The sequence below is a fragment of the Antechinus flavipes genome, chromosome 4 (assembly GCF_016432865.1).
Source record: "Antechinus flavipes isolate AdamAnt ecotype Samford, QLD, Australia chromosome 4, AdamAnt_v2, whole genome shotgun sequence".
Classification (NCBI taxonomy): Eukaryota; Metazoa; Chordata; class Mammalia; order Dasyuromorphia; family Dasyuridae; genus Antechinus; species Antechinus flavipes.
The window spans coordinates 178,006,205-178,149,665 of record NC_067401.1 but is presented as its reverse complement, the minus strand read 5'-3'; the positions used below and the strand labels follow the sequence as shown (position 1 = coordinate 178,149,665).

At 35.5% G+C, this 143,461-nt stretch overlaps 3 protein-coding genes across 5 annotated transcripts in view; 2 read left to right on the top strand and 1 right to left on the bottom strand.

The window, feature by feature from the left end:
* The first annotated feature begins 37,222 nt into the window (after positions 1-37,222).
* LOC127560761 (zinc finger protein 396-like) lies at positions 37,223-81,521 on the top strand. 3 transcript variants are annotated; one of them, XM_051995610.1, is made up of 5 exons: positions 37,239-38,229; positions 38,304-38,605; positions 65,443-65,950; positions 66,222-66,357; positions 78,706-81,521. In XM_051995610.1, exons 3-5 carry the CDS (start codon positions 65,528-65,530, stop codon positions 79,155-79,157), a joined length of 1,011 nt encoding a protein of 336 aa, XP_051851570.1. In that variant the 5' UTR covers positions 37,239-38,229; positions 38,304-38,605; positions 65,443-65,527; the 3' UTR covers positions 79,158-81,521. The 3 variants fall into 3 exon arrangements, with proteins under 3 accessions (XP_051851572.1, XP_051851570.1, XP_051851571.1); XM_051995612.1 differs by lacking the exon at positions 78,706-81,521 and adding an exon at positions 66,832-68,165 and having other exon boundaries at positions 37,223-38,605; XM_051995611.1 differs by lacking the exon at positions 38,304-38,605.
* A 9,670-nt stretch (positions 81,522-91,191) lies between these two features.
* LOC127560759 (zinc finger protein 24-like) lies at positions 91,192-101,383 on the top strand. Its single transcript, XM_051995605.1, is given in 5 exon segments — positions 91,192-91,560; positions 94,858-95,365; positions 96,919-97,066; positions 98,323-98,840; positions 98,842-101,383. Coding segments are annotated over 4 exon segments (1,122 nt in total). The 5' UTR covers positions 91,192-91,560; positions 94,858-94,948; the 3' UTR covers positions 98,881-101,383.
* Positions 101,384-136,505: 35,122 nt separating this feature from the next.
* The window catches only part of LOC127561399 (zinc finger protein 271-like), a 12,428-nt gene continuing 5,472 nt past the window's right edge, over positions 136,506-143,461 (bottom strand). The window contains exon 2 of the mRNA XM_051996654.1: positions 136,506-143,461. This exon is cut by the window's right edge and continues 1,609 nt beyond it. The gene's annotated coding sequence lies outside the window, so the exon portion shown is untranslated.

Below are 143,461 nucleotides of genomic sequence, written 5' to 3'. Positions count from 1 at the left end.
GGTCCTCAATCAATTTCCAAGGAAACATCCTATATATACAACATAATACAATTAGAATTCTGCAAGTTATAGAAAAAAGAAAAAATTTAAGAACAGCCAGATGAGGAAATGTGAGGAAAAAGAGGAGACCAAAGAACAGATTAATAGCGATAGTACTGGAGGGCATGAGGAGTTAAGTGAAGATGAAGGGTGTGGTGATTCTCACTTTCACAAGGCAGCTTCAACTCCACCTAAACCAGAACTGGTTCTTGACATGCCCCCATCAATTTCACCTTCTGGTTCGGAGGGAGGAGTAGTGTGTGTGTGTATTGGGAGGGGGGGGAGAAGTGATACCACCAGCACACCCCCCCCCCCCCCCCAGGAATCACCCTCTCCTATGACTAGATTGTAAAAGGCAGTATTTAAAGCCACAGAAGAAGGGCAGAATTTAGCTGATTTGAAAGTAGGAATGTATCCTGTGATTCAACAGTTTAACTCTTCAGGTCAAGAAAGTAGAAGATACACTCGTTTTGATATAGAAATCCTCAAAGACCTGAAAAAGGCTTCCACTCTTTATGAGGCTACATCAGCTTGTGTTAAAATGTTATTACAGAATTTGGCTTATGAAGTCTTAACCCCTAGGGATTGGAAATCTATATAGCAAGAACATGCTGAGAACGTAGACAAAACTTATTGTGGCTGTCTGAATAAAGTGAGCTCTGTAGGATACAAGCCCAACAAAATAGTCATAGTGAAGTTAATCCTCCAATCACCTATGACTAACTAACAGGTGTAGGTTCTTATGCAGAAATTTCAGTAGAGATTAATTACCCCATAGCAGCATACAAGCAAATTGCTGTTGCTGCTATCAAAACATGGGCTTTTCTCCCCAGTAAAAACGACAAGGGTGAGGCCTTCACAAAAATTGCATAAGGTCCAAATGAACCCTTTGCTGATTTTGTGGGATGTTTGCAGACAGCTGTCATACGAACTAATGGTGAAAATGCAGTAATAGACATTATGATAAGGCAACTTGCTAATGAGGTTTGTAGAAGAATTATACTAGGATTATGCAAGGCTGCTCCTTTAGAGGAGATCATAAGATGCTGTGCCACAGTGGGCACAAATACCTTTATAGCTAGGCTGGGATGCAGACTTCCCAACATCCAAACATGGGAAGACAGGGTCCCTTTTGGCAAGGGACTTCCAGAGAGACTCCTCAATGCTTTCAATGTGGTAAAGTAGGGTATCTGACAGCTCAATGTTGGCATAGAGAGAGAGTGAGAAAACAGGGTGGGAGAACAAGACCCAATAGCCCATGTTCAAAATGCAACAGAGGTGGAAAATGAAAGGATGCCCATCAATTGGAGAATGGTTGAGTAAATTGTGGTATATGAATGTTATGGAATATTATAGTTCTGTAAGGAATGACCAGCAGGATGAATACAGAGAGGACTGGCGAGACTTATATGAACTGATGCTAAGTGAAACAAGCAGAACCAGGAGATCATTATATACCTCAACAACAATACTGTTTGAGGATGTATTCTGACGGAAGTGGATCTCTTCAATAAAGAGAGCTTTAATTGATCAAAGATGGACAGAAGCAACTACACCCAAAGAAAGAGCACTGGGAAATGAATATAAACTGCTTGCATTTTTGTTTTTCTTCCTGGGTTATTTATACCTTCTGAATTCAATTCTCCCTGTGCAACAAGAAAATTGTTCGGTTCTGCACACATATATTGTATCTGGAATATACTGTAACCTATTCAACATGTAAAGAACTGCTTGCCATCTAGGGAAGGGGGTGGAGGGAGGGAGGAGAAAAATCGGAACAGAAGTGAATGCAAGGGATAATGCTGTAAAAAATTACCCTGGCATGGGTTCTATCAATAAAAAGTTATTTTTTAAAAAAATGCAACAGAGGCTTCCACTGGGCATCAGAATGTAGACTGATTCAGGGAAACAGGATGAGGGGCCCAAGACAAAAAATACTGGGGGCATAATAGCAGCTGATGCTACACCCAGAGATCGCCTAGAAGTTCAGAGCCCAGACATGACCAGGAAGCAATTTGATGGGAGAAAGGGATTACACAATCAACCAGCCAGGAAGCAACCTGATGGGAGAAAGGGATTACAATTGGGGCGAATAGAGTTGTATGTAGCTGGGACAACTGAGATACTCCCTGGAGAGGTGAAATCTGTTCTTCTCTGACCTATGGATCCATTTCCTTCAGGCACAGTAGGCTTGACCATTTCATCTCCTGAGTGTACTAACAAAACAGTGTCCATCCATACACTGATGTGGGAAACTGGGGAATGTGTAGATATATCCCAGTCACTAATACAGGTAGACAATGTATGACTTATCAACCAGGAGAAACAGTAGCAGCAGGTTTACTGATTAAGACTCCTAATAAGCAATCTGGATAGTCACCCAGATTCTGACTCCAAGCAACAAAATCCAGGAATATACTGGACTGCAGCTGTGACAGCTGACTGACCTATGCTCACTATCTATATAAATGGCCTACCATTAGAAGGATTGGTAGACACAGGTGCAGATCGTACAGTCATTAGAGGTGCCAACTGGCCCAGTCATTGGCCAAAGATTAAGGCAGACACCTACATGTCTGGCATAGGGGGATCAATAGCAGCTGAAATTAATACTACCCCTTTAGATGGATATTTGAAGGTGAAACAGGAGTTTTTACTCCTTTTATAGTTGAAAAAATCCCCATCAATCTGTGGGGAAGAGATATTTTACCATAATTAGGATTAAAAATTAGTACCTCGGTTTTTTAGGCAGGGCTGCTGTTGAAGGCCTGCCAACACTTTCACCTATTCCTATCCAATGGAAAACTGTTACACCAGTGTGGATAGAACAGTGGCCCTTAGGAAACAATAAAATTCAGGCCTTATTAGATATAGTACAGGAGCAACTTGACCAAGGACACTTAGAACCTTCTCTAAGTCCTTGGAATTCCCTAGTATTTGTAGTAAGAAAGAAATCTGGAAAATGGAGGATGTTGACTGATTTAAGAAAGGTAAATGAACAGATGGAAACTATGGGAACACTTCAGCCTGGGTTTCCATCTCCTACTCAATTGCCTAGAGAATGGCCTCTTTGAGTTATAGACATTAAGGATTGTTTCTATTCTATCCCTCTAGATAAGGAGGATATGAAAAGATTTGTCTTTTCAGTGCCCAGCATTAACTTGGCTGAGCCTTATAAAAAATATGAATGGACAGTTTTGGCATTGTTATTGGAGTAAAATATCATCCTAAAATTTTCAAAAGGATTTTTATTTTTGGTTGCCCTGGGTTGCTTATTTTCAAAGAGAGGTAACCTAGAGCTTCTATAAAGCTTTAAACTATTGAATAAGCAATATTGTTTGTTCAAGAAGAAAAATAATCTGTTCTGGCACTTTAGCCAAATTTGTCAGAGACACTTTTTTTATTTAATGTATAATATTCTGATCAGCATAGTTCTCTCCATTAAATCAGAAAAGCCTTTCTGTTCCAGTAATTTCTAATATGAATATGAAAAATCATATTTTATATCATGATCATGAAAAAAGATATTTCACAGGGAGGACAAAAGAAAAGTATAAAGTTTCAGTAAGCGTTTTTAGAATTGCTAAACAAAAATATCAGAGTTAATATCTACAGGTTCATGAATGTAACTTGTAACTTCCTCTTTTGGTCTTTGTTGTTGTTCAGTTGTCTGACTCCTTGTCTTGAGATAAAGATACTAGAGTCATTTACCATTTTCCAGCTCATTTTATAAACTAGGAAACTGAAGCAAATAGAATTAAGTGACTTATCCAGAGTCACAGTCACTCAACTAGTGTCTAATTAGTAGATTTGAACTCAAGTCTTCCTGACTTCATGCTCAACCTCTTATTCATGTCATTATCTAACTGTCCCTCTTTTGGTCTAGCCACTCACTAATAAATAAAAAAGAACACTTCATTTAGTTAACAAAAATACATTCACACATATGTACTCAAGAATAAAGAAGCTGTTTCTATTCAGTTTGATTCAATGCACTACAACTATTAGTCTGATGCTTTTAATCTAGCTAACTTTTTTTTTCTTCTTTGGGGCATTAATGTCCCTCTTTTCAAACAGATTAAATCTTCTATTCAAAAGAGACTAATTACATTTTTGATTGAGGGAATCCAAGGAGTTTAAAAATACCAGGCTAAGGACACATAATATTCTTAATTTTAATAATGAAATTGATATCTTAGTGATACATGTTGGATGCATGCTTTTAGAATTGCACACAGTCTTCAGAGGACAAAAATCTAGTGGATATAGTATGAACATTATAAATTAATATTTCATAAGGTACTTGGTAGAAAGTTCCATAAGACAATATGAAAGTTCAATATGTCTTTGAAATAGATAAGGCCACAGGTAGTTTGGAATGACATGATATTGTTACAAATATCTTGCCAACATGGAACTGACAAAATTGAAGTTTCATGAAAACACGATGTATTAGTGTTCCCCTAAAATTGCCACTTGGCATGTATATTCCTAGAAGACAAATAATTTATCAGATTACCAGTCAGAAATGTTTCCTAGTGCCAAAGAAAAAAAGACATAGATAAGATCAAAGAATGATTGAGTCATTATGAAAGATGTTAAACTGCAAGATGCAGGAAGTTGGAGATGAGGTGAGGCCATTTACAAGTGGCAACAATTTTATGAAAGAATAAAAAGATATCCTGAGTTTATATATAAATATACTTTAAAATAATAATACTGTGGTAGCTCAGCACTCATCTGCTGTAGAATTTGGTATTTGAGGCATTTTGACCAAAAAAAAAAAAAAATGCTTCAGCACTTGGCACTGCTCCAAACTCGTTGCACTGGTTTTTGTCTTAGTTGAACTGTAAGGATGTGAGATTGGTCAGCATACTGTCCAGCACTTCTATTACCCTTGGCTACAGGACTGTCAGTTTAGAGCTCACAGGTAGTTCCTACAGGACAATGCGGCTATAGTGTATAGTTTTCCAATTCTTAATATAGTAATACTGTAAAGGTCACAGAGTATCTGGCATGCTCAGAAAGAGAAGTAGCATCAGCCAGAGCAGCAGTGGTTGTGCAAGAAGCAGCAGGAGGAGCCCAGGCAAAGGCAGCAGTAGCAGCAGCAGCAGCAATAGCAGCAGAGAACCTAGGATTTCTGGAAGCTCTAAGGCCAGAGTGAGAGCCTGTGTGATGAAGAGCCAGGGATCATATACATTCTGCCTCTATATCTACTCTCTCCCCTCTAAGAAGCTTGGACAGCATGGGGTGGAGGAGAGTATAAAGATTTGGTTCGTCTCAGAAAATGAGTTGGGTCAAAAAGAGAGGAGCACTGAGCTGGGTTGGCTTGTTTTTCAGCAGTTCCAAGGCTCACTTGCTTCTTAAAGGAATTGGGTGAGAAGGGATGATTAAGCTGTGGACTGGCAACATACTTCTTATGGGAAAAATTCTTTTGGTACTTGTTTCTGATACTCATGCCTTCCGGAACTAATTAATGATGAGTACAAGATATCACTATAACCAGCATTTGTATTTGGCAAACTGCCTTACAGATTTCATCTTAATAACAATCCTGGAAGTTGATTCCATTAATATCCCTGTCTTATAGATGTGGAAACAAGTATAGAGATTGTTACTTTTATAATAAACATTCATTTGATCAAAAAGGTGTTGAAAAATGATTAATATGCATGCAATCCAATTTAATATCCTGTTGATGGGATGTGAATAACTGCATGCATTTCATCTGCTGAAATTATTTTGGGAAAACTAAAATGGAATATTACTTGAGTGTTACAAGTTTCAAATGCCTTTCACTTTTCCTTGAATGAGCAACAGTACCTATCTGTGGGGCTGACTCCAGGTGTTCCTGAAATCCTGAAAAGGATTTTTATCTCCAAATATTTTGCATATCATTTCCTCCTACTTGATAGAACCTTGAACCCCTTTTTTGTATATGCAATATATTAGATGAAAAATATTGTAATACTTTTGGGGGTTGGAATGGGTGGAATGAGAAAGAAAGTGCCCCAAACTGAAAACTTAGAGCTTTTCTCCTTACTCTGCACCTGCTATCATCAGCCCCCCTTTATATTTCCATGTATTCTGCTATCCATTGACATTGGCATCCTTGCTATTCCTTTCATAAGATACTTTATTTTCTAACTCCTGTACATTTTCATTAACTGTATCCTGATTGAAATTCTCTCTTTCCATCTTAGTTTCCTTGGCTTCCTTCAAGCCCTGGCTAAAATTCTATCTTTTACATGAAGACTTTCCAATTTTCCTTAATGCCAATGTCTTCTCTTTGGAAAAATAAATAAATCTCCAATTTATACTGCTTTTATCTTTTAGAGTCCCAAATTTGGTCATGTGAAGAATTTACAATACTCATTCTCTTTGTCAAAAGGTAGGTTTCATTAGGAGAAGAGGTTAAGACAAAATGAAAAAATACAATAAGACACCAGGAATAGTAAATAGAGTTAGGAGAGCACATAGCAAAGAAAGAGGTCTTAAAATTAATAATGGAAAAGACAAGTTCCTTAGTAAAATCCACAATTTCCCAGGAGAAAGGGAACACCCTATGAGATTGGGGTATAACCCTTAGCTGGTGGGCTAAAAACTAAAAGGGATTTAGAACTCTAAAAGAGTTAGCTATAAGAAGGCGAAAACACCATAAGGCATAGTGGGATTGAGAGGAGAGACACCATGTAGCATGGGGAAAGGGTGAAGAGAAAGACATCAGGAGGCAGCATGCCATGAGCAAAGATGTCATGTGCCATGGAGAGATTTATTGGGGAAATTTAATCTCAGAGACATGATTGGGATTTTTGAAAGGACATAGCAATGTGAGGTTGCCCACAACCCTCATAGAGAGTCTCAGAGGTCTCAGAGGTTTGACATAATTTGGATTTCTTGACTAGACACAGCAAGGTTGAGCTAGAAGGTTAAACTGATTCCTATCAGTGTCCTTCCCTGTTTGACTCAGGAAAGTCTTTCTCTGCCAGCCACATCCAGCCATCCAGGATCTCATCATTTGTATAATTTCTTGCATGACATCTATTAGACTGTGAGTAGGAATAGTCTTTTGCTTTCTTTATGTCCCCAGTGCTTAGCACAGTACCTGGTACATAGCAGGTACTTAAGGAAAGCTTGATAACTTGGTGGATTGGTGGCTTATTATTATTATCATTATTATTATTTGCCCTAGCCAATGTGTAAATATTTTCCTACCTTCCTAGCAGGTCTCAGCACAAAGTAGACATTCAAAATTTCTTGAAGACTCATACCACTCTTTTCATACCATTCCTCTAGCCTTTTGGGCTTTCTAGATAAGGGAAAAAACTCTATTTGCTCTTTAGTGAAAAACTAAAGCTCTCTGGATTAAAAACCTTCATTTGACTTTATGCTCTCATCAAATTATAATCTTCACTTTCACTGTCAAATTCCTGGGGGAAAATATGACTATTACTTTTATCCACTTAATCACTACTACTTTTTTTCCCTCTGCAAATGGGTTTCTCATTCCACTACTGTACTCTCTCCAAGATTTCCTCTTGTGAAATGTCTTCCTGTTTCATGTCTCTGCAACGTTTTTCTATATAATTTCTTTTCTGTCTGACCTTTCCTTTTCTGCTTCCTAGATCATTGTCTTACTTCTACTGTTACTACTTGTTACCTTGATTATTTAAATCTAAAGCACATTTTCATGAATCGTTAAAAGCCTAATATCTTTCCTGAAATCCTGTTTCATTAGTTGTCAAAGGATGGGCCTCATCAAGACTTATCTGGTGCTTCAGGTTCAGAATTTGAATGACTTGAGACATTCATAAACTTTTTAGCAATTGACAAAGCCATAGTATGGAAAATATGTTCAACAATGATAAAACATTGATTCATTTGAATGAAACTTCTCTGCTTCTATGTTGGCCATTCTGGTGAAGCCTTAGGGAAAGCAACTTCTGTATCCTTATCAATTGACTTTTATATTTAGGCCACCAAGAAGCTATGCCAGTAGTCCCAGTCTTATTGACATGAGCCAATTATGTATCAAAAACAGTCTTAATACCATTTAAGGAAAATGTAAATTAACTTATATATTGCAGATATTAAACCCTACCCTTGTGTGGCAAGATCCTGAAGGTCTTTTAGCATAGAAGTATCATACACACAGCCTGCTGACAGTATTATGGCCACATTTCCTAATGTGGAACCAGTTTAAAATGTAATTAGGAAATATTTAACAAAATAAGTAAAAATACAAGGCAATGTATATAATATCAATATGTGGCTTTCTAAGTCAACATGCAGCATGCAGTTTCTTTTTTTTTAATTAAAGCTTTTTATTTTCAAAACATCTGCATGTTTGGGAATCCATCTATCAAGGGAAAGTCAGGAACTATATAAACATAACTACAAAACACTTTCCATACAAATAAAGTCAGATCTAATCATTTGGGAAAATATCAAGTGCTCATGGGTACGCTAAGTGAATATAATAAAAATGACAATACTATCTAAATTAATCTACTTAATTAGTGCCATATCAATCAAACTCCCAAGAAATTATTTTACAGATTTAGAAAAAATAATAACAAAGTTCATGTGGAAGAACAAAAGGTCAAGAATTTCAAGGGAATTAATGAAAAAAAATGCTAATGAAGGTGGCCTAACTGTGCCAGACCTAAAACTATATTATAAAGCAGTGATCATCAAAACCATTTGATACTGGCTAAAAAATAGAGTAGTCAGTTAGGAATTGGTTAGGATCACAGTACAAAATAGTCAATAACTATAGCAATCTAGTGTTTGACAAACCCCAAAAAAACCCACTTTGGGGATAAGAACTCGCTATTTGACAAAAACTACTGGGAAAATTGGAAACTATTATGGAAGAAGTTAGGGCTTGACCCACACCTAATATCACATATCAAGATAAAATCTAAATGGGTTCATGATTTAGACATAAAGAGTGATATTATAAGCAGATTAGAAAAACATAGCATAGTTTACCTCAGATCTGTGGAGAAGAAACAAATTTGTGGCCAAAGAAGAACTGGAACTTATAATTAAACACCAGATAGATAATTTTGATTATATTGAGTTTAAAACAAAAATAATTCACTCAAGGAAGCAATCAACTGGGAAAACATTTTTACATCTGATAAAGGCTTCATTTCTAAAATAGATAGAGAATTGATTCAAATTTACAAGAATACAAACCATTCTCCAATTGATAAATGGTCAAAGGATATGAGCAAACAATTTTCAGATGAAGAAATTAAAACCATTTCTAGTCATATGAAAAGTTGCTCTAACTCACTATTGATCGGAGAAATGCAAATTAAAACAACTCTCAGGTACCACTATACACCTCTCAGATTGACTAAGATGACAGGAAAAGACAATGACAACTGCTGGAGGGAATGTGTCCACTAATACATTGTTGGTGGACCTATGAACAGATCCAGCCATTCTGGAGAGCAATTTAGAACTATGCCCAAAGAACTATCAAACTGTGCATACCCTTTGACCTAGCAGTATTTCTATTAGGCTTATATCCCAGAGAGATGTTAAAGGAGGGAAATGTGCAAAAATGTGCACATGTACAACATGTGCAAAAATATTTGTGGCAGTCCTTTTTGTAGTGGCAAGAAATAAGAAACTAAGTGGCTGCTCATCAGTTGCAGAATGTCTGAATAAGTTATGGTATATGAATGTTATGGAATATTACTGTTCTAGATGAAATGATCAGCAAGATGATTTCAGAGAGGCCTGGAGAGACTTACATGAACTGATGCTAATGAAATGAGCAGAACCAGGAGATCACTATACATGGCAACAGCAAGATTATACCGTCTCAACAATGAGATGATTCAGACTAATTCCAATGATCTTGTGATGAAGAGAACCAATTACATCCAAAGAGAGGACTATGGAAACTAAGTATGGATCACAACATAACATTATCACTTTTTTTGTTATTGTTTCTTTACATTTACTTAGCTAATTTTTTTCCCTTTTTGATTTGATTTTTCTTGTGGAGCAAAATAATTGAATAAATATGTATGTTTGGATTTAACATATATTTTTACCATATTTAACATATATTGGATTACTTGCTATCTAGGGGAGGAAGTAGGAAGAAGGGGGAGAAATTGGAACACAAGGTTTTGCAGGGCTAATGTTGAAAAATGACCTATGCATATCTTGAAAAATAAAAAGATTTAATAAAAAATTTCAAAAGGAAGTTTTTTTCTGTCCTTTTTACTTTTTATGCTTCTCTTGAGTTCTGTATTTGAAGATCAAATTTTCTGTTCAGCTTTGGTCTTTTCATCAGAAATAAATGCAATTCATCTATTTCATTGAGTATCCATCTTTTTCCATGACCGGTAATGCTTAATTTTGCTGGATAGTTGATTCTTGGCTGCAATCCAAGTTCCTTTGCCTTTCAGATTATTAGATTCCAGGCCTTTTGATCCTTTAAGATTGTTGCTAAATCCTGGGTAATCCTGATTGTGGCTTCCCAATATTTGAATTGTTTTTTTCTGGCTACTTGCAATGTTTTCTTCTTGATCTGATAATTCTAAAATTTAGCTACAATGTTCTTTGAACTTTTCATTTTGGGGTCTCTTCTGGAAGGTGATCAGGGAATTCTTTCAATGGCTATTTTACTCTGTGGTTCTGGGATATTAGTGCAGTTTTACTTGATGATTTCCTGAAAGATGATGTCTAGGGTCTTTTTTTTTTCATGGTTTTCAGGTCATCCAGTAATTCTTAAATTTTCTCTCCTGGATCTGTTTTCCAAATCAGTTGTTTTTCCAATGGGGCATTTTACATATTCTTGTAATTTTTTTTTTCATTTTTGGGTTTTTTGACTGATTTTTGAAATCTTATTGAGTCATTCACTTCCATTTGTTCAATTCTAATTTTTAGTGAATTATTTTCTTCAATTACCTTTTTTATCTTCCGTTCCATTTGGCCAATTGAATCTTTAAATGAGGTGTTTTGTTCATTGGATTTTTTTTCCTATTTCACAAATTCTGTTTTTTCAGTGAATTGGTTTCTTTTTCAAATCTATTTTGAAAGGAGTTATATGATTTTTCTATTTTACTAAATCTAATTGTTAAGGAGTTTCCTTCAGATAATTTGAGTTTCCTTTTTCAAACTCTCCTACAACATTCTAATTTCCTTTCCCCATTTTTCTTCTGGCTCTCTTTTAAGATCTTTTTTTAATTCTTCCAAGAGAGCTTTGTGAGATAAGAGTCAATTGATATCACCTTTTGGGGCTTCATCTGTAGACATTTGCTTTAATATCCTCAAAGTTTGAATACTTCTCTTTCTCCATTAAAGCTGTCTATGGTCAGAGTTTTTGCTTTTTTGCTTATTTTTTAAAGGTTGAGGTCTGCTCTTAAGGCAAAGAGGATATTGTCCTAAGCTTCCTCTATAGGCTACAGTGGCTTTTGGCTGCCCTGGTCCAGCTCTGCTGACTTACTTCCTGTGCTGGGTAGGCATGGCCAAGTCCCACATTATTCTAGGGTTCAGAGGCTTACTATTTAGATTTTGTATTTGTGTTGGATGTCTCACAGCTAATCTGTCAATACCTTCTTCTGAACCAGTACAGCAATGCTGCTGTATTTTGGCTAAGAGCCTCCCAGTAGATTCTCTGGTGTTCAAAAGCTACACCACCCTGAGTCCCTGTGTTGCACCTGCACTTGGCTATGCACCACCCGCCTTGAAACTGATCTTTTCTGAAGTTCTTCCAAAGTATCTTCTGCTGAAAAGTTGTTGTACTCCAAATATTTGTCGGTTCATCACTCCAAAACTAGTTCAGAGGCTTGATCTGATGTTGATCTGAGGAATGCTAGGAAGAGTTCAGATGAAAACCTGTCTATTCTCTGCCATCTTGGCTTGTCCCACTTTCCCCATAGGCTTTCTTACATATAGTTTCATGGCACCTGTTTCTACTTGAATTTGATGCCACTATTCTGAAGGAGCTTTTTAATAAATTGTTTTATTTTTCTAGTTTTAAATGAAAATTAACTTTTAGAATTCACATTTCTGGTTTTACATGAAAATTAACTTTTAGAATACACATCATGTTGGGAGAGAAAAATCAAAACAAAAAGGAAAAACTATGAGAGGAAAAAAAAACAGAAAAAAGAAGTGAATATAACATATGTTGATTTACATTCGAACTCCATAATTCTCTTTATGGATGCAGATGGCATTTTCTACCCTAAGTTTATTGAGATTTCCTTGAATCTTTGAACTACTGAGAACCAAGTCTTTCAAAGCTGATCATCGCACAATCTTGCTATTATTGTGTACAATGTATTCCTGATTCTACTTGTTTCACTCAGCATCAGTTCACATAAATCTTTCCGGACCTTTCTAAAATCAGCTTATTCATCTTTTTTTTTTTAATAGAACAATAATATTCTATTACATCTGAATAATCTTCTATCACTTAGGACCATTACTGGACAACTTTTGGGGGTTATGGTACTGAAATCTGTACTATGTCAATCCAAGTGACCTCATTGTTTCCAATATTGCTTGTCATCAGGTTCATTCCAAGTTACTCCTGCTGCTGCTGTTTGTTCTTCATTCTCAAAAAGGACAGTGACATCAGGGATATGATGTCCTGACATACAAGTGAATTAGATTTAAGTGAGGGAGGGCTGTGCAAGATCACCTGCCTCACTTTCTTCTCCAGAACCATCTTGACAGATATAGATCAAGACAGCTGGAGATGGTCTGGATCAATGGGAAATCTTGGCCTTTTTGAACTGAGGCCACACTCATTCAATGATTAAGGTAGATAGCAACTGAGGCAAAGAATCTCTTTCATCTATCTCCCTTATTTCTCTCCTTTTACCTCTTCTCCACCTCCCACCCACCAAAAACTTGTAGGGAAAGGAGGCATGTGCTTTGATCCTCTCCCCTTGTCCTTTGAAGTATCTTCCCTTCCCAATGCCATTTCATCCCTTCTCCTTATGATGAGGTACAAATGATGAAGTTAGTGGTAGTTATGATGAGGTGTGAGAATTAGGATAGGAAATCCCCTCTGGTCAGTGCAGGTTTTATGGGAAAGAATTTGCAAACCCGAAACTGGTATGGCAAAAAGGGATTTATTGGTACTGAGAAGCCAGCTTGCAGGAAGACAGACTTCTTTAGTGGGCAAAAGGTCCTGTTAGGAAGATAGGAAAGGTTAACACTGAGAAGAGAATATGTTCACCAGGGGCATGGTCTTTTAAGACATCTGCAAAAGATACCTGGGCATGTAGCCCTAGATATATTGGGGCTTGCTTTGATCTTTGGTCCAGAGACAGGGGCCAATTCCTGAGAGACCGATTTTCAATTCAATTTAAAATTGAATGAGATTACTTAACTTGGAATCTGAGCCACTGAGAGCTGTTTTTGGCAATGCAATGGAGGGTGATTGACCAAGGTAGCCAATTAAATGAAACCACTTAACTGGGAGTTTGCAGGCTTTTCCCAGGGTCTGGGAACTCCCCGAAGGGGATCCAGCCCCCCAAAAGATCTCAGTTTATATCACTTACCTCTAATTTCTGTATGACTGACAATGAGGGAGAAGCTGAAAGATACTTTTAGAAATTTGCACCAGTCAGAATCATCCTTCTCTTATTAAAAAATTTGTGTATAAAAACATGTGTTTTGAATTTGGTGTTCAGCAATTCGCAATACCACGATGATTAATAAACTCCTTTTAATTTTTTCTACCTGAGTTTGCTTCATTATTGAGGGGAAGGCTACAGCAAAGATTTTCTTTTAATAATTTGATAAGTTCATCCTGGAGGTACACGCTGGAGAATTCTATTCCTATTCCTGCAGTCTGGGAACTGAGCATTTGTCTCATTGTAGACAGTGTTCATCAACTATGCCACTGCATAGGAAAATTTTAACTCCCTAAACTAAAGTAGGATAAGGAGAATTAAATCCCAAATCCAAAGTGAAGCCCATATACAAAAGGCAGGATGAATAAGGTGCTTCCCAGCATGTGTTTGTCCCCTCATTTGCAAGGAAATAGTGGTATTCAAATTCATATATAGATCTGGAAAGGTTACCTTCCTCTTAATTCCTACGTAGACAAGTTGCTACTTGTTAAGGAAAGTTATGGGGACAAAAAAGAAAAGAAAATTTGTCCAGATGAAGGATAGAATGTTGGACATTATAGTCAGTCAGATGTGCACAAACAAGACTTAAAAGATATAGGCAAAATAATTGAAGGGGATTTAAAAAACTGGAACTCCCAATAATGGGATGCAGCTTCTAGAAGAAATCAGTAATCCTGAAGAAAAGTGCTATTGTTCTAACAAGCTGTCAATGATCTTTAAGCTTCCTGGCCTTAAGAATACTATAGTATGATCATACAAACATTGGTGACCTAACTTGTTAGTCAGTGATAATAGGATTTCTGAGACAAATGGTGAGGTGCTTATCAGATTACTCCTCAATCCTATCTCTAAATTATAAAATTCAATATTTTTTAAAGGAGTATTTTTTTTTATAGCTTTTTATTTACAAGTTATATGTATGGGTAATTTTACAGTATTGACAATTGCCAAACCTTTTCTTCCAATTTTTTCCTTCCTTCCTCCATCCTCTCCCCCACAATGGCAGGTTCACCAATACTTGTTAAATATGTTAAAATATAAATTAAATACAATGTAAGTATACATGTCCAAACAATTATTTTGCTGTATAAAAAGAATCGGACTTTGAAATAGTGTACTATTAGCCTGTGAAGAGGGATTGGGAATTCTGTGTGGTGGTTCATAGTCATCTCCCAGAGTTCTTTCGCTGGGTGTAGCTGGTTCAATTCATTACTGCTCTATTGGAATTGATTTGGTTCATTTCATTGCTGGAGACGTCCATGTCCATCAGAATTGATCATCATATAGCATTGTTGTTGAAGTATATAATGATCTCCTGGTCCTGCTCATTTCACTCAGCATCAGTTCATGTAAGTCTCTCCAGGCCTTTCTGAAATCATCCTGCTGGTCATTTCTTACCGAACAATAATATTCCATAATATTCATATACCAGAATTTATTCAGCCATTCTCCAATTGATGGGCATCCACTCAGTTTCCAGTTTCTGGCCACTACAAAGAGGGCTGCCACAAACATTCGTGCACATTCAGGTCTTTTTCCCTTTTTAAAAATCTCTTTGGGATATAAGCCCAGTAGTAACACTGCTGGATCAAAGGGTATGCACAGTTTGATAACGTTTTGAGCATAGTTCCAAATTGCTCTCCAGAATGGCTGGATGTATTGACAATTCCACCAACAATGTATTAGTATCCCTGTTTTCCCACATCTCCTTCAACATTCCGTATTAACTTTTAATTAATTTAAAAATTAATTTTTTCCTGTCATTCTAGCCAGTCTGACAGGTGTGTAGTGGAATCTCAGAGTTGTCTTAATTTGCATTTCTCTGATTAATAATGACTTGGAGCATCTTTTCATATGGCTAAATATAGTTTCAATTTCTTCATTTAAGAATTGTCTGTTCACATCCTTTGACCATTTACCAATTGGAGAATGGCTTATTTTTTCATAACTTAGAGTCAATTCTCTATATATTTTGGATATGAAGCCTTTATCAGAACCTTTGACTGTAAAAATGTTTTCCCAGTTTATTGCTTCCCTTCTAATCTTGTCTGCATTAGTTTTGTTTGTACAAAACTTTTCAATTTGATATAATCAAAATTTTCTATTTTGTGATCAATAATGATCTCTAGTTCTTCTTTGGTCATAAATTCCTTCCTCTTCCACAGGTCTGAGAGGCAAACTATCCTATGCTCTTCCAATTCATTTATAATTTCATTCTTTATGCCTAGGTCATGAACCTATTTTGACCTTATCTTGGTGTATGGTGTTAAGTGTGGGTCAATGCCTAGTTTCTGCCATACTAATTTCCAATTTTCCCAGCAATTTTTGTCAAATAATGAGTTCTTATCCCAAAAATTGGGGCCTTTGGGTTTGTCAAAGACTAGATTATTAAAGTTATTGGCTCTTTTGTCCTTTGAACCTAACCTGTTCCATTTGTGTGGTTCAGAAATGGTGAGGGATCACCATTTTAATAAAAAAAAGCTGGAGAGATCTCTAGAAGCAAAGCAAAGTTTATTATACATTCTTGGGAGAAGGGTGTCCCACCCATCAAGCAGACAATTGAAGGGAGGAAGCCCCATCGGTGGCAGGGTCAATACTTTTAATCCCTAAAGCAAATACTTCCTCCCACCACTGACCCTCATCCTTATTGGCTGAGGATCTTACATTCTAAATGCGGGAATCACCCAAGAAATTGAACTTGACCAATAAGTACATAGTTGCCCATACTGAAATAGGGAGATGCTGATGTCATGGGAGGATAGCAGGAAGGGGACTTATATGCCCTTGACTCAATGTTTAAAGTCCTTTAGGCCTACTCAAACTCTGAAGTAGATGAAGCCTTACTCGATTTTCACAACTGTCTTGAAAGATCTCACCTCCTCTCGTTCACATTGATCAACTAATCTATTTCTTAGCCAATACCAAATGGGTTTGGTAACCACTACTTTATAATATAATTTTAGATCTGGCACAGCTAGGCCACTTTCATTTGATTTTTTTTTTCATTAATACCCTTGAAATTCTTGACCTTTTGTTTTTCCATATGAACTTTGTTATTTTTTCTAAGTCATTAAAATAGTTTTTTGGGAATCTGATTGGTATAGTGCTAAATAAATAGATTAGTTTAGGTAATATTGTCATCTTTATTATATTTGCTCGCCCTATCCAAGAGCATTTAATATTTTTCCAGTTGCTTAGATCAGACTTAATTTGTGTGGAAAGTGTTTTGTAGTTTTGCTCATAAAGTTTCTGATTTGCCCTTGGCAGATAGATTCCTAAATAATTTAAACGATCAGTAGTTACTTTAAATGGAATTTCTCTTTGTAACTCTAACTGTTGGATTTTGTTAGTGATATATAAGAATGCTGATGACTTATGTGGGTTTATTTTGTATCCTGCTATAAAATTCAGTATTGAAGTGCATACCAGATCACTCCTCAGTTCTATCTCTAAGTCATAAAATTAGCATATCAGTGACATGAAGAACTGGATCTCTCTGTCTTTTCCTCTAAATTTATCTTCTTGCTCCTGGTTCTTTACTAAATCTTTTTGGAACTTAGTCTGCTTCAATTGGTGTTACAATGACAATAAATGTTGTTCCTTGATTTGGAAATGGATTTGAAATGGACAAAAGATTGGCCCCCTCATCCCTGGGTCAAGGGGGCCTCAGGCTTATAGGAAAATGTTGCTTAAACTAAATTAAGGGAAGTGTTATGTTCAGACAGAATGCTCGCCTAACAATGACAGACGTCCTGTAAACTCTCCAGCATCCCCCTTCTGGGAGAAGTTGAGTCACTGTCGTAACCACAAGGCAGTACAAGAATTGCTTATAAGCCTGTCTCTACTTGGCTTCGGAGAGGATCTCTACTGAGAGCCCGTCCAGGACAGCCAGTAAATAAACAATAAATGATTTCTAAATTACAAACACCTTGACTCTCCTGAATTTTATTGCCTGGGCTATTTCAGATTCAAGCCTGAAAATTCTTTTGAGACACTTTGCAATACTAGTCTACAATCCCAATCTTTTGGGGTCTCCTTTTAAACCTCAACATCTTTGTTATCATACATCTAGGATTAAGAGGTAAAAGCCAGTTTTTCCAATAATGGGAGAGACCCTTGAAGAGATTTTACAGAAAAAAACAGCAGGATGAGGCCTCTGGGAGGAGGTGAATAGGTGAAGAATAGGTGAAGCAGCAGCCACCCCATGTAAAACCCCCTTCCCACAAGTGGATGCAAACATTAAGCTGTTGGTAATATTAAATAGGGATTTATTCTGAGTGATTGTTTGGTCAGACTTTCAGTGGGAGACAAGGAAACTTGCGAAGTCCTTTCTTTCTGATTTTACAATTCTGGCCAAGTTGAAGACTACAGAGATAAAGAGAAAAAAGAAAAGACTTTTTTTTCCCATTCTCTTTTTCTCTGGATTTGTAGAAACCAGTTTGAATTGACTCAGCGGAATCTAATCATTTAGGTAAATTAGTGGGCTTTACCAAATCCACTAGGGGAATAGTAAAAGGGAAGCTAAAGAAAGTTGATTCAATTTCATACTGACTACATGGATGGAGGTTTGAGTGTAAAAGGGTTTGCAGTTTGTAAAGAAGTTAGAAAAGTTCTTAATTCCATTGGGATAAGAATAATTTTAGAAAACCTTTAAAGAAATCCTTGTTAGGGGACAGCTAGGTAGCACAATAGATAGGGCACCAGTCCTGAAGTCAGGAGGGATCCAAGTTCAAATTTGGCCTCAGACACTTAACACTTCCAGATGAGGTGCGAGAATTGAGAGTGAGAGATCCCTAACAGCAATGGGATCCCCTTGGCTGGTTGCGAAGGAATTTGCAAACCCCAATAAATACAGGTTTGTGGCAAAGAAGGTGTTTATTTACACTAAGACAATATGCTAAAAAGACAGCTTCCTTAGCCACAAGGTCCTGTAGGGCTATTACAAAGATGGGTTTACACTGAAAAGAAAATATCTTCATCAGTGGGCTAAGTCCAGAAGAGCAAATAGCAAAGATTGGGGTTTCAGAGTCATCTTTTATTAGCATTCTGAGGTCTGGGGCTTCTTCGATCTTTGACCCCAAGCCAGGGCCAATCTCTGGAGAGACTGATTTCCAATTCAATTCAATTCAATTCAAAATAGAATGAGATTACTTATCTTGAATGGTTGTGGTCCCTCCCAGAGGCCGGGAGAGTTTGAGACCCCAATCACTCTTCCCCCACAGATTAAAGGGGACACAGCTCACATCAGGACCTTTCCAATTCTTCTCCCCTCTCCCCCCTCCAAAGATCTCAGTTTATATCATTCCTAGCTGGGTGACCCTGAGCAAGTCACATAACCCCAACTGCCTCAGAAAAAAAAAAAAAAAAGAAAAAGAAATACCTTTTAGCAATTTTAGATAGTATCCTACCAAGTTATGTTTACTAAATGAAAACAATGTGCTCTAAAATTTAAGGTGCAGGCAGCAAAGACTATAGTCTTTGGAGAAAAAATTGAAGGTTTAGATATTACCATTTGAGTCGTAAATCCAAATTTTATTTTGATGAAATCCTGATTGGTAGAGAAAGAATGAAGCACTGAGCACCAGCTCTGAAGTCAGGATGACCTGAGTTCAAATCTGATCGCAAACATTTAGCATTTCCTAGCTGTGATCCTCGGCAAGTCACTTAAACCCAATTGCCTCAGAAAAAAAAAAAAAAAAAAAAGGAAGAAGCATTGATGGAATGGCTCTCTCAGGAAGGGCACTGATAGGAATCAGTTTAGCATCATGGTCTTACCCTCTGTGAAGGAAGTAACTTCCCTTTTTAATCGGGATGCTGTAGGATTGTGAATTGAACATTTGAAGATGTGATCACAATGTTTGAAAATTATTATTTAATGGAATATAATTGTTTATTTGCTTTTTTAAAACTGGATAAAGTTTAAGACTTTTAGTTGGCCAGAGTCATAAGGCCTTGCTGTCAAGGCTTTCTAAAGATCTGTAGTTTGAGAAACAAATCATTACTAGCCATTCCCTCACCCTCTTCCCACCTCCCAAACTGTGGGTGGCTCCCACCTTGTTGTATCCAGCCAAGAAATTCAAGTTATGTCAAACCCCTTAGGCCTACTTTCTATGGAGGTCATGGGCAGCCTCATCTTGCTATATCCTGTCAGAAATTCCAGTTATGTCCCTGAAGTTAAATCTTCCTTATAAATCTCTCCATGGCTCATGCCATCTTTGCTCAATTCCTCTTAGATACAGCCTAACAAAGCCTGATGATGGCTTTCCCTTTACTCCTCTCCCATGCCACATGGTGTCTCTCCTCTCATCCCACCAATGCCTTATGGTATCTTTTTCCTTATAGTTAACTAACTCTTTTAGGGTGCTAAATCCCTCTTAGGATTTACCTGCCACCTAAAGACTACCCCAATCTTATGGGGTATTTCTTTTCTCATGGTAAATTTTAAGTTCCACCAAGTTCCATCTGTCTTTTCCATCATTAATTGTTAAAATCCCATTCCTTTCTAACTATACGCTTTCCCAACTCTATTTAATGTTTGCCATTCCTGGTGTCTATTGTATCTCTTCATTTTGTCTGTAACCTTTTCTCCTAAATTAATCTATCTTTTGCCAAAGAGAATGGCCAATATGAATTTTTCATATGAATGAACCCTATCAGTTAGTGCCTACATCCATCTCAGCAATCTCAGTGCTACTCTAAATTGCATCATTTGGTGTCTGCAACCACAGCATTTGGTGACTTCAACCACATCAGTTAGATTATGGTCTCATTTACAGTGAGATATGTTCTCTTACTAGGATAATTGTCATAAATTAGAACTTAATGTCAAATACATTTGATATTTGGCAGCAAAGAGACACACACAAACACTACACAGATCAGAAAACCTTTGTTAAAATCTGCTCAGAAATTAGTTGTGCTGATCTTCAGCAAGTCATGTTACCTATTTGCCTCATGTGTATAATTGCATAATGATGGCACCTAACTCCTGGGATTGTTGTGAGGATTAAATGTATAATAATTGTAGAAATGCTTAACACATTGCCTCGCACAGGGTAAGCACTATATAAATGTTAAATATTATTTTTTACTTGAATGCAATTGCTCTATACTGTAGTACTTCATACTGGGTTTTAGATATGATTACTATAAAATCCAAAATTGGTAAATAGTAAAATTATGTTAAAGGGTTTGGAAGTGAATTCATATGGATTGATATTTGACTAGAAAGGGTTTGAGTTATGATTAAAAATCCACAATATTGTTTCATTTACTGCTAGGCTTCTAATTTCTTATGTTGTAAATTTTGCAAAATCACTATATAAGAAATGTTACCTTGATTGATATCTACAAGAGTTTCGTTTGTATTTTTGGGAAAGTAACTTTTCTTTTTAATCTGGATGCTGTTAGATTGTGAATTGAACATTTGGAGATGTGATCACAATGTTTGAAAATTGTTAATTATTTAATGGAATATAATTGTTTATTTGCTTTTTTTAAACTGGATAAAGTAAGCCTTTTAATTGACCAGAGACATAAGACCTTATTAGTCTTGTTGTCGGGGCTTTCTAAAGTTATGTAATTTGAGAAACTGCAACCATGCCTGAGCAAATTGGGGGGGGGGGGAGGGGGACCTACAAGTCTGCTTATAGTAAAGAATAAATTTTATCTGAAATTTAGCTATCTCTTTTTAAAAATCATGAAACTTTCTTATTAATAGGCAGTATATATCAAAGATAGACCTTAGATTCAAAGACTTCATTTTGTCTTAGCGATTAATAAGCAGTACAAAATTAGAAGCATGTTGTTGTCAACAGTTTTCTGGGATTTAGAATTAATTATTGTGTATTAATAATAGTATGTGTTTAAGTCCAGAATATAATTATACTTATATTTTATAGGGTAAATAAGCTATCCTTGAGAAAAATGATATCTTAGTCCTAAGCTATGATTAGTGTAAATTTGCTACTTGAGGCAATCTCAAAATCAGATATGATTATGTTTATTTTACATATATCACCCTTTTCTTCTTTGTTTTCTTTAGGATATAGATCTAGTAGAGATATTTCTGGGTCAAAGTTTAAAAGTATTTTGGACATAGTTTCAGATTGCTTTCCAGAATGGTGGGTCCAAGTCTCATTAAAGTAATTTTCTTACATCCATTCTGGCATTTGCCATTTTCTTTTTTTTATCATTTTACCCAATCTGAAGGGTATGAGATTGTTTTAATGAGGATTTTTTATATAGCTATTAATAACTTTGATTTCTATGAAAATTCCCTATTCATTGTCCTGTAACCATTTATCAATTTGATGTGATTTCCTATACATCTTAGATATAAGACTTTTATCAGAAAAACTTGTAAAATCCACTCACCCAACCTCTTCCCAGTTCCCTACTTTTCTTCTAATTTTGGCTACATTGATTTTGTTCAAAAAATTTTTTAATTTTACATAATAAAAATTACCATTTTACCTCCTGTAAATCTCTGTTTCTTATTTGGTCATGAATTCTTCCCTTATTTTACAAATCTAACAGGTAATTTCTTCCTTACTCTACTAATTTGTTTATATTCTCCTTTATATCTAATCATATACCCATTTGGAGCTTGTCTTGGTATATTCCCTAGTTTCTTCCAGACTACCTTCCAGTTTTTCTAGAAGTTTTAGTTAAATGAGGGATTCTTACCCAATAGCTGAGATCTTTGGGTTTATCAAACATTAGGTTACTATGTAAGTTTGCTTCTATATATTGTATATCTATTCTATATAACTAATTAAATTCTTTCTTACCCAATACTAATTTTTTGATGAATAGAGTTTTGTAATATAGTTTGAGATCTGGTCCCGCTAAGTCACCTTCCTTTCCATTTTTTCAATGATTCTCTTGATCTTCCAGATGAATTTTATTATTTTTTATATCTTTATAATTATTTGATAATTTGTTATGTCATTAAATAAATTAATTTAGCTTATACTATCATGTTATTGGCTTAGCCTATTAATGAACAAGTAACACACTTCCAATTCTTTAAATCTGTATTTCTATGAAGAATTTTGTAATTGTATTCTAAAGTTCATATGCCTTTCTTTGCAGGCAAAACTTCAAGTATTTTATACCATCTGTAATTATGTTAAATGCAAATTCTTTCTTATTGACAAGTTTGGTTGATAATACACATAGAATTGCTGGTGATTTGTTTTTTCAGTAAGTTGGATACAAAAGAAAAATGACTGAACAACAACTGATTTAGATGCCTCTATCATCCAATGTCCATCTTTTTTTCATTTATGGTTAGGCTTAGATTTGCATTCACTCTGGGACTGCATCCTGAGCTTTACTTCTCTTCAAAAATCCCTGTGTTTCCTTCTGCATTTTCTGATGGATACAAAAAAGGCTAATGTTATTTGAATTTTCTTTCCTTTGTATTTGAAAGTCTTTCTCTTGATTACTTTTGGAACTTGTTTTTCATGAATTAAATTTTTAGTTAAATTTAACACTATGTCTTGGAATTTGCAGCCCTATATTTTTTTTTTCCTAGAACTAATCTACAAATTCTTCCAATTGGTATCTCATTGACTATATTCAGAAATTCTGGCCAATTTCCTTCTATTATAGTGTTCGGGTTTTTTATCTTGTTCTTTTTTTTTCTGAGAGATTATTTCTTCTCTAATTGCTGTATAATCTTCTATTGGATCCTCTATGATTGTTGTCTATAAAACTCCTCTCTTTGAGATCATAATGTTTTAAATATATCTTCTTTCTTTTTTTTTTATTGTAACTTTTTATTGACAGATCATATGCCTGGGTAATTTTTTACATCATTATCCCTCACACGCATTTCTGTTCTGACTTTTCCCTTCCCTTCCTCCATCCCTTCCCCTACATGTCAGGCAGTCTTATATGTGTTAAATATGTTATAGTATATCCTAGATACAATATATGTGTGTAGAACCATACAGTTCTCTTGTTGCACAGGGAGACTTGGATTCAGACGGTAGAAATAACCTGGGAAGAAAAATAAAAATGGAAACAGTTTGCATTCATTTCCCAGTGTTCTTTCTTTGGGTGTAACTGCTTGTGTCCATCATTGATCAGTTGGAACTGAGTTAGATGTCTTTGTCAAAGAAATCCACTTCCATCAGAATACATCCTCATACAGTATCGTTGTTGAAGTATATAATGATCTTCTAGTTCTGCTCATTTCACTTAGCATCAGTTTATCTAAGTCTCTCCAAGCCTCTTTGTATTCATCCTGCTGGTCATTTCTTACAAATCAATAATATTCCATAACGTTCATATACCACAATTTACCCAACCATTCTCCAATTGATGGGCATCCATTCATTTTCCAGTTTCTAGCCACTGCAAAAAAGGCTGCCACAAACATTTTGGCACATACAGGTCCCTTTCCCTTCTTTAGTATCTCTTTGGGATATAAGCCCCAGTAGTAACACTGCTGGATCAAAGAGTATGCAAAGTTTGATAACTTTTTGAGCATAATTCCAAATTGCTCTCCAGAATGGTTGTATCCATTCATAACTCTACCAACAATGCATCAGTGTCCCAGTTTTTCCGCCTCCCCTCCAACATTCATCATTATTCTTTCCTGTCATCTTAGCCAATCTGACAGGTACATAGTGGTATCACAGAGTTGTCTTAATTTGCATTTCTCTGATCAATAGTAATTTGGCACATCCTTTCATATGAGTAGAAATAGTTTCAATTTCATCATCTGAAAATTGTCTGTTCATATCCTTTGACCATTTATCAACTAGAGAATGGCTTGATTTTTTTATTCTCTATATATTTTGGAAATTAGGCCTTTATCAGAACCTTTAACTGTAAAAATGTTTTCCCAGTTTATTTCTTCCCTTCTAATCTTGTTTGCATTAGTTTTGTTTATACAAAGGCTTTTTAATTTGATATAATCAAAATTTTCTATTTTTGTGATCAATAATGATCTCTAGTTCTTCTTTGATCACAAATTCCTTCCTCCTCCACAAGTCTAAGAGGTAAACTATCCTATGTTCCTCTAATTTATTTATAATCTCATTCTTTATGCCTAAATCATGGACCCATTTTGAGCTTATGTTGGTCTATGGTGTTAAGTGTGGGTCCATGCCTAATTTCTAATTTCCAGTTTTCCCAGTAGTTTTTGTCCCAAAGATGTTCTTTGGGTTTGTCAAATACTAGACTGCTATAGTTATTATCTTGTCCTGTGAACTTAATCTATTCCACTGATCAAGTAATCTATTTCTTAGCCAATACTAAATGGTTTTGATGACCACTGCTTTGTAATATAGTTTTAGATCAGGTACAGCTAGGCCACCTTCATTTGATTTTTTTTTGTTCACTAATTCCCTTGAAATTCTTGAACTTTTGTTCTTCCATATGAATTTTGTTATTTTTTTCTAGGTCACTAAAGTAGTTTCTTGGGAGTATAATTGGTATAGCATTAAATAAATAGATTAGTTTAGGGAGTATTGTCATCTTTATTATATTCACTTGGCCTATCCAAGAGCACTTAATATTTTTCCAATTATTTAAATCTGACTTTATTTGTGTGGAAAGTGTTTTGTAATTTTGTTTATATAATTCCTGGCTTTCCTTTGGTAGATAGATTCCCAAATATTTTATGCTATCAACAGTTTTTTTGAATGAAATTTCTCTTTGTATCTCTTGCTGTTGGATTTTGTTGGTGATGTATAAAAATGCTGAGGATTTATGTGGATTTATTTTGTATCCTGCAACAAGTTGTGGAATCCATTTCTAATAGCTTTTTAGTAGAATCTCTAGGGTTCTCTAAGTATATCATCATATCATCAGCAAAGAGTGATACTTTGGCTTCCTCATTACCTGCTCTAATTCCTTTAATCTCTTTCTCAACTCTTATGGTGGAGGGTAGCATTTCTAATACAATATTGAATAATAATGGTGATAGTGGGTAACCTTGTTTTACTCCTGATCCTACTGGGAATGGTTCCAGTTTATCCCTAGTACATATGATGCTTACTGATGGTTTTAAATATATGCTGACTATTTTAAGGAAAAGTCCATTTATTCCTATAGTCTCAAGTGTTTTTAATAGGAATGGATGTTGGATTTTATCAAATGCTTTTTCTGCATCTATTGAGATGATCATATGGTTTTTGTTAATTTGGTTATTGATATGGTCAGTTATAGTGATAGTTTTCCTAATATTGAACCAGCCCTGCATTCCTGGTATAAATCCTACTTGGTCACAGTGTATTATCCTGGGGATGGTTTTCTGTAATCTTTTTCTAACATTTTATTTAAGATTTTAGCATCAATATTCATTAGGGAGATTGGTCTATAATTTTCTTTCTCTGTTTTCAACCTGCCTGGTTTAGGTATTAGTACCATGTCTGTGTCATAAAGGAATTTGGTAGGACTCCTTCAATCCCTATTTTTTCAAATAGTTTGTGTAACTTTGGAGGTAACTTCTATAAATGTTTGGGAAAATTCACGTTTAAATCCATCTGGTCCTGGGGATTTTTTCTTAGGGAGTTGATTAATACCTTGTTCTATTTCTTTTTTCTAAAATGGGACTGTTTAACCAATTTACTTCTTCCTCTGTTAATCTGGGCAACCTATATTTTTGAAGGTACTCTTCCATTTCATTTAAATTATTGAATTTATTGGCATAAAGTTGGGCAAAGTAACTCCTAATTATTGCTCTAACTTCTTCTTCATTAGTGGCAAGTTCTCACTTTTCATTTTTAAGACTAACAATTTGATTTTCCTCTTTTTTCAAAATCAGACTTACTAAGGGTTTATCTATTTTTTTATTTTTTTCATAGAACCAACTCTTAGTTTTATTAATTAAGTCAATAGTTGCTTTTTTTACTTTTAATTTTATTAATCTCTCCTTTTATTTTTAGAATTTCAAGTTTAGTGTTTGACTGGGAGTTTTTAATTTGTTCCTTTTCTAGCATTTTTAGTTGCAAGCCCAATTCATTGACCTTCTCAGTCTCTATTTTATACAAATAGCCTCTAGAGATATGAAATTTCCCCTTATTACCGCTTTGTCTGCATCCCATACATTTTGGTATGATGTCTCATTATTGTCATTTTCCTGGGTGAAGTTATTATGTCTATGATTTGCTGTTTCATCCAATCATTCTTTAGTATGAGATTATTTCGTTTCTAATTATTTTTTGGTCTATTTTCCCCTGGCTTTTTATTGAATGTAATTTTCACTTCATTATGATCTGAAAAGGATGCATTTACTATTTCTGCCTTTCTGTACTTGAATTTGAGGTTTTTATGTCCTAATATATGGTCAATTTTGAAAGTCCCCCCTTTAGTTTTCTCCAAAGATCTATCATATCTAATTTTTCTAGGATTCTATTTATCTCTTTGACTTCTTTCTTATTTATTTTGTGGTTTGATTTATCTAATTCTGAGAGTGCAAGGTTGAGATCTCCCACTATTATAGCTTTACTGTCTATTTCTTCTTGCAGCTCTCTTAATTTCTCTTTTAAGAATTTAGATGCTACATCACTTGGTGCATAAATGTTTAATACTGACATTGCTTCATTATCTATGCTACCCTATAGCAAGATATAGTGCCCTTCCTTATCTTTTTAAATTAGATCAATTTTTGCTTTTGCTTGATCTGAGATCAGGTTGGCTACCCCTGCTTTTTTTTTTTTTTTTTTACTTCACCTAAGCATAGTAGATTATGCTCCAACCTTTGACCTTTATTCTGTATGTATCACCCTGCTTCAAGTTTGTTTCCTGTAAACAACATATTGTAGGATTCTGGCTTTTAAACCATTCTGCTAACTGCTTCCTCTTTATGGGGGAGTTTACCCCATTCACATTTATGATTAAAATGACCAATTCTGTATTACTTATTAACCCCTGCTTATGCTCTTCTCCTTTCTTTCCCCTTTACCTCCCTCCCCAGTATTAAACTTGTGAGCACCATTTGCTTCTCACACCCTTCCCTTTTTAGTATTCCTCCCCCATCTTAGATTTCCTCTCCCTATCTTACCCCTTTTCCTCACAATTTCTGTATTCCCTTCCATTTAGCTTACTCCTTCCCTTTTCACTTTTCCCCTCCTACTTTTCTGTAATGATCGTGTATTTAAAATCAGCCTGAGTCAGGAATTCAGGTTAAGGGAAAAATCTTCAATCTTTATTGAAGTGAAGAGCTGAAAAAAGATTGCAATAGCAATATAGGCAAGAAGGATTGAGATAGCAATATGGGCAGCTGTGACAGGAAGCCAGCTAGCAGAGCTGAAAAGCCGTCGCAATGGCAATGCGAGCAGTCTCTCCTTCCCCTTCCTTTTCCACTCCCCTGCCTCCACCCACCAAAATCGTCATTTCCTATACAACACATTAGGACTTGCACAAAGAGTGGACAAGGGCCATTCTTTCTCCGAGCATATATATTAATAGAGTATGGTCCAATTACTATTTAGCCTCATGTGCTTGGGACCTCAGTGCATCAACTCAAGCCTCAGCCCATTACACTTTTCAATGAGGTAGAAGAAGTTTCACCATAAATTGAAAATGTCTAATATTTTTCTCTTTAAGCCAATTCTGATGAGAGTAAGATATATACTATGTTTATTCCCCTCCATTCTTTCTCTCAGATATAATAGGTTTCCTTTGCCTCTTCATGAGATGTAGTATCCCTACTTTACCCTTTTTCTGGTACAATTTCCTTTCCACCTCAAGTTTCTAAAACAAATTATACATGTGTTCTTTATATGTCTTTATAAGAGAAATATAATTCCCAAGACTTCTCTTTACCTTTTTAGGTTTCTCTTGAGTCCTATATTTGGAGATCAAACTCTTTGTTTAGTTCCATTTTTTTCATCAGAAATAGATGAAATTCACCTATTTTATTGAATGTCCGTCTTCTTCCCTGGGGAAAAAAAAATGCTCATTTTAGCTGGTTAAGTTATTCTTGGCTGCATACCAAGTTCTTTAGTCTTTCGGAATATCAGATTCTAGGTCCTTTGATCCTTTAATGTGGACGCTACTAGATCCTGAATAATCCTTATTGTGGCTCCTCTATATTTGAAATGATTTTTTTCTAGCAACTTGTAGTATTTTTTCCTTGGTCTGATAGTTCTGGAATTTAGCCACAATATTTCTTGGAGTTTTGATTTTAGGGTCCCTTTCAATAGGTGATCAATGAATTCTTTCAATGTCTATTTTACCTCTGTTTCTATAACATCTGGGCAGTTCTCTTTGATAATTTCCTGGACAATAGTGTCCAGGTTCTTTTTTTCATCATATTTTTCAGGAAGTCCAATGATTCTCAGATTCTCCCTCCTAGATCTATTTCCTAGGTCTGTTGTTTTCCCATTTTTTCCCATTGTTTCATTTTTTTGGTTTTGCTTGACTGATTCGTGGTGTCTCCTCAAGTCATTCAATTCCATTTGTTCAATTCTGATTTTTAATTAATTATTTTCTTCACTCTTTTTTTTTTTTGTATATCTTTTTCTCACTGTCCAATTGAGTTTTTAAATGTGTTGTTTTGTTTTATGGAATTTTTTTTTCCATTTCACTAATTTTATTTTTTAGAGAACTATTTTCTTTTTCCAATTCACTAATTCTGTTTTCTTTGGAATTGTTTACTCATCCAGATCCTCTTGCCAAGCTTCCCTTCTCTTTGGCCATTTTTCTTCTAGCTCTCTTGTGAGAACCTTTTCTGTTTCTTCTATGAGAATCTTGTGTGTTGAGGACCAGATCATATCCCCCTTTGGGGATTCATCTGGAGATAGTCCGTTTTAAGTCTTTTCAGGGTTTAAAGTCTGCTCTCTGTCCATATAGAAGCTATCAATAGTTAGAGCCTGTTTAAATTTTTTGCTCATTTTGTCAAAGAAGAATCAAGGAAAACAAACTAATAAAAAAAAATGCAGTCTGCTTTTTTTTGGGGGGTGGGGGGGTGCCTGGATGGTATTACCAAGCTTCCTCTACAGACTGCAGGGGGCAGCAGTGAGGCACTAGCAGGACAGCAATGGCTGCACCGTGTCTGTGCTCTGAGACTCTGAGAACATGCTGAGTCACTCCAGGTGGGTGTGGCCAGGTTCCAAGAGACCCTAGATTTTCAGGGTTATGGTCTTTACCCCCTGTGTTTATAGCTTTTCTGCTGATCTACTGGCTTGCTGCCAGGGCAAAGTAGCCACCTTAGTAAAGTTCTTCCCACAGAAACGGCTGAGATCACACCCATTCCCCTCAAGTCTGCTCAGTCTGAGCTGTATTCTGTACTCTCACTGCCTGCTTTCAGTCTGTTCCTGATCTAACCATCCCCCCCCCCCCCCCCTAAGCAAAAACAGATCTTTTCTGGCGAATTTTGAGGATATCTTCTGTTGGTAATTATTTATGGGTTTTTTTCAGTCAAGCACTAATTCCAAGGCCTTGTCATGAAAAAAAATATTCTGAGAGCAAGATGGAGCTTAAATAGATGTGTGTGTCCTCTCCGCCATCTTGGCTGGAAGTCCCATGTATTTTCTTTTAATGTTGTTTTGTTTCTTTTTGCTGGGTTTTCTTCACTTCTATGTGTGTTCCCAATAAATTTTTCTCTTTTTTCTTTAGTGGAGCTTGATATCACCGAATTAAAATTTTCTCTTCTGCTCCATTATCTTTGCCGTGCAGGCCATGTATTTTACTCTCATAATTTTCATTTCTTCTAATGTTCTGACTAGTTCTCTGGAGGTCCTTCGAATTGTTTCAGCAGAATAATCATCATAAGAATAGTAAGGAATAAAGTCCAAAGTCTTTATTATCTCTTTCAACGTCTGTCTCCTTCACCTGGGACTGGGCTAGATTTCTGGGGGACCTTTAAATGAGCCTTGGACTTAGTGGAGAAGTGAAGGAGACAGCACAGCCACCATGAGGGTTTTTATTTTTAAGTCTGTTTTCTGGCCTCCGGCCTCCAGCCTCCAGCCTCCAGTCATCTGTCTTCCCTCTATTATAAGTACATTATCATGGGTGTCAATCTTGTAGAATAGGTGTCAACTTGTGAAATTATACTAAGTATTAAGTACAGGTAAACTCGACAATCATTATCTCAATTCCACTGAGTTAACACCTTGTTGTAAGATTACTTGTTTCAAGTATACTTGGCCCTCTACAATTTCTCTTTTAAATATTTCAGGAATAATGTGTGGTTCCATATTTTCCTTATATTGTCATATTTCACAGGGCCCTCTGTCTCAACAAATGATAGATCATTTTTCTTGGTTTTGCAGTGCTTATAGATGCCTGAAGTTTTTTTTTGCAAGTGACTAAGGAAAATTATTTTATTACTGCATTTTATTTTTTAATTAAAATTTTTTATTTTCAAAATATATACATGGATAATTTTCAACATTCACCCCTACAAAACCCTGTTCTAGTTTTTTACCCTCCCTTTCCTCCATCCCCTCACCCAGTCACCAAGTGATCCAATATATATTAAATATGCAATTCCTTTATACATATTGCACAATATATCATGCTGCACAAGAAAAATCAGATCAAGAAAAAAAAAGAGAAAAGAAAACGAAATACAAGCAAACAACAACAAAAAGAGTGAAAATACTATGATCTGTTCCACATTCAATTCCCACTGTCCATTCTCTGAGTGAAGATGGATGCCTGAACTTTTTTATGAGAAGCCAGGTTTCTTCTGTTAATGTTTTCTTCTGTTTTCTTCTGTTGACTTATTATCATGATCTTTGAATTTTCTGTCTTCTGAGATCTTTGTTAATTTCAGCTTTTCTTCCCTTATTTTTCTTTAATATTCAATTTTTGATTCTCTTTCTCCCTCTTTGATGATTTCTCTAAGAGTTAGATTTCAAAGAATCCCAGGTTACTTCCATTCTGGACAGCTTCATATTTACCAGACTAGGTCTCTGCCCCAAGTGGCTTTCTGGAGAATAGAACTGGTTCATTCTGAGGAGCAATTTGGAACTATTCTCAAAAAGTTATCAAACTGTGCATACCCTTTGATCCAGCTTTGATCCAGTAGTGTTACTGCTGGGCTTATATCCCAAAGAGATCTTAAAGAAGGGAAAGGGACCTATATATGCAAGAATGTTTGTGGCAGCCCTCTTTGTAGAGGCCAAAAACTGGAAACTGAGTGGATGCCCATCGATTGGAGAATGGCTGAATAAATTGTGGTTTATGAATATTATGGAATATTATTATTCTGTAAGAAATGACCAGCAGGATGATTTCAGAAAGACCTAGAGAGGCCTGGAGAGACTTACATGAACTGATGCTGAGTGAAATGAGCAGGACCAGGAGATCATTATATACTTCAACAACAATACTATATGATGATCAATTCTGATGGACGTGGTCCTCTTCAACAATGAAGATGAATCAAATCAGTTCCAATAGAACAGTAATGAATTGAACCAGCTACACCCAGGGAAAGAACTCTGGGAGATAACTATGAACCACTACATACAATTCCCAATCCCTCTATTTTTGTCTACCTGCATTTTTTATTTCCTTCATGGGTTAATTGTACAATATTTCAAAATTCAAATCTTTTTATACAGCAAAGTAACTGTTTGGACATGTATACATATATTGTATTTAACTTATATTTTAACTAGTTAACATGGTCAACCTGCTATCTGGGGGAAGGAGTGGGAAGAAGGAGGGAAAAAGTTGGAACAAAAGGCTTTGCAACTGTCAATGCTGAAAAATTACCTATGCATATATCTTGTAAATAAAAAGCTATAATAAAAAAAAAAGAATAACCCTCCCCCCAAAAAAAAGAAAAAAAAAAAAAGAACAATTAGCCCCAATGCTATATAAACTATTTGAAACAATAGAGAATGAAGGAGTCCTACCAAATTCCTTCTATGACACAGACATGGTACTGATACCTAAACTAGCTAGGTTGAAAACAGAGAAAGAAAATTATAGACCAATCTCCTTAATGAATAATGATGCTAAAATCTTAAATAAGATATTAGCAAAAAGACTACAGAAAATCATCCCCAGGATAATACGCCATGATCAAGTAGTATTTATACCAGGAATGCAGGGTTGGTTCAATATTAAGAAAACTATTAGTATAACTGACTATATCAATAACCAAATTAACAAAAACCATATGATCATCTCAATAGATGTAGAAAAAGCATTTGATAAAATCCAACATCCATTCCTATTAAAAACACTTGAGAGTATAGAAATAAATGGACTTTTCCTTAAAATAATCAGTAGTATCTATTCAAAACCATCATATGTAATGGGGATAAATTGGAACTATTCCCAATAAGATCAGGAGTGAAACAAGGTTACCCACTATCACCATCACTATTTAATATTGTATTAGAAATGTTAGCTTTGGCAATAAAAGTTGAGAAAGAGATTAAAGTAATTAGAGCAGGTAATGAGGAAACCAAATTATCACTCTTTGCTGATGATATGATGTTATACTTAGAGAACCCTAGAGATTCTACTGAAAAGCTATTAGAAATAATCCACACCTTTAGCAAGTCGCAGGATACAAAATAAACCCACATAAGTCATCAGCATTCTTATATATCATTAACAAAATACAACAGTTAGGGTTACAAAGAGAAATTCCATTTAAAGTAAATACCAATAGTATAAAATATTTAGGAATCTATCTGCCAAGGGAAAATCAGAAACTATATGAGCAAAACTACAAAACACTTTCCACACAAATAAAGTCAAATCTAATCAATTGGAAAAAATATTAAATGCTCTTGGATAGGGCGAGCAAATATAATAAAGATGACAATACTACCTAAACTAATCTACTTATTTAGCACTATGCCAATCAGACTCCCAAAAAACTATTTTAATGACCTAGAGAGGCCTGGAAAGACTTACACGAACTGATGCTGAGTGAAATAAGCAGGACCAGGAAATCATTATATACTTCAACAACAATACTATATAATGATCAATTCTGATGGACGTGGCTCTCTTCAATAATGAGATGAACCAAATCAGTTCCAGTAGAGCAGTAATGAATTGAACCAGCTACACCCAGCAAAAGAACTTTGAGAGATGACTATGAACCACTACATACAATTCCTAATCCCTCTATTTTTGTCTACCTGCATTTTGATTTCCTTAACAGGTTAATTGTACACTATTTCAAAATCCAATTCCTTTTGAACAGCAAAATAACTATTTGGACATGTATACATATATTGTATTTAACTTATACTTTAACATATTTAACATGTATTGGTCAACCTGCCATCTGGGGGAAGGGGTAGGGGGAAAGAGGATAAAAGTTAGAAGAAAAGGTTTGCAATTGTCAATGCTGAAAAATCACCCATGCATATATCTTGTAAATAAAAAGCTATAATAAAAAATAATAATAATAATAATATTGAGTTCAGTATCAAGTTCATGTCCAAAGTCAGTACTGCTGCTGGATTTCCGTTTTCTCTGGCATGGTTCCAGACAGTTGCTCCTTGAAGCACTAATGATGATTTAGTTCCAATACTTAACCTAGGTTTCTACCCCCAAATTCCTATGATTTCCACTCCCAATCCAAGTTTAAAAACTTGACAATTCTTGATTGGCAGAGCCAAGATGGCAGAATAGAGGGAGAATTTCAGGCAAATTTCCCCAATATTACCCTCCAAACAACTTTAAAATAACATATTGAATAAAATTCTGGATTAGTGTAGCCCACAAAAGGTCAGGGTGAGAGATTTTTTCAGCTTACGACTATTTAGGAAGATGTAAGGGAGAGCTGTGACAGTGGCCAGGAATTCAGCATAGGCAACACAACTTGTGGACCTTGGAGGTAGCAGAAACAGCAGCAGAAACAATCTGAGGGGCTTTCATCAAACTGGGATGGGAAGGGGATTGAACAAGTGGTCAAAAGGAGATTATAGGGAACCAGAGCAGATGAGTTTCCTTGCATTTACAAGGGTTAAGGGCTCTGTTATATTTCCAAGGTGGAGAGGAGTGCTTATGGTTGCAAGGGGTCAGGGTCCCTACTTAGGGACAAGAGCAAAATCAGGAGAGTAGTGACCATACCTCTCCTTGGATCACATCACCTTGGAAGCAGCAAAAACTTACAGAACCCCGCAGAGCTAGTTGTGAAATTAGCAGGGTGGGAAAAGCCTGAAACTTGGGATGGTGACGCTAACCTCCCTAAGGTGAATAGAACCTAATTCTAACATTTAAAATAACAGTTCAAAAAAATTAGCTGAAAAAATAAGCAAACAACAGAAAAATATCATGACCATAAAAAATTACACTAGTGACAGAGAAGCTCAAGACACAAAACTCAGAAAATAGCAATGTAATGTTCAGGTTGATTTTCTGGAGATCTCTGAACCAGCCTTTGTTTCAACAGAGTAATCACCATGAGAATAGCCAGAGATAAAGTCCTAATTCTTTATTATCTCCTTCTTAGTCGGTCTCCAACTGGAACCTGGCTAGTTTTCTGGAGGGCCTTCAGATAGTCTCAATATAGGAAATGCAGGAAGACAGGCCAGCCACCACGATGGTGTGAGATGGAATGAATGTCTCTGGCCGAGTTTGTCCCAGATTATATATCCTATTATAATTATATCATCGTAGATGTGAATCTTGTAGAATAGGTGTCAATCTTATATAACTATATTAAGTACTAAGTACATGTACTGAACTAGAGAACTATTAATTAGCATGCTAAACTAGATAACCATTGTATTATCAATTCCACTGAATTAACACCTTGTAAGAATCCTTGTTTCAAGTACAGAGTTCTGGCCCATTATAAGCAACAAGAAAACATCAACAAGCAAAACCTCCAAAAAATGCAGATGGGACACAAACTTAAGGTTAGTAATTCTATTTCCTTCACCCAGATGCCATGAGGGAAAGAATCACAGAGATCCCCTAGAAGTAACTCAGACAAAGGGATAGATGAAAATGAAAGACCTTTCTGAATGCTTCTGCAGATAATCATATAGTTAACCAACTGGAACTAATCATACATATGGTCCATGTCTCTTTAAAGCCTTTTCTTTAGACATCATAATTCTTCTAGAAGCAGGTTTCCCAGGTTCTCATATGGAAAGATGCTACTGTCCCAAATGGTCTGGACATGTAAGGCTAACTATGTGTGCTTCATCAACTCTATGTAACATGACTTCTGCCCCCAAACTCTACTGAAACTCTAAAGTCCTCTTGAATTCTGATAGCACTCCTACACATATGACATCAGATATGTATACAACCTTCCAATCCCTTCTATGAGCTCCTTTCCAAGTGTCAATTAGACTCTACTTAGATATCTCACTAGCTTATTAAATTCAACACGCCCTAAACTGTCGAGCCAAATCAGTAAGTACTTCCTATGGGCCAGGCACTCCACTAAGCAAGCACCAGTGATAGGTAAAAATAAAACAAAATCAGTACCTTCTCTCAGGAAGCTCAAAGTCTAATGGGAGATACAATTTTTAATAACAATATAGAAAAAAGCTATACTGTATATATAAATTGTAGATAATCACATAAGAAAGGCATTAAAGGTGGTTGGGAAAAAAATTCGTGAGGAAGGTGAAATTTTAACTAGAACTTTAAAAAGCACAGGGAACCTGAAAGACAAGAATTGAGGAAGAAGGGAATTCATATGTAGAAGAATCAGTAAAAATGAATAGTCAGAAGATCGGATGTCCTGTTGTACACTAAGGAGGCCAGTGTTAGAGGAATAAAAGAAGGGGAAAGGGGGAGGAAAAGTTTAATGAATAACCAAATAAGATTTTATATTTGATCCTGGAGGTAATAGTAAACCATGCAGTTAATACTGAATATGGGGATACTATAGCCAGCCTTCACTTTTAGAAGGAACAATTTGACAATTGACTGGAGGATGGCTTAGAATGGGAAGAGACTTGAGGCAGGGAGATCAAGCAGAAATCTATTGCAAGCATGAAGCTGCATCAGAGTAGTGACAGTGTCAGAGAAGGGGTCATATAAGAAAGATGTTACAAATGTATACATGATAACAGATTAGATATGGGGAATGAAGGAGAAACATTGAGTATGATAACTATATTTCCAATTTAGATGACTAAGAGGATTGTGGTGGCCTTGAAAGTGAAAGAAAAATTAGGAATAGGGGAGAGTTTGAAGGCAAAGCAGTTCTGAAAGTTATATTTGATGAGACATCCAGTTAAAGATAAACAAGCAGATGGGAAAAGGAAACAACGTCAGAAAGGAAGTTGGGGCTGGATAAATTGATTATAGAGAATTATAGGCACAGAGATCTGCAAGAGAGATATCTAGGTAGTCTAATTGACACTTGGAAAGGAGCTCATGGAAGGGATTGGAGGGTTGTATACATATTTGATGTCATATGTGTAGGAATGCTATCAGAATTCAAGAGGACTTTAGAGTTTCAGTAAAGTTTGGGGGCAGAAGTCATGTTACATAGAGTTGATGAAGCACAAATAGTTAGCCTTACATTTCCAGACCATTTGGGACAGTAGCATCTTTCCACATGAGAATCTGGGAAACCATGAGAACTGATGAGATCATCAAGTGAAAAAGTATAGAAGGAAAAGAGAAGAGGGCCCAAGACAGACCCTTGGGGAGTACAAGTTCAGTGAGTATGATGTGGGTAAAGCCCAGCAAGGAGACTGAAAAAAACAAAAAATTAGACAGGCAGGAGAACTAGAAGAGAGCAGTGTCACAAAAACTTAAGTGAGAAGAGGAAGACTGACAACATTAAAAGGTTGCACAATATAATCTCTAAAGGCCCTCCATTTTCAAAAATGAACCTCTGTAAAGGGTAGTTTCAATTGAATTATGTATTGTAGAGATGCACTGCAGAGTTGAGTAAGAGGAACTGGGTACCCCCACAAATGAGCTTCTCTTCTAAACTTCCCAAATTTTCTTCTCTATTTCCCCCTCTTCCCCAAGTTTTCATGTTTATCTCCACAGATAACTTTGTCATTTTACTCCATCAGCCCTTATTTATTTTTGCCAGTTCCCATCAATATTACTTTCACAAACTCCCACATCCATTAAAAAAAAAAAAATCAATTCGTACTACCTCTACCGTAATTGATCCTCCCGGTCTCCTCACTTTCACTCTCTTCCCCTCTCCCACTATCAACCCTCAGTATCCACTCTTCTGTCCAGACAAGTTATTGGCCCAAACTTATTCAGAACTCGAAGAGCATTTTCACAGGTCTCCCTAAGCTTTTTCTTGGAAGTTTTCCCAGAGCCCGCCCCCAACATAAAATACTCTCTCCCTTTGCAGCTTTTCCTACAACATTTTTGGTTCGGCCTTTTTACACTCTCTGTTTCATTGCACTTATTCGCACACATATCAATTCCCATTTGAATTGTAATCTCCTTAAGTGCAGTTTGTGTTCATCTTTTTTTTTTTTTTTTTCTTTTTTGTCACAGAGGAAGAACTAAGATATTTAAATTGAATTCCCCGCCCTCATCTCTACGACAACCATCGGAACCCACCCTAGTTCAAGTTGACCTGGAAACGGAAGTAAATAGTCATTGCTACTTCTGGGGAAACGTTTTCTAGAGGTCTTTCTACGTAGAAAAGCCGAGCTGCCTTCTTCATAGGCCAAAGGTGAGAGTGAAGAGTGGTTGTGCATGGTCTGTGGTGGGGCCGAGCTAAGGAAACATTGTTCTTATTTTCTTTAGGTAGAAGGAAAGATTCCTCTTAGCGTGATGTCAAAGAATCTCATGGAAGGCTGAAGAAGGAAGCGAGAAAAGACTAAATCTCTACCTCTCTATGGCAGTCCAGACACACCTCCCCTCTCTTTTTTTCCTTAGAAACTATCGGTCTCTTTGAGAACCTGGGCTTGTCGCTGAGGATTCTGGGTGTTGTTCGGGGTAGGGTGTCAGGATATAAGTGGGGATCTGCGCGGGGATTTCTGGGACTTGCAGTCCCGGTAGGGCGAGTGCATACTAGGGCTGCCGCTTGAGTCTTCTTGGAATCAGAGGTGAGTACTGGCCTAGGGACCCCCAAATCATTGGGATTCCCTCACATATTATATCCCAGTAGCACTGAAGAGATTAATCCATCTTTTATTGCATCATTAAAGTTAGAAATTTCTTAGTGTCCTCTTAGTATAAGAAACGTTATTTTGACATCCCAGCTCCTGCCTCCTTTTCACCTTTATTTGGCTCTGTATTATATACATATTTACAGGGGAGACAAGATTAGGAAGAATCCTAGAATCCAAATTTTAGGGCTCAAATGGATTAAAAGATCATCTAACCCTGGATACTCATTAACATCTCAGAGGAAAGAAAAACAAGGAAAAGGAGAAGCATTTCCTGAGAAGAAAAAGGAAAAAAACCCAAAAACTTTAGAGCAGGAGCACTCCCTCTCTAAAAGCCTTGAAATCTGATAGATTTAGATCTCATAATTAGGAATGGGGGATATGGTTTCTAGACCTTCTGCTGGCAAGGGTTCATTCTAGGCTCTTAGGAGTTTGTTCCCATTCCTTATTGAAGCTTGAGGAAGTTTTAGAAATTCATAATAACGATGGATCATGTTAGTCAATCAACAAGAATTCATTAATCTATTAATATGCATTTTGCTAAGCTCTGTGGATAAAGACACAAAAAAAGAAACAGTTCCTGCTCTCAAGAATCTTACATCCAATGGAGATAGTATCATACAAAATAGTTACAGAATACATACAAATTAATACAAGATAATTTTGTGAGGGAGTGAACTAGCAATTGGGCTTCACGTAAAAAGCTGAATTGAATCTTGAAAGAGGTCAGGGATTCCAGGAGACCAAGAATGCTTTGCAGCCATGGGAGATAGCCAATTTAAAAGAACTGGCGTCTGGAAATGGAATGAAGTGTGATCATCAATAAATTATCTAATGGCCTATGTGAAAAGGAGTAAAATCTAAGAAACTTGGGAAGTTAGGAAAAGTTCTGGTTGCGAAGTACCTTAACTGCCAAAAAAAAAATTTTATAGAGGCAATTTACATTGGAGTAAATTGAGAGAATTGTCAGGTACCATCTGATTTGCACAGTAATTTTGGCAACTGTATGGAGGGTGACTTAGAATAGGAAAATACTTGAGTCAAGAGACTAAGTAAATGGTAGGCTATTCAAAAACCATAATGAGAAATGAGGACCTGAATTAGGGAGATAACTGTGTGAGTAGAGTGTATTGATGAAAAAGAAAATACAGCATCTGATGACCACTTTCATATGGGGGTGAGGAAGAGAAAGAATTCAAGTATAATACCAAAGTGTGAAACATGGTCGTTTGGAAGGATAGTAATGCTCTTGACACTAATAGGGAAATTAGAAGAGTGGGAGGGACAGGAGATAGTGGGTTCTATATTAAACAAGTTGAGTTTTAGATGATTTATGAGACATCCAGGTGGAAATGTCCAATAGGCAGCTAGTGATATGTAATTGGAGCTTAAGTTTGGATATGTAAATATGAGAATCATCTGCATAGAAATAGTCATTAAACCCATGGACACTAATGAGATCATTTCCTATCCAGTTATTTTCCTGGACTCCCATCATCTCTCCAGAAACATCATTCTGTAATATAAAGTCAATTCAGAAGCTCATACCTCCTCAGATAATTTCCTACACCAGTTGCATGACTTAGAATCTTAGATTCTAATATAGTATTACATAAAATATGTACAGAAAGAATACAAAATTATTACAAGATAATTTTGTGAGGGAGTATACTTGTAATTGGGCTTTATGGAAAAGGTTGAGAGGAATCTTGAAGAAGAGCAGAGATACCAAGAGGCAGAAGTATAGGGTATATTATCTTCATGGAAGACAGTCGATTTAATGGCTGTATAGAAATAGAATGAAGTTCTTTTATTTTTCCTTTTTTTTTTTTTTTTTAAACTAACTGTTGTGTGTCCAAGAAAGTATAAAGAAAAGAAAGCCTAGCCCTTGGAGTATACCCATAGTCAATGGGCATAACAGAGATGATAAATTAGCAAAAGAGGCTGAAGAGAGATCAGAAAAGTAAAAGAAGAATTAAGAAATGCCATGAGAGTAGAGAGTATTTATGAGATATTAGTCGGTGGTATCAAATATTACAGGGATCAAGGAGGGTGAAAATTACGAAAAGATTTGACATTTAGATTTGACAATTAGAAGACTGTTCGTTGGTAACTTTGGAGAATTTGAAAGCCTGATTATAAAGGATTAAGAATAAAGGAAGAAATGGAGGTACTAGATGAATAGACCAAAATATACTTTAAATCCTTTCCATGGGATTTCTCAGATTTTATAGTTTAAAATCCAAAGTAGAAAAGACAACTCTACAGCATACAGAAAATAACATTTAAGTACTGCAGTAATTAAAACACTGGTCATTGATTGTCTTTTGAATTCAAACATTACTGCCTGTTGCACTATGAAATTATTTTGTAATGATAACAATATTAATACACATATTAATATCATATGTAATATAATGATCAATATTATCCTCCGTGCCTTATAACCAAACCTCAGCCCACACTTACCCTTCTACTTAGGTTTTTGAACCCATCTCTTCCCATCTCCTCCATGAATTTATTCCTTCAATCTTCAATCAAGAGGGAAAACTCTCTAATTTTCAACCTCTTCTTGTTATCCATCCTTTGACTTTGGGATTCAGAATCTTGTTCATTCATTGTTTGTTAAAGAAGACTGATGATATCATGGATGAGATCTTGGCTTGCACATGAATTGGATTTAAATGAGGCAGAGTTGCACAAAGATGTCACCCTCACTTTCTCTTCCTGAATCACTGAAGTCCAGTGTCAGGATAGAAGTCAATATGACTGGAAATGGCCCAAGATGCAGTTGATAGCTGTGGTGTCTTTGATGTCTGACTGAACTCTAAATGCTAAAAGGCTCCAATATGCCTGTTTCTCCATTCTTCAGGACCATTGGAACCAATTGTTCTCATCCTCCCATTCTGCTGGGGGGAGTTTTCATATGCTTGAGGTAGAGAGTCCTCCTAAGACAGGTTTGAGGCCTATTGGTTACCCTCAGTCTTGGTTAGCCTGTCTGCTAAGACAGTTTTCTGGCTGCTGCACAAGTTATAACTTCTTGAAGCCACAGCTAAGGGTTCAGTGCACCAAAAGAGGATGAACAGTCCTGAAAGTTTGATGAGAACCCTCTCCTTACCCATTGCTATGGCCTACAAATATGCACTGGTTTCCTAGTTTTTCTTCATTTCAAAGTTAAACTCCTAGAAAAGCTCTAGGTTTTCATATCCTACTTGTTTTGAGAGAAGTATCAGGTGACATCTGATCTGCACAGTAATTTTGGCAACTGTATGGAGGGTGACTTTCTAGAATAGGAAATTTAATTTTTGTTCCTACAACTCCACTTAATCTTTTCTACAAGGTCATTAATGATTTTTTTATTGATTAATTCAATGACCTTTTCTACAAGTTAGCAAACACTTAAATATACCACGTATCCTCTGTGCCAGGTATTTCTCATTCTTCTTGGCCTCTGCAACTTTTGACACTGTTGACCCTCCTCCCTACTCTTTTTTTTTTTTTAAATTTATTTTATTATAGCTTTTTATTTACAAAACATATGCATGGGTAGTTTTTCAACATTTATCCTTTGCAAAACCTTCTATTCTAAATTTTCCCCTCTTTCCCTCAACCCCCTCCCCTAGATCTCCCCACTCTTTTTATGGCTTTTTTCTTTCTGGGTTTTTGTGATACTACTCTCTTGTGTTTCTTCCTTTTTGACCAAACTTTCTCAGTCTGAAGGAGCATCCTCCATGTCCTGACCCTTATGTGAGTCTTGATTTATCTGAGATTCTCTTTCTATTGCTTGATATTCTTATGAATTCATTCTGCCACCTAATTTTTCCATTTCTGGGAAAGCACCATTGGTTTTCTAGCTACCCAGATTTACTATCTTTGAGTCATCTTCATTTTTTATTTCTCATTCACTATCTCTCCTCTGTATTAAATTAGTTGTCAGGTCTTATCTGTCTACTTCAATATCTTTCCCATTTATACTTTTCTCTACATCCCAATTACCCTACTTCAGACATTTATCACCTCTTCTTTAAATTATAGCAATAGTCTCCTAATTTGTTTTCATCCAACCTTTCCCCCTTTCCATACATTTTTCCACAGAGTCAATAAATTGATATTCTTAAAGCACAGATCCAATGATGTTACTCATCTAAAAGAAGCTTCAGTAAACCCCTATTTGCCTGATAAAGCACAATTTCTAGTGACATTTCAATCTATTCATAGGCAGGCTAGAGCTTAATTCCACCTAATGCTTTCTGTGCTACAGTCAGTCTGATCTACTTAATGCCAATCATACATGAGATTCCATTTTTCACCTCCATGCTTATGCAAAGGCTGTCCTGCATGCTGCACCACCTACCTGCCCCCGAATTCCTTTTGTTTTTTGTTTGTTTTTATTTTGAGTTTCAAATCAGCCTCCCTTCCTCCCCTTCTCTTCTTTGAGAGGACAAGCAATTTGATTTAGATTATACATGTGCAATCACAAAACGTTTCATTATTAGCCATGTTACAGAAGAAAAGCAGTCCCCAAATCCTTGGTAATAATAAAGTTTAAAAAGTAGACTTTAATATGCATTCAGATTCTAGATTTTTTAATAGCATTTTTCATCCTAAGTGCTTTGCAATTGTCTTGGATCATTATATTACTGAAACTAGCTAAGCCATACACAGTTGATTATCACTGTGTCTTCTCCTGGTTCTGCTAATTTCACTTTGCTCACGTATTTGGATTCAAAATCTAGAGAGAGAACCATAAGCTGAATATGGATCGAAACATAGTATTTTCACCTTTCATTGTTTGCTTGTTTGTTTTTTTCCTTGGGTTTTTTTCCCTTTTGGTCTGATTTTTCTTGCACAGTATGACAAATATGGAAATATGTTTGTACGTGTTTAACCTATATCAGATTGCTTGCTGTCATGGGAAAGGGGAAGGTAAGGAAGGGAGGGAGAATTTCGAACACAAAGTCTTAAAAAAATGAATAAATACATATATAATTTGAAAAAATAAAATGTACTTGAGATTTTAAAAAGGAACTTAAGCTATATAATTCCTTTAGGAATAATCCTCTTTAGGCTACATTTCTCTCCATCTCTTTTAGGGTTCCCCCCCCCCCAAGTTATGATTTCCTCCCCTTTTCTGCTGTTATCACAGAATTATGTTCTTTCAGTTACTTTAATATAGTTTTTCAGGTGGTCTTATTCCCACAGGCTCTCTTCTTTTTACCCTTGATGTTTCTTTTTATGTATTTCCTTTTAGGGTTTTGTTCTCTCCTGCTTTTATCTGTTATATATTTCCATCTCTTCTTTTTTCCTCTTAGTTAGATTTTCCTTCTCTTCCCCTTTAGCTAGTTCTGTTCATTAGGGTTTGTTTGCTTTTTTAGTTTCATTTTTTTGTGTCCCTTTTGAAAAAGAATTTTTCACTCTTCATTATCCATGTTCTCTTTCTATTTGGGAATTTTTTTTCTGCCAAGGGTCATTTGGGTATTTATTACATCATTCATAGGCCATACAAAATTATCAATTCATACGACTCAAGCAGTGGGAGGTTGTTGTACCTATACTTAGCTTTCAGCTCATTGTCTGCAGTTGCCTTAGTAAATGACTTTGTGGGCCTGATTTGACCATTCCCTATCCCAGCTCAAGACTCTAATTCTTTTATTTATGACCCCTCTTATCATATGGTCTTTCACTTTTTTCTGTAATCTTCAATTTTCTAAGGGTTTCCTTCTATGCTCTGCCCTCCTGGCACTTTCTTCCATTCTTTTGTGGGGTTTACGCTTTTTCCATTGTGCTTCTCTCAGAAAAATGGTAATTAATGCTGATTATCAGAGAACATTCTGCCCCATGGGAAGGTGCCTTCCTATCCACCCTGATCTATACTTTATTTTTGTTTTTTTCTATATTTATGTGGAAATCTCATTCTTGGGTCCACTTGGGCCACTCCTATAAGTGCCAGTTGTTCTCTGAAGTTCCAACTCCCTACTTTCTTCACAAATAAACTTTTCAGGCACTAAAACCTTTAGACCTTATCCAGTGTAAAATCTTCATTTCCCTTCATCCATATGAGTCAGAAAATTCATTGTTCTCCAGTGCCACTTTGAGACTCAGCCTCTCCTATCTCTTGCAAATATGTATCACTTTTGTGTTTGCAACATCTTTCCTATAGGCCTTTTCTCTTTGTGATGATATTGCCATCATCCTAGTGCAAGCCCTCTTAAACTCATGAATAATAATAATAATAATACTCATAATATATTAATGGAATTGTGAATTTGTCCAGTCTTATTAGAAAATAGTTTGTAACCAAAGGCAATAAACTATGCAAATCTTTTTATTCAATAATATCCCAAAGAGATCAGAAAAAAGAGAAGAGGAACCCAAATGTACCAAAAAATATTCATAGCAGCTTTTTTTTTTTTTTTGTACTGGTAAAGAATTCAAAACTGAGAAGATGCTTTTTTACTCAGGTAATGGCCAAACAAGTTCTGAAAAATAAATGTGTTTGAAGTAATAAAATAGGCACCAGCAGTGGTAAATAGAAATAGATTTGGGAGAATGATAGATTGTAAAAGAATTTTAGATAAAATAGTATAATAGAGTTTTGGTTCACGACATGGAGTAACCATGACAAGTCATCTATCACAGGTTATAAAGATTTGCTATTTAGTTAACATGAATAGCTTCATGGTCTCAAGCAGATACAAAATAGAAAACAGTCACACTCAATGAGCAATTCTTTTAAAGATACTAACTCAAAGTTCTCAGAAGTTGGAAAACCAAATGGGCTGATTTTTAAGAGTTGCCTGTGGTGTTCTTTTTCTTCTTTAAAATAATATAAAGGTTCTCTCTGTGGGAGAGAGCAGGTTTCTCGGGGGAGAGAGCAGGTTTCTCGGGGGAGGTTTCTGGAGGCAGCCTTAGTATCAGTTCAGATCAATAATTAGCCCAAATGCAGCCAGATGATAAAAGTTCAGATCTTTTATTGTCTCCAATATAGCCTGGTTAACTTAGAGGCCTATCTCTCTGCTTGGTTCCAAGAGCTCCCTCCGAAAGTCTCCAAATCCAAAGGTTTGTCCTTCAGTCCTCCAGCCAGCCAAGTAGAAAATGGAATGGATCTCTCTTGCCTCGGAGAGAGGGCTTCTGGTTCTCAATCTCCAATATAGCCCGGTTAGCTTTTTTTTTTAGAGGCCTCTCTCTCTCCTTGGTTCTAAGAGCTCTTACAGCTTTATCCTTTGCTTCTGCCTCTGCTTTCTTCAGCCTTCAGAGCCAGCACCAATTGAATCTGTCTTGCCTCTGAGGAGCTCTTGCAGCTTTGTCCTTTGCTTCTGCCTCTGCTTTCTTCAGCCTCCAATCCCGCTGAACTCTCTTGACTGAGCTTATATATGACTCTTCTGAGAGAATGGGATTGTGGGTTTTTTCCCAGAGTGCTCTCTGGCCCTAAGAGCTTCAAGGGAGGTGTGAATGTGGATATCATACTAAACCCTGAAATTTCCCAAACGTGTGAACTTCATTGAGTAAAGGTGTGAACACAAGCATTGTATCAATTACATCGAATTAACACTAGGATTCCAACATTCACCTCATGTCACTGAGAAAATAGAGGCTGAGTGAGGAGAGTTTTGACCTCATTATTTTAAACAGGGCAATCTGGGAGCATTGACCTGATTATGATTCTTGTTTTAACAATTCCTGGGAATAAGCTTGCTGAGGATTCATGGCATGATATAATATTATTATGCTATGATTAAAGAGATGATTTCAAAAAAACTTGGGAAGATATATATGAACTGATACAAAGTGAAGTGAGTAGGTCTAACAATAATCTATACAATAAAAATAATTTATGCAGTAACCATGCTCTAAAGACAACTTTGAAAGACTTTGAACCGTGATCACAATTTCAGAACTCTCATAATATAGCATGATATTTGTTTTAACATAGTGGGAATCAGAGTCTGATTAGAAGGGATAGGAGTGGACATGTCAATGCAAGTTTGTAGATCACTTTTTTCTTGTTTTCTCATTGAGAGGGTCTGAAAGTGAGGGGTGGGGATAAGATAGGAGGAAGACAACTTGCATCTGAAAATAAAATAACTTTAATTTTTATAAAAGGAATGTAAACATCTTTAAAGCAGAAATCATGTTATTTTTCACTTAGTACAATGCCTGGAACATAGTAAGTACTTATAAAATTTGTTGATTTATCTCAAAAATTTGATGCAAAGATTTTCTTCCATTTAACCATTTTTCTTATCCTACGTGAATTAATTCTGTTCAGTTTCACATAGTCACATATTTTATGTGTTGTAATAGCTCTTACTTGGTTAAGAATGTTTTCTACCAGTAGCTTTCTTTCTAATTTTAATTCTTTAATTTAAGTCTTTAATAGTGAACGTATCCATTCTGAATTTGTTAATAGAAAGTAGTGTAAAACAGGGTTTTGAGGAGGCCTTGGGTAGCCAAGTGGTTGTTAGCAGGGAAATCCTGAATCTGGAACAATCTGGAAACCTAACTACACCCTGAGGCAAGTTAGGGAGGGGAAACACTGGGAGGATCATTTAGTTCTTATGTGGGCCTTTTGTTCTTAAATAAAACTTTTGTTCTACTGGACTTTTGATTACAGTCCCAACCCAAGTGAAAGTCTCTGATAAACCTATCTTTACTACATCAAATCAAAAAAAAAAAAAAACCAGTTTATTTTTTCCCTATAAAAGATCTACTTATATTGTAGGTCCTTGTTAACTCCTTTTTGAGATTAGTCCACTTGCTAAGTGTCACAGTAGCTAACTTCACTATGTATTTAGTTCATCAGTCAATGGTTATAGCGAACTAACTCCTTTAGAGAGTTTGCCAGCTAACTTCTTTTGGAATTTAGCTCGAACTTAGCAGTATAATAAAATCTTTGCCCCTTGATTTGGGAGTTTATGCCCACAAATTCTTTTGAGATACCTCACAACATTGACCCATAACCCCAACATACTTTGGGAGTTCAATACTCCCAGATCTCAACAGTGTCAAACACTAGAACTAGATTAAAATTTATTTGGCAAGTATTTGATAAAATAAAAATATAATTCAAGATAGATGTTAATTTGTAGTTTCTAATATGTCACCCTCAGCAAGGATCCTATTTGAGTTTGATCTTCTTGGTATAAAATATTGGTCTAACTCTTATTTCTGTCAGACTGTTTTCCTAACTGCTCATCAATAGTTTTTTCCTATGTAATTTACATATTTTTAGCTTATTTCACACTGGATTACTGAGTTATATTAAAATTTTTTTAAGGATTGCAGATGCTATTTTTGTAGGTAAAAGGAGGAAGAGAGGAAAGAGTGTAAGACTGTAAGTTAAAGCATGAGAGACAGAGATTAAAACTGGAGAATATGGGAGGGAATGAGGTCATGGTAGAGGGCTTGGCCTTGGAGGAAGGTTACCTCTTCCTCAGTAACTACAGTGAAGGACAGTGTTTGATAGGAAGAGGAAAAGGAACTTGATACCTGACTTCAATTTTTTGATGAAAGACAAGTCAAAAATCCTCAGCTAAGAGGATAATCAGGAGGAAGGATTTTATAGACAAAGAAGAGGTGGTTTAGAATTGCTGAGTTGAGTGTTTTAAAAAATTGAGGAGGAAAGGGTAGAATTGTGGATTTCTATACAAAAGTGAAGAGCCAATTGAAATTAAATAACAGATTTGTAATATACCCAGTCAATATTGTTTCATGACGTCTTTTAGTTCCATTAGGTAGCATTTGAATAGATGAAGAAGAATACAGAATTGAGTTTTGGCAAAGCATAAAGCTGCCATTGAACAAGGGGAAAATGGATTCAAAAGTAGAAGATAGAACTTGTTTACCAAGAGATCAAAATTGGGAAAGGAAAAGAGGGTAACCAGAGTGTGGTTAACCCCTTTCCTGAGAAAGAAGTGATGAAGGATGGAGAGATTAGAGGTCATGGTAAGGAAAAACAATAGAGTTAGAGATAATAAGGTAAAGGAAAAACAAAATTACCCTGGCATGGATTCTGTCAATATAACGTTATTATTAAATAAAATAAAATAAAATATTTTTAAAAAATAGAGGAAAGACAAAACAGTAAAAAGTTATGGTCAGAAAAAAAAAAATTCCCAGAGTTTTTTTAACATGGAAGTAAAACATTTGAGAGTGATAGCAAATTCAAGGGTATGACCACAACTAAGATGAAATAGTAGTTATGGGATTTGTGTAGTTTGAGAAACTGGGATATTAGGATATTTGAGATAACATCAGCATGTATATTGAAGTTCCCTAGTATGATGCTAAGAGTTGAGAAACAAAGACTATATAAGCCAAGTACTAAACTCATTGAGATCATTGAGATAGCTGAGAGAATATCCTGGAAGCTAGTAGATATTGGCCATCATGATTTTGATTGGGATAGAATGAACTCAAAGGAGTTTCTTGATATATTATCATAGAAATATATTGGTATAGAGGTATTATCTGGAAGTGGCCTTGAAAAAAAAGGAGTATTTTTTTCTGAGAGCATCTTGCTTATCATTTTCCATTGAACAATAATATTCCATCACAAATACATATCACAGTCGAAGATCATGAACTCTTGAGTAACTGAGAAGGATGATAGTGTGGTAAAAGGAAATAGGAAAAGTAGCTAGGTGGCACAGTGGATCAAGCACTAGTCATGAAGTCAGGAGGATCTGATTTTTAATCTGGCTTCAAACACTTAACACTTCTTAGATGTGTGACACCCTGGGCAAGTCACTTAACCCCCAAAGTAAAAAATCAATTAAAAAAAAAGAAAGAAATAAAGAAAAGAAATAGGAAAGTTGAGAGAAATGGATAATTTTGAAGTAAAAGATGAATTCTAAGTAAGAATGGCCATCAGGTAGTTTGACTTCATTCTCATAATTCCAGGAAATCATTGTAGTTAGATTAACTCCAGAGCAAGGGACCTGATCAACCCTTCCCTTGGGAGAAATCATTGTAGTTAGATTAACTCCAGAGCAAGGGACCTGATCAACCCTTCCCTTGGGAAAGGAGGGAAGCTCCATTTCATCATCTTTCCAGGAAGTACAAAAACATTCAATCAGTTCATCTACCAGAGAGAGAAGTCATTCTATTGTGCTCCCTCTGTCAGTCTCCTTGACTAGCCTGCCTTCCTGGGAAGGAGAAAAATACCATTCCATCAAAAACTCTCCATAGGTAATCTGCATAAACCTGTCTTCCAGGGAAGGAAAGAAGTACCATTTCATTGAGCTCCCTCTTCTGAATTTGCCACCCAAGTGGCACTCCCCTTTCCAGCTATACAGCAGTGCCTAAAGTCTTGAGAGGACTATACCCAGAGGCCAAACCTCTAGGGATGTTGATAAGTTACTTGAACTCTTTCTTCAATGATATTAACAAATTCCCACCTGCCTTACCCCACCCACTCCCTGGAGCTGTTATTCAAGCTCCCTTTCATTCCATTCCATTTCTAGCAGATCATCCCCTTTATAATCTCTACCCTTTCCTTTATCTTGAGTCTCTTTTTGCTGTTTCTATACAGCCTCCAAACATGGGTATATTTTCCTTGTGTTCAAAAGACCTTTTTTTGATCTGCCCATCTCTACTAGTTGTTAATATCTCTTCTCCCTTTAGTAACTAAAATCCTTGAGAAAGCCATCTATAATAATGCTTCCATTTCCTATTTTAGCTATTAAAAACTGTTCTTTCCAGAGTTAACACAGTTATTTTGCCAGAAAATGGTCTTTTCTCAGTCCTTATCCTTCTTGATCTCTTTTCAACTTTTGACATTATTGATTACTCTTTTCTCCTTGTTACTTAACTGCTCCCTTTTTTTTGGGAGGGGGGGGGGAGGGAGGAGTCTCCTTTGTTGGATCTTCATACAAATTACTTCTGTATTCCCAGGTCTGTCCCCTTTTCTCATCTCCCTTTATGCAATTTTGCTTGGTGATCTCATCAACTCTCACAGATACGATGATCATATTTGTACAGATGATTCTCAGTTCTTTTCTTGCCCCAGCCTTTCTCCTGACCTCCACACTAGCATATCTACCTGACTGTTTAACTTCTCAAACTGCATATATCCTTAGACAACTGAAACTCAGCATATCCCAAACAACTCTTTATCTTTCCCCCAATTCCCTCCCCTACTTCCTGATTTTTTGTCAGGTGTACCAGTGAAAGAAGGCCGCTAATGTATCATATTGATATTCAATATCAGAAGTAGACCCAGGACAGAAATAAAAGTTAAGTCCTCTTTCCAAAATGAAAGTGCCAATGTTCACCAAAGTTCTATTCTGGGTACTTTTCTCCTGTATGATTTCTTCTGATGATCTCATCATGATCTCATGATCTCATCTGATCATCTCCCATGGATTCAGTTACCATCATGCAGATGATTCTCACAACTATTTATCCAGCTGAGGCCTCTTTCCTGATCTCCAAATTAATATCTCTAAATGCCTATTGGGCATCTTAAACTTAATTTGGATATCTTTTACATGTCCTGGGGACAATTAAAACTCAACATGTTTAAAACTGAAATCAAATACTTTTCCTTTAAGTCTTTTTCCCTTATTAACTTTTCTGTTACTAGTGAGGGTGCTATCACAATCTAGGTGTCATCCTCAATTCTTCACTCTGATTTTAGGGGGGGCTTCTGTTTTAACAAGTAAATAAATTCTAAATCTTTTGACTTTGGAGTCTGCCTTAGGAAACTCCTACACCCAATCTAAGCAGTCTGGTTCTAAATAGACCACTCCTCAATCAGATAGCTTCTGGTTTCAGGATAGTCCCACAGATCAAACTCCTGAGACAAATAGTGAATAGACCATTCATTGCTAACTGTCAGATAATATTGGCCAGTGAAAACCAAATTCTGGAGATCACTCCTTTGAGCTTATAGAATTAGCATATCAATGATATCCAGATTTTAAAGCTGGATAAAGAGGTCTCTTTGCTTCTGTTTCCTTGCTAATTTCTTTTGGAACTTAGCCCATTTGTAATGGCATTACAATTACAATAAACTTTGCCCCTTGACTTGGAGATGGATTCAAGCCTGCAAATCATGCACATTCAGACCTCCCAACACTGGTCTGTGACTCCAAACTTTCCCTTACCCAACCTCAACAACTCTATTTCTCACTCCTCCCAATCACCCACAAAATCTTTTGACACGTCCTGTCAATTTTACCTTTGTAACATCTCTCACATATACCCTCTCTTCTCCTCTTACACTAGCATTAGCACTCATCACCTTATGTCTAGACTACCATAGTAACCTTCTAGTTAGTCTCCTTGCCTCAAAGCTTCCCCCCTTCCCCAAAGTCCATTTTCCACTCAACCATCCAAGTGATTTTTCCCAAAGTACAGATCTGATTGTTTCTCCCCTACTCAGTAATCTCCAGTGGGACTTCTTAGTATCTCCAGCATTAAATATAAACTTCTCTATTATTCAAAGTTCTTCTTTTATTTTCCCCATTTGCCCAGTACTCTGCAGTTCTATGACAGTCTTCCTTTTTGTTCCTTGAATTCCATCTTCCAACTCCATGCATTTTCACTGACTTTCTCCTATGTTTAGAATTTTCTCTGCCTTCATCTTTACTTCCTGATTTCCCTGCCTTTTTTTTTTCCTTGCCTTCTTTGTAAAACCACTTTGTAAGAAAGCTTTTTTTTTTTGTCTCTCTTAATTTTAGTTTTTTCTTTTTCTATTGCTTATTTCTAATCAATCACATAGTTATTTCAATGTTGCATCTCCTTTTAAACTGTGTTTCTTTAAAAACTTTGCTTTTCTTGTATTCTTATTACTTAGGTAGTGCTTGGCACACAATAAGTGCTTATTGACCTAACTTTATTGTAGGGAGTTTAGGAGAATCATCTTCATTGAGATGATAAATGAAGTCATGGGAATTGAAAAGAAAAATGACCTGAAAGGGAGAAATTTAAAGGACATTGACATGAAGATAAATTCAGAGCCAACATTGAGGATAATTGAGAAAGAATAGTAAGACAGCAATGAGGAGAACTAAGAGACAAAAAATATCACAGAAGCCAAGAGACAGAAGACATCAAGAAAGAGGTGATATTCAATATGTTAAATTGCAGAAAAGAAAAAAATGGAAACCCATAACAATTTATTAAATTTGTTCTCTATTTTTCTCAATGTTATATTTTTCTAATTGTGTCTAAAGATAGTTTTAAGATTCATTTTTATAAAGCTTTTAATTTTCAAAACATATGCAGAGATAATTTTCAACATTCACCCTTGCAAAACCTTGTGTTTCAATTTTTTTTCTCCTTCCCTTCCTCTCCAAATTTTCTCACCCTTCCTTATCTCCTCCTTCCATAGGCAGCAAGCAGTCTGATACAGGTTAAACATATACAACAATTTTAAACATATTTCCATATTTGTTATATTGGAAAAGAGAAATCAGAACAAAAGGAAAAAAGATATGAGAAAGAAAAAAGAAACAACAAAAAAAAGTAAAAATATACCTTAATCCACATTCAGCCATTCCCCAACTGAGAGGCAACTACTCAGTTTCCAGTTCCTTCCCACAACAAAAAGGGCTGCTACAAATATTTTTGCACATGTCAGTCCTTTTCTTTCTTTTATGATCTGTTTGGAATATAGACCTAGTAGAGACACTGCTGGATCAAAGGATATGTACGGTTTGATATCTCTTTGGGCATAGTTCTAAATTGTTTCCCAGAATGGCTGGATTAGCTCACAGCTCCACCAACAATGCATACATGTCCCAGTTTTCCCATCTGCCTTCCAACATTTATTATTATCTTTTTCTGTCATCTTAGCCAATCTAATAGATGTGAGGTGGTTACTTCAGTTGTTTTAATTTTCATATCTCTAATCAATAGTGATATAGAGCATTTTTTCATGTGACTATAGATGGCTTTAATTTCTTCATCTAAAATTGTTCATATCTCTTTTTTCTTTCTTTTTTTATTGTTCATATCTCTTTTCTCTCTCTCTCTCTCTCTCTCTCTCTCTTTTTTGAAACAATTGGGGTTAAGTGACTTGCCCAGGGTCACACAGCTAGGAAGTGTTAAATGTCTGAGGCCAGATTTGAACTCATATCATCTTGATTTCAGGGTTGGTGCTCTATCCACTTCATATCTCTTGACCATTATCATTTGGGGAGTGATTTATGTTCTAATAAATTTGACTCAGTTCTCTTTCTCTATATATATATTTTATTTTTTTTTCTCTATATATTTTAGAAATGAGACCTTTATCAGAAACACTGACTGTACAAATTGTTCCTCAGTTTTCTGCTTCTCTTCTAATTCTGGCTGCATTGGTTTTGTTAATGCAAAAACTTTTTCATATAGTGTAATCAAAACTATCTATTTGCATTTTATAATGTTCTCTAGTTCAAGTTGGTCATAAATTCTTCCCTTCTCCAAAGATCTGACAGGTATACTATCCCTTGCTCTCCTAATTTGCTAATAGTATCATCCATTATATCTAAATCTTGAATGCATTTCAACCTTTTCTCGATATAGAGTGTGAGATTGTTGATCAACCCCTAGTTTCTGCCATGCTGTTTTCCAGTTTTCCCAACAATTTTTGTCAAATAGTGAATTCTTTTTTTTTCCCCCCCTGAGGCAATTAGGGATAAGTGACTTGCCCATAGTCACACAACTAGGAACTGTCAGAGGTCAGATTTGAATTCAGGTCTTCCTGACTTCAGGACTGGTGCTCTACCTACTACACTAACTGGCTGCCCGCCAAATAGTGAATTCTTATCCCCAAAAAGAGTCTTTGGGTTTATCAAACACAAGATTACTATACTCATTGACTAGTTTGTCTTGTGTACCTGACCTATTCTGCTGATCCACTATTTCTTAGCCAGTGCCAAATGGTTTTGCTAATGACTACCACTTTACAATATAGTTTTAGGTTTGATATGGGTAGGTCACCTTCCTTGGCAATTTTTCATTAAATCCATTGATATTCTTGACCTTTTGTTCTTCCAGATGAATTTTGTTATTCTTTTTTCTAACTTTATAAAGTAATTTTTGGCAGTTCAGTATGGCACTGAATAAGCTAATTGATTTAGGGAGAATTGTCAGCCTACCCATGAGCAATTGATATTTTATTTGTGTGAAAAGTGTTCTGTGATTTTTAAAAATAATAGCTTTTTATTTTCAAAATATATTCAAAGATAGTTTTCTACATTCATGCTTGAAAAACCTTATGTTCCAAATTTTTCACCCTCTTTTTTCCCCATTCCCCTCCCCTAGAGAGCAAGTAATCCAAAATAGGCTAAACATGTGCAATTCTTCTAAACATGTTTCACATGTTTCCACATTTATCATGGTGCACAAGAAAATTCAAATCCAAAAGTCTGTATTCTCTAGTGTTGTTTTTAATAGAAATGGGTGTGGACATTTTATCAAATGCATTTTCTGTATCTAATGAGATAATGGTTTTTGTTAGTTTTGTTACTGATATAGTCCATTATGCTGATAGCTTTCTTTATATGAAGCAACCCTGCATTCTTGGTATAAATCCCACTTGGTCATAGTATTTTATCCTTGTGGTAAATTGCTGTAATTTCTTCTCTAATATTTTACTTAAGATTTTTTCATCAATATTCGTTAGGGAAATTGGTCTTTGATTTTCTTTCTGTGTTTTGGCTTTTCCTGATATTAAGCACCATATTTATGTCATTAATGGAATTTGGTGTACTTCTTCTTTGCCTTTTATTTTCCAAATAGTTTATAGATTGGAATTAATTATTCTTTAAATGTTTGCTAGAATTCACTTGTAAATTCATCTAGCCCTGAAGATTTTTTCCCTAGTGAGTGCATTGATGGCGTGTTCAATTTTTTTTTCTCAAATGGAGTTTAAGTATTTTATTTACTCTTCTGTTAATCTTTATTTTGGGAATTTATTGCTTTAGTGAATTTTAATTCATTTCAATTATATTGTCAGATTTATTGGCATACATTTGGGCAAAATAGTTCTTAATTTTTCTTTAATTTCTTCTTTGTTGGGGGTAAGTTTACCCCTTCCATTTTTGCTACTGATAATTTGGTTTTCCTCTTTGTTTTTTCTAATCAAATTAACCAAAAGTTAACCTGGTTTTTTTTTTTTTTTTGAGGTTTTCCCTAAAACCAATTCTTTGTTTTATTAGTCTAGTAATTTTTTTCCTTTCAATTTTATTAATCTCTCCTTTGATTTTCAGAATTACTAATTTGGTATTTAATTGGGTTTTTAAAATGTGTTAACTTTCTAGTTGTTTTAGTTGCATGCCCAATTCATTGATCCCCTCATTTTCTATTTTATTCATATAAGTATCTAGAGATATAAAATTTCCCCTAAGTGCTTTGGCTATATCCCATTGGTTTTAGGATGTCTCATTATTCCACGATCAAGTAGGATTTATACCAGGAATGCAGGGCTGGTTCAATATTAGGAAAACTATCAGTATAATTGGCCATATTAATAATCAAATTAACAAAAACCGTATGATCATCTCAATAGATGCAGAAAAAGCATTTGATAAAATCCAACATCCATTCCTATTAAAAACTCTTGAGAGTATAGGAATAAATAGACTTTTCCTTAAAATAATCAGTAGCATCTATTTAAAACCAACAGTAAGCATCATATGTAACGGGGACAAACTACAACCATTCCCAGTAAGATCAGGAGTGAAACAAGGTTGCCCACTATCACCGTTACTATTTAATATTGTATTAGAAATGCTAGCTTTGGCAATAAGAGTTGAGAAAGAGATTAAAGGAATAAGAATAGGCAATGAGGAAACCAAATTATCACTCTTTGCTGATGATATGATGGTATACTTAGAGAACCCCAGAGACTCTACTAAAAAGTTATTAGAAACAATTCACACCTTCAGCATTCAGCAGGGTATAAAATAAACCCACATAAGTCATCAGCATTCTTATATATCACTAACAAAACCCAACAGTTAGAGTTACAAAAAGAAATTCCATTTAAAGTAACTACTGATTGTATAAAATATTTAGGAATCTATCTGCCAGGGGAAAATCAGAAACTTTATGAGCAAAACTACAAAACACTTTCCACATAAATTAAATCTGATCTAACCAACTGGAAAAATATTAAATGCTCCTGGATTGAGCAAGCAAATATAATAAAGATGACAATACTACCTAAATTAATCTATTTATTTAGCGCTATACCAATCAGACTCCCAAAAAACTACTTTGATGAACTAGAAAAAATAACAACAAAGTTCATATGGAAAAACAAAAGGTCAAGAATTTCAAGGGAATTAATGGAAAAAAAATCAAATGAAGGTGGCCTAGCTGTACCAGATCTAAAATTATATTATAAAGCAGCAGTTACTAAAACCATCTGGTATTGGCTAAGAAATAGACTAGTTGATCAATGGAATAGGTTAGGCTCAAAGGACAAAACAGTCAATAACTTTAATAATATAGTGTTTGACAAACCTAAAGACCCCGGTTTCTGGGATAAGAATGCACTATTTGACAAAAATTGCTGGAAAAATTGGAAATTAGTATGGCAGAAACTAGGCATTGACCCACACTTAACACCGTACACCAAGATAAGGTCAAAATGGGTTCATGACCTAGGCATAAAGAATGAGATTATAAATAAACTGGAAGAGCATAGGATAGTTTACTTCTCAGATTTGTGGAAGAGGGAGGAATTTATGACCAAAGAAGAACTAGAGATCACTATTGACCACAAAATAGAAAATTTTGATTATATCAAATTGAAAAGTTTTTGTACAAACAAAACAAATGCAGACAAGATTAGAAGGGAAACAATAAACTGGGAAAACATTTTTACAATCAAAGGTTCTGAGAAAGGCCTCATTTCCAAAATATATAGAGAATTGACTCTAATTTATAAGAAATCAAACCATTCTCCAATTGATAAATGGTCAAAGGATATGAACAGACAATTCTCAGATGAAGAAATTGAAACTATTTATAGACATATGAAAATATGCTCCAATCATTATTAATCAGAGAAATGCAAATTAAGACAACTCTGAGATACCACTAAACACCTGTCAGATTGGCTAGAGTGACAGGGAAAGATAATGTGGAATGTTGGAGGAGATGTGGGAAAACAAGGACACTGATACATTGTTGGTGGAATTGTGAACACATCCAGCCATTCTGGAGAGCAATTTGGAACTATGCTCAAAAAGTTATCAAACTGTGCATACCCTTTGATCCAGCAGTGTTTCTACTGGGCTTATACCCCAAAGAGATACTAAAGAAGGGAAAGGGACCTGTATGTGCCAAAATGTTTGTGGCAGCCCTGTTTGTAGTGGCTAGAAGCTAGAAAATGAATTAATGCCCATCAATTGGAGAGTGGTTGAGTAAATTGTGGTATATGAAAGTTATGGAATATTATTGTTCTGTAAGGAATGACCAGCAGGATGAATACAGAGAGGACTGGCAAGACTTACATGAACTAATGCTAAGTGAAATGAGCAGAACCAGGAGATCATTATATATCTCAACAACAATACTGTTTGAGGATGTATTCTGATGGAAGTGGATCTCTTCCATAAAGAGAGCTAATTCAGTTTCAATTGATCAAAGATGGGCAGAAGCAGCTACACCCAAAGAAAGAACACTGAACTGCTTGCATTTTTGTTTTTCTTCCCAGATTATTTATACCTTCTGAATTCAATTCTCCCTGTGCAATAAGAAAACTGTTCGGTTCTGCACACGTATTTTGTATCCAGGATATACTGTAATCTATTCAACATGTAAAGGATTGCTTGCCATCTGGGGGAGGGGGTGGAGGGAGGGAGGGGAAAAATTGGAACAGAAGTGAATGCAAGGGATAATGTAAAAAATTACCCTGGCATGAGTTCTATCAATAAAAAGTTATTTAAAAAAAAAAAGAGAGAGAGAATTTTAACAATGAGACAACAACAACAAAAAAAGGATGTCTCATTATTGTCATTCTTTTGGATGAAATTATCAATTTTTTGTATGATTTGTTATTTGACCTACTCTGTGTTTCAAATGTGTTTCTTGTAAGCAACATGCTATATAGGGTTCTGATTTTTAATGTACTTTGCTGTTCACTTCTGTTTTATGAGAGTTCATTCCATTCAGATTCACATTTGTGATTACTAACTCTATACTTTCCTCCATCCTATTTTTCCCAAATTATAATTTACTCTCTCCTTTCATCCTTTCCCTCCCATCAGTGTTTTGGCACTTCCTCAATCTTCTCTTCCTTCTATCAGCCTCATCCTCTTTTTCTTATTCTTTTTTATATCTATTTGTGCCCTCTCTTCTATCAGCCTCCCCTCTTCCTTTTTCTTTCCCCTTCTCCTTCTGTTTCTCTGTATGGTAAGATAAATTTCTATATCCAATGAGGTATGTATGTTATTTCCTCTGAGTCAAATCAGATGAGATTAAGGTTTGAAAAATGCTCATTCATCTCTCTTTTCTTTCCCTCTAAGGTCTTTTGTGTCTCTTTGTGTGATATAATTTACCCTATTTTACCTCTTCTTTCCTTTTCTCCCAATACAATCCTTTTACTACTCCTTAAATTCTTTTTTTATATCTTCTCATCAAAGTCAACTTATACCCACAACTTCTGTGTATGTGTACCTTTTCTAACTGCCTTAACAAAGATACAATTCAAGAACTATAACTATCATCTTCCTATGTTAGGATGTTTTAAGTTTAACTTTCAAACATCATGATTTTTTTTTCTTCTTTCTTTCCTGTTTATCTTTTAATGTTTCTCTTGAGTCATATTTAAAGATTGAGTTTTCTGTTCAGCTCTGGTCTTTTCATCTAAATTGATTGAAAATTCCCTATTACATTAAATTTCCATCTTTCCCCCTAAAAGATAATGCTCATTTTTGCTGGGTAGTTGGTTTTTGGCTGTAGTACAAGCTCCTTTGCAAACTCTCTGATCCTTTAATGTAGAAGCTGCCAGATCCTGGTAATACTGACTGTGGCTCCTCAATATTTGAGTTGTTTCTTTCTGGCTGCTTGTAGTATCCTCTTCTTGAAATGACGATGCCAGAAATTAATACATTATTCCTTGGAGTTTTCATTTTGGTGTGTTTTCATTTTGGTGTGTTTTCATTTTGGTGTCTCTTTCAGGGGATTGGTAGATTCTTTCAATGACTGGCTTACTCTCTGGTTCTTGGATATTAGGGAAATTTTCCTGGACTTCTTGAAAGATATTGTCCAAGCTCTTTTTTTTTTTTTTTTTTTTTTGATCATGCTTTCAGGTAGTCCAACAATTTTTAACTTCTCTCTCCTGGATCTATTTTCTATGTTGGTTGTTTTTCCAGTGAGTTATTTTACATTTTTTTCCTATCTTTTGATTTAAAATTTTTTCTTTGACAGATTCTTGATGTCTCATTTAGTCATTCACTTCGTTTTAACTTTTAGTGAATTATTTTCTTCAGTTAGCTTTTTTATCTCCTTTTTCATTTGGCCAACTTTACTTTTAAAGGCATTGTTTTGTTCATTGGATTTTTTTTCTTCCAATTTGCCAATTCCATTTTTTAAGGAGTTGTTTTCTTCAGTACATATACATTTATATTTTTCCCCCATTTCATCAAATTTTATAAGGGGTTGTTGACTGAAGAAAGTCTGTTTTTTTTTCCTTTTTCCAACCTGTTGACTTTTTTTTTTAATATATAATTCTCCTGTATATCTCTCGTTTCTTTTCCCAACTTTTCTTTTACCTCTCATATTTGATTTTTAAAATCCTTTTTGAATTCTTTTTTTTTTTTTTTTTTTTTTTTTGGCATTCTACATTTTTATATTATTAAGAATCTGCCACTCTATAACTTTTTTTTTTTTCTTAACTTTTTATTGATAGAACCCATGCCAGGGTAATTTTTTACAGCATTATCCCTTGCATTCACTTCTATTCCGATTTTTCCCCTCCCTTCCTCCACCCCCTCCCCCAGATGGCAAGCAGTCCTTTACATGTTGAATAGGTTACAGTATATCCTAGATTGAATTCTTACAAGAGAACCTTTTGAGCTTCAGACCAACTCATATTCTCCTTTGAGGCTTTACATGTAGGCATTTTTCCAATGCTATCCTCTTCTAGGTGTGCCTGTTGCCATATAAACTTTCTAAAATCAGGGTTCATTTTGTTTTGTTACTCATTTTTAAGATTGAGTTGTGCTCCTAATGCACTGGGGAAATGGCTCCAAGCTTCTTTTGCTGAGGAATCAAAGCCTTTCATTAGTTTTCTATGATAGGACCAGAGGTGCTTCTGGCTTTCCCACTGCCCTGAGTTGTCCTAATCTTATTGTGCCTTTTGTGCTGGTGTTTAGACTTGCAATTTGCCTTCTACACTTGGGTTGCAGGGATTTCCTTTACTAATCTGTGTTTTGGCTGCATTCTCAGTATGGTGTCTATGGAATTCCCCTTATGTCCAAGTGAGGTCCTTCCTTTGAAGTCTTTCCAAGATATCTTAAGCTGGAAAAAGCATTTCACTCCAAATTTTTGTGAGTTCTGTCCCTCTGGAATCCATTTAGAGGTTTGTTTTAGCTTTATTTCTGAGGGAAACAGGAGAGATCTCAGGCAACTTGCTGGTTTCTCTCCACCATCTTGGCTCCTTCCAAATTTGGTTTTTCAGATTACAGTTTTAAATCAAATGCTAGGCATGGAAGTCAGATTTCTAGGGCTTAAGGATTGAGTTGGTGAGAAGAAAGTAGAAATAATAAATATAAACTTTTCTTTTTGGAAATTAGCAATGGAAAATTGAGACAAAGGGGCAATAACTTAAGATGACAGATTCAAGGAATTTTTTTTAAAGGTTAGGGGAGATCTGAACATGTTAGTAGGCAGCAAGGAAATAAAAGCAAGATAATAAGAGATAGATAATAGCTAATGGAGGTAAATGAGAGCAGATGCACATTTGGAAGATTTAGCTTGGCTAAGAAGATAATATAGCTATTTATTATCTAAGTAAAGGAAAGGATGAATAAGGATATAGGATTGTTGGGCTATTTTTTTTTCCAGTAGAGATGTTGCTTCCAGAAAATAGCATCAGACTTTTTGTAATAAAGAAGAGGTTTCACTAGTGAGATTCCCTCTTTGAAGAAAGTATTTAAATTTTTTCTTTTTGTGTTCTCTTTACGTAGCATAGTGCTTGGAACATAGTAAAGAGCTTAAGTGATGTTTGTTGAGATACCTTCATGGATCTAGAATACTGGATCTGGAATCAGGAAAACTCGATTTTAAATCGGGTCAGTTACTAGCTGTGGGAACTTGGACAAGTCATTGAGCCACTGCCTGAATTTCCTCTTCTATAAAATGGGAGTATTTGCAAACCTTGAAATGCCACATATGCCATTCTAGTAGTGTAATTATTAATTGGTTTACTGAAAGAGGAGAAATATGGGCTAATATTGCACATGTGGTAAAGAGAATGCTAGTAATATCTGATGTGAGAATATAATGGAGTTGGCTGGATATAAGTAAGAGTATTGCCATGAAACGATGAGGATCCATTTGAGGTTGGATAGCATGAATTTATAGTGAACCCAGTCAGCATTATTTTGAAATTACCTCTAGCAGTAGTTGGCACCTTGGAAATGGAATAAAGAAAAAAGGCAAATTATCAGGCTAAATAAAGGTTGGAGATTGGTGGCAAGAATAAGGGACTCAAAGATGGATAAAATAACTAAGTTAAGATTGTGAAGTGAGAAAATTGAAACTAGGAGAGAGGTAATTGAATAGGCAAATAAAATAGAGTTGAGAGCCTGCAGTTTTGGAAAATCAGGCATTGCGAAAGCTAAAAAATAGATGACTATGATCAGAAAGGGGAATTTCAGAATCCACTAATCATGGAAGGGTAATAATTTTGGGTGGTCATAAATTACATGATTTTATTCTTCCTAAGAGTACCTAAGATAGAGTTGATGAATTGGGGGACCAGGATGTTAGAAGTGTAAGTTATCATAAATATTGACGTAATTTAACAGTAAATAATTTCAAAATTGGCATGGGTATTTATATATTTGTGTGTGTGTGTGTGTGTGTGTGTGTGTGTGTGTGTGTGTGTGCTTTTGTAGGACAACCAAGCAATACAGTGGATAGAGCATTGGACCTGAAGTCAGGAAGACTTGAATTCAAATTTGGCATCAGATATTTACTAGTTCTGTGTCCTGGGCAATTCACTTAATCCTGTTTGCCTCAGTTTCCTCATCTTTTAAATGAGCTAGAGAAGTAAATGGCAAATCACTCCAGTATTTTTGCCAAGAAAACCCCAAAAGCAGTCATAAAGAGTTTTACATGCCTGAAAAGTATTAAATAACATGTATATGACTATATGTATGAAAATTTCACTTTATTCTGCTTTAATGATGAAAAGGAAACTTTTAAGACAGATGCGGAAGTAATTGAGGAAGCTAGAAAAGTGCTTTTTTACATCAATAGATAATAAGAACTTGATCAAATAGTATAATTACATGGTGTGAAGTTCAGAGAAAGAGAAGTTATGATTTAGTGAAAGAGTCAGAAAGAGGATCTAGAAATAGCAATGAGAAACAAAGAATGTGTTGACTATTCCTGACTGTGTGAATTAAGAGAGATAAGAAGAATTGTCAATAAGATTATCACAAAATGTGCTTACTTACAGGAAAAAAATGAAACAAAACCAGATTTTAATTAGTATTTATCTTTAACTTTATTGAATTGATGTTTATAGATGCTATATATAAATTTTAAAAAAATTTAAGTTTGTCTTAAAATAAGCTATGATCAATTTTATGAACATTTTATGTATATTGGGGGGGAAATATATATATATTTCTTAGCTTTTCATGAAGATCTATCCATTTTATTTATGTTCATGTTCTATATATTTTTCTCTTTGATTTATCTTTCTAATAGGAGGCTGTTAAATCTACTATTTTCTATTTCTTCTAGAAGAGCTTTCCTTATCTATGATTTGCTATATTATTTGGTATACCTATATTCTTAATTAGTATTCCTTTATTATGATACCTCTTTGTGTTTTTCTTTCAGTGGTATATAATTAGAATTTAATTTTGTCAAGTATCATCCTTTCAACTCCAGATTTACTTAAGTTATCCTTAGTGGATCTTCATTTTATTTTTTTGTACACTTTTTCTTAAAGATTAAAATATCAGAGTTGATGTTTTGAAATTTCATTAATCCTATTTTTTTAAATTATTTTTTTCTTTTTTATGAGAGAATTCAAATCTCTTTTGGTGAAGTCTCCATAGATTTCAACCATCTCTAAAAATTGAGTGGACATTGTTGATACTGTACCACCATAGTTAAGACATAAATTCTTCCTTTTAAAAATTAGTAAATTTCAAAAGTGGACATAGACATTTACTATCGATTGAAATTACACTATTAGACAATTTGGCTGTTTTCAGAGATTGAACTTTGATGAAGTGCTTGGGGAGGTATCTGTTGTGTCAAAATATATTTTAAAAAAATGCATACAATGGCTACCATATTTCTTGAGAGATGATGATAAAGCTGCAACCTAGTAATGCTATAATTTTATAGTTAGGTCTTGGGAGGATCAGTTAAAAATCCTGGGAAATTTTAGCTAAAAAAAGAAAAAAATAGGGGAAACTTAATTTTAAGGGCTTTGTGGTTCCACATATTAAAACTAAGCATAGTGAATGGGAGAAAAAATTCAGCTTAGCTATAAGGAAAAGTTTACTGATAATTAAAATTGTGTAGGTTCACAGTTATCCAATCTGCAAGAAAAAAAAAAATTTTGATAGAGCTCCAAACCATTAATCATTTACTAAAGGATATGGACCCCTTCAGTAAATGGAACCTCACATCTTTCTTATGATCTTAGATATCTCCTTTCTCCAGGGCTTTACTTATAGAGAGTCTGTTATCCAAACACTCTGAAGAGGCAAAGTTAAATATAAAACTTCATTGGATGATAGTATGCCTTTCTTTTGATTCTCCAGAAGAGCCAGAAATGATACATGAGCATGGATGGTTACAAAGTAAGGATTATCTCCTTTAAGAAGTTATAAAATGGGATCCTCCTAATGTTGAGCAAAAGTGTAGTCTGAAAAATAAATTGGGAAACCTATATAACATCAAGATATCCCACCCATATTGGATTTGGTTATCATACAAAAAAGATAGAGGTTCTCTATTAGACTCAACTTTCTTGTTTTTAGAAAGGGGAATTAGTGAACAGTGAACTTAGAACTTGTAGTTTAAAGTTTAGGATCTATTAAAAGAAAGAATCTTTCTAACCTTATCTAATTATTACTGTATCTAAGATATGTATATATGTAATTCCTATATTCATGTTAGTTGACTAGAATGACTAAATGTATATTACTGGGTTAGTTTATCACTAATCATTGTTAATAATCACTATCCCTGTGAAGTCCCACTAAGGTGATTAATACTGATTAGAACAAAATCGGGTCTAATTAAGATCATCTCTGTCAGCTGTCTGAAAGTGAGCCTCTTTGTGAAGTAGTAAATTTCCATCACTAACGACTGAATGTCATATGCCTAAATGGCATAGACTGGGTTACAAGTTGTTGGAAATATGTAGATGGGATTCAATTTAGCTAAGATTATAATAATCTCCATGGTTCCTTCTAACTCTTAAAATTCTATGATTCTGTCTTTTTCTCTGAGAAAACCGTAGGCTATAAAATTTTAACTGTGTTGAGACTAGAAGCAATATTCATTACTTAGTTTGGTGGTTTTTGTACTGTTTTTAGTTCTCAAAATTTGTCTGCATTTTCAATTTTTTACAGTACCTGAGGTCTATCTACAAAGAGAAATTAATTTCTGTGAAGATTAAATCCTAGCAAATTTTGGCATCAGCTCTTCTAATTCAGAATGTCTACAAAAGTAAAGGAGACTTCAATGCTGGTTTCACAAACACCAGATGAACAAGATAGAATTTTTATAGTGAAGATGGAAGAAGAGGAAATTCACAACTGTGAACAGGAACCCAACTTCCACTGGAACAACTGCTATAGCCCAGAAACGTTTCGACAGCGTTTCAGGCAGTTTGGCTACCAGGATTCACCTGGGCCCCGTGAGGCCCTGAGTCAGCTTCGTGAATTTTGCCATCTGTGGCTAAGGCCTGAAATGCACACAAAAGAGCAGATCTTGGAGCTGCTGGTTCTAGAGCAGTTCCTGGCGATTCTGCCAAAGGAGCTCCAGACCTTAGTACAAAAGCATCATCCAGAGAATGGAGAGGAGGCAGTAACTGTGCTGGAAGATTTGGAAAGAGAGATTGATGGACCAGGCGAACAGGTTCATATGACAAGGGGTCATCTAGTAATGGGGGGAAATTTTATGAATTTTTATTTCCCCTTCACTTAGTTGGAAAGTTCTTTATTGTTTTGTCTGTTTTCTCTTCTTGTCTTCCATATTTGCCCATTGTTCTAGGAAAAGGAATGAAATTCTAATTCCTCCATCCCTTCTTCCTGAGATATTTTTCCATATATTCTTTTCTTTATGTGATTTATGTTCTTATGACTACTATGATTGGTTCACAACCCCAACCAAATGTAAATATTTCCAGGTCTCATTCTGTCAACAAAATCAGGAAGAGATGATACTTCAGGGAGCAGATCAGGAGTCACTAAGTCTTCAAGTCCAGCCTATGGTTAACCAGCTCAAATGGGCATCTTGGGAGCTCCATGCCCTAAGACGAAGTGGTAAGGAAATAATCTTGATGTAGGGTGGAGAATGAAAGTTGGTATCCCGTACACCTCAGATATATATGTATATATGTGTGTGTGTGTGTGTGTGTGTGTGTGTGTGTGTGTGTGTAGGTGCTTTTATTCCTGAAACATTTCCTTACTTATCCACTTCTCACTGTTGGAGGCATCATCATTATTTGTTTCCCTAAGCATAAGGCCTTAATATAGAAGAGCTATTTTTTCATATCGTAAGTGAAATTAGACTTTATAGACATCACCCATACCAGTCATTTCTTCTGTTATTAATTTTTCATTGGTTATTTATTTAAACATTTTAAAGTATATCTTAAATACAATATATGTGTACATATTTATACATTTCTCTTGTTGCACAAGAAAAATCTGATTTAGAAAAGTAAAAATAACTTGGGAAGAAAAACAAAAATGCATACAGATATTCATTTCCCAGTGTTCTTTCTCTTGGTGTAGCTGGATTTGTTCATTACTGATCAATTGTAACTGAATTGGATCCTCTCATTGCTGAAGATTGCCACTTCCATCAGAATTGATCCTCATATAGTATTGTTGTTGAAGTGTATAATGATCTCCTGGTTCTGCTCATTTCACTTAGCATCAGTTCATGTAAGTCTCTCTAAGCCTCGCTATATTCATCCTGCTGGTCATTTCTTACAAAACAATAATATTCCATAACATTCATATACCACAATTTACCCAGCCATTCTCCAGTTAATGGGCATTCATTCAATTTCCAGTTTCTAGCCACTACAAAAAGGACTGGTATAAACATTTTTGCACATACAGGTCTCTTTCCCTTCTTTAATATCTCTTTGGGTTATAAGCCCAATAGTAATACTGCTGGATCAAAGGGTATGCAGTTTGATAACTTTTTGAGCATAATTCCAAATTGCTCTCCAGAATAGTTGGATCTGTTCACAACTCTATCAACAGTGCATCAGTTCCCAGTTTTTCCACATCCCCTCCAACATTCGTCACTATCTTTTCCTGTCATCTTAGCAATCTGACAGGTATGTAGTGGTATCTCCGAGTTGTCTTAATTTGCATTTCTCTGATCAATAGTGATTTGGAACACCCTTTCATATTGACTAGAAATAGTTTCAATTTCATCATCTGAAAATTGTCTGTTCATATCCTTTAACCATTTATCAACTAGAGAATGGCTTGATTTCTTATAAATTTTTATAAATTGGAGGCAATTCTCTGTATATTTTGGAAATGAGGCCTTTATCAGAACCCTTAACTGTAAAAATGTTTTCCCAGTTTATTGCTTCCCTTCTAATCTTGTCTGCATTAGTTTTGTTTGTACAAATGCTCTTCAACTTGATATAATCAAAATTTTCTATTTTGTGATCAATAATGATCTTTGATCGCAAATTCCTCTACAGGTCTGAAAGATAAACTATCCTTTGGTCTTCTAGTTTATTTTTTATGCCTAAATCATGAACCCATTTTGATCTTATCTTGGTGTAAGGTGTTAAGTATGGGTCCATGCCTAGTTTCTGCCATACTAATTTCCAATTTTCCCAGAAGTTTTTGTCAAATAGTGAATTCTTATCCCAAAAGTTGGGGTCTTTGGGTTTGTCAAATACTAGATTGACTATTACATATTATATTATTATTATATATTATAACTAATAGTTATTGACTATTTTGTCCTGTGAACCTATTCCACTGATCAACTAGTCTATTTCTTAGCCAATACCAAATGGTTTTAGTGACTGGTGCTTTATAATATAATTTTAGTGTTAGGTTGATTTTTAAAGTGAATTTTTATTTAGATATTATGTTAGACTATTTGTCTTTTTTTTTTTTTTTTTTTTTTTTTAAATTTTTTTTTTAATTTTTTTTTTTTAATTTTTTTTATTTAATAATTACATTATATTTACACTCATTTCTGTTCCGATTTTTTTTCCCCCTCCCTCCCTCCACCCCCTCCCCTAGATGGCAAGCAGTCCTTTATATGTTGGATATGTTGCAGTATATCCTAGATACAATATATGTTTGCAGAACCGAACAGTTCTCTTGTTGCGTAGGGAGAATTGGATTCAGAAGGTATAAATAATCCGGGAAGAGAAACAAAAATGCAGATAGTTCACATTCGTTTCCCAGTGTTCTTTCTTTGGGTGTAGCTGCTTTTGTCCGTCATTTATCAATTGAAACTCAGGTCTCTTTGTCAAAGAAATCCACTTCCATCAAAATATGTCCTCATACAATATCGTTGTCGAAGTGTATAATGATCTCCTGGTTCTGCTCATTTCACTTAGCATCAGTTCATGTAGGTCTCTCCAAGCCTCTCTGTATTCATCCTGCTGGTCATTTCTTACAGAACAATAATATTCCATAACATTCATATACCACAATTTACCCAGCCATTCTCCAATTGATGGGCATCCATTCATTTTCCAGTTTCTAGCCACTACAAACAGGGCTGCTACAAACATTTTGGCACATACAGGTCCCTTTCCCTTCTTTAGTATTTCTTTGGGATATAAGCCCAATAGAAACACTGCTGGATCAAAGGATATGCACATTTTGATAATTTTTTGGGCATAATTCCAGATTGCTCTCCAGAATGGTTGGATTCGTTCACAACTCCACCAACAATGCATTAGTGTCCCAGTTTTCCCGCATCCCCTCCAACATTCATCATTATTTTTTCCTGTCATCTTAGCCAATCTGACAGGTGTGTAGTGGTATCTCAGAGTTGTCTTAATTTGCATTTCTCTGATCAATAATGATTTGGAACACTCTTTCATATGAGTGGTAATAGTTTCAATCTCATCCTCTGAAAATTGTCTGTTCATATCCTTTGACCATTTATCAATTGGAGAATGGCTTGATTTCTTATAAATTTGAGTCAGTTCTCTATATATTTTGGAAATGAGGCCTTTATCAGAACCTTTAACTGTGAAAATGTTTTCCCAGTTTGTTGCTTCCCTTCTAATCTTGTTTGCATTAGTTTTATTTGTACAAAGGCTTTTTAATTTGATGTAATCGAAATTTTCTATTCTGTGGTCAGTAATGGTCTCTAGTTCATCTTTGGTCACAAATTTCTTTCTCCTCCACAAGTCTGAGAGATAAACTATTCTATGTTCCTCTAATTTATTTATAGTCTCGTTCTTTATGCCTAGGTCATAGACCCATTTTGATCTTATCTTGGTATATGGTGTTAAGTGTGGGTCCATGCCTAATTTCTGCCATACTAATTTCCAATTATCCCAGCAGTTTTTATCAAATAATGAATTCTTTTCCCAGAAGTTAGGGGCTTTGGGTTTGTCAAACACTAGATTGCTATAGTTGACTATTCTGTCTTGTGAGCCTAGCCTTTTCCACTGATCCACTAATCTATTTCTTAGCCAATACCAAATGGTTTTGGTGACTGCTGCTTTATAATATAATTTTAGATCAGGTACAGCTAGGCCACCTTCATTTGATTTTTTTTTCATTAATTCCCTTGAGATTCTCGACTTTTTATTGTTCCATATGAATTTTGTTGTTATTTTTTCTAGATCAATAAAATATTTTCTTGGAAGTCTGATTGGTATAGCACTAAATAAATAGATTAGTTTAGGGAGTATTGTCATCTTTATTATGTTCGCTCGGCCGATCCAAGAGCACTTAATATTTTTCCAATTATTTAAGTCTGACTTTATTTGTGTGGAGACTTTTTTATAATTTTGCTCATATAATTCCTGACTTTCCTTTGGTAGATAGATTCCCAAATATTTTATGGTATCAACAGTTATTCTGAATGGAATTTCTCTTTGTATCTCTTGCTGTTGGGTTTTGTTGGTGATGTATAAAAATGCTGAGGATTTATGGGGATTTATTTTGTAGCCAGCTACTTTGCTAAAATTATGAATTATTTCCAATAGCTTTTTGGTAGAATCTCTGGGGTTCTCTAGGTATACCATCATATCATCTGCAAAGAGTGATAGTTTGGTTTCCTCATTGCCTACTCTAATTCCTTTTATATCTTTCTCGACTCTTATTGCCGAGGCTAGTGTTTCTAATACGATATTAAATAATAATGGTGATAGTGGGCAACCTTGCTTCACTCCAGATCTTACTGGGAAAGGTTCCAGTTTTTCCCCATTGCATATGATGCTTACTGATGGTTTTAAATATATGCTCCTGACTATTTTAAGGAAAAGTCCATTTATTCCTATGCTCTCAAGTGTTTTTATTAGGAATGGATGTTGGATTTTATCAAATGCTTTTTCTGCATCTATTGAGATGATCATGTGGTTTTTGTTTGTTTGGTTATTGATATAGTCAATTATGTTAATAGTTTTCCTAATATTGAACCAGCCCTGCATTCCTGGTATAAATCCTACTTGGTCATAGTGTATTATCCTGGTGACAATTTTCTGTAATCTTTTTGCTAATATTTTATTTAAGATTTTAGCATCAATATTCATTAGGGAGATTGGTCTATAATTTTCTTTCTCTGTTTTCAGCCTACCTGGTTTAGGTATCAGTACCATATCTGTGTCATAAAAGGAGTTTGGTAGGACTCCTTCAATCCCTATTTTTTCAAATAGTTTATATAACATTGGAGTTAATTGTTCTTTAAATGTTTGGTAGAATTCACATGTAAATCCATCTGGTCCTGGGGATTTTTTCTTAGGGAGTTGATTGATAGTTTGTTCTATTTCTTTTTCTGAGATGGGACTGTTTAGGATATTTACTTCTTCCTCTGTTAGTTTGGGCAAGCTGTATTTTTGGAGGTATTTTTCTATTTCATTTAAGTTGTCGAATTTATTGGCATAAAGTTGGGCAAAGTAACTCCTAATTATTGCTCTAATTTCCTCTTCGTTAGTAGTGAGTTCTCCCTTTTCATTTTTAAGACTAACAATTTGATTTTCCTCTTTCCTTTTTTTAATCAGATTTACTAAGGGTTTGTCTATTTTGTTGGTTTTTTCATAGAACCAACTCTTAGTTTTATTAATCAATTCAATAGTTTTTTTACTTTCAATTTTATTGATCTCACCTTTTACTTTTAGAATTTCAAGTTTAGTGTTTGACTGGGGGTTTTTAATTTGTTCCTTTTCTAGCATTTTTAATTGCAAACCCAATTCATTGACCTTCTCTTTCTCTATTTTATACAAATAGGCCTCTAGAGATATGAAATTTCCCCTTATTACCGCTTTGGCTGCATCCCATACATTTTGGTATGATGTCTCATTATTATCGTTTTCTTGGGTGAAGTTATTAATTATGTCTATGATTTGCTGTTTTACCCAATCATTCTTTAGTATGAGATTATTTAGTTTCCAATTATTTTTTGGTCTACTTCCCCCTGCTTTTTTGTTGAATGTAATTTTCATTGCATCGTGGTCTGAAAAGGATGCATTTACTATTTCTGCCTTACTACATTTGAGTTTGAGGTTTTTATGTCCTAATATATGGTCAATTTTTGTATAGGTTCCATGAACTGCTGAAAAGAAAGTGTATTCCTTTCTGTCTCCATTACATTTTCTCCAGAGATCTATCATATCTAGCTTTTCTAGTATTCTGTTTACCTCTTTGACTTCTTTCTTATTTATTTTCTGGTTTGATTTATCTAATTCTGAGAGTGCAAGGTTAAGATCTCCCACTATTATAGTTTTACTGTCTATTTCTTCTTGCAGCTCTCTTAGTTTCTCTTTTAAGAATTTAGATGCTACCCCACTTGGTGCATATATGTTTAATATAGATAGTGCTTCATTATCCATGCTACCCTTTAGCAAGATATAGTGTCCTTCCTTATCTCTTTTAATTAGGTCAATTTTTGCTTTAGCTTGATCTGAGATCAGGATGGCTACCCCTGCTTTTTTGACTTCACCTGAAGCATAGTAGATTTTGCTCCAACCTTTTACCTTTAACCTGCATGTATCTCCCCGCTTCAGGTGTGTTTCCTGTAAACAACATATTGTAGGATTCTGGCTTTTAATCCATTCTGCTAACCGCTTCCTCTTTATGGGGGAGTTTACCCCGTTCACGTTTATGGTTAGAATGACCAATTCTGTATTACTTGCCATCTTGTTAACCCCGGTTTATGCTTTCCTCCCTTCTTTCCCCTTTCCCCCCTTCCAAGTATTAAGCTTGTGAGCACCCCTTGCTTCTCACAGCCCTCCCTTTTTAGTGTCCCTCCCCCGCCTTAGAGTTCCTCCCCCTATCTTACCCCTTTCCCTCCCAGTTCCCGTATTCCCTTCCGCTTAGCTTATTCCTTCCCTTTCCACTTTTCCCTTCTCACTTTTCAATGAGATGGGAGAAGTTTCACCATAGATTGAATATGTCTTAAGATTTTTCACTTAAAGCCAATTCTGAAGGCAGTAAGATACCCACTATATTCATCCCCCTCCATTCTTTCTCTCAGATATAATAGGTTTCCTATGCCTCTTCATGAGATGTACTACCCCCACTTTACCCTTTTTCTGGTACAATGTCCTTTCCACATCAATTTCTAGAACAAGGTATACATGTATTCTTTATACATCTATATAGTCAAATATAGTTCCCAAGATTAATCTTTACCTTTTTAGATTTCTCTTGAGTTCTATATTTGTAGATCAAACTTTTTGTTAAGTTCTGGTTTTTTCATCAGAAATAGATGAAATTCGCTTACTTCGTTGAATGTCCATCTTCTTCCCTGGAAAAAGATGCTCATTCTCGCTGGGTAAGTTATTTTTGGTTGCATACCAAGTTCCTTAGCCTTTCGGAATATCATATTCCAGGCCCTTCGATCTTTTAATGTGGATGCTGCCAGATCCTGGGTGATCCTTATTGTGGCTCCTTGATACTTGAATTGGGTTTTTCTAGCCGCTTGCAATATTTTTTCTTTCATCTGAGGGTTCTGGCATTTGGCCACTATATTCCTTGGTGTTTTGATTTTAGGATCCCTTTCAGTGGGTGATCGATGAATCCTTTCAATGTTTATTTTTTCCTCTGTTCCTATGACTTCTGGGCAGTTCTCTTTGATAATTTCCTGGAAGACAGTGTCCAGGCTTTTTTTTTCATCATGTTTTTCTGGGAGTCCAATGATTCTCAGATTGTCTCTCCTGGATCTGTTTTCCAGGTCTGTTGTCTTCCCCAGAAGGTATTTCACATTTTTCTCCATTGTTTGATTTTTTTGGATTTGCTTGACTGATTCTTCTTGTCTCCTCGAGTCATTCAATTCCACTTGTTCAATTCTGATTTTCAGTGAAGTATTCTCTTCACTCACTTTTTTAAAATCTTTCTCTAATTGTCCAATTGAGTTCTTTTGTTCTGTGGAATTTTTTTCCATTTCGCCAATTTTGTTTTTTAGAGAGCTGTTTTCTGTTTCCAGTTCACTAATCCTATTTTTCAAGGATTTTACTTCTTTATCCACTCTCTCTTTAACTTTCTCCAGACTCTTTTCCCATTTTTCTTCTAGCTCCCTTGTGAGAGCCTTTTTAATCACTTCTATGAGGTTCATCTGTGCTGAGGAACAGATGGTTTCCTCCTTTGGGGAATCACCTGGGGACTGCCTGTTTTTAGTCTCCTCAGGATTTAGAGTCTGCTCTCTATCTGTATAGAAGCTGTCGAGGGTTAAAGTCCTCTTCAGCTTCTTGCTCATTCTGTCTATTAATCAGAGACAAACTACCAAAGAAAAACAGAAAAAACTGGAGTCTTTCTTTGGGGGGGGGGCTGGGTGTGTTATCGAGCTTCCTCTACAGACTGCAGGTGGCAGTAGTGAGGCACTAGCAGGACTGTGCTGCGCCTGCGCTCTGAGATCCCAAAGCGTGCTGAGTCACTGAGGGGGGGGAAGGGGGGGGGGCCAGGTCCTGAGAGACTCCAGCTGTTTGGGGTTGTGTTCTTCAGCCCCGGTGTTTTTAGCTTCTCTGCTGGGCTGTTGACTTGCTGCAGGTTCCAAACCTGTAGCGAAGCTCTCCCCGCAGAGACGGCTACGATCACTCCCCACCCCCTCTCAGCTCTGCTCCGTGCTCTCACTGCCGCTGCCCTCAGCCTGCGCCCGATCTAAAACCGCCCCAGCCCTCCAGTAAAGACAGACCTTTCTTGGCGGATCTCAAGGATGGCTTCTCTTGGTAACTATTTGTGGGTTTTTTTCAGTCAAGCATTGATTCAGAGGCTTGTAATGAAGTGGATAGTGAGAGAAAGCGCGGAGCTTATGCAACTGTGAGCCTCCTCTCCGCCATCTTAACCGGAAGTCCTCTAGACTATTTGTCTTGGAAATTTTTGTGATTCCATGAAGCTCAGAAAAGTTTTCATTGGCCATAGATCATACATAATTGTGAGTCAACCTCAGATGCTCAGATTTAAAAATTCTCTTTATATTATACCATTTTGACTTTCAGAAACTTTCATTTTCCTATTCATATCAAACAGGTTCTATCTCTTCTTTAATCTCCCTCTTACTTCAGAAGAGCAAAACAAATACCACCAAAATCTTTTCTCTACCATTTGGTATTTGTTGAAAACTTCGTCTCAGAAGATAGGACCTTGCCATTCTTTATGTTTGTTTTTATTTATCTTTTCTCATGTACATTTCTTGTACTTGTGTCAAATGTAGTCTAAGTTGGTATTGTTAACTCAGTTTGCTACTGTCTTTCTTTTTTTCTTCCTTATTAGAATCAATTGTGACCTCAATCTGTATTTTAAGTGCTTCACATTTCTTATGGCATGATTTCTCTTGTTTCTCAGGCTCCAGGATCCTGAATCCAAGCCTAGTTTTCTACTACTTATCTGTTACAAATTCTAAGCTGGCCATTATCTCTCTAACATAACCACTTCTAAAACTTTTATATTAAAGCTTAATACAGATCTAAATTAATTGTGTTTTATGGATTCTGTGAATATGTAAATACCTCTTGAGGTAGTTTGTAGGTTTGGATACAAACCAAGGTTCAAGAATCACCACTTTGGATAAGAAGCCAATTACTTTATAAGGACCAAAACTAAACATTTAAAAAAATTTTTATATTTTTTACAATTATATGTAAAAAACAAATTTTAACATTAATTTTTTTTAAATATTGAGTATGCTTCACAACATAGCATTCTCACTCTTGTTGTTGTTTGCTTGCATTTTATTTTCTTCATCATTTTTTTAATTTGATTTGATTTTTCTTGTACAGCAAGATAATTGTATAAATATGTATGCATATATTGGATTTAGCATATATTTCTACCATGTTACTACTTGCCATCTAGGGGAGGAAGGTGGGAGAAGGGGGTGAAAACTGGAACACGAGCTTTTGTAAGAGTTAATGTTGCAGAGTTATCCATGCATATGTTTTGAAAAATAAAAAGCTTTAATTTTAAAAAGGGAACTCAATAAATAAATTTTGCTGGGAAAAAAATAAAATAAAATATTGAGTTCCAAATCCTCTCATTCCCATTTTCCTGGTTGTCCTCCTTGAGAAAACAAAAAATATGGTGTAGTTTATACAAGTATAGTCACTGCAAAATATATCAGCTTTGTTAAAAAGAAAACATAGTTAAAGAAAATGCCAAAAAATTTAAGAAAAAATTTAAAAATATGCTTCTATCTTTGTTCTTTCTCTGGAAGTAAATAATATTTTTCATCATAATTTGTCTTGTATCATTGTATTTCTGAGAATAGCAAAGTTATTCACAATTGATCACCATGTAATAGTGCTATTATTGTGTACAATGGTCTCCTAGTTCTGCTCACTTCACTTTGTATCAAATTATATGTGTTTCCAGGTTTTTCTGAAACTTTCCTGATTGTCATTTCTTATAACACAATAGTATTCCATCACAATGATATGCCACAACTTGTTCAGCCCTTCCGCAGTTGATGGATATCCCCTCTTCTATACTTAATTTCTGCCAAACTGTTTTACAGTTTTTCCAAATTGTGAGTTCTTATCTCCAAAATTTGGATCTTTGGGTTTAGCAATCACTGGATTATTATGGTCATTTTACTATTATGTATAATATACCTAATCTGTCTCACTAATGCACTACTTTATTTCTTAGCAACTACCAGATTGTTTTGATGATAACCACTTGGAAGATGTGGTACTTGTAGGCCACCTTCTTTTTCTCTTTTTTTTTTTTTCCATTAATTCTCTTGATGCTGTTGACCTTTTGTCATATGACAAAGATAAAGATTAATTATTATTTTTTGTCATATATTATTATTTTGTTGTTAATTTGTTGATAGTTTGATTGGCATGGTACTGAATAAGTAAATTAATTTATTGTTATTTTAATTAATTGTCATTTTTATTATATTGGCTCAGCTTAGATATTTTTCCACTTGTCTGACATTATTATTTGTGTAATTGTAAGTTCATATGGTTTCTGGATGTGTCTTGGCAGGCAGACTCCCAAGTACTTTATATTGCTTAGAGCCATTTTAGATGGAATTTCTCTTTCTATCTCTTGCAGCTGGATCTAGGTAATATATAGAAATGCTGATGATTTATGTGATTTTATTTTATATTCTGCAACTTTGCTGAAATTAATGATTTCAATTAATTTTTAATTGACTCTCTAGGATTCTCTAAGGGTATGACAATATCATCTACAAAGATTGTTTCATTCCTTCAATGCCTATTCTAATTCCTTCAATTTTTTTTTCTTTTCTTATTGCTATAGCTAGTTTTTCAAGTACAGTATTTAATAATCGTGATGATGATAACAGGTATCCTTGTTTCATCCCTCTGCTTATTGAGAAGTCTTCTAGTTTATCTGCATTACAGAAATAATACCATTGGTTTTGAATAATGCTACTAATTATTTTAAGGAAAGCTCCATTTATTTCTGAGTTCTCTAATATTTTTAATAATAATGAATGGGTTTTGTATTTTGTTAAAAGTTTTTTTTGCATCTATTGAGATAATCACATGATTTCTATTAGTATTGTGATTGACGTGGTCAGTTATGTTGATAGTTTTCCTAATAATGAACGCGTTCTTATATACATAGTATATAATCTGTGTGATATATGGCTATAATCTCCTTGCTAGCATTTTATTTAAATTTTTGCATCAATATTCATAAAAGAAATGAGTCTGTACTATCAGCACGATATTTGAGTCATAAAAGAAATTTGGAAGAACTCTTTCTTTGCCTATTTTTCCAATTTTGCCTATTTAGTTTATAAATGCTGAAATTAATTGTTTTTTAAATATTTGGTAGAATTCATTTATGAATCCATCTGTACCCGGGAATTTTTTCATACATATCTCATTTTTGACTTGTTTAATTTCTTTTTCTAGTATAAGAATTTAATCATTCTACTTCCCTTTCTTTGAATCTGGATAATTTATATTTTTGTAAATATTTAGCTATGTCACTTAGATTTGTTAGGTGTTTTTGTTTTTGTTTTTTTGACATAGCTTAGTAAAATAGCTCCTAATAATAGGTTTAATTTCATATCCATTGGTGGTGAATTTGACCCTTTTCATTTTTTATACTAGTAATTTGGTTTTCTTTCTTTTTTAAAAATCAAATTAACCAATTTGTCTATTTTATTGGGTTTTTTTCCTTTTAATAAAATCAGCCTTAGTTTTATTTCAATGGTTACATGGTTTTTAAATCTCTCACCTCTCCCATTCATCTTTTGCTATCCTATATTTAAGTTGCTAGTCATTTTTTCAGTCATGTCTGACCCCATTTGAGGTTTTCTTGAAAAGATAGTAAAATAGTTTGCCATTTCCTTCTCTAATTCATTTTACAAATAAAGAAGCTATTAAGAATGTAAATAGTATGTAGTTTAGAGACAGCTCATTGACAAGAATAAGATACTTTCTGGTGTTAGTAGGAATCCTCTAAGTTTAAAAAAAAAAAGTATGTGTAAAAGAATACAAAAAAAAAAAAAAAAAAAAGCTCATGTTCCAGTTTTCTGCCCCTTCTCTCACCTTCCTCCCCTAGACGGCAAGTAGTGACATGGTAGAAATATATGCTAAATCCAACATATGCATACATATTTATACAATTATCTTGCTGTACAAGAAAAATCAAATCAAATTTAAAAAAATGATGAAGAAAATGGCTAAATGACTTGGCCAGGGTTGCATAGCTAGTCTGAAGATATATGTGAATACAAGTCTTCCTGGTCTCAGACCCTGACACTCTATCTTGCTATCCTTTTTATCAGCCACTTACTACTCTACTTATTCCCATGTTCATTCCATTGTCTGCTACCTTTCCCTCTCCAAAGTCTGCTGCCTTACTTTCCCTGTCTCTTATACTGTGGCACCATTTTGCAGGTTGTTTTTTTTTTTTTTTACAAGCCATTTATTTCTAGAATATTTGTATTTTATTTAAATCATCTTGCAGCAGAGAGAACAGATGATAATTGTGGTTTTTTTGTTGTTGTTTCAGGTGATGACACCAGAGTGGAAAATGTAGAACTGGCTCCAAAACAACTTTCTTCTGATATAGAGTCACATGGTAGCATTCCTAGAACCCTCAATATGAATGTTCCTCAGGTTTTAAAATTTAGAGAAACCTGTGAAAGTGACAGCAGATTCAAAAGAAGGCAGGGAAATCCCTCTCGCAAAAAACAATATAAATGTGATGAATGTGGTAAAAATTTCAGTCAAAGCTCAGCCCTTATTCTTCATCAGAGAATCCATAGTGGAGAAAAACCGTATGAATGTGATGAGTGTGCAAAAGCTTTCAGCAGAAGCTCAATTCTTATTCAACATCGGAGAATTCACACTGGGGAGAAACCTTATATATGTCATGAATGTGGGAAAGCATTCAGTCAAAGTTCCAATCTTTTTAGACATAAGAGAAGGCACAATAAAGAAAAAATCCTAACAGTGTCATGAGTGTTTAAAAGCAATCAAAACCTTTTCATCAGAAGAGAAGACTCAAAGATCCTTTTGATGAAATTAGTATAGTTTTAGTGGGCATAAATTCTCTATTGAAGATCAGAAAAGCCACTGTGGAGAATGTGAAACATTAATCACCATTTCTTCTATATATACAGTGCCATCCCCAACAGACATTTGAGAATCCTAGATTTACTTCAAGGAATCATCCTTTAAATCCCACTTGTTGGGAATAATCTGTTAATTTATTTTATTTCCATTGCCATGTCAACTAGATGACTGTTTGCCCTCTCTTCTAAAATTGTCCTTCTTAGATAATACCCCCTATTTAGAATGAAGGTAAGAGTTCTACAATGTAATTCATTGAAAAGATGGGCTCTTTTTATTTTTAAAAATACAACATAAGAGTTCTAGCAATAAGTTTGAAGACATATTTTTCAGCTCTTCTATTAGACCTGTTGATTTTGTCCAGAATCTATGATTTCGTTGGCATAAAGAACATTTTCCACTGCACATTCACAATTCAAACGGTGATCATGACACTTGCATATGTGAGAGATAGGACTTGAACTCATATTCATCAGATTTCAAAATCAACATTCTTATTTACAATACCAAGCAGTCTCTCTTATTATCACACTTTGATATAAAGATTCAGGCTTGTCGTATAATGATTCAGGAAGAATAGTCAAAGAGTACCAAGAATAGATGGTCACCATTATCTAGGATGAGAGAAATGGACAAGACTTCCAGGTTAGAAAATAGACATACTATGATTGAAACTATTAAGAATGTAAATAGTATGTAGTTTAGAGACGGCTCATTGACAAAAATAAGATGCTTTCTGGTGTTAGTAGGAATCCTCTAAGTTTAAAAAAAGTATGTGTAAAATAAGCTACCAAATCAGATTATCACATGATATGAAAGCATATTTTAGCAAACTGATGGTATGCTAAGTGGTCATAGCATCATCATCATCATCTAGGAAAGGGAAGGTTTAGAATAAGACTTTTTCAGTGTATCTGCAGCATTTCTAAGAGAATCCCTGTATTAGCTGACTTTTGTATCTATATTATACTGGCAAGAATATCTTCACAAAAAAATATGATTGACTGAGCTATTGCATCTTATTGTCATTTAAGTGTCATTTAAAATTAGGGTAAGGAGAATTTAAGATAATTTTGTCACAGAATTTCAGAAGTCTCAGTACCTGAGAGACCTTAGTCTAAACCATAACTGACAATGAATCCCTATGAATGTGATATATTCTTAATAGTATTCACCATATAGCTCAATATCAGAAAAAGGTAATGAACACAACTATGTAATTGTGCTTAATAGATATTTTTTCGCAAAATAAATTGAAAATTTAAAACTTAAAAATATTAAAAATAAAAGTAAAATTAAAGTTACTTGCTAATACAAATAAATTTTGGGATTTGGGTTGTCATGTCAAACTTGGGTAAGTTTAGCTGCTATTTCCAACAGAATTGAGATCTGAGTCTGGACCCATGATGATATAAAAATTTAGGAATTGGTACTACCTGCTTTAAAGAACTTGCCAAAATCTTTTGTAAACATTCTTCAAAATTAAAGTTAAAAAGCATATCCACTATAGTTTATAATTTTTAAAGATTTTACATTTTTCAGCAGTTCATCAATATATATTGGGCAAATATAATAGCACTGAAATTATAACTACATGTTTAATGGAAACAAGTGTTCTATTTGAAAATAAAATAGCTGGTTTATTTATTTAAATGACTTGGACAGAAATTAATAAACTAATTTTCCCTTTTGAGGGATTCATTATGCGTATTATAATAATACACATTTTGTTAGTGATAATGCTTATGTTACGTACTCCATTAACTATATTCTCCTTTTATGCTTCAATTACACCACTGGGTAGAAAAACATTAGATATAAAAATGAGACATGAGAAGGAAGAAGCAAAAGAAGATATCTGTAATTGGTTCTTTGGTCTCTCTATAACTGTTACAAAGTATAATCATTTCACACTTCTCCCAAGATTATATATCTAGTGCTTTGGATGATTCCAAAAGTTTGGAATTAGTGTGGGCCAGTTAACAATACATGTGACAAATACATAGTAAAAAAATCATCAAAAAAAAAAAATATACCAGTGTGGAGAAGTAAATGCAAAATGGAGCTTCTTTATAAATATGCTGATAGTGATTATGTCATGTGGATTGTAGAGTTAAGTATGTATGTATGACTATGTACTGATATAATGTATTTTATATTATAGAAAATGTAAGGGTCTTTTGTTTGGGACTCATTCTCCTTGTGGCTAAAGGGAACAAACCAATGACCAATAAAGCAATGACTCCCCATAAATGGTCATTATTGTGTGTTATTTCCCAGTAAGAGAATGATAATCATTGCATTAAAACTTAGATACCTTTCAGATGACTGAACAGTCTGAATCAGGTAAACTGAGAAGTACAACTACCCTTTTTTGGCTAAGCACGATAGATTTTTTAAGAACTAAGAGATTCGTTCATTGAGCATTTAGTAAGTGCTTAAAACATACCAGGCTCTGGGAATACAAAACAAAAACATCTCAAACCCGTTTGTTCTACTGGAGGAAACAATGATTATATTGCAAGTAAATACAAAAAAATATTCATAGTAATTTGGGGCAGGAGAAATGTTCTGAACAATTGGAAGAATCAAGAAAGGCTTTGTGTAGAAGATGACACTTATTCTAAGCCTAGTTAGAAAATAGAAATTCTAAAAAACAGGTGAAGAGGGAGTATATTCTAGGTATAAGAGATGACTTACAAAAAAGGCTCAAAGATGGAAGATGAAGTGTCATTGTAAATGGCAAGTTCGACTAGTTTGGTTACAGTGTGTATAAAGGACACAACATATGATAAGTCTCAAGAGATAGGCCAGGACTTCCGGTTAAGATGGTGGAGAGGAGGCACACAGCTGTGTAGCTCCGCGCTTTCTCTCACTATCCATTTCATTACAAGCCTCTGAATTAATGCTTGACTTAAAAAAAAAAACCACAAATAGTTACCAAGAGAAGCCATCCTTGAGATTCACCAAGAAAGGTCTGTTTTTACTGGAGGGCTGGGACGGTTTTAGATCGGGCGCAGGTGGCGGTCAGCGGCAGGGAGAGCACGGGACCAGAGCGGAGAGGGGGTGGGGAGTGATCGCAGCCGTCTCTGTGGGGAGAGCTTTGCTACAGGATTTGATACTTTGCTTCAGCAGCAAGTCAGCAGCCCAGCAGTAAAGCTAAAAACACTGGGGGTGAAGAATACAACCCCAAACAGCTGGAGTCTCTCGGGACCTGGCCATCCCCTCTCTCCCCCTTCCCCCCCCCCCCCCACAGTGACTCAGCACACTCTGGGATCTCAGAGCGCAGGCGCAGCACAGTCGGGCTAGTGCCTCACTGCTGCCCCCCCTTCCCCCCCCCCCCCTTGGCAGTCTGTAGAGGAAGATCGGTAACACCATCCAGCCCCTCCCCCAAAGAAAGACTCCAGTTTTTTCTTTTTTTCTTTGCTAGTTTGTCTTTGATTATTAGACAGAATGAGCAAGAAACTGAAGAGGACTTTAACCCTTGACAGCTTCTATACAGATAGAGAGCAGACTCTAAATCCTGAGGAGACTAAAAACAGACTGTCTCCAGGTGAATATCCAAAGGAGGAGATCATCTGTTCCTCAGCACAGATGAATCTCATGGAGGAAATTAAAAAGGCTCTCACAAGAGAGCTAGAAGAAAAATGGGAAAAGGAGAGGAAGGCTTGGCAAAAGAGCCAAGAGAAGTCATCCCAATCAGCTAAAGAGAGAGTAGATAAAGAAATAAAATCCTTGAAAAATAGGATTGGTGAACTGGAAACAGAAAATAGCTCTCTAAAAAACAAAATTGGCAAAATGGAAAAAAATTCCACAGAACAAAAGAACTCAATGGGACAATTAGAAAAAGATTTTTAAAAAGTGAGTGAAGAAAATACTTCACTGAAAATCAGAATTGAACAACTGGAATTGAATGACTCGAGGAGACAAGAAGAATCAGTCAAGCAAATCCAAAAAAATCAAACAATGGAAAAGAATGTGAAATACCTTCTGGGGAAGACAACAGACCTGGAAAACAGATCCAGGAGAGACAATCTGAGAATCATCGGACTCCCAGAAAAGCATGATGAAAAAAAGAGCCTGGACACTATTTTCCAGGAAATTATCAAATAATCTCATACTAAAGAATGAATGGATGAAACAGCAAATCATAGACATAATTAATAACTTCACCCAAGAAAACGATAATATGAGACATCATACCAAAATGTATGGGATGCAGCCAAAGTGGTAATAAGAGGAAATTTCATATCTCTAGAGGCCTATTTGTATAAAATAGAGAAAGAGAAGGTCAATGAATTGGGCTTGCAACTAAAAATGCTAGAAAAGGAACAAATTAAAAACCCCCAGTCAAACACTAAACTTGAAATTCTAAAAATAAAAGGAGAGATCAATAAAACTGAAAGTAAAAAAACTATTGAATTAATTAATAAAACTAAGAGTTGGTTCTATGAAAAAACCAACAAAATAGACAAACCCTTAGTAAATCTGATTAAAAAAAGGAAAGAGGAAAATCAAATTGTTAGTCTTAAAAATGAAAAGGGAGAACTTGCCACTAACGAAGAGGAAATTAGAGCAATAATTAGGAGTTACTTTGCCCAACTTTATGCCAATAAATTTGACAACTTAAATGAAATAGAAAAATACCTCCAAAAATATAGCTTGCCCAAACTAACAGAGGAAGAAGTAAATATCCTAAACAGTCCCATCTCAGAAAAAGAAATAGAACAAACTATCAATCAACTCCCTAAGAAAAAATCCCCAGGACCAGATGGATTTACATGTGAATTCTATCAAACATTTAAAGAACAATTAACTCCAATGCTAAATAAACTATTTGAAAAAATAGGGATTGAAGGAGTCCTACCAAACTCCTTTTATGACACAGACATGGTACTGATACCTAAACCAGGTAGGCTGAAAACAGAGAAAGAAAATTATAGACCAATCTCCCTAATGAATATTGATGCTAAAATCTTAAATAAAATATTAGCAAAAAGATTACAGAAAATCATCCCCAGGATAATACACTATGACCAAGTAGGATTTATACCAGGAATGCAGGGCTGGTTCAATATTAGGAAAACTATTAGCATAATTGACTATATCAATAACCAAACTAACAAAAACCATATGATCATCTCAATAGATGCAGAAAAAGCATTTGATAAAATCCAACATCCATTCCTAATAAAAACACTTGAGAGCATAGGAATAAATGGACTTTTCCTTAAAATAGTCAGGAGCATATATTTAAAACCATCAGTAAGCATCATGTGCAATGGGGAAAAACTGGAACCTTTCCCAGTAAGATCTGGAGTGAAGCAAGGTTGCCCACTATCACCTTATTTAATATCGTGTTAGAAACACTAGCCTCGGCAATAAGAGTCGAGAAAGATATTAAAGGAATTAGAGTAGGCAATGAGGAAACCAAACTATCACTCTTTGCAGATGATATGATGGTATACCTAGAGAACCCCAGAGATTCTACTAAAAAGATATTGGAAATAATTCATAATTTTAGCAAAGTAGCTGGCTACAAAATAAATCCCCATAAATCCTCAGCATTTTTATACATCACCAACAAAACCCAACAGCAAGAGATACAAAGAGAAATTCCATTCAGAATAACTGTTGATACCATAAAATATTTGGGAATCTATCTACCAAAGGAAAGTCAGGAATTATATGAGCAAAATTATAAAAAAGTCTCCACACAAATAAAGTCAGACTTAAATAATTGGAAAAATATTAAGTGCTCTTGGATCGGATGAGCGAATATAATAAAGATGACAATACTCCCTAAACTAATCTATTTATTTAGTGCTATACCAATCAGACTTCCAAGAAAATATTTTAATGATCTAGAAAAAATAACAACAAAATTCATATGGAACAATAAAAAGTCGAGAATCTCAAGGGAATTAATGAAAAAAAAATCAAATGAAGGTGGCCTAGCTGTACCTGATCTAAAATTATATTATAAAGCAGCAGTCACCAAAACCATTTGGTATTGGCTAAGAAATAGATTAGTTGATCAGTGGAAAAGGTTAGGTTTACAAGACAGAATAGTCAACTATAGCAATCTAGTGTTTGACAAACCCAAAGACCCTAACTTCTGGGATAAGAATTCATTATTTGATAAAAACTGCTGGGATAATTGGAAATTAGTATGGCAGAAATTAGGCATGGACCCACACTTAACACCATATATCAAGATAAGATCAAAATGGGTCTATGACTTAGGCATAAAGAACGAGATTATAAATAAATTAGAGGAACATAGGATAGTTTATCTCTCAGACTTGTGGAGGAGAAAGAAATTTGTGACCAAAGATGAACTAGAGACTATTACCGATCACAAAATAGAAAATTTTGATTATATCAAATTAAAAAGCCTTTATACAAACAAAACTAATGCAAACAAGATTAGAAGGGAAGCAACAAACTGGGAAAACATCTTCACAGTTAAAAGTTCTGATAAAGGCCTCATTTCCAAAATATAGAGAGAACTGACTCAAATTTATAAGAAATCAAGCCATTCTCCAATTGATAAATGGTCAAAGGATATGAACAGACAATTTTCAGAGGATGAAATTGAAACTATTACCACTCATATGAAAGAGTGTTCCAAATCATTATTGATCAGAGAAATACAAATTAAGACAACTCTGAAATACCACTACACACCTGTCAGATTGGCTAAGATGACAGGAAGAAATAATGATGAATTTTGGAGGGGATGCGGGAAAACTGGGACACTAATGCATTGTTGGTGGAGTTGTGAACGAATCCAACCATTCTGGAGAGCAATCTGGAATTATGCCCAAAAAGTTATGTTTCTATTGGGCTTATATCCCAAAGAAATACTAAAGAAGGGAAAGGGACCTGTATGTGCCAAAATGTTTGTAGCAGCCCTATTTGTAGTGGCTAGAAACTCGAAAATGAATGGATGCCCATCAATTGGAGAATGGCTGGGTAAATTGTGGTATATGAATGTTATGGAATATTATTGTTCTGTAAGAAATGACCAGCAGGATGAATACAGAGAGGACTGGTGAGACTTACATGAACTGATGATGAGTGAAATGAGCAGAACCAGGAGATCGTTATACACTTCGACAACGATATTGTATGAGGACATATTTTGATGGAAGTGGATTTCTTTGACAAAGAGACCTAACTGAGTTTCAATTGATAAATGATGGACAGAAGCAGCTACACCCAAAGAAAGAACACTGGGAAACAAATGTGAACTATCTGCATTTTTGTTTTTCTTCCCGGGTTATTTATACCTTCTGAATCCAATTCTCCCTGTGCAACAAGAGAACTGTTCAGTTCTGCAAACATATATTGTATCTAGGATATACTGCACCATATCCAACATATATAGGACTGCTTGCCTTCTAGGGGAGGGAGTGGAAGGAGGGAGGGGAAAAATCGGAACAGAAACGAGTGCAAGGGATAATGTAAAATAATTACCCTGGCATGGATTCTGTCAATATAAAGTAATTATTAAATTAAAAAAAAAAGAGAGAGATAGGCCATACCCTGATTATGAAGAGCTATAAACATCCAATAAAGGAGTTTGTATTCTAGTAATTCAGTATGACATAATCAAAACTTGTTCTAGGGAGCATAGGTAAGAAATTTGATCACAGTATTCTTCCCTTTTAACAGTTGAATAGTCCCTTTTAAGTAAGTTTCAGAAAACATGGAGATCTCTAAATGGCAAATATAAATAATTTCCAGGCACGGCAAGCTAGATATTTCATACTTGCTATTAGGTAAAGGAAACAATCTCCAAACACAAGAGAAGATTTAAGGAGGATGTGATAGTTATCTTCAAATATTTTGTTTCATCATGGAAGATACATTAGATTTATTCTGCTTAGACCCAGAGGATAGAGCTAGGAGCATTGGGATATATTTTGCAGAAAAACAAACTTGTGCTTCAAATGAAGAAAATTTTTTACAACTATCTAAAAAAATAGAGTGGGCTGTTTCAGATCAATAGACATTAATCAACTCGTATGTGAAAGATGCTGAACTGAAGAGCTGGGACTGCCAAAAGAAAATTTAAAAAGTTTCTTCTTTCAAAGAACATATACTCTACTGTAGAAAGATAGTGGGTTTCCCTTAACTAGAGGTCTTTAAGCAGAAACTGGAATCATAAAAGTAGATTCCTCTTCAGGTGGGAATTGAACTAAAAGACCTCAGGTCCAGATCCAGATTCTGTGGTTTTATAAATCTTTTATACTTTAGAAAGCAAGTAACTAAGGATTCAAATTAGTTGAAGTAGAAAAATTTCTATCTTACTGACTTCCAAAAAATTTGCCCAGTGAGTTTTTTTTCTGACTTGGCTCAAGCTTAATGTTAGAACTATAATAATGCAGAGATCAAAATTTTAGAACACTCAAAACAGGAACCCAACTCTCAATTTCCCCAATCATTTAATCAAAAGAAATATAACTCTCTCTTGTTTTCGAGCATCTATGATATTCACTTCATCTGACCCTGTTTTCCTTTTTCTTTCCTTTTAAGAAGAAATTATTGTAATCAATGTATATATGTAGTTCTGATTTTTATTTCCTTTCCTTGTATATTTCATAATTTACATTATTTATGGCACCATACTATTCCATGACATTGATATGCCATAATTATGCATTCTTCATATAAACAAGTATTTATTAAGTGCCTACCATGTACCAAAGCTTTGTGATAGGTAGTAAAATACCCCCTACCCTTAAAGAACTTAAATTTGGAGGGGTGTGGGGGTTTGGGAGAGGGCTGAAAGACTCTAGGAAAGGCTTTTTATGTAGAAGGTGATGTTTGTATTGTATATTAAATTATATGAATGGTTTTCAACTTTTTGTTTTTTCCAAATCTTCCTCCTTCCATACCACATAGGTATGTATATGTATGCACATACGTGTATATACTGTGTGTTTGTAGTGTGTATATGTGTGCTATTTGCATTAGTCTGATATTTTAAATAACTATCATTTAAAAATGTTTGCCATCCTAGCAGATACAAGGTAGCATCCTGATATTACCTAACTTTCTAATGAATATATTACTGGAAAGATATCAGATAAATTGTTTCAGACATCTGGTTTAACAATTGTTATTTATGGAAAGGGAGATTATCGTCAAATTGTAAAGGATTTTAAAAGCTAAAATTGTTTTTAAGTTCTGCAAGTCTTAGTGAAGGTTTAGATTTCACTGTCAAAACTGCACTGACTTTTACAATACCTTGTATTTTATCCAAAGAGTCATTAAGAGGCCAGTGGAATTTATGGGACAAGGAGATCACATGGTCACTCCTATAGTTTAGGAAAATCATCCTCTCAGCTGTATACAGAATTGAAGAAAAGAAAAGACATCTTCTGTGATGACCATGCTAGTATCCTGGGTACCCAGGATACCTTAGACTCAGCGGAAGTCAGGATAAGCAAAAGTCCTTAGTCTTTATTCTTGGTCTTTAGGGGTAGAAGTGAAGGGGATGGAAGCAGGATCTCCACTACCTCCTTCTTCCTCCTCCACCGCCAAAGTGACCCTGGCTAGTCTTGCTCCACCCCCTAGTCCCTCCTACCATTCTCTGTATACACCAATCATCAAGCCAGCACAGGATAGTGGGAATAGAGTATTGTACAATCAGTAGTTCGCCTTAAGTGCTCGGCTGTCCTGACCTCAATGCATCTACTCTAGAGTTTCAGCCCTCTACAATCTTCATTTTTTTTTTTTCTGGTTATACATATATATTAACTTTTTAAAATACACACCTCTTTGTGAATTATGTTGGGAGAGAAAAATCAAAAGGGAAAAACCGAGAGAAAAAAAATGCACATAGCATATGTTGATTTACGTTCTATCTCCATAGTTCTCTCTCTGGATGCAGATAGTGTTTTCTATCCAAAGTTTACTGGAATTTCCTTGGATCACTGAACTACTGAGAAGAATCAAGTCTTTCATAGTTGATCATTGCACAATCTTGCTGTTACTGTGTTCAATGTGTTTCTGGTTCTGCTTGTTTCACTCAGCATTTCATGTCCTTTCCAGGTCTTTTGAAAATTGGCTTGTCCATCATTTTTTGTAGAACAATAATATTCCATTACTTTGATATATAATATCAAATAATAACTTGAGTTATTCAGCGATTCCCCAATTGATGGACATCTCATTTTCCAATTCTTTGCTATCACAAAAAGAGCTGCTACAACCATTTTTGCACATGTGGGTCCTTTCCCCTCCTTTATGATTTTCTTGGGATACAGACCCAGTAACATCACTGCTGGATCAAAGAGTTTGTACAATTTGATAGCCCCTTAGGCATAGTTCCAAATTGCTTTCCAGAATGGTAGTATCATTTCACAACTCCACCAACAATGCATTAGTGTTCCAGTTTTTCCACATCCTCTCCAACATTTATCATCTTTTCCTGTCATTTTAGCCAATCTGATAGGTATGAGGTGGTACCTCAGAATTGTTTTAATTTGCATTTCTCTAATCAATAGTGATTTTGAGCACTTTTCAAATGACTATAAATGGCTAATTTCATCATCTGAAAACAATATATATCCCTTGATTATTTATCAATTGGGGAATGACTTGTATTCTCATAAATTTGACATACGTATGAGATATATAGAATGAGATCTTTATCAGAAACACTGGGTGTAAAAATTTTTTTCCCTTCAGCTCCATACTTCCCTTTTAATTTTGTTTGTATTGATTTTGTTTGTTTGAAACCTTTTTAATTTAATGTAATCAAAGTTGTCTATTTTGCATTTCATAATGTTCTCTAATTCTTCTTTGGTCAAATTCCTCTTTTCTCCAAAGATCTATTAGGTAAATTATCCCTTGCTCTCCTAATTTGCTTATGGTATTGCCCTTTACACCCAAATCCTGTACCCATTTTGACCTTATTTTAATATGTGGAGTGAGATGTAGGTCTATGTCAAATTTCTGACATTATTTTCTAGTTTTCCCAGCAATTTTTATGAAAAAATGAATTCTTATTCCTAGAAGCTGGAGTTTGAGGGTTTATCAAATATTAGATTACTATAGTCATTGATCACCACTTTTACTTTTCTATTCCTTGCTACTGGGCTTTGTCAGTAGTATCTAGAAATGCTGATGACTTGTGTGGATTTATTTTATATCTTGTAACTTTGTTAAAGCTGTGAATTGTTTCCAGTAGGTTTTTGGATGATTTTCTAGGATTCTCTAAGTATATCATCATATCATCTGCAAAGAGTGATAGTTTTATCTCTTCAGTGCCTATTCTAATGCCTTTAATTCTTTTTTTTTTTAATTTTCTTATTGCTAAAGCCAACATTTCTAGTACAATATTGAATAATAGTGGCAATAATGGACATCTATCTTTGTTTCACCTCTGATCTTATTGGGCATGCATCCAGCTTCTCTCCATTACAAATAATACTTGCTGAGATAGATACTGCTTACTATTTTAAGGAAAACTCCCTTTATCGAGAAAGGAAAAGACTTGAGACAGGGAGACTATGAAAAAAGTTCAGGCAACAGATAATGGGGAATTGGACTAGGGTGGTGACCTTAGAGGCTTTCTGCGTAGTGAAAAGGTGTCAGATGCTAGAGATACTGTGAAGGTAGAAAAGCAGGATTTGGCAAGTGATTGCAGAAGTGTAGTGAGACACGATAAGTATAGCTGCCTATTGCCCTTTTCAATTCTAAATCTATGGTCACATGCTTCTAAGATTCCCCACTCCCTCATCTCTATGGCAACTGCTTGAGTCATTCATTTCCCTCCTAGCCCCAGCAGGATCCGAGAACCGGAAGCAGCTCCGACCGGAGGCTTCTGGGAGAACGTTTTTCTAACATCCTTTTACGACATCCACGAAAAGGCGAGCAACCACCTTCCAAGACTGGAGGTGAGAACACGGAGTTTTGTGGGGAAGCTAGGAGTCAAGTAACTAGAAGTAGAGCTACGGAGACCAAGGGGCCAGGAGGCTTCCTCCCTGTGTCCAGAGGGTTGCAAGGGGAGAAACTGTTGCACCCCAGCCAGAGATTTGCGAGAAAGGATTGGGAAGGGGAGAGAGGAGTGAGCAAGGACTTGTCTTTCTCCATGGCAACTCTATGCTGACGTTTTAATCCCATCTTCTCTCCCAGCTGTGGAGCCATTGAGAGTTGAGTATTCTGAGGGAGGTTCCTGTCTGTGCAAAGTAGGGGCCTTGTGCGGGGGCTTCTGGGAAGAGTAGTCCGGGCTGGGTGTGTGCGGAAGTCTGCGAAGGGTTCTTCTTGGAAGTAGGTGAGTGCTGGGTTGCGGGAGTGAAAAAGCTCAGAATCCCCCGCACGTCGCCTCGGTGGCTCTCTTGCATAGGCCTGGGGCTCCTTTGAGGCTCTGGACCCCGCAGCCCAAACAGAAAAGTTGTGTTTAGAGCATAGGCCTGCTCAGTCCGTGTCCAGTACTTCTCACTGTACTCACTCCCTCCTTAGGGAACCAGAGGAGGAAAATTTCTCAGCAGATGAGCAATAAAGAAGAGAGAGAGAAAGGAGCATTTCCTCAAGGAGTTTTCTATTAAGCCCTGCTCTTTCAGGCCAATAAATGAACAAACATTTTTTAAAAATACATACTAAGTGCCCGGCACCGGGCTAAGCCCCGGGAATACATCAACTAAATAATAAAGCATACATTCTTTTAAGGAATTTATATTCTGTCGAGGGAGATGAAGTTAATGCAATTAAGGATATACAAAATTAAGACAAGGTAATTTTGAAGAGAATGCTAGCATCTCAGGAGAAGTTCTGTGCAGAAAGTGCTGCGTGAGTTGTTTTGAAGGAAACGAGATTTAGAGACAGATGAGGAGGGAGTGCATTCCAGGCATAGGATGCAGCCTGTGCAAAGTCAAGAAGATGGGGAGTTGGAATGGCCTATGTGAAGACCAGCAAGGTCAGTCTGGCTGGGTTGCAAGAATGTGGGGGAAAATGAATTTGGAAAGGAATGTTGGGAAAAGATAGTGAAGGGTTTAAAATGTCTAAATCCTTTGTATGTGATATTTGTTTGAATTTAATCCTAACTTTTTAAAGAACCAATAGAGTTTGTTGAGTAAGAGTTAGCTAATCACACTTGTGCTTTAGGAAAAAAAGAAACATTCTAATAGCTTTGGGGTGAATTGATTAGAGTGGAGAGGATTAAGACCAGAGAGAAAATGGGAGATTATTTCAATAGTGAATGTAAGTGATGTGGGCCTGAACTAGAGTGGTCCGCGTGTGAGTACAAGAGGGGGATGACAGGTTGAGATGTTAGGTAGAAAAAGAAATATTTGGCAACTGAATAAATCTGTGGAGTAAGGAAGAGAAGTTTCTAAAAACAAAAACCTTGGGATTAGGAATGAAAGACTACTAGACTTTTTTGCTAATAAGGGCTTATCTCTGACTCCTATGGTTAATTGGAGTCCCTTTCTCCTGTTTAGTGCATTATGAGCTTTTTGAAAAGGAATAATGAAACCTTGATTATAGTTAATGAGTAGACTTGAGTCATGTTCAATTTTTTAAATAAATATTGAAGGAAATGCAGAAGGTTTAAGGTAAAGATAGAAAGAAAATAAAATAAGTAAAATTTTTCTGTCACTGGAGAAAAAAAATTACCGTGCTGACTACCCACAACCAAAAATCCTAATAAAGACCCACATAAGATTAAGCAGATGCTGTCACAGCATTTTATTCTACCATCTATTTCATCATGCTTAATGATTATAGGCTATATATATATATATATACATACACACACACACACACACACACACACACACACACATATATATATAGAAAATTATTATTTGAAGACAGAATTAGGGGAACTAATTTAGATTCTTAAAAACTGCTTTCTGGAGATCAATGACTACATTATCCACAATTTAGCATATAGATAGCTGTTTCCCATATCTGATCCATACATTGAAGGTTTCCTTCATATTTTTGTTTCACGCTTTTTCATATTAGCTGATATTTTACTTGCTGTTTTCGCAGTCATTTCCATGACTATGAATTTGTGGTAATTTCTCATATTGCGTTAAGTTGCTCTTTATAATTTACAGAGACTCTTTATAATTTTAGAGGCAGTGGCACAGTGGATAGAGCACTGGGCCTGGAATTAGTAAGACCTGAGTTCAAATCCAGCCTCAGACACTTATTAACTTTGTGATCCTGGACAACTCTTGTTTTTTTTAAAATAGCTTTTTATTTAAAAGATATATGCATGGGTAATTTTTCAGCAGTGATAATTGCAAAACCTTTTGTTCCAATTTTTCCCCTCTTTCCTCCCACTTCCTTCCCCAGATGGCAGGTAGACTAATACATGTAAAATATGTTAAAGTATATGTTAAATGCAACATATATATACATATCCATACAGTTATTTTGCTGCACAAGAAGAATCAGACTTTGAGATACTGTACAATTAACCTGTGAAGGAAATCGAAAATGCAAGCAGACAAAAAAAGAGGGATTGGAAGTGCAATGTAGTGGTTCACACTCATTTCCCAGGATTCTTTCACTGGGTATAGCTGGTTCTATTCATTATTGAACAAATGGAACTGATTTGGTTCATTTCATTGTTGAAGAGAGCCATATTCATCAGAATAGATCATCATATAGTATTGTTGTTGAAATATATAATGATCTCCTGGTCCTGCTTATTTCACTCAGCATCAGTTCATGTAAGTCTCTCTAGGCCTTTCTGAAATCATCCTGCTGGTTATTTCTTACAAAATAATAATATTCCATAACATGCATATACCACAATTTATTCAGCCATTCTCCAGTTGATGGACATCCACTCAGTTTCCAGTTTCTAGCCACTACAAAGAGGGCTGCCACAAACATTTTTGCACATACAGGTCCCTTTCCCTTCTCTTTGGGATATAAGCCCAGTAGTAACACTGTTGGATCAAAGGGTATGCACAGTTTCATAAGTTTTTGAGCATAGTTCAAAATTGCTCTCCAGAATGGCTGGATATATTCACAATTCCACCAACAATGTATCAGTGTTCCAGTTTTCCCACATTCTCTCCAACATTCAGCATTATCTTTTCCTGTCATCCTAGCCAATCTGAGAGGTGTGTAGTGGTATCTCAGAATTGCCTTTTAAACTCTCATTTTAAGTTTCTTCAACTGTAAAATGGAGATAATACTAATCAATTAAATCATTTGAAATTGTAAGAAACCAAGCATTGTGCCAGGTACATAGTAGTTACCATAGGAATCCTCATTCCATTTTAGTTTGTCACAACACATCTGTGAGGAAAGGAGTACAAATACCTTTTCCCTTTTCTGTATATAGGTTAAAAAAAAAAATCAAAACCAAAAACCTATTTTAGAATATTTTGGTACTCATGACCAAATTTTCCTTTCGTTTTATAAAGTTGTGGTTTTTATAAAGAATAAATACCAATATTTCTTTGTTCAATCTTATTTTTCCATCTCATAGAAAAGCAATATCCTTGCTGAATGACTAGGTTCTGACTAGTCTTTATCATATGTATGTTTAAGCTTTTAGGGTTAGTCATTTGTTATTCTTGATTTTTTTTTTTTTTTTTTGGTCCAGTACTCCAGGAGTAGCTTTGAAGAAAAGCTAAAGGTAACTAAGACTGGACTCATAGCTGAAGTAAGTTTCCTTCAAGATATTCTAATTCAGAATGTCTGCAGAATTGAGTGAAGATTCCATATTGATTTCTCCCACTCTAACTGAAAAAGAGAGTATTTTGAGAGTGAAGATAGAAGAGGACCGCATCTATGGACAAGGATCTGGTGTCCACTGGAACAGCTGCCATGGTCTAGAAATCTTTCGCCAGCAATTCAGGCAATTTGGGTATCAGGATTCACCAGGGCCCCGTGAAGCCCTGAGCCAGCTCCGTCAGCTTTGCCGTCTCTGGCTTAGACCAGAGAGGCACACAAAGGAGCAGATCCTGGAGCTACTGGTCCTGGAGCAGTTCTTGACTATCTTGCCCAAGGAACTCCAGACCTGGGTTCGAGAGCATCATCCAGAAAATGGAGAAGAGGCAGTGACCATTTTAGAAGATTTGGAGAGAGAGCTTGATGAACCAGGACATCAGGTAGGAAGGGGGAGAGTTTAATACTCTTTTCTTTCTCAGTTTTCAGAATACCATTCTTTCCTGATTTTCCTTTTACCCAATTGCTCTTTCTTTTCCCTTGTTTGCCAGATCTTCCTCCAAATCACACCCTTTAACCATAATTGTCCCTCAGAGTTCTATCCTTGGTTCTCTTCTCTTTTATATTGCTTTACTTGGTGATCTCCTCAATTTTTCATGGGTTTAATTATCCTCTCTCTGTTGATGGTTTTTAAATCTACCTGTCCTTGCCCTAATTGCTCTGCATTTCCAGCTGCCCTAAAGACATCTTTAATTGCATGTACGGTAGAAATCTCAAACTTAATATATCCAAAATAGATGTCATATTATTCATCTTACCGTTAAACCCTGGCTCCTGGCCTCTTGCCTCCCACCTTCCTCGTTACGGTGCAGAACAATATCATCTTTCTAGCCTGAGGGCTCACAGCCTGGGAGTCATCTTGGATTCTTCCCTATCTCTTACCATGTCCTATCTGTTGCCGAGGCTTGTTGATTTCACCTTTGCAACATCTCTTCTATATGCCCCTTTTTCTCCTCTTACATTGTCATCACCTCAGTACAAGCTTCCATTGTCTCATGCATAGATTATTTTTACATATTGCTTCAAGTATCTATCTCCCCACTCCAGTACATTCTCCCTTTAATCCCTAAAGTGATTTTTTTGAAGTACTTGAAGTACTGTCATGTCACACCCCAAAACACACCCCTACTCCGTAAATTGCAGGAGCTTTCTTTCTATTGATGTCAGGAGCAAATGCAAAAATTCTACTTGGTATTCAGACTTTCATAATTCAGCATTGGCTCACTTCCCCCCCAATCTTTCCATTTTTTTTTTTTTCATCTTACTCTTCTACACATAATTTTCAGCCCAGTAACACTGGCCTCCTGGCTGTTCCACACAAGACAATATGTCTGGGCATTTTCTCTGCTTGTCCCGCATTCCTGGAATGCTGTCTATTATCTTCTATGGCTACTGACCTCCCTGGATTTTTTAAAATCTTAATTAAAATCCTACCTTCTAACTTCCCTAACCCTTCTTAATGCCTCTCCTCTGTTAATTATTTCCTGTTTATTCTATAGCAGTAGAAACGTTTGTTTGCATGCTGTCTTTCCCATTAAATTGTAAGGTCTTTGAGGACAGGAATGGTCTTTTACCTCTTTTTGTATCCCCAGTTTTTAGCATAGTCCCTGGAATATAATAAGCTACTATTAGCTTATTAAATGTTTATTGATCGAGAGTATGGGTATAAACCTTTGGACTTGTTTGGGGGCATATATGAAACAGTTATATAAGATAACTGAGTTTCAATCTCCATTTAACCAGTTTGGAATTAGAGGTACCAATGTGTATCAATTTTTTCCTGTTATCTGAACCATTTCTAGGTGATAGAATGAGACTATTTTTGCCCTGTTGATTTTTCCTGGTATGTATGTTCTTTTCTTTCTGCTTTATTTCCAATTCTACCTGTGATTCTCTTTCACCCCACTATCCTCCCCAATAATTACATTGATTCTAGGTCTCATTCAGTGGTCGAGCACAGCAAGACCTTATAGAGGAGATGGAACCTCACGAAATGGCCGAGAAATCATCCAATGTACAGCCCCTGCCTGTGGAGACTGAGCTTAAGTGGGAAGCCTGGGAATTCCACTCTCTAAGACACAGTGGTAAGGAGTTGACTTCTACCTGGTTTAGAATATATAGCACAAAATATTGGTACTTTTGTCAGTAGTGTCCTAGAAAACTTTTCTTGCTTGTTTATCTTTCATTAGAAAATGCCTCTTTTTAGGCAAGAAAACTGCCTCCAGGGATATATGGTGTGCCTCCTAGTATAATCTTTTAGGATAACTAATTGTTATCAGATTATGATGAGCTTCTAGGAATTTTTATTCCTTCATGTAAAGTGCATTAATCATTTTTTCCCTTGTAATCTCTTCCTTGATATTTTTTTTTATTCAGGAAGAGCAGTTTTTCAAATTACCAAGATCTATTCTGAATGTTATTAAAGTAATTAATTTGATTTATTTTTAATGTATATTACAAGCTTGTCTCTTTATGGTTGTCATTATTATGCTATTATCCTGTGTATTGCCCTTCATGCTAATATTCAATCACATTCTGTATTTTATTTTAAGTCTTAGTGATTTGTTTACATGAGATTACTGTGTCCCTCTTCTCTTTACCTCCCTCCCTGCCTTATAACTTTTCATTTACATTTCAGAAATAAGCTCTAATTGATCACCATTCATCTCATGCTTGAATTCTTATTCCCTTAAAATGAAGGAATATCAAAACAGTATAAGAAAAGGCCTTTGAAGATATATTTCTTCCAAATAACCTGAAACATGATTTCATGTTTAAACATGTCCAGTAACATTGAACTCTCACTATATTTTTACTTTCTTAAATAGGCTAGTTATATTTTTATTTTCCTCTCCAGCAGTTCCTTTCAATTTCTGCCAACTAGTATAGCTCAGAATTCAAATAAAAAAATAAAAATTTCATTATTCCTGGATTGTTACTTCTTTAACCATATTCTTTTATCCATATTTTCCAAAGTCTTCCATCCCTCTTGATCTTCTCACCCTCTCTTTACTGATTGCTTTTTCTAACTTGATCTCTTCATTTAATAAGAGCCTTGACTGCTTTTCTAGTCACTATGACAAACTTTTTTTTTTTGCTGCCCACCAGGTTGCTTCTTTGATTACCTCATTATTCTCTTAATATTTTCTCACTTCTGATTAATGGCAATTTTGTTTTACCTCTTCTTTCACATTCACTCTTATCATTACAACATTTTACAGGACTATATGAATCTTAACATTAACATGTTTTTTTTTAAATTTTATACTCTTCTGTCTCCAATAGGTTCCTTTCTCAAAACACAGGGAATAAGTAACATTTGTATTTTCTATTGTTTCAGATGGTGATACTCAGACTGAGAATGGGGAGTCCCTTCCAGATCAGGAGATTTCTTCAGGTATAGAACCACAGGATGATATTTCTGGCACGCTTAATATAGATGTTGCTCAGATTTTCAAATATGGAGAAATCTGTCAGCGTGAAGGCAGATTTGAAAGAAAGCAGGGAAATCCCTCTCGTAAAAAACAACATAAATGTGATGAATGTGGTAAGCTCTTTAGCCAGAGCTCAGCACTTATTCTACACCAGAGAATCCACAGTGGGGAGAAACCCTATGAATGTGATGAGTGTGGGAAAGCCTTCAGCCGGAGTTCAATCCTTATTCAACATCAGAGAATCCACACTGGAGAAAAGCCATATAAATGTCATGAATGTGGGAAAGCTTTCAGTCAGAATTCTGGGCTTATTAATCATCAGAGAATCCATACTGGGGAAAAACCTTATGAATGTAGTGAGTGTGGGAAAGCTTATAGTCAAAGCTCAAATCTTTTTAGGCATCAGCGAAGACATAGTGAAGAAAAAATCCTATCAATGTCATGAATGTAAAAGTTTTCTTTGAGAGCTTGGATCTTTTTCATCAGAAAAGATAGTATAATGGGGAAAGGGGAGAAATCAGTTTAGTTTTAGTAGACTAAATAGTTTCCTTTTAACATCAGAATAGTTCCTGTGAAAAATGAGGGAGATCTTTAATCACTGTTTCTACTTTACCTATCTCTATGTTATCACACCTTTATATAGACTTTCAGAATCTTAACCTTATTTTTGATAGTTATTCCTAAATTTCTTGTTTGTAAACATATCTCCATTGCCTGTCCCATTTCAAAGCTTCCTTCCATGTTAGACGAGTAAATTGCTTGTGAATTGTGAAAATGAAATGAGAATATGGATACCTTCAAAGACAGATTTTGCGTCCTAGCAAAAATGCAACATCAAGACTGTAAAGACCAAATCCCAAATGTACCATTTCTGACTCTTAAATTATGTCTTCTTTTATTAAAATCTTGTTTGCAAATCAGACTCTAGGAATTTGATGGGTAGCTTAAAAGAAAGAGAAAGACCTTAAAATCTAGAACAAAAAAATGTTAATATCAAGTGCTTTGTACTAGGCACTTTGCTAAAGACTGGGCGTAGGAAAAGAATCAAAAGACTATATCTGCTGTCAAGGAGTTCACAGTCTAATGAGGGAAACAACAAGTAAATAGTTATATATATAACTTAAGTAAGTTATATACAGGATAAAAGAAATAATTAAAAGGTGGGAGGCACTTGTATTTGGAAGGATTGAGAAAGGTTTCCTGGACAAAATGCACTTTTAGTGGTACTTGAAGGAAGCCAGTAAACAAAGGTGAGGGAGAAAGCATTCCAGGCATGGGGGACAAGTCCAGTGTCACAGGATTGACAAGGCTCTAGCAGGGAGTAAGGTGTAAGAAGAAGGGAAATGTGAGGGAAATGAGAGTGGGTTGCCCTTTGATGTGCCAAACATAGGATTATACATTTGATCCTGGAGATAATAAGGACCCATTAGAATTTACTGGGTTAGGAACATGATGTGGATCAGAGTCAAACATTGAAAAGCAGATATGGCACTTAAGTCAAGAAAGGAATAAACTCTTGTACTGAATAAGGATTGAATGATGGTAAATAAGACTCCATGTATCCATGAATACAATTATCTAACTTTAAAAAAAAATCCAAAGCTGTCTAATTTATAGACAGTTTATAGATGTCTGGAAATAGTCAAAATATATGTGTAAAATGGGAAATTTTAGAATATTTTGAGAATATGTTATAATAACACATGTAAACAGGATGATGGTATCAACCCATGTCATCCTGGAGTCTAGAAAAAAGATATTTGGAAAAGTAGACTTATTGGCATGTCTCTAGCACTATATAGTTGATAATTATTAAGTACCTATTATGTGCCTAGCCCTGTGCTAATCACTGGGCATACAGATAACTAATTCCTACTTTCAAGAAATTTATGTTCTAATGTGGAAGGCAAGAAGTTCACTGAACAGTTCCAGCTGTCAATGTATCCAAAATATCACGATGGATGAGAACCACTGAAACTAAAAAAGAAGTAGTGAGTAGTAATTATGTATAAAGCACTGTGCAAGTTCCTCTTTGTGATCATATCTTAGTACCAACACCATGAATAATAAACTGTTTTTTTGTTTTTTTTACTGTAAATCAGTGTCTTGAGAAAGTAGGGGAGTTATTCACTATTTTTTCCCCAGGATGTAATTATTACTGAGTAAGCTGATCCCTTAGAGCTAATGTCACCACCAAAAATCTAGGGATTTTGGTTAAAGAGCATTCCTTATTATAGCATTCTTCCTTTCCAAGTTGAAGGTGCTCTCCATTGCAAGTTTTAAGATTTTTAAAAGATGTTGTTTTAATACCTGCTGTTCAAATAACAGGTACACTTAAAAGTTACACCTTTATGTTTAATTGATCACATGTTCTGTTTTGAAATAAAATGCCTGATTTGTTCATGTCTAAAATATTTGTGAAATTTCACAAAACTAATTTTCAGTGTTTTCAGGTTTCTTAACATGTCCATAGGGTCATTGTAATATATACATGTTGTTAATCAGTGGACTGTACTTCATGGCTCTGTATCCCAGGTTCATTGCTTGGTGTAAAACCTCATAGCAAAATAAGGCTGTGAGAAAGAGAAGGGGAAAAAGACATGCTTATAGTGACCTTTAATATTGACCTTATGATTTTTAATCATTTAATCTAAAAATAATTTCTATATATAATGTTTGGAGTGCCTTCAAAGAAAAATGGGATTATCATAGGCCAGTTTAAAATAGTGGTAAATAAAGGCCGGCAGGTGAAGAAGTGGATGCAAAAAAGGAGCTTGTTAATGATCGATATATTGTTAGTGATTAATTTTAAGAAATGTACTTTATAGATTTAACTGTACAAATATGTATTGATATTATGTATTTGAAGCTATAAAGGGGTCTTTTGCTTGGGATTCATTCTTATAGCTGCTGAAAGAGACAAAGTGATGTGTAATAAAGCAATGAACTCTCCCTGAAATAAATAAATCTTGCATTTTTCCTTACTATTGACATGAAAGAACAAGTTTGGAACTAGTAGGTAAGATTGCAGATTTAAGAAAGATTGTAAAGGAAATGAACTGTCATCCACACCTTAAATTGCAAGGTGTATAAGGACTTGCAGAGACTTTCTTAAATGGGACTATGCTTTCAGAAGAACCCAGGCAAGCAATTAAATCTAGGTATCTAAGCACAAATCAGTCCTGAATGTCTGAAAGGAATTAATTAATCTTCCCTTAACTTAGAATACAAAGACTCTTTCCTAGATTCATAATCTTTTGGTATTGCTCTTACAATATATAACAAACTGCATAATAGCATGAGCACCATCACTTAGAATTGTACCAACTCCAAAACTGTTTGGCCACAACTTCCAATGAGAGGATCATAGATTTAGAAGTAGGAAAGGTCCAATGTTCTCATTTTACAAATGAAAAAACAGACCTAGAGATTTAAGTGATTTGCCCAAGGTCAGATAAGTAGGTTCTATATATGTAAGACTCTTTTATTTCAGATCTACAATTTTAAAAAAATGTTCCAATGATAAACTTTTGTTTTTATACTTTTACACTTTTTACACACATATACACATAATTTATACATATTAATAATGTACATATTGATAATTTATAGAACACAATTTGAACCTTTTGAGAAACTGCCACCATATGCAATATTCTCTAAATGTTCCCCACTCTATTGAGAGTAGGAGACGTATTTGATAACTGTAAACTTGGATAGGGATTGGTCTTTTCATTTAACCAGACTCCAGTTGCTTTTTAGTGGTATTTTTTCTTTTTATTATTGTAATCATTGTATATTATTTTCTTAGTTCTGTTTATTATTCATGAGTTCATGCAAGTTTCCACATGTGAATAGTTTCTTAAATGCAATATTATTACATTAATATGCCACAGAGACAGAGAAGGGTAAAGGTCTTGATACTACTTTAGTCCTTTAATCTTAGTACCCAAGGGATCTATTTTGTTTTCATTTTTTTAAATAGTTTCTGTTATTGCCTTGTCTTACTATTAGGAAAAATACCATCTCCTGTAGAAGATAAAAATAGTATTGTCCCATGGTACTGATGTAGACTGACTTTTTTTCCTTGTTAGTAACATTCATTAATAGTACTCCTTACCACTGAGACAAGGTTTTACCTTCTTTTTTTCCCCCATCCTTCTCTTTGATTCTTCATCCGTCCTGTAGGCTCTCTTCTTTTTAAGTTACTATAAGAGTTATTTTCTCTTCAGTGTTGACCTTTGGCTTAATCAATTAAGTTATACCACATATTTGTGGTGTTCTTCTTCTTTTTTAATAAAATATGATGGTTCTCTCTTCTTGGGGAGGTTTTCTGGAGGCAGCCTTAGTTTCAAATTAAGTAATAATCACTCCAAATACGCCAGCTGATAAAATCCAAACATTCATTTTCTCCTGTTTCTGAATCTTCTTCCTGGGGCCCAGTTAGTTTTCTTAGAGGCCTATCTCTCCTTGATTCCAACAGCTCTTGCCCTTAATCTTTTGCCTCTGCCAGCTTCGGCTTCTCTTCTTCCAAAAGTCTCCAGCTAGCACCAAGGTGAAAGTTGGAATGACTCTGACTCCGCCTCCGAGAGTGGGCTTGTGGGCTTCTATATCTTCCAGAGTGCTCTGTGTCTGTCCCAGAGTGCTCTGTGTCTGTCCCAGAGTGCTCTGTGTCTGTCCCAGAGTGCCTCTGTGTATGTCCCAGAGTGCCTCTTGGCCCTAAGAGCTTCTTGCTTATATGAGCTTTCTAAAGGTGTGAACACAAGCATTGTTTCTATCAATTCTACTTAGTACCTTGTTTCAAATTCTGGCCCATAATATCTCCTTGTAAGATCAGATCAATCATACTGAACTATGCTAAATTAGATAATTCTTGTCTCTATCAATTCTAATGAGTTAACAGCTTGTAAGGATTCTAACACATATTCTCTGTCACCCTCTTCTCATCCCCCTCTTTATGTACCCTTCCATTTTGTAATTTAGTGTAGAAGACTGAAGATATTGGGGAACTCTGAGAAAAGTATACTTGAAGCAAAGATACAACAAGGTGTTAATTCAGTGTGATTAATGATCTTATTATACTTAGTACTTAGTATGGTGATGTAATGGTTCTTTAGTTCACACATAGTGTGCTGCAATAATGTAATCATACTGAGGTATTTAAGGGCTGAGAGGACTGGAAATAGAAACATTCCATCTTTAACCATCCTCCTGGTGGCTCTCCTTCCTCCTGCACTCCTCCACTAAGATCAAGGTTGGTTCCAAGGTTCTCCAGAGGGCTAACCCAGACATTACATTTTGGCACCCAGTGTGGGGCACTGAAAGAAGCCCACTACATTTTGAGGCTCTGGAGGTAAGGATCTACACTCTGCAGTTCAACTGATGCCATCATAAGTTCAGTGGAGAAGTCCTTGTGACCCGCAAATAGAGTGAGTAAACTAGTCACTTTTGTTTTTTCAGTTGAAATGGGGCAGATACTAGGAAAAGAGCTTTCCCCATCCCAAGGGAAGTGTGTAGCAAGCATAGTTAGATTAATAAAGAAGCAAGGTTTGTTGGTAACTTGGGAGCAAATTATTGGACTCTTAGAAATATTAGAGTGCACATCTCCTTGGTTCTCTAAGGAAGAAAAATTAGAGCCAGATAAGTGGAAACTAGTGGGAGAGCAACTATTTGAATATTATGAAGGTAATGGAACTAATTCATTTCTTCAGGAAACATTCTATATGTACAACATAATACACTTAGCTTTAAGGAATCCCACAAGTTTTAAAATAAGGAAAAAGGAGAAAGAGCAGGAAGGGGATGATACTGACAAAGCAGCTTAAAAACATGAAGAATTGAACAAGAAAGAAGTTAAGTACAGTGCTGATGAAATTAAGGAGTGTGGTGCTTCTCAGCAGGAGTCCTTACAGCATTCCCCATCTCATGACCCTCCCCCCTCTCAATTTAGCCTTCGTGGATGGAGGAAGGAGGAGGAGTGAGAGGGGCAATGACATCGTCAGCACCACCCATGCAGCAGTTTTGTCCACTCCCTATGACATGATTACAAAAGGTACTAGTTAAAGCTAAAGAGTAAGGGCAGGATACATCAGATTTGAGAATAGAAGCATACCCTATGATTGAAGAGTTTGACTCTTTAGGTCAAGAAAAAAAGATACATTCCTTTTAATCTGGAAATTATCAAAGATCTGAAAAAGGCATATGGGTGGGAGAACAAGACCCAAAACCCTATGCCCAAAATGCAATAAAGGCTTCTATTGGGCATAAGAATGTAGATTGATTTTGGGAAACGGGAAGCGGGGCTCGATCCCAGGGCTCTAGGCAAAAAACACTTGGGACATGATGGCAGTCGATATTACAACCAGAGAGTCTCTAGAAGTTCAGTACTCTGACATGTTCAATCGTTGAGAAGCAACCTGATGAGGGAAAGAGCTTACAATTGAGGAGAATAGAGTTATGTGCAGCTGGGACTACTGAAATATCCCTGGAGAGGTGAAATCTGTTTCTCTCCAGCCTATGGATCCCTTGCCTCCAGGCACAGTAGGCTTGATCATTTCACCTCCTGAGAATACTTATAAAACAGTGTTCATCCATACACTGATGTGGGAAACTGGGGAATGTGTAGCTAATATTCCAGTCACTAATACAGGTAGACAATGTGTGACTTACCACCCAGGAGAAGTAGTAGCATCAGATTTACTGATATAGACTCCTAATAGGCAATTTGGTGATATTTGCCCAGATTTTGACTCCCAGCAACAGAATTCAGGAATATTCTAAACTGCAGCTGTTACAACTGACTTTCCTATGCTCACTATCTCTGTAAATGGCATACTATTGAAAGGATTGGTAGACACAGGTGCAGATCATACAGTCATTAGAGGTGCAAATTGGCTCAGTCATTGGCCAAAGAGTAAGGCGGACACCTATATGTCTGGCTTAGGAAGATCAATAACAGCTGAAATTAGTGCTACCCCTTTGAGCACTTTGGATTATTTGAAGGTGAAACAGACATTTTTACAGACATTTTTTCAGTAGAAAAGATCGCCATCAGTGTATGGGGAAGAGATATCTTAAAACAGCATTATAATTGAGTAGTTCGGCTTTTTAGGCAAGGCTGCTGTTGAAGGCCTGCCTGCACTCTTAATTTGTTCCCATTCAATGGAAAACTGATACACACATGTGGGTAGAAGAGTGGTCCTTAACATGTGAAAAAATTCAGGCCTTATTAGATATAGTACAAAAGCAACTTGATCAAGGACACTTACAACTTTGGAATTCCCCTGTATTTGTTGTAAAAAAGAAATCTAGAAAATGGAGGATGTTGATTGATTTAAGAAAAGTAAATAAACAAATGGAAACTATGGGAACTCTTCAGCCTGGATTTCTATCTCCTATTCAATTGCCTAGAGCACAGCCTTTTGGAGTTGTAGACATTAAGGACTATTTCTATTCTGTCCCTCTGGATAAGGAGGATATGAAAAGATTTGTCTTTTCAGTACCCACTGTTAATTTAGCTGAGTCTTATAAAAGATATGAATGGACAGTTTTGCCACAGGGAATGAAAAATAGCCCTACTATGTGTCAAATGTATGTTGCTGCTCTTCAGTAAGAAAAGCATTTCCAAAAGTTACGTTATTACATTACATGGATGATATCTTTGGGTGTTCACCTGAGGAGCAAATGTTAGAAGCATGTCTACAAAATTTCATAGAAACACTAAGGAACTACAAGTTGCATATAGCTCCCGAAAAAATTCAAAGGCATGCTCCTTTTCAATATTTAGGATATGAAGTATATCCTAAGCTGCTTACAGTACAAAAACTTTCTTTAAGAACAGAGAATTTGAATACCTTAAATGACTTTCAGAAATTGATAAGAGATGATTGTCCAGTGTTAGGCTTAACTACCTATTAGTAGTCATTTTTTACAACTATTATATCATATTTTAAGAGTAAACACTGCTTTAAAATCACCACACCAGCTTACAAAGAAGCTGAAGAGGCTTTGAGGGGGGTTGAACTGGCTTTATCCAATGTGATTGAAGGAATTACTCAAAAACCCTTGGAAATAGCAGTTTTTGCTACAAAAGAGGCATCCACAGCAGGCCTTTATCAAGGACACAGTGTGATAGAGTGGGTGAACCTTTCAGCACAACCAGAACAAAGTCTTACTCCTTCCCCAGTGCTTGTGGCTAGAATTTTATTAAAGGCCATTAAACAAGTAGTACAATTATCTGAGATAAGACCTGACAAGATATACACCTTTTATACCAATGCAGAAATTAATGTATTCTGTGAAATCTCAGAGTGGCAAATTTTATTGGCTGCAGCTCCAAATTTTACACATGGGTCTCCATTAAAGATATCCCGGCTATTAGATAATTGGTAATGGATTTTGAAGAAAAGGTTTCTAAGGTTCCTCTTAAAGGACCAACTATCTTTACAGATGCATCCAAACATAGCATTTGTGCTGTATACTTTCATGACTTAACTATAAAGAGAGTAGTCAGAACTCCTTTTCTGTCAAATCAGCAGAATGAATTCTATGCAATCATTCTAGCTCATACTTATTATCCAGGAGATGTAAATATAATATCTGATTTGGCCTATTCATTAGGTGTAGTACAAAGAATTGCCACAGCCCAAATAAAATTTGTAGCTTCTAATATATATCAGCTCTTTAAGGAACTTCAAGAGCGAGTGAGAAAGCATCCAGGTAAGATTTACATCTTGCATATCCACTTACATAGTGGATTTCTTTATGGAAATTGAAAGGCAGATTGCCTTCTAACCATGTTAGCCAATACTCATTTCATGTCGCCCAAGAATCTCATTTTAAATATCATCAGGCTGCTCAATCTTTACATTTGCAATTTGGGATAATGAAAGAGGAAGCTAGGAGCATAGTAAAAGGCTATACAGCTTGCCTTCCTTTCCATGTTCTTACCCTCCCTCTATGGAAGAACCCTCATGGTTTGAGACCCAGTGAAATTTGACAAATGTATGTCACCCAATCTTTTGGTCGTCTGTCTTTTGTTGTAGTAGACACCTTTTCAGGATTTACTTTTGCAATTCTAGCAGCAAAAAAGGCAGCTGGAGTGGTCATTGAATTCCTTATACAAGCTTTTACAATTATGGGTGTGCCATAAGCAATAAAAACAGATAATGGATTTGCATGTACTTCTAAACATTTTACACACTTTTGTGCACAATATCAGATTTTACACACCACTGGGCATACCTTTTAATCCTCAAGGACAGGCAATAGTAGAGAGGAGAAACAGAGACATCAAGATGCTCCTCTCAAAACAAAAAGGGAGCCACAAGTAATTGTAGAGAACTTTTAAATTTAGCTCTTTACCCCATTAATTTTTTGATTTTTGATAAAGATGCATTGGTTCCGGCAAACAGGTTTTATAACCCACCAGAAGGGCAATGTCCAGTGCAAGCAGCTCCACTATCATTAGATAATCTCCAGGTGATGTGGAGAGATCTAGAATGTGATGAATGGAAGGGACCAGATAAGTTAAATAGGTTAAATAACCAGATAGGAAGGAGGAATTAGGTAGGTGCCAATGAGCCATATTCACCTTGTCTTATCAGAGAGAGACAACAAAAGAGAAGTCCCTTGAAACAAAAAAGAAGACCCAAGAAATATTGGGTGGTTCCATCACTGACTGTGCCCACCACTGAAAGAGCATGGCAGTTATGGCAATTGACATCAAAAATTGTTGATAAGACTGCTGCAGAACTTTAAAATCAGCAGGACTCATTGGATTCCCTAATACATAACAAGACTGTTGCAAGTCTTCAAAACATTCAGGAATCATGAAGTAAAGGACAATTGGTTTTGGACTATCTCTTAGCTGCTGAAAGAAGTGTATATGTGATTGTTATTTATATACCTTCCTTCTTGGACTTAAGGATGAATGGAAGGGACTTTCCTTAAGGACATATATAATTCCTCACGTTGATTCATGTTGTTTGTTACATCACTACTGGCCTGTGTTATATGACTATGTGCTTGTGTAATACCTTCCATGCTGATGGATATATATAATCTGTTTCAAGTAAGACCCTTCAGTCTAGAGGAAACCTGCTAACAATATCTGGTTTGGTGTTCTCACCTCCCTGAGAAGTCAGGGAGGAAATGATCACCTCTTTTTTGGTGTTTTTACCTCTCTTTCTGAGAAGTCAGGGAGGGTATGACCATCTGTGTTCTAAAACAAAAGAAAGAGGGAGATGTAGAGGATCGGAACTCTGGAGAAGTATACAAGGACACTACAACAAGGTGTTAATTCAGTGTGATTGATGAGATGATGATTCTCTAGTTTACATATACTTAGTACTTAGTATGGTGATGTAATGGTTCTCTAGTTCACACATACTCAGTATGCTGTAATGATGTAATTGTAATAGAGTATTTGAGGGCTGAGAGACCTGGGGACACAGTGGGTCAGTCAGAGCGAACAGACTGTGAAGGAGATTATAAAGACTTCAGACTCTATTCCTGACTATCCTCATGGTGACTGTCCTGCTGAGACCAAGGCCCATCTGGAGGACCTCCAGAAACCTAGCCTAGACATTACAATTTAGACCCAAAAACCTGATTCACCTATAGGTGGTTGTGAGTTTTATTCTGTTGTGTTTCAAACCTTCACCATCACTTTTGCTTTCATTCTTATCTCCTATACATTTAGAAAGAAGTCTCATAATGGTTTTCCTTGTTTATTTGTTGTCCTTTATTGTTTTATTTGTTTATCCTTATGTTTCTGTTGTTTGAGATGAAAGTAAATAAGTAAATTTTCTTTCTAATGTTTCAAAATCCTTTTTACTATTGAACATCCATCTTTTGTCATTTATGATTAGATTCAGATTTTAAGGGTAGGTCACTTTGGTCTACATGTTTAGTTCTTCTCTGTGAAATACATCACACCAATCTTTCTGCATTTTCTGGTGAATGCAAAATAGTCTTATTCCTCTACCTTTGAAAATCTTCTAGTCTCTTGCAGAATTTGTTGCTTTTAATGCAATTATTCAGTTTAACTACCATATTCTGTGGAGCTTGATGTTTTCTGGGACTTTTTGTTTTGTTTTTTCCTGGAAACAATCTATGAGTTCTTTTGATGGGCACTTTGTTTTTTGGTTTCAAAAGTTCTAGACATTATTTCTTGCATTATAGAGTTGTAGGTTTTTTGTTGTTGTTTTTTTTTTTTGGGGGGGGGAGTTTGACATGTATTCTTAAAAGATATCTGTCATCTCTTTGTATCTGTCTTTTAAATATGTTTTGCTCACATAGAGTGTGTTTTCTTTTAATGTCATTATTTCTTCTCCCAGTTTGTCCTTAATTTCCATGTATTTATTTCTTCATCTTTGTATTCATCTCTTTTACTTCTTCGGTGAAATGCCTCCATTAACTTAAGATTTTCTATTTTGCCAGTTATTTCTGCTGCAGGCCATAAATTCTTTGCTCTTTAAATTATTCAGGAACAGAGTGCTGGCATTCCATGCTCTGGTTAGAATTTACAGGGCCCTCTGCCAAATCAGTTTTGAATCATTTTCCTTTTTTAGCCCCATTTCTGCATAGATATCTATATACATCTTTGTATTCATCTGTTACTACATCTGAAAGCCATATTCCTTTTTTCAATTAATGTTTTCTCAATTGGCTTATCTACTTATGTTAAAAATATTTGAATTTTCTTCTTTCTCCAGTAATTTCATTTTTTCTTTCCTTATTTCTCCTTTTGACTACTTTCTCATTCCCTCCCCTTTGGTGATGGTTTCTTCAGCATCTGGATCTGCCTCCTCCCATGCTGAGCAATTCACACCAACTTAATCTCTATCCCATGTGTCTTCTGACCCCAGCTGGATGTTGAGCTTTTCCCCCAGAGTGCCATAAAATACTTCCACTCCCACCCTCACAAGTGCTGTCCCCATTTCCTCAGTTTCTCAGTTTTCTGGCCCTGAAGTACAGAACATTGTTGCATTGCTGCTATCAAAGCTGGAGCCTGGATGTCCATAGTGCTGTGGGGAAGAGGGCAGGGAGGTGGAGAAGCATGGGGAAGTTATATCAAAGTGACTCGTAATGAGCTTTATTGCAAGTTCAGATATGGGACCTTTATTTATCTGCTCTGTTGCAGAACTCCATCCTGAAACAAAATGCTACTGTGCCATTCCTGCAGCCTGAGTAAATTTTTGCCATTTGCAATTCCTCTCTGTGGCACTGGGAGAAGGGTAGAAAAGGATTAGGATGAAGAGATGAATAATACTGCAAGCCCATGGATTGACTTTTGCAGCCTTGCTGCCAGGAGCTGGTTGACAATGGAAGAGGAGGAAACATACTGAATGAATGCTCATCAGGGATTAAGGAGCATTGACCAACTCTGCTAGTTATGAAGATTTTACTTTTGGGAAAATTCTTGGTGTCCTAGACAGTGGAGAGAGCTGAAGTTGCTTTATCTCTGATGCAGAAAAGGGAGAAAGGAAGGAAGGAAGGAAGGAAGGAAGGAAAGAAGGAAGAAAAAAGAAAGAGGGGATGAAAAAAAAGGATATGTAGATTAGATAATTAGAAGAATTTAAGTGATTACTATGTGCCAGACACTGCATAAAGTGCTGGAGATAAAATACAAGTAACCAAGACAATTCCTGGCCTTAAGATATTTCTATTCTACTGCAAAACAGTGACCATACATAAGAGAGTTAGAAAGGGGGGGAATAAGCTAAGGCAAGATATGACATGTATGAAAATAGGAAGGTTAGTGGTATAGTGGTCCTGTTTGCAACAAGAGGAGAGTTCATTTCTTTAGGGAGTAGGGAGAGATGAAACCAGGGATAGAGTCATGGTTATTAGGGAAATGGAGATAGTGATCAGAATGGTTAGGTGATATGAAACCCCAGTTCTGGGTAGGATGCCATTTTCCTCATGCAATAATTTATTCAGATAATCCCTACTTTGTTCTCCATCTCTTGCTACCCTGGGAAGTGTTGCTATGAATATTATTTTGACCTCCTTGGGAATACATGACCTAATGGCATCATTAGGTCAAAGAGTACAAACAGTTTAGTAATTTTTCATGTATAATTCCAAATGTTTTGGAATCAATATTCTCTTCCCAAAGATCTTGCCCTCTGTCTTGTTGTTCATGCCATGCCAAACCCCAATCTAAGATTGCTCCTACCGTCCCACTCTTATGCTTATGAATCACTACAAAGGAAAATAACTGTACTGAACAAGCACAATGCAAATCAATCTTCAATAGGTTCTCATTATTGATTATCATCACATTTCCTGAAGAGGATGTTCCAAATCTTTGATTCTTTCCCTCATTCCACTTCAGTCTCAACATTTACTAAGAAGTCATTTGTCATGAGAACAAATCTCTACACTTTAATCTACATCCCCTAAAACCCCTTGACATCAGCTCTGATATTTTTTTTTTAGTCTCTAAAGGGGTAGTCCTCAACCAGGTGTACCAGGTTGCCTCCAGAGGCAACAGAACTGCTACAGTGTTATAAATAAGATAAGAATATACACTTATTCTTATATCTAGGCTGTACAAGTACTCAGGAAATATTAGTACTTCTGGTATGAAGGCTGTCAAACCTTTTTCAAGGCTTTTCCCCGCTTTTGATGCCCATCTGATACCCAATTGTGGTTCCAAAAATCTGTAGCAGGTGCAGCAGCCACATCCTGGTGAACCATTTTGGCAGACATGATAAAGCAGGTTTGAGGATAACCAAAGGGCATCAAACCCACTGGTGAGTTAGTGGGGTATTTCCCTTAGGATAGATATGTGAAGCTTTCCCTGGAGGAATATGTTGATGTGAACAGTTTGTTCCAACAGCTAGAATGGTGGCAGAAGCAAGCACTGTGGAGTGCTTGGAGCTTGGTTAGACATCAAAAATGCCAAAACCATCCAGTACATTCTAAGTCATCACTACATTTCTCACCTCTTCACCTTCCTCATAAGGAAGGGGCTAGAAAAGATACCCTAAAATTGTGTGCTTCACCTTATCTAACCCTGATCTATTATACTACAGCAGGTGGGGATTCCATCCCATCTTATGTTCATAATACACACAGAAACACATACACACAAATGCCCAAAAACTTTTGTGAAAAGGATTCCATTCACTCTTGATACATAGAATGTGTGCATGCTTATGGACAATAAAAAATCCAGTAGACCTGAAAGATAAACAGCTTTTGTTGTAAGAGATCTCAGCAGGTGTTGCATCCAAATAGAATCCCTGAGTGAAACAAGATTGACAAATGAAAATCAGCTTACTGATGTTGGAGCTAAATTTACATTTTTAGAGTGGTTGTAGTGATAGGGAGTGCTATGAAGCTGGTATAGGTTTCACAGTCAAAATTAATCTAGTCAATAATATGCCTCTCAAAAGGAGTGAATGACAGGTTTGGACAATGCAATGGCTACTCACAGAACAGCTTCACGCCACCATCATCAGTGTACATGCTCTTACGTACATGCTCTTACCATGACAAATCCTGCTGAGGTCAAAGAAAAATTTTATAAAGACTTGAAAACCCTCATCATCAATATGCAAGGAAAAATTGAAATTTAATAGACTATGTCATATTAAGGAAAAGACAAGGAGTGAGAATAATAATATGTGTGGTGCCGAGTGTTGGACTGATCATAGACTTATTTTCTCCAAGCTAAACATTCACATTCAATAACATGGGGATTCCAAGGCAAGATGACTACCAGAAATGTGAGAAAGAGTTTCCCTAATTGTAAATAGTCTGATGTTAACTTGGAAGGAAAGCTGAGCCAACACACAGTTGGCAACAGCAGAGCAGAAAGGGAGTGGGCAGCTTTCAGAGATTTGGTGTGAAGTGCCACATTATTCATTCACCACATACTCAAACATCAAGACTGTTTTGACAAAAATAATGGAGAAATTCAGAAGCTGCTAAATAAAAAGTGAGAATTTCACAGGGTGTGCTAGCAGGCAAGTAATTTATCTTTAAAACTGCATCATTTAATATAAAAAAAATGAAACTTGGCAAGATGCAGGATTTGGAACTCATTAAGAAGGCTGATGATAAATCAGTTTTAAGCTGAAAGTAACATTCCAAAGTGTTTTTTATTATGCCATGAAGGCTATTTATGGGCCAAAACAAATATGGTGCATGTCAGCTACTTAGCACTGATAGAGCTACATTAGTGATAAGGACATGATCCTGAAGTAATGGACTGAATGCTTCCATATTGTGTTCAACAAACCATCATCAAGTAATACTGAAGTAGGCATTGGCCATTTCCCTCAGTTGAAGTCAATCCCTCTCTAACTGAATTTGCAATTGAAAAAGAGATTTTGAAAGCCATTAGTCTCCTCTGATATGGCAAATTCCCAGGTGCTGATTCCATTCAAACAGATCTATAAAGCAAGGGGATACACTAATCATACAAAAGCTGACTAAATTTTCTGAGTTATATGGCAAGAGGAGGTTACCCAAGGAGTTCAAGGATGCCAATATTGTTTATCTTTATTGCTGGCAAGATTCTTGCCAGAGTCCTCCTTAATAAGCTGATCCTTCACCTTCAAGATAGTCATCTACCTGAGGGCCAGTGTGGTTTCAAATAGAACCAAGGAATGGTCAGTATGGTGTTTGCTGCCCAACAACTCCAGGAGAAATGCCACTAACAAGAGATTTGTACATGATGTATGTCAGTTTAACCAAGGCCTTTGATCCTGTCAGTCATAAGGTTTTGTGAAAGATGATGGCAAAGTTTGGTTGCTTGGAGAAGTTCATCAGTATTAAATGTCAGTTTCATGACAATATGGATAAGAAATGAAATTCCCAGCTTTCCTAGTCACCAGGGAAGCAAAACAGGACGTTGTGCTTGCTCCCATACTTTTTATTTTATTTTATTTGTTTTATTTTTAATTTATACAAAACAAGAAACATTTCCATAACAGTAGAATTTTTTTAAAAAGATGATTGTAAATGAAATAACCTCTTCCTTTTTAAACATTTTTTATTAAAGTTTTTTTTATTTTCAAAACATGCATAATTTTCAACATTCATCCTTGCAAAACCTTGTGTTCCAAATTCTTTTTCTCTACCTTTCTCCCACCCTTCTCCTAGACAGCAGATAATCCAATATATTTCAAACATGTGCAACTCTTCTATACATACTTCCACAATTATCATGCTGCACAAGAATAATTAGATCAAAAAGGAATAAAAGAAAAAGAAAAAAACTGCAAACAGACAACAACAAAAGTGAAAATACCATATTGTGATCCACACTCAGTCCCCACAGTCCTCTCTCTGGGCACAAATGGCTCTCTTCATCATAAGACCATTGGAACTGGCCTGAATCATTTCACTGTTGAAAAGAGCCACATTCGTTGGAACTGATCATTATATAATTTTGCTGTTGCTATGTACAATGTTCTCCTGGTTCATCTTGCTTCACTTAGATCAGTTCATGTAAGTCTCTCCAGGCCTCTCTAAAATCATCCTGCTCATCATTTCTTATAGAACAATTATATTCCATAACTTATAACATAACATACATCACATAACATAACTTATTTAGCCATTCTCGAATTGAAGGACATCCATTCATTTTCCAGTTCCTTGCCACTACAAAAAGAGCTGCTACAAATATTTTTGCACATAATGGTTCCTTTTCCCCTTTTTATGATTTCTTTGGAATACAGGCCCAGTAGAATCATTGATGGCTCAAAGGATATGCACAGTTTGATAACTCTTTGAACATAGTTTTATTATTGCTCTCCAGAATGGTTGAATCAGTTCATAATTCCACCAACAATGTATTAGTGTCCCAATTTTCCCACATCTCTCCCAAAATGTTATCATTATCTTTTCCTGTCACTTTGCCAATCTTAGAGCTGTGAAGTGGTACATAAGAGTTGTTTTAGTTTGTATTTTTCTGATCAATAGTGATTTAGAACATTTTTTCATATGATGCAAAAGGTACCATGTTTTTTAGCTGGATGTCTTCAGTAGTGGTGTTGGATACCTTCAACAAAGATGAAACAACGTCAAGGTCAGCTATTATACCAAAAGTAAGGTATTTAACATGAAAAGGATACAAACCAAGACTATAGTGGTACATCTCTGGCTGTATCAAAAAGTAAAACTCTCCCTCCTTGTTAAGATCTTTACATATTAGAAATTTATTTCCCCATTCCTTATAGAAGCTGATTTTGGACTTTACTGAAAGTTGGTAGAATGGGGTATTATTTTGTTTTAATTAGGTTATGTGTGCCTACATGAGTCTGTCCAAATGTTACTTTAGCAAGGAAGGCAAGAACAGATAGTTCTATAATCGACTCCCACCCTTCTCCCAGAGTGGCTTTGATTCCCCAAGGAAGGGAAGCAGAAAGATGTAGCCAGATGCTTGGTTAATCTGACATAGGGAGTCCTGGGCTAGATTATTTAAATTGTCTAGGGGAAGCAATATTTAGCTTCAAGCTACACTCTTGATCACTATCCCCAAGCTATATGTCTATGGTTTGATTCTTTCCCCATCTCCTGCCAATTCCACTGGTCTGAACTCTGAGATACCACTACACACCTCTCAGATTGGCTAGAATGACAGGGAAAGATAATGCGGAATGTTGGAGGGGATGTGGGAAAACAGGGACACTGATGCATTGTTGGTGGAATTGTGAACACATCCAGCCATTCTGGAGAGCAATTTGGAACTATGCTCAAAAAGTTATCAAACTGTGCATACCCTTTGATCCAGCAGTGTTTCTACTGGGCTTATACCCCAAAGAGATACTAAAGAAGGGAAAGGGACCTGTATGTGCCAAAATGTTTGTGGCAGCCCTGTTTGTAGTGGCTAGAAGCTGGAAAATGAATGGATGCCATTAATTGGAGAATGGTTGAGTAAATTGTGTTATATGAACATTGTGGAATATTATTGTTCTGTAAGAAATGACCAAATACAGAGAGGACTGGCGAGACTTACATGAACTGATGCTAAGTGAAATGAGCAGAACCAGGAGATCATTATATACCTCAACAATGATACTGTTTGAGGATGTATTCTGATGGAAGTGGATCTTTTCAATAAAGAGTGCTAATTCAGTTTCAATTGATCAAGGATGGACAGAAGCAGCTACATCCAAAGAAAGAACACTGGGAAATGAATATAAACTGCTTGCATTTTTGTTTTTCTTCCTGGGTTATTTATACCTTTTGAATCCAATTCTCCCTGTGCAACAAGAGAACTGTTCGGTTCTGCACACATATATTGTATCTAGGATATACTGTAACCTATTTAACATGTAAAGGACTGCTTGCCATCTGTGGGAGGGGGTGAAGGGAGAGAGGGGAAAAATCGGAGCAGAAGTGAGTGCAAGGGATAATGTTGTAAAAAAAAAAATACCCTGGCATGGGTTCTGTCAATAAAAAGTTATTAAAAAAAAAAAACAAAACAATTCCACTGGTTTGGGGGATATAATTTTAAAGTTCAAGCAAAGCTCCTGATAACTGTTCCTTAATGAGGACAGGAAGATCCAAAGTTCTATATCTAAGACTTGACTTCCTTCCAATTAAATACTGGTTCTACAATGAAAACACATAGCATATAGCAAATGAACCTGTTTATTCAAGTCAATAGCAAAACAGAAATCAAAGAAAGCATAATATCCAAATATACATATACTAGACAATATAAAGAGTAGATAATCTCTCCCTTTAGAAGAAGGATAACTCAGCCAAGAGAGAGATCTCATACAATTATTTGTGCGATCTCACACAAGAGAAAATTACTCAAAATCTCCAGTATAGCAAGCTAAGAATAAGGACATGATTGAAGTTCTAATTCCTTTACATATTGGTTTCCTTTGAAGTTGAGAATCTGTAATGACAGTTCATTTCTCTCAGATCTTTCTTCTCCCTAGCTTTCTTTCCTTCCTTCCTTCCTTCTTTTTTTCCTTCCTTCCTTTCTTATTAAGACTTTTTATTTACAAAACGTATGCATGAGTCATTTTTCAACATTGACCCTTGCAAAACCTTCTGTTCCAAATTTTTCCCTCTTTCTCCCGACCCCTTCCCCTAGATGGCAGGTAATCCAATACATTAAATATGTTCAAAATTTATGTTAAATCCAATTATCTTGCTGCACAAGAAAAATCAGATCAAGAAGGAAGGAAAAAAAAAACTGAGAAAGAAAACAAAATGCAAGCAAATAACAACAGAGTAAGAATGCTATGTTGTGGTCCACACTCAGTTCCCATGGTCCTCTCTCTAGGTGTAGATGGCTCTTTTCATCATTGAACAAGTGGAACTGGTTTGAATCATCTCATTATTGAAGAGAGCCACATCATTGTATAGCCCTGTTGTTGTTATTTCTGCATCAGTTTCACTTAGTATCAGTTCATATAAGTCTCTCTAGGCTTCTCTGAAATCATCCTACTGGTCATTTCTTACAGAACAATAATATTCCATAACATTCATATACCATAATTTATTCAGCCATTCTCCACTTGATGGGCATCCATTCAGTTTCCAGTTTCTAGCCACTACAAAAAGGACTGCCATAAACATTTCTGCACATGTGGGTCCCTTTTCCTCCTTTAAGACCTCTTTGGGATATAAGCCCAGTAGAAACACTGCTGGATCAAAGGGTATGCACAGTTTAATAACTTTTTGAGCATAATCTCAAATTGCTCTCCAGAATAATTGGATCCATTCACAATTCCACCATCAATGCATCAGTGTCCCAGTTTTCCCACATCTCCTTCAACATGCATCATTATCTTTTCCTGTAATCTTAGCCAATCTGAGAGGTGTGTAGTTGTATCTCAGAATTGTCTTAATTTGCATTTCTCTAATCAATAGTGATTTGGAGCACCTTTTCATATGACTACAAATAGTGAAACCATCTCTTTTTTCATTTCTTTTAGCACAATAATACTCCATCAAAATCAAATGTCACAACTTATTCCGCCATCTCCCAGTTGATAAGTATTCCCTCAATTTCTAATTCTTTGCTTCCACAAAAGAGCTGCTATAAATATTTTTGTACATATGGATCCTTTTCACTTTTCTTTGCTCTTTTTGGGCTATAGATGTACTAGTGTTATTGCTAGATCAAAGGGTATGCACAGTTTGATACCCTTTAGATGTAGTTCCAGATTGTTCTTCAGAATGGTTGAATCAGTTCACTACTTCATTAACAATACATTAAAGTATTTATTCTCCCTTATTTCCCTCAACATTTTTCATGTCTGATAGGTGAGAAGTGGTACTTCAGAGTTGTTTTGATTTGTTTTTCTTTAATCAATCATGATTTACAGCACTTTTATATGACTATAGATAACTTTGACTTCTGAAAACTACCTGTTCATATCCTTTGACCATTTATCAATTGAGGAATGTCTCTTCTATAAATTTGACTCTGTTCTCTATATATTTGAGAAATGATGCCCTTATTAGAGAAAATTGCTATAAAGTTTTAAGATATTACTTCATTGTCTATAGAACTTTTTAGCAAAATATAGTTTCCTGATTATTTCTTTAAATAGTCTAATTTTATTATTGTTTTTTCTGAGATCATGATTGCCATCCCTACCTTTTTCATTTCAATTAAAGCATAAAAGGCTCCACTCTAGCATTTCATTTCAAAACTGGATGTTTTGAAATGAAATGCTAGAGTGGAGCCTTTTATGCTTAAAGGTTTGTCTTGCTTTGACCCCTACAAACTGTTAAGTCATTAGAGTTGATAGAGACAATAATTATCTAATTTAGCATGGTTCAGTATCCTTGATCTAATCTTACAAGGAGATGTTTTGGGCCAGAACCTGAAACAAGGTACTAAGTAGAACTAATTGATACAATGCTTGTGTTCACACCTTTACTCATTGGAGTTCATACATTTGGGAGATTTCAGGGTTTAGTATGAGATATCCGAATTCACACCTCCCTTGAAGCTCTTAGGGCCAGAGAGCACTATGGGAGAAAACACATAATCCCGCTCTCTGATATATAAGAAGAAAGCAGAGGCCCAATTAGGAGAGTTCAACTGAATTAGATTGGAGAGGAGCACTTTGGTGCAGACACAGAACACTCTGAGAGATTGAGAACTAGAAGCCCTCTCTCGGAGGCAAGACAGATTCAACTTGGAGCTGAATTGGAGGCTGAAGAAAGAAGAGGCAGAAGCAAAGGACAAAGCTGCAGGAGTTCAGCTAAATTAGATTGGAGAGGAGCACACTGGGACAGATGCAGAGCACTCTAGGAGATTGAGAACCAGAAGCCCTCTCTCCGAGGCAAGAGAGATCCATTCCATTTTCCACTTGGCTGGCTGGGTTGAAGGACAAACCTTTGAGCTCTTGGAACCAAGCAGAGTCGGGCCTCTAAGCTAACTGGGCTATATTGGAGACAATAAAAGATCTGAACTTTTATCACCTGGCTGCATTTGGGGTAATTATTGATCTGAATTGATACTAAGGCTGCCTCCAGAAAACCTCCCCGAGAAACCTACTCCTTCCCAGAGAGAACCATCATATTATATTATATTTTAAAAGAAGAAAATCATCACAAGTCCTCTTTCTCCTTTGTCAGCTTCCCCATATCTCTTATCCCTTCTTCCCCTCTTGCCCTATTGTGTAAGATAGATTTTTATACCCACTGAGTGCATATATATTATTCCCTCTTTAAATCAATTCCATTGTGAGATTTAAGCATTGCTTGCCACTATCATTTCCATTTCCCCCTCCACTATAAAAGCTCTTCCTTGTGCATCAAAGTTCTTTGTGTGAGAAATTGACTCATTTTACCTGTCTCTTCCCTTTTCTCCCAGTGTATCCCTTTTCCTCAATTTTACATTTTTTGTTCAGAGATCATTCAATCTAATCAACTCACACATGCCCTCTGTGTATGCAGACTCTTTCAAACTGCCCTAAGAATGATGAAGTTGTTAGGACTTATATATATATAGAATATAAGCAGTTTAAATCTGAGTCCCTTATGATTACTCTTTTATATTTACCTTTTTATGTTTTTCTTGAGTTTTCATCAGGAATTCTTGAAAATCCTCTATTAAATTGAATATCCATTTTCCACTGAAGGATTATTTTAATTTTTTGCTGAGTAGGCTATTCCTAGTTGTACTGCTACCTCCTTGGCCCTTTGGAATATCACATTCTAACCCCTCTAATCCTTTAGTGTACAAGTTGTTATATGTTATATGATTGTGGCTCCATGTTATTTGAATTGTTTCTTTCTGGCTTCCTATAATGTTTTCTCCTTGACTTGGGAGCTCTCAAAAACTTGGGAGTTTTTATTTTATTTTCTGGATTTAAGATATCAGGGCAGTTTTCCCTGATGATTTTTTGACATATGATGGCTAGACTCTTTTTTTGATCATGGCTTTTAGGTAACTCAATAATTCTTAAATTTTCTCTCCTCAATCTATATTTTTTCATTTTTTTTTTTTTTTACTTTAATGTTTCTTAAAGTCTCATGGAGTTGTTAGCTTTTACTTACCCAATTTTAATTTTTAATGTATTATTTTCTTAAATGAACTTTTTAAATTTACTTATTTTGTTTTTAAAGGAGTTCTTTTCTGCAGTGAATTATTAAATCTCTTTCACCATTCATTCAGTTAATTCTGTTTAAGAGGTATTTTCTTCAATATATTTTTGTGCCTCTTTTACCAAGCTGCTATTTTTTCATGATTTTCTTGCATATTCTATTTTTTTTTCCTGTTTTTCTTTGAACTATTTTTATCTCTTTCTTTAGCTTTTCCAGGAATTTTTTGCTGGCCTTGAATCCAATTAGTATTTTATTTTTGAGGATTTTCTTGTAGCTATTTTCATGTTGTTACCTTCTTCTGAGTTTGTGTCTCAGTTTCTTTTGCCATTACAGTAGCTTTTCATGGTCAAGTTCTTTTTGTTGTTGTTTGCTCATTTTTCCAGACTATTTATTCACTTTAAACTTTATGTAAAAGTTGGGTCCTGCTCATTTGGGGATGGGGAAGGCATTCTCCCAAGCTTCACATTTTTTTTCCTGATGCTCTTTTCAGAGCTAATTTTGGGGATCCACAAGTTTTTGTTACTTCCAACATGGCATTATTCTGTCAGAAGTGTAGTCACTGTTGCTTGGTCTGCCCTCTGGTCTTTACCTAGAGAATCGCAGATCCCCTGAAGCCATAAATACTAGTGCTCCTTGTAGAGGGCAGGAACTCTGAAAAGATATATTTAAGACTCAGTAAGGAAAAAATTGGGAAGAGAAATGAGTGATGCAAAAGGAAGGACAAAAAGCCAGAGGAAAAAAGGACACCTTAAAAAGCAAAATTGACCAAATGAAAAAGGAAGTATAAAATTTTGCTCACTGAGAAAAAAAGTCCTTAAAATTAGAACTGAGCAAATGGAAGCTAATGATTGAAAATCAAGAAACAATAAAACAAAACCAAAAGAATGAAAAAAAAGAAAAGAAAAGAAAACAGTGTGAAATATCTCGTTGGAAAAACAACTGACCAGGAAAATAGATCCAGAAGAGATAATTTAAAAATTATTTGTCTACTTGAAAGTTATGATCAAAAAGAGCCTAGACATCATCTTTAATTATCAAGAAAACTGTTCTGATATTTTAGAACCAAAGGATAAAATAGAAATTGAAAGACTCCACTAATTACCTTCTCAAAAACATCTCAAGATGAACATTCCAAGAAATATTTTAGCCAAATTATGGAACTCTCAGGTCAAGGAGAAAATATGGCAAGCATCTAGAAATAAATAATTTAAGTATCATAGAATCACAGTCAAGATAAGACAAAAATTAGCAGCTTGTACATTAAAGGATAGGGAACCTGGAATATAATGTTCCAGAAAGCAAGTATTATAATCAAAAATCACTTACCTTGCAAAAGTGAAAATAATCCTCCAGGGGAAAAGATGAATATTCAGTGAAATAGAGGACTTCCAAGCATTTATAATGAAAACACTGTAGCTGAATATTAAATTTGATGTCCAAACACAAACACAAAACACAAGGGTAATCAGGAAAGGGAAATCATAAGGATCTTAATAAGGTTAATCTGTTTACATTCTTACATCAGAGGATGATATTTATAACTCATAAGAATTTTCTCATTAGTGCAATTAGAGTAAGATATACAGACAGAGGGTACAGGTTTGAGTTGAGTATAAAGGGAAAATATTTTTTTAAAAATTAAGAGATGAGAGAGAACTGTATTGGGTGAAAGGGAAAGGGAGAAGTGGAAATGGTATGAAATATATCCCATAAAAGAGAAAACTAAAAGTTTTTACAGTGGAGGGGAAGAAGGGAAGGAAAGAGGGAGTCAGTAAATCTTACTCTTGTCAGAATTGGCTCAAAGAGGAAATAATGCACACACTCATTTGGGTATGGAAATCTATTTTACCCTTCAGGAAAGTAGGAGGGGAAGCAGGGGGACATGAAAAGTTAGGGAGAGTGATAGAAGGAAGCACATATTAAAGGGAGGAAGTAAAACATTTTTGAGGAGAGACAGGGTGAAAGGAGAGATCAAGAGAATAGAATAAATGAAAGGAAATGCAGTTATCAATAGTAATTGAAAAAATTCTGAAGCAAGTTTCTCTGATAAAGGTCTCATTTCTTCAACATTTAGGGAACTGAGAATCAAATTTATAAAAAACAAGAGCCATTATGATGAATCATATGAACTATGTCATATGAAGTGAGTCAGATGAAGTAATCAGGTTATTTATAGCCATAAGAAAAAAAATATTCTAATTCACTATTGATTGGAGAAATGCAAATTAAAACAATTCTGCGTTGTTACTTCATTCTTATTAGATTGGCTAATAAGCCAAGAAGAGAAAATGGCAAATGTTGGCAGAAATGAAGGGAAAATGAAACATTAATGCATTGTTGGTGGAATTGTGAATTGATTCAACTATTCTTTAGAGAGATTTGAAACTGTGAACAAAGATCTATAAAATCATGCCCTACTGAGATTTAAACAAAGGAGAAGGACTTATATGTGCAAAAAATTTAATATTTAAATTATTAAATTTAGGGCAAAGAAATGGAAATCAAGGAATTGACTGTATAAATTGTGGTATGTGAACATGATGGAATAAGATCTATAAGAAATGATCATCAGGATGCTCTCAGAAAAATCTGGGAAGACTGCAAAGTGAAATGTTATTTTTGTGCGATGATCAGCTGTAAATGACTTGCTATTCTCAACAATACAATGATCAAAGACTCACTCTAAAGGACTTATGATGAAAATACTATCCATACCAGAGAAATAACTTTTAACTTAACTTTTAACATAACTTTTAAAAAACTTTATTTTTCTTGAGGGTTTTTTTTTTTAGGGGGGGATGTGTTTGTTTGTTTGTTTTTTGGCAGCATGATTTTTATGTAAATGTTTTGCCTAATTTCACATGTGCCTTCTCAATGGGGGAGAAGTGAAGGGTGTCAAGGGAGGGAGAATCTGAATCTAAAATTTATTTTTAATCAAATAGGGAGTTTTTTCTTAACTAATTTATATTTGGGGATTTATTGAACACTGGGTTATTGAATTCAGTTGTTTTTTTTTTAATTACCTTTTATCTAATCTTTCATGGATCTACTTCTCTATTTTAAAATCAATTATCAAATGCTTTTGATGACTGCTTCTTTAATATATTTTCAATATATTTGTGATTTGCAAGTGCCACTTTCCCTTTATTTTTACTTTTTCATTATTTCCCTTGATAGTTTAAATCTTTTGTAACTTTAAGTAAATTTTGTCATTTTGTTAAGTTTGTTAAGATTTCTCTTAAAAGTTTGATTGGTGTAGCATAAAAACTATAAATTAACTTTAGTTGTATTATCATTTCCATCAAATTGACATGACCTAGCCATGAACATTGAATATTCCTGTTGCTATTTAAGTTGTTTTTTTATTCTTTGGAAAACACTTTGTAATTGAATCTAGACTAGTATTTTATACTTTGACAAACCAACTTTTAAGTTTTTTTATGTTTTCTATAGTCATTAGGTGGTATTTTCTTTTCAATTGTTGTCTTTTCATATTTTTTGTATTGCTTTTGGATATTGTTGTTATTATATAGAAATATAGGTCTATTTCATAGCTTGCAACTTTACTAAGAGTGTTAGTTCTCCCAATTAGTTTCTTTATTGATTTCCTAGAACTTTCTAAGTAAATCATCATATCCTCAACATATTGGGATAGTTTTGTCTCCTCTTTGCCCATCTTTGTATTTTTATTTCTTTCTCTTGTTTTGTGTGTGTTGCTAATATTTCTAGAACTATATAAAATAACTGAAACAAGAATAACCTTCCTTACTTTACTCCAGTATTTATTTGAGAAAGTCTTATTGCATAAAGATGCTTTTAATACTAATCATTCTTTAAAAGTCTGAAAGAATTTTCCTATGAATCCATTAGAGCCAGGATTTATTGCCCCTCCCCTGCTTTGGCATTTCCTTTTCACCTAGTTCTATTTCTTTTTCTCACAGTGATTTAGTTAAGATTTCTCTTTGATCTTCTTTTAGTTTTTTTTAATATATATTTTTGAAGGTATTACTCTATTTCTTTTTTTTGAATCTCAGTTTTGTTGGCAAATAATTGTGTATAATAATTATAATAATTCTTTTTTATTTTATCTGGTTTTGTTGTGATTTCACATTGTTCATTTGACATTTTGTTTATTTGGTTTTTTCCCCTTTTAAAAAAATCAGTTTGTCTAAAGGCTTATCATTTTATTGGTCTTTTCAAATTGAAAAACTTGATTTTGATGACAATTTTTACAGAATATTTTCTAATTTATCTATTTCATTTTAAATTTTCAATATTTCTTCTTTTGTGCTTTTAACATCACTTATTTGTTGGGCTTCTAATTTTTTAAATGTATACTCATTTCATCAAGTTTCTCTTTTCCTATTTTGTTAACATGTGTTGTGTGGATGATTTTTCCTAAGGACTATTTTAGCTTCAATCCAGAAATTTAATTTCATCATTGTCAAATTCTCACATAATTATTAATAGTTTCTGAAATTTATTCTTTTATATATTATTTAAAATTTCATTTCCATACCCTTATTTAGGTGTGTCACAACCCCAATTGTCTTAGGGGGAAAAATAATTTGAATACCAAATTATTTTGAGAATATGTTTAATATTAATATTGGTTTATTTCTCTAGTTTCTTTTGGCATAATATAATTTCTTTAATCTCTATATGGCATTTTTTTGCTTTGTCTGATTTTAATGTCTAGGCTAGCTCTCTGGTGGGCCTTGGGATCAGTCTGAATCTTTGGTCTCAGTGGAGAAGTGAGAGCTTCTCAGAGCAGGAGAGCTGCTATGTGGCTGGTCAAAGATGGAGTCTGGAATCTGGAGTCTGGAACCTAGAACCTGAATTCTTCTGAAAGCTAGGGCTGAGAGCTTTAGCTGAGAGAGTATTCTGAGTCTGAGACTTACTTTAAATACTCCAGTATGATTACATCACTACCCCACACTGAGCATGTGCAACCACACTGAACATGCACTTTTGTAGAACATTACATCACCATATTATCCTAAGTATATACCAACTAGATTAATTATATCATTACATTACATTAAATATGTGCTTAGAGAACCATTATCTCACATTGAGTAGGTACTTAACTATAAATACTCTGCAGTCTTAGATTTAAGTACACCTTTTCAGAGTTCCTGTCCTCTATATCTCAGGATGAATATATATCAGTGAAAAACAAATAAGACTGGGCAGAACACTTTCAGGCTAGCTGCAAAAACAGCAAGTAGAGAGCCCTGGGACTATCTGGGTTCCTAGGTAACCTTAGCCTAAACCATAGAAATGTTTACCTCCAGGACAATGTGGATAATTGGAGGTCTGAGTCCAAAATCCTCAGATTCTACCATCCTGGAAACGTCAGAGTCCTAAAGTCTGCTATTTTTCTAAAGTCCCTAGTTCTGTGTCCCTGTACATCAACTCATAACTTCTCTCTAAAGGGGAACTTCTTGTCTTCTTGACCCTCAGAGTCCTGAAATCCTCCCCAAAGAACTCCATGTATGTAGAAAGAGAGTGTGTGTGTGCCTTGGAAAGATCTAGGTGACTCACTAAGCAGCAGCTGCCACTTTAAGAACATTTATTCTTTCTCCCTTCCCTTCATCCCTACCTATAGGAAAGATGAATGAATGAGTGGAATATATAGTGGGAAAGCAAGTTCAATAGGTAAGAATTACCTGGACATCTTACTGGTTTCTCAAAGGAAAAGGCTTTATTGTCCTATAAAGCAGGATGAGACTAACCAGCATTAGGGCACTGGTTGGTCTAAGGGGATACTTCAGGATGAGAAAGGTAGAGGTAGAGGGAAGAGATGTTTGCTCTTTGCCTATTGACTAGATCCTCTTAAGGGAGTAAACATTTCATAACCACTGACCAAATTTTGAGAAAAACAAGGCATAGAACATGTAGCAGTGTAATGACCGCGTATTTAAAATCAGCCGGAGTCAGGAATTCAGGTTAAGGGAAAAATCTTCAATATTTATTGAAGTGAAGAGGTGAATAAAGATTGCAATAGCAAATATAGGCAAGAAAGATTGCGATAGCAAATATAGGCAGTTGCGACAGGAAACCAGCTAAGAGAGAGCGACGCGAGCCGAGCCAACCGTGGCAATGGCAATCCCAAAAAGTCTCTCCTCCCCTTCCTTTTCCACTCCCCTGCCTCCACCCACCAAAATCGTCATTTCCTATACAACACATCAGGACTTGCACAAAGAGTGGGTGGGGGCCATTCTTTCTCCAAGCTTATATATTAATAGAGTATGGTCCAATTACTATTTAGCCTCATGTGCTTGGGACCTCAGTGCATCAACTCAAGACTTAGCCCATTACATCGCAGGACCCAAACTTTCTGACCCCTTGTCTACTAGGATCTAAACTCCTTGCATCTGGATGTGTGGTTAACTATGTCTTGTTTACCACAACCCAGCTCTATAAAATAATTTTAGGCAGTTTAATTGGTGTGGCACTGAACAAGTAGACCAATTTAGGTAGAATTGTCATTTTTATTTTATTAGCTCTGTCTAGTCATGAGCAATTGATATTTTTCCAATTGTTTAGATCTGAATTTATTTGTTTGAAAAGTGTTTTATAATTTGTTTATATTGTTCCTGGGTATGTCCTGGCAGATAGATACCCAAATATTTTGTCTATAGTTATTTTAAATGAGATTTCTTTTTCTCTCTCTTGCTGTTGGGCTTTGTCAATGTAATACATAGTAGTGCTGATGATTTGTGTAGATTTATTTTATATACTGCAACTTTGCTAAAGCTATTAATTGTTTCAAGTACATTTTTTGGATGATTTTCTAAGATTCTCTAAATATATCATCATATCAGCTTCAAAGAGTGATAATCTTATTTCCTTATTGTCTATTCTAATTCCTTTAATTCCTTTTTCTTTTTTTTATTGCTAAAACCAACATTTTGGATGGAGCATTGAATAATAGTGGTAATAATGGGTATCCTTTTTTGACTCTTGATCTTCTTGGGAATGTGTCCAGCTTCTTTCTAATACAACTAATGCTTGCTGATAGTATTAGATAGATGCTGCTTATCATTCTAAGAAAAACCAATCTGATGTTCTCTAGTATTTTTAATAGGAATAGGTGTTGTATTTTGTCAATAGCTTTTTCTGCATCTATTGAGATTGTCATATGATTTTCATTGGTTTTGTTATTGATATGGTCAATTATGGCATTAGTTTTCCTGATATTGAACCAGCGCTGTACTCCTTGTATACATCCCACTTGTTGCTGCCCTTACCTCAGGCCTTACTGGAGGGAGAGAGTCATTGTGAAGGAGCAGCCTGGCAAGTGATTCTGCTAACTTTTTAACCCCCACTGCAGAAGACCCAGAAAAGAAAGTTCTCACTGCCAGTCTTTGATCAATAAATGGTTCAACATCAGAAACTGACATGATTTTTATTAGGAAAAATGAACTTAAAGAAAAGCCATCGACTTCCGGTTAAGATGGCGGAGAGGAGGCACACAGCTGCATAAGCTCCGCGCTTTCTCTCACTATCCATTTCAATACAAGCCTCTGAATTAATGCTTGACTGAAAAAAAACCCACAAGTAGTTCCCAAGAGAAGCCATCCTTGAGATTCGCCAAGAAAGGTCTGTCTTTACTGGAGGGCTGGGACGGTTTTAGATCGGGCGCAGGCGGCGGGCAGCGGCAGTGAGAGCACGGGAGCAGACTGGAGAGGGGGTGGGGAGTGATTGCAGCCATCTCTGCGGGGAGAGCTTCGCTACAGGTTTGGATACTTTGCTCCGGCAGCAAGTCAGCAGCCCAGCAGAGAAGCTAAAAACAACGGGGGTGAAGAATACAACCCCAAACAGCTGGAGTCTCTCGGGACCTGGCCGCCCCCCCCTTCCCCCGCACAGTGACTCAGCACGCTCTGGGATCTCAGAGCGCAGGCGCAGCACAGTCGGGCTAGTGCCTCACTCCTGCCCCCCTCAGTCTGGACAGGAAGCTCGGTAACATACTCAGCCCCTCCCCCAAAGAAAGACTCCAGTCTTTTCTGTTTTTCTTTGGTAGTTTGTCTTTGATTATTAGACAGAATGAGCAAGAAACTGAAGAGGACTTTAACCCTTGACAGCTTCTATACAGATAGAGAGCAGACTCTAAATCCTGAGGAGACTAACAACAGACAGTCCCCAGGTGAATCCCCAAAGGAGGAGATCATCTGTTCCTCAGCACAGATGAACCTCATAGAAGTGATTAAAAAGGCTCTCACAAGGGAGCTAGAAGAAAAATGGGAAAAGCAGAGTGAGGCTTGGCAAAAGGAGAGGGAAGCTTGGGAAAAGGAGAGGGAGGCTTGGCAAAAGAGCCTGGAGAAAGTTAAAGAGAGAGTGGATAAAGAAGTAAAATCTTTGAAAAATAGAATTGGTGAACTGGAAAACAAAATTGGTGAAATGGAAAAAAATTCCACAGAACAAAAGAACTCAATGGGACAATTAGAAAAAGATTTTTAAAAAGTGAGTGAAGAAAATACTTCACTGAAAATCAGAATTGAACAAGTGGAATTGAATGACTCGAGGAGACAAGAAGAATCAGTCAAGCAAATCCAAAAAAATCAAACAATGGAAAAGAATGTGAAATACCTTCTGGGGAAGACAACAGATCTGGAAAACAGATCCAGGAGAGACAATTTGAAAATCATTGGACTTCCAGAAAAACATGATGAAAAAAAGAGCCTGGACACTATTTTCCAGGAAATTATCAAAGAGAACTGCCCAGAAGTCATAGGAACAGAGGAAAAAAATAAACATCGAAAGGATTCATCGATCACCCACTGAAAGGGATCCTAAAATCAAAACACCAAGGAATATAGTGGCCAAATGCCAGAACCCTCAGACGAAGGAAAAAATATTGCAAGCGGCTAGAAAAACCCAATTCAAGTATCAAGGAGCCACAATAAGGATCACCCAGGATCTGGCAGCATCCACATTAAAAGATCGAAGGGCCTGGAATATGATATTCCGAAAGGCTAAGGAACTTGGTATGCAACCAAAAATAACTTACCCAGCGAGAATGAGCATCTTTTTCCAGGGAAGAAGATGGACATTCAACAAAGTAAGCGAATTACATCTATTTCTGATGAAAAAGCCAGAACTTAACAAAAAGTTTGATCTACAAATATAGAACTCAAGAGAAATCTAAAAAGGTAAAGATTAATCTTGGGAACTATATTTCGACTATATAGATGTATAAAGAATACATGTATACCTTGTTCTAGAAATTGATGTGGAAAGGACATTGTACCAGAAAAAGGGTAAAGTGGGGGTAGTGCATCTCATGAAGAGGCATAGGAAACCTATTATATCTGAGAGAAAGAATGGAGGGGGATGAATATAGTGGGTATCTTACTGCCTTCAGAATTGGCTTTAAGTGAAAAATCTTAAGACATATTCAATCTATGGTGAAACTTCTCCCACCTCATTGAAAAGTGAGAAGGGAAAAGTGAAAAGGGAAGGAATAAGCTAAGCGGAAGGGAATATGGAAACTGAGAGGGAAAGGGGTAAGATAGGGGGAGGAACTCTAAGGCGGGGGGAGGGATACTAAAAAGGGAGAGCTGTGAGAAGCAAGTGGTGCTCACAAGCTTAATACTGGAAAGGGGGGAAAGGGGAAAGAAGGGAGAAAAGTGTAAACCGGGGTTAATAAGATGGCAAGTAATACAGCATTGGTCATTCTAACCATAAATGTGAATGGGGTAAACTCCCCCATAAAGAGGAAGCGGTTAGCAGAATGGATTAAAAGCCAGAATCCTACAATATGTTGTTTACAGGAAACACACCTGAAGCAGGGAGATACATGCAGGTTAATGGTAAAAGGTTGGAGCAAAATCTAGTATGCTTCAGGTGAAGCCAAAAAAGCAGGGGTAGCCATCCTGATCTCAGATCAAGCTAAAGCAAAAATTGATCTAATTAAAAGAGATAAGGAAGGGCACTATATCTTGCTAAAGGGTAGCATGGATAATGAAGCACTATCTATATTAAACATATATGCACCAAGTGGTGTAGCATCTAAATTCTTAAAAGAGAAATTAAGAGAGCTGCAAGAAGAAATAGACAGTAAAACTATAATAGTGGGAGATCTTAACCTTGCACTCTCAGAATTAGATAAATCAAACCACAAAATAAATAAGAAAGAAGTCAAAGAGGTAAATAGAATATTAGAAAAGTTAGATATGATAGATCTCTGGAGAAAATGTAATGGAGACAGAAAGGAATACACTTTCTTTTCAGCAGTTCATGGAACCTATACAAAAATTGACCATATATTAGGACATAAAAACCTCAAACTCAAATGCAGTAAGGCAGAAATAGTAAATGCATCCTTTTCAGACCACGATGCAATGAAAATTACATTCAACAAAAAACCAGGGGGAAGTAGACCAAAAAATAATTGGAAACTAAATAATCTCATACTAAAGAATGATTGGGTGAAACAGCAAATCATAGACATAATTAATAACTTCACCCAAGAAAACGATAATAATGAGACATCATACCAAAATGTATGGGATGCAGCCAAAGCGGTAATAAGGGGAAATTTCATATCTCTAGAGGCCTATTTGTATAAAATAGAGAAAGAGAAGGTCAATGAATTGGGTTTGCAACTAAAAATGCTAGAAAAGGAACAAATTAAAAACCCCCAGTCAAACACTAAACTTGAAATTCTAAAAATAAAAGGAGAGATCAATAAAATTGAAAGTAAAAAAACTATTGAATTAATTAATAAAACTAAGAGTTGGTTCTATGAAAAAAACAACAAAATAGACAAACCCTTAGTAAATCTGATTAAAAAAAGGAAAGAGGAAAATCAAATTGTTAGTCTTAAAAATGAAAAGGGAGAACTCGCCACTAACGAAGAGGAAATTAGAGCAATAATTAGGAGTTACTTTGCCCAACTTTATGCCAATAAATTCGACAACTTAAAAGAAATAGAAAAATACCTCCAAAAATATAGCTTGCCCAAACTAACAGAGGAAGAAGTAAATATCCTAAACAGTCCCATCTCAGAAAAAGAAATAGAACAAACTATCAATCAACTCCCTAAGAAAAAATCCCCAGGACCAGATGGATTTACATGTGAATTCTACCAAACATTTAAAGAACAATTAACTCCAATGTTATATAAACTATTTGAAAAAATAGGGATTGAAGGAGTCCTACCAAACTCCTTTTATGACACAGACATGGTACTGATACCTAAACCAGGTAGGCTGAAAACAGAGAAAGAAAATTATAGACCAATCTCCCTAATGAATATTGATGCTAAAATCTTAAATAAAATATTAGCAAAAAGATTACAGAAAATCGTCACCAGAATAATACACTATGACCAAGTAGGATTTATACCAGGAATGCAGGGCTGGTTCAATATTAGGAAAACTATTAGCATAATTGACTATATCAATAACCAAACAAACAAAAACCATATGATCATCTCAATAGATGCAGAAAAAGCATTTGATAAAATCCAACATCCATTCCTAATAAAAACACTTGAGAGCATAGGAATAAATGGACTTTTCCTTAAAATAGTCAGGAGCATATATTTAAAACCATCAGTAAGCATCATATGCAATGGGGAAAAACTGGAACCTTTCCCAGTAAGATTTGGAGTGAAGCAAGGTTGCCCACTATCACCATTATTATTTAATATCGTATTAGAAACACTAGCCTCGGCAATAAGAGTCGAGAAAGATATTAAAGGAATTAGAGTAGGCAATGAGGAAACCAAACTATCACTCTTTGCAGATGATATGATGGTATACCTAGAGAACCCCAGAGATTCTACTAAAAAGATATTGGAAATAATTCATAATTTTAGCAAAGTAGCTGGCTACAAAATAAATCCCCATAAATCCTCAGCATTTTTATACATCACCAACAAAACCCAACAGCAAGAGATACAAAGAGAAATTCCATTCAGAATAACTGTTGATACCATAAAATATTTGGGAATCTATCTACCAAAGGAAAGTCAGGAATTATATGAGCAAAATTATAAAAAAGTCTCCACACAAATAAAGTCAGACTTAAATAATTGGAAAAATATTAAGTGCTCTTGGATCAGACGAGCGAATATAATAAAGATGACAATACTCCCTAAACTAATCTATTTATTTAGTGCTATACCAATCAGACTTCCAAGAAAATATTTTAATGATCTAGAAAAAATAACAACAAAATTCATATGGAACAATAAAAAGTCGAGAATCTCAAGGGAATTAATGAAAAAAAAATCAAATGAAGGTGGCCTAGCTGTACCTGATCTAAAATTATATTATAAAGCAGCAGTCACCAAAACCGTTTGGTATTGGCTAAGAAATAGATTAGTGGATCAGTGGAAAAGGCTAGGTTCACAAGACAGAATAGTCAACTATAGCAATCTAGTGTTTAACAAACCCAAAGCCCCTAACTTCTGGGAAAAGAATTCATTATTTGATAAAAACTGCTGGGATAATTGGAAATTAGTATGGCAGAAATTAGGCATGGACCCACACTTAACACCATATACCAAGATAAGATCAAAATGGGTCCATGACTTAGGCATAAAGAACGAGATTATAAATAAATTAGAGGAACATAGAATAGTTTATCTCTCAGACTTGTGGAGGAGAAAGAAATTTGTGACCAAAGATGAACTAGAGACCATTACTGATCACAAAATAGAAAAATTTGATTACATCAAATTAAAAAGCCTTTGTACAAATAAAACTAATGCAAACAAGATTAGAAGGGAAGCAACAAACTGGGAAAACATCTTCACAGTTAAAGGTTCTGATAAAGGCCTCATTTCCAAAATATATAGAGAACTGACTCAAATTTATAAGAAATCAAGCCATTCTCCAATTGATAAATGGTCAAAGGATATGAACAGACAATTTTCAGAGGATGAAATTAAAACTATTACCACCCATATGAAAGAGTGTTCCAAATCACTATTGACCAGACAAATGCAAATTAAGACAACTCTGAGATTCCACTACACACCTGTCAGATTGGCTAAGATGACAGGAAAAAATAATGATGAATGTTGGAGGGGATGCGGGAAAACTGGGACACTAATGCATTGTTGGTGGAGTTGTGAACGAATCCAACCATTCTGGAGAGCAATCTGGAATTATGCCCAAAAAATTATCAAATTGTGCATACCCTTTGATCCAGCAGTGTTTCTATTGGGCTTATATCCCAAAGAAATACTAAAGAAGGGAAAGGGACCTGTATGTGCCAAAATGTTTGTAGCAGCCCTGTTTGTAGTGGCTAGAAACTGGAAAATGAATGAATGCCCATCAATTGGAGAATGGCTGGGTAAATTGTGGTATATGAATGTTATGGAATATTATTGTTCTGTAAGAAATGACCAGCAGGATGAATACAGAGAGGACTGGCGAGACTTACATGAACTGATGCTAAGTGAAATGAGCAGAACCAGGAGATCATTATACACTTTGACAACGATATTGTATGAGAACATATTTTGATGGAAGTGGATTTCTTTGACAAAGAGACCTGAGTTTCAATTGATAAATGACGGACAAAAGCAGCTACACCCAAAGAAAGAATACTGGGAAACGAATGTGAACTATCTGCATGTTTGTTTTTCTTCCCGGGTTATTTATACCTTCTGAATCCAATTCTCCCTATGCAACAAGAGAACTGTTCGGTTCTGCAAACATATATTGTATCTAGGATATACTGCAACATATCCAACATATAAAGAACTGCTTGCCATCTAAGGGAGGGGGTGGAGGGAGGGAGGGAAAAAAAATCGGAACAGAAACGAGTGTCAATATAAAGTAATTATTAAATAAAAATTTTTTAAAAAAATAAAAAAAAAATCCCACTTGTTCATCATGTAATATCCTGCGGATAAATTGTAATCTCTTTGCTAATATTTTATTTCAAATTTTTGCATCAATATTCTTTAGGGAGATTGGTTTATAATTTTCCTTCTCTGTTTTGGCTTTTTCTGGGTTAGGTTCACTATCATATTTGTTTCCTAGAAAGAATTTGGCAGGACTCCTTTTTTACTTATTTTTCCAAATAGTTTACATAGTATTGGAATTAATTGTTCTTTAAATGTTTGGTAGAATTCACCTTAAATCCATCTGACCCTGGATATTTTTTTCTTAGGGAGTTAACTGATGGCTTGTTCAATTTCTTCTTCTAAATTGGTTCAAGTAATTTATTTCCTCTTCTGTTATTCTGGGAAGTTTCAATTTTTGTAAATGTTCATCCATTTCAATTAGATCATGATATTTGTTGGCATACAGTTAAACAAAATAGCTTCTAATTATTACTTTAATTTCTTTTTTATTGTGGTAAGTTCACCTTTTTTATTTTTGATGCTGGTTATTTGATTTACTTTCTTCCTTTTTCTAATCAAATTAAGAAAATATTTATCTATTTGGTTGTTTTTTCATAAAATCAACCCTTAGTTATATTAATAAGTTCAATCATTTTCTTTGTTTCAATTTTATTAAGCTCTCCTCTGAGTTTCAGAATTTTTAATTTGTATTTAATTGGGAGTCTTTTATTTGTTCTTTTTATAACTTTTTAGTTGCATGCCTAATTCATTGATCCCCTCTTTCTCTATTTTATTCATGTAACTATTTAGAGATATAAAATTCCCTCTAAGAACTACTTTGGTTGCATCCCACAGGTTTTGGTATGTTGTCTCATTGTCATTCTCTTGGATGAAATTATTAATTATATGATTTGTTGTTTGATCCACTCATTATATAGAATTAGATTATTTAATTTTCCATTAGCTTTTAATCTGTCTTTTCCTGGGCCTTTATTGAATATAATTTTTATTGCATGGTGATCTGAAAAAGAAGCATTTACCATTTCTGTCTTTCTGTATTTGATTGTGAGAATTTTATGCCATAATACATGGTCGGCTTTTTTATAGGTGCTATGCACTACTGAGAAAAATATGTATTCTTTTCTGTCCCTATTCAATTTTCTTCAGAGGTTATTCATTATATCTAAGTTTTCTAAGATTCTATTAATCTTCATAGTTTCTCTCTTATTTTGTGGTTAGATTTATTTAATCCTGAGTGGAGGAGGTTCAGGCCCTCCATTAACAGTTTTGCTGTATATCTTTCCCTATAACTGGCTTAACTTTTCTATGAATTTAAATGCTCTACTACTTGGTGCATATACTTTTAGAATTAATAATACTTCATTGTCTATGGTACCCTTTAACAAGATGTATTTTTCTTTCTTATCTCTTTTAATTAAATCTATTTTTACTTTTGCTTTATGTGAAATCAGAATTGCTACGCTTGCTTTTTTGTTTAGGCTGAAGCATAATAAATTCTGCTCCAGCCTTTTACCCTTATTCTGTATGTATCTTTCTGTTTCAAATGTATTTTTTGGTAAACAACACATTTTGTAAGATTCTATTTTTTAATCCACTCTGCCACTTGCTTATGGTTTATGGGAGAGTTCACCCCATTTCCATTTACAATTATGTTTACCTATTATGGGCCAGAACTCTGAACTTGAAACAAGGATTCTTACAAAGTGCTAATTCAGTGGAATTGATGAGACAGTGGTTATCTAGTTTAGCATAGTGCTTAATAGTTCTCTAAATTCAGTGTGATTGATTTAATCTTACAACAAATAATGGTTTTCTAGTGATATAAGCATTGATTTATATTCAGTGTAGAGCATATAAGCTGGGACTCAGAAATCCATCAGAGAGTGAGAGAGCTAGAGAAGATAAGCGGACTGGAGGTTGAAGCACAAGCCCTTGGACTCAGATTCATTCGTCCCATCTCAAACCACCTTGGTGGCAGGCTCTCCTCCTTAGTTTCTCCACTGAAACCAAGACTCCAGAAGGCCTTTAAGAAAGTTAAGTGGGACCCAGGAAAGGAGACAAGACTTTGAAAGAGATGATAAAGGATTTGGACTTTAACCACCTGGCTACTCTTGTGTGATTGCTCTGCTGAAAGGAAGACTGCCCCAGAGACCCCCAGGAAAACCAAACCAAAGAACATTACAATTACCAGCACTGTATTTCCCTCTATCTTATTTTCTTCCCTGTATATACTTTTGTTCTCTCTTTCTACCCTTTCCCTCCTTAGCAGTGTTTTGTTTTTAACCCATTTTGTCTTTCTCTGAGTTGATGTTTTGGTTTTCCCTCTCATCTTAGTAGCCTTCTATGACTAAGGATACTTTCTGTTTCTTGTTCATTTTCTTTCCTTCTCTTTTTAAATTTCCTTCTTTGTGCCTTTTATGGCTAATTTTTGCTCTTCAGATATAGGGAGCACTGTCTCAAGTGCTCATGCAGCTCTGAGCCTTGACTCAGGGTCCTTCACCTAGTTTTGCCTATTATTGCCTGGTTTCTTAGGTTGGCAATTTGCCTTCTGTTTTGGGACTGGAGGCTGCCCCACTGGTCTGCTTTGCTATCAAGCCAGGACCAAGGATCTTTGGTTGATGATATTTTTGTGATTAAGACCTTATCCCTGGCTTTCCCCTAAACTGTGTGAGCTGGCTTGACTATCCTTTTTACCCAGTAAGACTGACTTTTCTTGAAGTTCTTCCAATTTGTCTTGATCTGGAGAACAGTTTCATTCCACCTCCTTGAGGCTCTGTCATTCCAGACTCTGCTCAGAAGCTTAGTTTCATACAGTTTTTGAGAGAAACTAGGAAAGCTCAAGAAGTTTCCTCGTTCCACTCCACTATCTTAATTCTGCCCCCAGAAGTCCCATAGACAGGTCTTTCTATCTCAAACCCCTTCTTCTTGACAAGTCATTGTCAAATCAATCTCCATAGCCACTGAATAACATCAGATCTATTAAGGAAGGGTTTTGTGAAAACTTCTGTTAATCTGGTGGGATCCCCCTTTCTGAAAATTGTTTTTGGATTAAATATAACTTCAGCCCCCAAAGCAATTTCCATCATGGGGATCTTGGATCCTCTTTTTGCTTGTCACCCAACTTCTTCTTTTCATCCCAGCCTTAAATGGATCTTTTGTTATTAATTAGACTTTTGGAGGAAGTCTCTGGAAACCAACATTTCTGGAACCTGCACCTCTCCTTTTAATTGTTACTTCTGGGTTTTTATCACTTGAGTGCAAGGTCTCTCCTTGCAGAAAACATAGTTTTCTTTTAAAAGAGATGCTCAGGTGGAGAACCTTGATCATATTCCCTTTAATCACACTTCACAAGAATGAAGGCTCTGCCTCTAAGTGTGAGTTCTCTCTTTAGCTCTCTGTGCCCAACTATAGGATGTAAAATGAACTTTTTCTAAACATTTCTGAAGGCCCTAATGAGAATGTCTCCAATTGGAGACCTCCTCAACCAGTCATTTTCTGTCCCTAACTTCTGCTTGTTAGGTTTGTTTTCCTCTAAGTTTTGGTCAGTTCGCCTTCAAATGATCAGTACTAGACAACGGTATTAACTATCTTCAAGAATCTGACTCAGAATTCACTACATGCTGCTGCAATCAGCTCTTGACCCACCTCTCAGGGTCAGCACCCCTCCAAATTGGGACCCTGCAGTTGACTCGGCTCTATACTTGTTCCCAGCAGGATTATCACTCTGTATTCCAAAGGACTTGAGGCCACATTTGTATGGGAGGACTTTTTTGGTGGGACGAATAGTCTCCAATAAAATACTGTCCTGTATTTGAGTAGACCCTATTGGAGCAAACTGACCCTGTGCTAATCTTTGCTATTGGGTCCTAGTAACCAATTTTATACCCTTGTGGTATCATCAAATGTTGGCTTCAGTTCATTTCTGTAACACTTCCTCCCCTCCTCTCCTCCCCCCAGATCACTGTATTTCACTCCCAGCTTCTGGACACTACTTAATAAGTGTCTCTAGATTTGTTCTCTAAAATTTCAACATTGGTCTCTTAGATTCCCTCCCATCCCTCCCAAACTATTTTCAAAATATTTCTTTAACGAATTAAAAGAGTCAGGAAATAATGTGATCCTGGGTCACTAGTGTTAACAGAGAAAGCCTGAAGTACTGATAAAATCCTCCCTAAGGTAATTATGGAGGGACACTAATGGGAATCAGCTTAACCTTAAGTCTTGTGTAACCTCACCTTACTCTATCCAATGAAAAAGCCAAGTTATGTCAAACCCCTGAAGTTAAATTTCCCCTATAAATCTATCCATAGTCCATGCCATCTTTGCTGAATCTTTTTGAGTTACCCATCCATGGTGTTCTGTCTCATGATATCTATCTCCTCCCCGACCCCCTTCCCATGCCTCATGGTGTCTTTCTCCTAACTAACCAACTCTTTTAGGGCTCTTAACTCCTCTGTGGATTTAGCTTGCCAGGCAATGGAGTACTCCCACTTCATGATGTATTTCCCTTCTCCTGGTTAATTGTGAGTTCCACTAGGGAACTTGTTTTTTTGTATTGTTAATTGTTAAAACCACTTTCCTATTTAGCTATATGCTTTCCCAAATCTATTTCACATTTTCAATTCCTGGTGCCTATTTTATCTCTTCATTTTGTTTGTACCCTCTTCTCACAAATAAATCTACCTTTTGTCAAAGAGAATGGCCTTTTTAAATTCATCAAATGATGGAACCCCACCATTTGATGTCTAAACATCAATATTATTTGATGCTGAACCTCAAACACATCAACTTGTTGTCTTAGCTCTACCTGGGTTTGGTACTGAACAACATTTTTTCCTCAGGACATTGGTGTTGAGCTGGCTGCAAACCTAATAAGTATCTGAACCCCAGATTTCCAAGTGTCTCCTGGACTCCTGGAGCTTTCAGATGTTTGCCCACCTGATCTTTTTAAATTCATAAGATTGTAACATCCAGAATAATTTCCTCTACCTAAAATGAAAGCACAGATGCTGAGGTAATCAAACGACCAAAGCCCTCATAAGAAAGCCTAAAGCCTCTCCCCACATAGCATCTTTTGTCACCACTGATTCAAACAAATGAAAGACAGAAATCCATCTAAGAGAGCTCTGAGTGGAGATGAAGAGCCTTTTGAATGTCTCCATAGCTAATTAATGAGCCTTCCATTCACCATATGGTTAGCTGACCAGAATCAGTTTTACAATATTTATGTATGTACTAAATTTCTCCAAAGTACTTCCATTTCATTTCATTTTCTACATAGGGAGTTGTATTTGTGGCACTCTGTACATGTGCCAGTCTCTGTTTAAAATTGCCAATAATAGATAGTAAGCAAATATCTATTCAATATTTATACTTCTGGAAACAAATTAATAGTAGAAGGTAAACATAGAACTGGATCATCTGTATAATCCTAATGATCATTTGTATAACCTTAATAAAGTATGGTAGCTGTCTTGTTTATTGATTTCTAACTTAAAGAATTGTTAAAACACAAGTTGAATAAAATACAATTTTTTTCCTCTGTAAACTTTTGTTTTATTACTTAATGCTAAGTGTTCACCATAGCATAAAACATTTGTTTACACAAATGTTTCAAGGATTCCAAAAACAAGGTAAATTAATATGGTGAAAAAAACCTTAAATATTTATTTTAAACAGAGCATTTGATATAAACACAAAAGTAAAACTTTAATTATTATTTTTATAAGACCCATGGATAAGATTATGCTTCAGTGATCTGTGATCCTGTCATTCCTTCATTAATTCTGGTTGCAATTTCTCTTTGTCTTAATAGATGGCCTTAATGAATGGTGGAAGTTTATTATCCTGTAGCTAACCTGGTGGCCAGTATCTCTGAACTTAAACATATCAATTCTTAAAATATAGACCTAGAGTTATTTAGTGAACCTTATTTATTAAAAACCTTAAAAATTCTCCAAAATGCAATGGACAAGATCTCACACTCTAATATGGTACATTTATTCATTCCTTGAGGAGATTTTGCAATCAATAATATGGTAAACACTGAAAAACAGCAGTATTAAAAAAAAAGTGGTTTTACGCTTTAGTATTTAGAATACCTGGGCTAATTCATTGGGAGGAACAAAAGGTAAAGGCTCTCAAAAGAAATAATGAAAAATATAGGGCCCTAACAGAACCAGAGCTCAAACTATACTATAAAATAACTGAAACTAACTGGTATTAGTTTTTAAAAAAATAAGTTGATCAGAGGAATATATTAGGTACACAAAATACAAAAGTAAATAAATATAGAAGCTTAGTGCTCAAAAATCCCAAATATCCAGCTACTGTAATTGAGTGCACACTGTTTGATAAAACCTATTAGGAAAACAGAAAAGCAGAGATTAGATTTAGAAGAAAACCTTCCACCATAATACTAAAATAAGCTCCAAAAGTATAAATGACTTAGATATAGCAGGTCACTAGTAAAAAAAAAAAAAATAATAGAGAAGTAAAAGTAATTTCCTTTTGGATTTATGGATGAGAACAGTTTTTATTATGTGAAATTTAAAATGTTTTAATACAAAGGTAACATAGCTAAAATTAAGACAGGTACAATTAACTAAGGAAAAATATTTGAAATAAGTTTCTCTGATAAAGGTTTCATTTAAAAAATATATAAAGACTGAATTTAGATTTATGAGTCATTCCCCAATTGACAAATAGTCAAATAACATAAATAAGTAGTTTTCCAGGAAAGAAATCCAAGCAATCAAATCATATGAAAAAATGTTCCAAATTACTAATAATTAGAGAAATGCAAATTAAAACAACTTTGACATTTTATACTATACTTATCAGATTGACAAATATTAACAATAAAAGAAAATGACCAATGTTGGAGGGACTGAAAACAGAAACACCAATGCACTTTTGGTGAATACATTGGTCCAGTTATTTCAGAAAGCAATTTGGAACTATGCCACAAAAGTTAGTAAACTACTCTTTGACCTAGTGATACCAATACTAGGCTCCAAAGAGATGAAAGAATAAAGAAAAGGACTCATGTGCAAAAACTATTTGTAGCAGTTCTTTTTGTAGTGATAAAGAATTGAAAACTAAAAGGGGTGCCCATCATGAGAATGATTGAACAAATTATGGTATATAAATGTAATGGAATTCTATTATGCTACATAAAAATCAGTCTGAGAAAGCTGGAAGTGATATAAAATTAAATGATAAATTAAATTAAATGTTCAAAATCAGAACAATTCTGAAAAGAATAATACCTCTGAAAAAATCTAAGAAGTCTAAACAATACTGTAATCAATCATGATTCCAGAATATTGAGTATGAAACATGCTACTCACTTCCTGTCAGAAAAATGATGAACACAAGACTCAGAATGAGATAGATTTCTAGTTATGGTCAATGTGAGAATTGATTCTATATGATTATGCACATCTATTAAACTTGGGTTTTTTCCAATGGGGAAAGAGAAGAGATGGAGAGAAAAATAAACTTTATTTAAAAAAATAAAGTGCCTGTGCTACACTGAAGATGATTTTAAAATATCTATCTTTAATAATAATAGCTAGCATTATATAGTGCCTACAATGTGCTAGGCACTGTGCTAAGAATTTTACAAATATTATCTTATTTATTCCTCACAACAATCCTGTGAGGTAGGTGCTATATTACCCTCATTTTACAGACAAGGAAACTGAAGCAAAATATAGGTTAATTGAGTTGCTCAAGGTTATACAATTTGTCTGACGCTGTGTTTGAACTCATCTTCCTGACTTCATTGTATTATCTAGTGGCTCCTATTTTTTGCTCTCACATAGGGATTCATATGCTCATATATCACTATCATGGGTGTATGTATGTGAAAACTGGTTAAAGAGGAACTTCTAAGAAAAAACTGAATCCCATAGCTCTCACAATAATGAAAACTAAGTATAGTGTGTCCACATGTAAGGGAATATAGGAATGGCTTCCCCATATATGGCTAGGACTCTCAAAATTTTTTGGAGCAAGAAAAGTACTATACTAAAAGTCAAGCACAATACAATATTGATTAAAGTTTTTTCCAAGATCCCGGTATGGCTTCTCAATATTAAATGGAATGTATATGTTCACTAAATCCTATTTAATCAATTAAATTATCAGGATTTTTCTTTTTGAGCCTTCTCAGATGAGAGTATATCTGAATGTTTACCAAAGTTTTTTTTTTTTTTTAATTGTAATTTGTGGGATATTTTTTTTAAATGGCAAAATATCATCAAAGAGCTTTCCTACATTCCTTACACAGGTTCTTTTATTTTGTGGATATCACAATATTCAGTTGTATGATTAAAACTCTTATTATAATAACATCATACTTGGGAGTTTCTCCCCATTTCAAATTTTGTAACATTAAATAGGTTTTAGTTTAAAGGCCTTCCTTTTCATCACTTTCTGTCATATATTTTTTGATGTTTATAAAACATCTGAGCCCTGACTAAAATTTTTCTATATTTGTTACATGAATAAAATTGCTCTCTACTGTAGATTCACTGATGGAGAATGGGGGCTGACTTCTGATTAAAGAGTATCCCACACATGCCATTAATAGAATTCTTCAGTGTGAATTCTCTGGTGTTGAAAAACATTGAAGCCTTCTATACTGGCTA

Coding starts and splice junctions, on each gene's coding strand:
- LOC127560761 (XM_051995611.1), top strand. CDS start 65,528: ATGTCTACAAAAGTAAAGGAGACTTCAATGCTGGTTTCACAAACACCA. Junction 65,951..66,221: donor TTGATGGACCAGGCGAACAG/GTTCATATGACA, acceptor AAATATTTCCAG/GTCTCATTCTGTCAACAAAA. Junction 66,358..78,705: donor CCATGCCCTAAGACGAAGTG/GTAAGGAAATAA, acceptor TTGTTGTTTCAG/GTGATGACACCAGAGTGGAA.